A 115,162-nucleotide genomic window follows, 5' to 3' on the forward strand; every position below is an offset into this window, starting at 1 on the left:
CTCTTGTCCTGTCACTGGGCACCACTGACAAGAGCCTGGCCCCATCCTCCTGACACCCACCCTTTAAGTATTTATAAGCGTTGGTAAGATCCCCCCTCAGTCGTCTCTTTTCCAGACTGAAAAGACCCAAGTCCCTCAGTCTTTCTTCATAAGAGAGGTGTTCGAGTCCCCTCATCATCTTGGTAGCTCTCTGCTGCACCCTCTCCAGCAGTTCCCTGTCCCTCTTGAACCAGGGAGCCCAGAACTGGACACAGCACTCCAGGTGCGGCCTCACCAAGGCAAAGTAGAAGGGGAGGATGACCTCCCTCGATCTGCTTGCCACACTCTTCTTGATGCCCCCCAGGATGCCATCGGCCTTCTTGGTGACAAGGGCACATTGGCAAGGGCACATTGCTGGCTCAATTTTCACTTAAGTCTCTTCTAAAAACTGCACTCTCTAGTGTAAATGGCATATTTTTCAGACAGTGTCTGCTTGTAGCAGATAATGTCTGATGTTTATAGCGAATACCAAGGAATGGTGTGCAGAAAGGCTCCTGCTTATACTTATTGCTGTAACAACCAACGTCAGCTCACTTTGTTATTTGCCCCATTGGATGGCCAGAAGCAGAAAAGCGTAGAGGGTTCACACCTGCAGGGAGGAGTGGACAGGACAGGTGACCCAAAATTGACTAACAGGGGTATTCCATCCTATCTGCCCCATACTCATTATAAAAGCTGAGGGACCAAAGGGTCAGCCTCTTTCTTCAGTGGCCAGCATCCAAGGAGGACTCTGTCTGTTCGTCTGCCTTTGATCTCGATCTGTACATTCCTGATTCCAGTTCTTGAATCCCGCTCCTGTCCGTCACTGAGTCCAGTCTGGGATTTTCCCACTGCCTGTTGGTGACATGAACATCATACTGGCATCTCAATATTGGTTTTATATATATTTGTATACATTTCATTATTTTCTTATTAATGTTATATTTTTTGGTTTTATTTATATTTCATTAAAGCTATTGTAGGGGTTTTTTTGTCAACCCATAAGTCTCCTTTATTCTCTCTCCCTTTCCTTTTCTCGGCAGGGAGAGAGACACTCTATCATTCATTTAGTGGACAGCCCAGCCTAAACCACGGCATTGCAAAAGACGAAGACAAGGGGAGAACCTTGGCTAAAGGAAATGCAACGGGAAGGAGTCAGCCTGTCTCTATGCAAAATGGGAAGAACGGGGAACACCCTCAGACACCGCTGAGCCTAGGAGATGATGGGAAAACGTGTTTGTATAAATGGCTCTGTGAGTTACTTAAATGGGCTGCCAACTCTGTTTTTACAGCAATTGGCTGGATTTCCCTCTCTAGGTCCTTGTGACAGTCCTGTGGGATCTGTATCAGGTTATGGGGGTGATGCTGGGTGATTTAAAAGTAAGAAGTAATGTAAAGTAAGAAGTAATGTAAAGTAAAAAGGAACAAAGTAATGACTTGAGAGCCAGACAGCGTTAGGGATGTGATCCCAGGGAGATACCCAAAACTATCACTATCAGCACTGTCAACTCTCGTCCCACCCACAGTTCTGCATGACCTCATGCTGTTTTGGCTTAAGAGCTAGAAATATTAAAATTACCAGAGGAGGTCACTGCTGCGCAGCCGATGGATGTTGTCTTCATAGGTGCTGCAGAACCTGTAACAAAGTCTGTGGCCAAAATTGTCACACACCTAGAGCCCGTGGCGGTAGAGGTACTGGAGGAAAAGAAAGAGGGACCTGTTCAGGATGGAAGCTTTTAGGGCATTAGGTGGAAAGGTAGCAATGGAATTATGGGGCATTAGATGGAAAGGACCAAGCCACGCAGGGTCCCACTGGTTGCTATTCATTCATTTTAAAAAGCTCCACGGCATCTTCTTGTTGTGGGGGCCCACCCCCAGCTTGCGATTTTATCTAATACGTTATAGAATGGTTGGGTTATGATATTAATGTACTTCCTTTTACTGCAGATATACCTGATCTTGCCACTAAGAAACCTCCTTCAAAGCCAGTGTGTCTCCCTGACCACCACCTTCATGCTCCTCTCTCCCCAAGTCTTCCATCACCTGGGACACCACATGTCTGATTCCCATGAGTCTGAATCCCCCATGCCCATATTCTCCCCTCTCTTTATCCCTTCTCTCTATGCCTTTGCCTCCTTGATGCATCCAGTGTCTTTGAGAAGATCCACCCCCTGGATGCTGCAGCACTGCTGGAATCCTGCTCCTCATCGCCATTGGGAAGGTTGTCTGGGCTCCTCCCAAATGCAGAGTAGGATCCTGCAGTAGGACCAGGGTGACCACCGTTTTGCTGCATGTTGACCTGCTGAAGGCGTGGTGCCCATGTGGTACCACTGGACAACCCCACTCACAAGTTTTCCTTCCTCTATATTCCCATTTCCTCTCTTTCTTCCATCTGCACATTTTTATCCTTTACCGCCCTCGTTACCCCCCCAACCACTACCACAAGAAACAGTCAATCCCAGTTAACTTCTTCCTCACTGATCCCAACTGTAGAAACTTCATGCCCTGATTTACTATCTGCAGTGCTGAGCATTAATTCTCCTGACCAAGCTGCTCTTGCAGAACTGTGACTCACATGCTGTACTCAGCACTGGTGAAGGCCCACCTCAAATACTGTGTCCAGTTTTGGGCCCATCACCACAAAAAAAGACACTGAGGTGCTGGAGTGGGTCCAGAGAAGGGCAACGCAGCTGGTGAGGGGTCTGGAGAACAAATCTTATGAGGACCAGCTGAGGAAACTGGAGTCGTTTAGACTGGAGAAAAGGAGGCTGAGGGGAGATCTTATTGCTCTCTACAACTCCCTGAAAGGAGGGTGTAGAGAGGTGGGGGTCGGTCTCTTCTCCGAAGGAACAGGTGATAGGGTGGAGAGGAAATGGCCTCAAGTTGTGCCGGGGGAGGTTTTAGATTGGATATTAGGAAAAATTTCTTCACCGAAAGGGCTATCAAGCATTGGAACAGGCTGCCCAGGGAAGGGGTGGAATCACCATCCCTGGAGGTATTTGAAAGACGGGTAGATGTGGTCCTTAGGGACATCGTTTAGTGATGGTTTGGCAGTGTTAGACTGATGGTTGGACTCGATAATCTGAAAGGTCCCTTCCAACCTAGACAATTCTTTGATTCTATGAGCACTATAAGCCCAGGCACCACTGAGCCCAGGGATTTTGAGGCGGGTGAGCATGACTTCACCCTCTATGCTCACCACCATCCTCACCGTGTCCATCCTTTCTGTAGCTCGGTTGGGTGGTAGCCATCTCTCATTGGCATCTGCTGAGCTGTGCTGCCCAGAAGCATCTGCCCCCAGCAGAGGGCTGACCATGGGTTTCTTCTTGCACTCAAACTTCCTCACTTTCAGGCCTTCAGTGGACACTAGAGGAGTCTGGCAGTATCCTTTGCATGTCTGCAAGAGGTAGCATTAAAACCAAATTAAAAAAACCAAGAACTGTCAGCATAGGGACATCATCAAAAAAAAATCTAATTATGGTTGCGAATGTTGCAGGATGAGGTTTAAAAGCCCCAGAGCTCCAGCAGGAGAGCAGATCTCTTCACTTGGCACATCTTTAGACCTTTATCTCCAGGTTCTGTGGCTTTTTCTTTTTTGCAGCTTTTTTTCACAACTCTCTTGGATTTTTCAGAGGCTCAGCTGTTGCACTGGTGAACACGTGGGGACTGGGAACCTTATTCTCAGCAATGCAGGATTTCTGCAAGGAGAGAGAAAATCTTCTCAAAGGCTGTTGCAGGCATATGGGGCATGTTTGCAAATAAATGATCCCCTTCTGAGTTCAAGTTTTGCCCTGATGATCAGTGCTTGCCTCTTCCCTACAACAGACAGCGCAGCATTGGGGATTAGCAAACACAGTCCTACCAAATGCTTTCTGCTGTCTTCAGTAGCCCTTCTTTTCATCTCAGGAGTCTCCATTTTAAAAACAAAGCTTTTCTTTTTGGTGAACTGAAGGTTTCAACCTGCTTTGCGGAGAGACTTCTAGGATAACAAGTGACCAAAATGTTCTTATGTGCTTTGTGAGACTACAGATTCAAAAGAAGGAATTTAATGTCAAAAGGAAGACTCAGTAAGAAACCTTTGCAGAATCAGTACCCCTATAGCTATGCTTTCCTACATCTAACGTGGCCCAATAATTCCATCTCTCTGTGTCACATACTGCCCTTTTATGATTTTCACATTTTGAGTGTGCAATCGGAGATTTGCCTCGGTGATCGAGTTTGCACTCATGCATGCCTTCATCTTTCTGCTTGGGAGAGCTGATTGGGCATGGAGGGAGCCACCTACAAACAGGCACCAAGACACATGTGTGCAGGAGGATTTCTTCTCCGTCATGTGCTCATGTGCTGATCACAGGCTTCTGAAGCAGAAGGTGCTCCTGCAGGAGAACAAGGCCTTTTCACATAATTACTTTCCCATCAACAGACAGAATGCCCTTCCTGAGCATTGCATCACCAACTGTGAAGCAGTCTAAAATACTGGGGAGGGGGCGGGGACGAAGGAAAAGAATTGTACATGAGTTGGCAATGTGCTCTTGCAGCCCAGAAGGCCGAGCATATCCTGGCCAGCAAGTCGAGGGAGGTGATTCTCCCCCTCTACTCCACTCTGGTGCGACCCCACCTGGAGCTCTGGGTCCCACTCTGAGGCCCTCACCACAGGAGAGATATGGACCTGTTGGAGAGAGACCAGAGGAGGCCATGGAAATGGTCAGAGGGCTGGAACACCTCTGCTGTGAAGACAGGCTGAGAGTGTTGGGGTTGTTGAGCCTGGAAAAGAGAACGCTCCACGGAGAACTTCTTTCGGCCTTTCAATATATAAAGGGGGCTTATAGGGAAGGTGGAGAGATACTTTTTACCAGGGCCTGTAGTGACAAGACAAGGGGCAATGGCTTTAAACTAAAGGAGGGTAGGTTTAGATTGGACATAAGGAAGAACTATTTTATGATGAGACTGGTGAAACACTGGAACAGGTTGTCCAGAGAAGATGTGGATCCCCCATCAATGGAAGTGTTCATGGGCTGGTTGAATGGGGCATTGAGCAACCTGGTCTAGTGGAAGATGTCCCTGCACATGGCAAGGAGATGGACCAGAGGATCTTCAAAGATCCCTTCTAAACCATTCTATGATTCTATGAATTCAGTGATGTAAAACGGGGAGCAGAGTTGAAGGCAAAGCGGGAAGACTGATCCTCCCACTTAGCTGTGTCTGGCACTTCCCTCATGCCTTAGCCTCATCTTTTAGCTACCAAGAGGATCTGGACCCTGGAATCAGTCAGGAGAGAAATAAGGATGAGTTAGGAGACTCACAAGGTCCCGTGGCACATTTCCCACAAGGGTCTATGGGATAAAACATCAGAAACTAGCAAAGAAACATGGGGTTGCACCTCCAGGTGTCAGGAGACTCCTGGAATATTGTCCTCCAGGAGTCAGAAGACTCTTTTCCCTGGGCTTTCTCTGCTGTTTCTTTGTTCGTCTTGGGAACTGTTGATCCCCTGGGAGAAATATTCTGTTGCAGGAGAAGGCAGGTGGTGGGAGGAGACCAAGAAAGCATGGAAGAGGAAAACCTTTCACGGCACTGTCTACGGCAGCTCCAAAAGGAGCAGTGAGCAGGTCTGCTCCCTCATGGTGTAAGTTCTCTGAGGCTTCACTGTGATTGCCTTAGTGACATGTTTTGTTGGAGATCTGGTATCACTGTATCTCACCCAGCCCTTAGCTTATGAGTAGTCACACTCTGGGGAGCAAATTCCTGGATCTCTCTGCCAACTTTGTGTACTCAATTTTGTGACCATGGTGCATTCAACATGAACATGTTATAACCATGATGCTCATGAGGAACTGAGAAAGAGGACTCACATTTCCCAGATGTGAAAGTGTCATGGTTTCAGATGGGATGAAGTTAAATTTTTTGCTAGCAATGGGTGTAGTGCTATGTTTTGGATTTAGGATGAGAAACAGTAATGAGAACGCATGGATGGTTTTGGTTGTTACTAGGCAGTCAAGGTCTTTTCTGCTGCTCACACTGCCCCACCAACAGGCAGGCTGGGAGGGCACAAGAAGTTGGAAGGGGACACAGCCAGGACAGCTGATCTCAACTGACCAAAGGGCTATTCCACACCATGTGACGTCATGCTCAGTATATAAAGCTGTAGGAAGAAGAAGGAAGGAGGGACGTTTGGAGTGATGGCATTTGTCATCCCGAGTAACCGTTACACATGATGAAGCCCTGCTGTCCTGGACGTGGCTTAACAGCTGCCCGCCAATGGGAAGCAGTGATTAAATTCCTTGGTTTGCTTTGCTTGCATGCGTGGCGTTTGCTTTAGCTGATAAACTGTCTTTATCTCAACCCAGGAGTTTTTCTCACTTTTACTCTTGCAATTCTCTCCCCCATCTAAACCAGAGGGAGTGAGCAAGCGGCTGCTTGGTTCTGGCTGCCAGCTGGGGTTAAACCACGACAAAGAGGAATAAGATTTCAGCAGAGCTTGGCAATCTTTGGACAGTGGTCCTCTACAGGACTTTTCTCAATGAATTAAGACACATTCCAAGACATAAGCCAATGCCCAGTCTCTCACAACCAAGGCAGATTTTGTTACTCACAGTTCAAATGGGCTCCCCTAAACTTTTACTTCTTCTGTTACAACCAAGCTCACAGAATGTAAGAGTTATACTCTAGGGAGTGGAGTAGCGGAGCAAAATGCACCTCAGCACCATCCACTGCAGCAGGTGGGGCTGAGAGCTCCCAGGATCCGGTTCAAAAATGAGTCCCTTGAGATTTACACGAAAGGTACAGTCTGCTATCCCAGGCATTTCATTGCAACCTGGGCTCCAAGCACCTGCCAGCAATGAAAAAAGAAAAGGAATTCAGTCCACACTCATGGCTTCTTTTCTTTGGGGGAAGAAGATTCCCCAGTTTTCAGGGGAAATGTCTTAGCTGTTTTTTCTTGCGCTCTCAGAGCCCAGAGCCTGAAAAAAAAGAAGGAAGATGACAGTAGTTTGATGAAAAGGTAGAATATCCCCTTTGTGGCTTATGTTAACACTGGGGTCACTAAAACATTCAATGTGAAAGCCCCCAGCTTCCAAAAGGAGACACCACTAACTGAACTTGGGCTGAGCAGGTCCTGGCTTGGTCAGAGAAAGGCTGCAGGAACAAATGCTGTCACTGTGGGAAGAGGTGGACACAGCAAGAGGGGATCATAGGAAGAACTCCTTTACTTGGTGGGTCAAATCCTTCATCCGTGCACACTGCAACCAGGCACATCTAGTGCGACTCCAAGGAAATGGTTTCAGCATCCACAAATGGCCTTTCTATAGCTCCAAGGATGGCCTGCTTTTCAGCAAACGTCCCACCAAGTGTTCTCACCTCAGCTCAAATGAATCTGCCAGGGCTGGGAACGTTGTCAGCCTTTTTGCAAGGACAAGAGCCAAAGGCCTAGTCAGGAGATGGCTTCTTTGGGAAGAAAAAGTCAACAGAGGCAAGAGTGATGGAAGGCACATCATGAGCCTGGGCTTCTGGTGGCTGGCAACAAAAGGGGGTCTGGCCTCAGCAAGGGCTCAGTCTCTCTAAATAGCACCATCAAAATTATAAACTTAGAGTAATAAGAGCATCTGCCAGCTTTCCAGATTCATCCAGAGATTCAAGAACGTTTTTTGTAAAGTTTGGTGGTCACTTCTTTCCCTCACACATTATAAATGCCAATGCACTTGAACATAAAGTTGGTGTCATGTCGTCTCTCTGTGGCATTAGAGAAAAAAGAGCAGGGACACCCCCATGCAACTGTGTGCCAGCTTCTGCAAAGCAGAAGATTTGAGCAGGAAATGGAGCAATTTGTGCAACACCTAGAAAACAACAATATTATTCACACAACAGCTGTGACTTGCAGAATGGTTGAGCAGGCTCAGAAATGATCTGTTGCTGAAGAGCTGTCTTGTCTAACCAGGAGGTACAGCTACTGCAAGGACCATCCTCAAATCACTCTGCGATTGCAGTTTGCAATCGGAATTTGCGACCAGAAATTAATTTTTTCCAGCCTATGATTTTCCTCTGAAGGACAGGAAGCCCTCAGTCCACTTATTCTGACAGAGGAGCAGAGAAGGCGCATTCATGAGCATTTTCTTTTACCAGTGGAAAACTTGGATGAGGGTTTCTCAGGGCACGGGCATGGTCCTTTGACCCTGGCCACTTCTGGTGTGCAGCACTTCACCATGCTCAAAGAGCCATGTCATCTGGACATTTTCTCCCTTTACTCTCTAAGAAAACACACGGTGAAGCAAAAGAGAGGGTGAGTCAGTCCCATCCCTCAGCTAGAAATCATTAAACAAGTGTGCAATAATTGTGATAAACCCCTGGGAGTGCTCCCAGCTGTTTGCCTTCTCCACTCTGAAGAAACTGGTACCTTGCACATCTGTATATTGCTATGGAATGCAGAGATGTTTTTTCTGGTTTAAAATAGAAATAAAAGGATAACCGCACTTGAGTTGTCATAGAAGGGTCCCAGCAACCACTTCCAACATGTCCAGGCCCTGTGTTGGGCATGGAACTGCAATGGGAGATTTAGGAGGCTGCCTCTGCCCTCCTCCCACACCCCAGGGCAATTTCCTCTTGCCCCTAAAAAGCTGCACCCACATCAAGGAGAGAGGAGTCGAGCAAAGGGCCTGCTGTAGATGAGGTTGTTGCGAGGAGGAATGGACGTCTGAGCTGTGCACCCACAAAAAGATCCTAGAGGACATACAGCCCTTCCCAAGGAAAGACAGTGAGGAGAATCAGGAATCAGCCTGGTCTGAGCCAGAAAAAGAGCTCGTCAAGTGCCAGTTATGTGTTGAGGTCTTGCATAGAGGTTTAAAGAAGATGACTGTAGTGATAGGACAAGGGGTAATGGCTTCAAATTGGAGGAGGGTAGATTGAGATTAGATATTAGGAAGAAATTATTCACCATGAGGGTAGTGAGACACGGGAACAGGTTGCCCAGAGAAGCTGTGGCTGCCCCATCCCTGGAGATGTTCAAGGCCAGGCTGGATGGGGCTTTGGGCAGCCTGGTCTGGTGGGAGGTGTCCCTGCCCAGGGGAGGGGGGACTGGAACTAGGTGATCTTTAAGGTCCCTTCCAACCCGAACCGTTCTGTGATTCTATGACTGTAAACGGTAGAGAGTGCAGCTCTAAGGGGAACGTGCTGGCATTTGCAATTTGCAACTTTACTAAACAAAATAACTGCACAAGATGGGGGTGCTTAGCAGCAAAGGAGGTCCTTTTCTGAGCACTCATCGGGACATCGTTTCTTGGAGAGAAACAGAATGAAAGGACACTGCCTTCATCCAACTCCCCCTCGAGAGATTAAAAAATAATATTAAACTAAATATTGTCATGAATATTTTAATAAAAATTTAAATTAAAAAAAAAATCCATTCCTGATGGTCATTGAGGATATGGAGCTGCTTCGCTTAAAATTCAGAGTGGGCTCACTGCTGAGTTGAAAGGAGTTTTCCAGAATCTGAATCAGCATGACTGTCAAAGCAGGGTTGGTTTCAGTGCAACAAGCAGTCGTTTCCCACACAGAAATCCTAAAGTCCTGAACTGCCAGATCCTTGACATAATTTTAGGATTTTGCAGTAACCCGCTACAATTCTCAAGAAAAATCTGCAGCTTATAGGAAGTGTTATCCTACTTGTTTCTCCGCCACTTACATCATCGAGGAGGGAAGCAACTGAGGAGAAACACCAATTAATCAAAAATAATCAAGAGAAGTGAGACTAAATCACTGGCCCTGACAGTAATCTATACTGTATCTCACTGAATAAATTCTGGGGGTTAAACACACGGCTCTGCAACCCTGGATCTGCCCGCAATGGCAAACCTTGCAAATAATTCCCATTTCTCAGAAAAGCAGAGTTAAAAAAAAAGAAAAACAAAACCAAAACCAAACAACAGCAGCAACAACAACAACAACAAAAAAAAACACCATAAAAAAATCCTCAAAGAAGCCAAAAGTCATCTCTGATTGTTTCTCATTGGAGTGCCCAGGAGGGGTCCCTGGTGGTGATGCCAAAATGTCTGGACCATCAATTGGGCATTTGAGGAGTTGGGGTTTCTGCAACCTCTTCTGAGTGCAAGTGCCTTGTTTTCAGTGGGTTTTAAGGAACACAAGCAGACATGAGGGGATTTTAATCTCCTAAGCATTTCCCCCTGCATCTGGTCTTCTAGCTGCGAAGTGCAACAACAGGTTCAGACCAAGGCAGGTGACACAAGGTTGACCTACACAAGACTTGTGGGTCAGTACAAGCCATGGAAGAACCCCTGAGACCCTCCAAGACCCTGCTGGGAGCTCTGTTGACTACAGCAGCAGTCGAGAGGCTTTGTTCTCGTGTTGCTCTGTGCCTGCCCCTGCAACACCAAGAGCCTGATAGCTGCATCTCTCCACAAGTGCTGCTATCTCCCAACGTGACTTTCCTCTCTTTCCCATTAAAGTCCATCCTGAAAGAAGAATTAGGAGCAGTTCTGTTCTTCAGTAGCGCCCACGAGTTAAGCCTCCAATATGCTCTAACGTCTTGTATGCAACTTCACTCCTGTCTGGGGAGGAGGAGGGTGGAGGTGACGTGATGATGCTTCAGCTTGGTTTGGGGACCACCCCTCAACAGCACTCTTGGGGTTTGCTTTTGGTGCTTCAGCTGGATATCCCCAGATTAAATACGTTGGATCGGCTATGTGTCCATATGCATTATTTCTGGATATCTCAATAAAGCCATTCTGCCAGCCACTGCCCAGGGTTTTTGCAGTGTGTCCCGCACACACACACAGCCCCCCTCACCATGATGCTGGTGGCTAGACACGGGAGGGTTTGCCTATTAAGGAGAAGCCTAATCCTGCAGATCTTGACCCCTCGAGGGATTTCTCCTTCCTGGTACCCTAGAGAAGAGATTGGTGGACTCAGACCAGGAGGTTTCTCCCATACTGGCAGCAGAGATGCAGCTAGTGCTTTTTCTGTTGCTGGTACGGTTGCACTGCTTTCTACCTGATAACAAGGGGCTGTTGCAAGGTTGCACTCCCCCATAAAGTCCCTGAGACCCTCCCGTAAATCATTCAGGGGGCTTGGCTGTCCCTTGCATGATGCCCCCTTTGCCATTCAGCCAGCAGCATCTCTGGACCACCCTGTCCAGCTTCACTGGCCCAGCTCTCCCCGGCCACTGGGAAGCCTGAGTGAGGGCTAGAGCCATATATTTGTGTGGATGGTGGATCAACTCATGCTCAAATACGTTCACAAGCTGCTTGTTGCAAGCATTACTGTATGCATTTTTCATGGAGCATTATTTCCTTTGGAGGAAGCCCCACAGCGTGCGCGCTGGTGCTGTGCTGAGGCGGGGTTCCTCGCCTGGAAAACTGAGTGGTTAAGGAGAAATTCATCAACAGGCTGCAGGATGCCACCTGTGAGATGATTCCTCTGGGACAGGGGAGTTTTCCACCCCCAGCTACAGGGAGCACCACGGTCCAGCCCGGCATTGCCACCCCCAGGTCGAGCATCTCGAGGCTGCAATTCAGGAGAGGCAGCTGCAAAGGAAAAGCCACTGTGTTTCCAAAGCTGGGCATTAGTCATGCCTCTCAGCTGACCATGTGCCCTCTCCTCTCCAGAGACTTCCCATCAGCATGGAGGGGTGAGGGGGCTGGACCACCTTTGGTCAGAGTCTGCCTGCCCCCAAGTAAGAGAAAAAGAAGGATTTAGGGCTCAAGCAGCAGGTTCATGGGAAAACACAGTTTAAAAAAGAGGCAAAATAACAGAGAATTTTATTAAGCTTCAGCAGAGAGGGACCTGGGAGTCCTGGTGGACAACAAGTTGACCATGAGGCAGCAATGTGCCCTCATGGCCAAGAAGGCCAATGGTCTCCTGGGGTGCATTAAAAAGAGAGTGGCCAACAAGTCAAGGGAGGTCATTTCCCTCCTCAACTGGTTAAAGACACATCTGGAGTACTGTGTTTGGTTCTGTCCCCCCTCCTCAAGTTCAAGAAGGACAGAGAACTATCGGAGAGAGTCCAGCAGAGGCTACAAAAGATGATCAAGGGGATGGAGCACCTCTCTGATGACAAAGGCTGAGAGACCTGTGTGTGTGTTTAGCCTGGAGAAGAGAAGACTGAGAGAGGATTTCATCAATGCTTATCAATATCTAAAGGGCGGGTGTCAGGAGGATGGGGCCAGGGTCTTTTCAGTGGTGCCCAGCGACAGGACAAGGGGCAACAGACACAAATTGGAACACAGAAAGTTCCATCTCAACATGAGGAGGAACTTCTTTACTTTGAGGGTCGCAGGGCCCTGGAACAGGCTGCCCAGAGAGGTGGTGGAGTCTCTTTCTCTGGAGATCTTCCAAACCCACCTGGATGCGTTCCTGTCCAACCTGCTCTCGGTGAACCTGCTTTGGCAGGGGGTTGGACTAGATGGTCTCCGAAGGTCCCTACCACACCTACCATTCTGTGATTCTGTCATCTCAGCTAATTTTTTCCCTCTCCTTCCACTTTGCACCAGGGTTGGCAATGCAGGAGATGGATCCTCTGCCGATAGCAGAGCAGCTTCCCCCAGCTGGGGGTCCCTGGGGTGGGGTGGGCACAAGCTCACCAGGCAGAACGTGGAGGGGCCCCAGGAGGAAGCTCCAGGAGCCCCATATCCTAAAACTGAGGTGCAGACTGCTCAAAGGGGTGCAGAGATTCACAGGACTGCGCTCCCAAGCAGGCAGAGCCCTGCCCGGGCATGGTGAGGCACCAAGGTTAGGTACCAAAGTTCATGGGACCCTGCTGCTCTCCTCCCCGCTGCTCTCCTCCCAGCTGGCTGATGGGAAAACCAGTGGGGACCAGACGGATGGTTGAGCCTGGGCAGGTGTTTGTCCAGCCTCCAAACCTTGAGCTCACCCCACAAACTCTCTCCAGAGTCTGTCTAGTCCCTTCCTTGTTGAAGATGGAGAGTATTTGCAGCTGTTGAAGCTGATTTTCATGTTCCCTCCTGCACACTCAGAGCCGTCCCAGTTTGCCCTCTCGCTGTGTCTCTTTAGCCTTTTGCAATATCAGCCAAGCCACATCCAGCCCTTAAGGGTGCAAATCACGCTGCCCGTGTTATTGTTCAGACAGAGCCAGATCCCAGGTTTGTCTGGTTTTAACTCAAGTCCTAGAGATCCACTTGGCAGTTCCTCCCAGCCCCATCACACCCCAGTTCAGCTGCATGCCTTGAGGGCTTACACTTGTTTCTCTAGCTCCTTAACCCCCCAGGAATCTGTTTAGCACCTCTACCTAATTACATCAGTTACCCCCCAGGGAGGCTGTTTAGCATCTTCCCTAATGTGACAACCTCCTCATCCCAAAGGTGCAAGAAGGAGGTCAAGGTCAAGGTCAGATGCATTTCTGGGTTCCTCTGCTGAGCAATTTCACAATTTGCCTCTGCCAAGGTCTTGCATCAGCCTTAACAGCTTTAATTTCTAATTAGTTGCTTGCTCTCCTCCTTTTCCTCTCTGTCATCCTGTGGGCTGCTTCTGCCTTGGGTTTCCCTTGTGTATCTCAGAGCTGTGCAACGCTGCTCCGGTGGACTGTTGTCACCACTGCTGAGTGACATCGATTTGCAAGGTGCTGGGCATCCAGCTGCAGGGCTGGGGTCTCCAAGTGCTGCCCGAGGTATCGCTTCTCCTTCCTGCGCTTGCAGCCCATTTCTAGCCCCACAAGCCTCAGGCATCAGACAGGGAGCCCAGACCCCCGGGGACTGCCCACCACGACACCAGCCCCGGGATGGAGAGGAGGTGCTGGCTACCGGCACGGGGCCAGGGCATTAGTGGGGAGCATGGGAACCTCGCCTCCCCCACCAGCAGCACCCCATCCCCCAGTGCCCCCCAGGCTCTCCCCTGTGCCACTGGTAAGGGGGGACCGGGAGCTGCTTGGTGTTGGCTCCCTGGTGCTGGGGGCCGTCACCCAGGGCAGGGACAAGTATTTTTGCACCTCGATGGCTGGGCTCCGGCGGTCGGGGTCTAGTGTCAGCAAGCGCCGAAGCATCTCCAGTGCCCCAGAGCCGAATCCTTGCCAGGACGCCGGCACCCCCCGCCCCGCCACGCCGCCCTGCCAGGCACTGAAGTCCTCAAACTGGGGGTCAGAGCTGGTGGCCACAGCCCAGGGGAAGCAGCCAGTGCAGAGGCAGAAGAGCAGAACGGCAAAGGCCCAGACGTCCAGGCTGGAGTCCAGCTCCAGTGTGTCAGAGCCCTGCAGCAGGCAGAGCTCCGGCGGGGTGTAGGGCAGGGTGCCAGACATGGCACCCACTGCTGAGCCCTGCACGCGGGTGAGCCCGAAGTCTCCAAGCTTCACCCGCCGGCACTCGCGGTCGAAGAGCAGCACGTTGTCCAGCTTGACATCCCGGTGCACCAGGGCACGGCTGTGCATGAAGTCCAGCGCCTCGGCCAGTTGGGATGCGCAGCGCTTCACCAGCTCCTCCGCCAGGCCCTCCTGCAGGGAGGGTGGTAACCTCACCCGCTGCTCGGCCCCCTCCCCAAAGTGGGGCCTGCAGCACCCAGACCCCTGCCCAGCACCGCCAACCCGTGCTTTGTCCCACAGCAGCCTGTAGCCACCTGCCAGTGCTGCAAAGGGTCTCCCCGTGCACAGCATGAGCACGCACCTCACTGCAAGGTGTCTCCTCCAGTGCACGCCTCCACTGCACCCACTGCAAAGTGTCTCCTCCTGTGCTCAGCATCACTTGCACCCCACTGCAAAGGGTCCCCCCACCAAAAGCGTGACCATGCACCACACTGCAAAGGGCCTCTCCCCGCACAGTGTCACTGCACCCCACTGCAAATCTGTCCTGGCACCTCCTCCTCCATCCTCCCACCCTTCCTGGCCCCCGTCCCCCTCCCACAGAGCCCCCGGGGCAGCACACACCCCCGGGTTGAGCAGAGCACACAGATCCCCGGCGGGAGCGAGCTCCTGCCCAAAAGCGAAGTGTGTGGCTGTCTCGAAGGCGATGGGCAGGGCGCGCAGGCAGGCGGCATGGCTGGAGAGGCACAGGGCGATGCAATACTCCCGCAGGAACGCCCGCCGCTCCGTCTGCTCCTTCAGTATCAGCTTGAGGACCACCGGCGAGCCTGGGAAACAGGGGGAGAGCCGAAGCAGGGTCATCCCCATTCTGGGGCAGCAATGGGGCAGAGACAGGGTGGTTTGGGCAGAGCTGGGGTTTGGCTTGGATGGGTCGGGTACATCTGTACACATCTGGGGAGCAGGTTTCCCTAGCCAGCAGCAAGGTCACCCTCCCTGCCCTCCTTCCAGTGCCCCTCACCACCATCCCGGGGCTCCGTCAGCACCACGCGGCCGTAGGTCCCGCTGCCCAGCTCCTCCAGCACAGCGTAGTGCTCCTCCAGCTCCTGCTGCGGCACCTCGCGGCCCGTCTGCACCATCAGCCGCTCCAGGAACTCCTCGTTGTCCTCCCCATCCTCGTCCGACTCCTCCATGGGCCCTGGGGAGAGCCAAGCCCCCCGCGCTGCTGCAGAGCCCCAGCCCCTTGCACGGGGAGACAGCGGCAGCACCACCCACCCGGCTGGGACAGCCCAGTGTAGCCCAGTCCAGCCCAGTCCAGCCTGGTCCAGTCCAGTTTAGCCCAGCTCAGCCTAGTGGAGCCCAGACCAACCTGCTCTGAAGCATCCCAGTATAGTCCAGTTCCAACCAGCCCAGTACAATGCACCCAAACCCAATCCAGTCTTTCCCTGCCCAGTCAAGCCTGGTCACCTTCTCCAGTCCAGCCCAGTCCAGCCCAGTCCAGGTCAGTTTAGCCCAGCCCGGTCCGGTCCAGTGCAGCCCAGCCCAGCCCAACCCATTCTAGGTCAGTCCAGTCCAGCCCAATCCAGCACAGTCAAGTCCAGTACAGCCCAGTTTAGCCCAGTACAGCCCAGTCCCACCCCGGGGGCTCTCCCCACGGTGTCCCTGGCTGGGATCAAGCCCTGCCTTTCTGCCCCAGGTGCTGCATAGCCATGGGGGTCCTGGCTGATGGGAAGGTGCAGCCCCACACCAAGAGGTGATGGGGACCCCAAAACGCCCCTGCCCAGTGGGGCTGAGCACCCCTGGCTGGAGCTGGGGGGGAGGGTGGGACACTTGCTCCATTGAGCTCCGGTGTCGCCTTGTTAGGAGGGAGGGCCAGCGCCGCATCACACCCCAGAGGAGAGGCAGTGAGCCCTGTCACCTCTCAATGAAGGGACAGGAAGCTCCACATCACCCCCCAGATCACCCCACAGCAGCAGTCAGGGCTCCATCGCTCCACCCTACGTCCCCCGCCATTGCAAGGGTCAGGGCTGGCTCTGTCCCTCCCCACATCCCCCCATTGCAGGGAGCCAGGGATGACTCTTTGCTCCTCCATCCCCAGCCCTGAAGCAGGACCCTGGACCCTTCTCCCATCCCACCACCCATAGCCACCTGTATCAGCACAGCTGCAGCGAGGTCACCGCCACCACTGACACCTCCAGGTGTGCAGGGCCAGGACAACCAGCCTGTCCCCCCCCAACACACCCCCCACTGCCGTGGGGCTCAGCCAAGAGGGCCATGCAAGCAAGCCAGAAGCAGCAGGCAGGGTCGAGTGTCCCTTGGGGTTGCATGGGGACAGCCGAGCAGCCCAGGAGCAGTGCATGCCTCACCTGCGTCCCCCACCGTGTGTCCCAGCAGGGTCGGGTGCTCCCAGGGCGCGGCTGGCTGCCCCCAGCCCCACAGCCGCCCCTGGCACCGGGAGCTGTGACTCAGACTTTCCTGCCCGCTCCCATGCCACCGGCCCGCGCTAATCTCTGCCGCTCGCGCGCAGGGAACATGTGTCAGCCCCAACGCGTGCCGAGGGCCAAAGATAGGCAGGAGGCAGGACAGGCAGGGCATTGCATGGGGGGACAGACGGACAGGATGGAGCTGGGGATGGGGGACAGACAGGACATTGAACGGGGGGACAGAGGGACAGGATGGAGCTGGGGATGGGGGACAGACGGGACATTGAATGGGGGGACAGAGGGACAGGATGGAGCTGGGGATGGGGGACAGACACGACATTGAATGGGGGGGACAGATGGACAGGATGGAGCTGAGAATGGGGGACAGACAGGACATTGCATGGGGGGACAGAGGGACAGGATGGAGCTGGGGATGGGGGACAGATGGGACATTGAATGGTGGGACAGACAGACAGGGTAGAGCTGAGAATGGGGGACAGACAGGACATTGAACGGGGGGACAGAGGGACAGGATGGGGATGGGGGCTGAGCCGTGCGGTGGGCTCAGTGCGCCCGATGCGGGGTGGGGAAGCAGGATGCAGGCCTTGTGGCTGTCCCTCAGCACGCTGCTCTGCACTGTCTGTCTGTCTGTCTCCGAGCTGCTTGTTCACCCAGAGAGGGGGCCTGTTCCCAGCACCACGCTCTGTCCATCCGTTCCTGCAAGCTGTCCTCCACACTGCCCGTACATCCATCCATCCATCCATCCATCCATCCATCCATCCCTCCCTCCCTCCCTCCCTCCATCCATCCCTCCCTCCATCCATCCATCCCACACAGTGCCTGGTCCATCTGTCCCCACACACCTTGCTGCTTATCTTTGCTGCCCCTGCCTGTGCTGTCTGTCCATCCCCCTCCAGGCACCCTGTTCTGTCCATCCCCCCACACCATGCATCATTCTCTCTGTCTGTCCACGTCCACAGTCCTCTGTGACAGCTGCCTCATGCCACCTGTTTGTCCCCCCATGCGGCGCTCCATCCTGTCCCTCTGTCCTTCCTCGCAGTGCTGCCTCCCCATCCGACCCACTTCACTGAGCCGTGCTCCTTGACGTCTGTCTGTCCCCACGTGCAGTGCCCTGCCTGCACCCCATGCCTCTCTGTCTGTCCCCCATGCAATGCCATCACAGTTGCCATCCCACAGCGCAACCCTAACCATGCCATGACACAGCACAGCAATGCCACAACACAGCTCAGTCATGCCACGACACAGCCCGGCCATGCCACGACACAGCCCGTCAACGCCAGGACACAACGAAGCAGTGCCACAACACGGCTCAGACATGCCGTGACACAACCCAGCCGTGCCATGACACAGCCCGGTCATGCCACAGTCCAGCCCAGCCATGCCACAACCACACACCACCTACCCCCATTGCCACAGTCCCCCCCCACGCCACCCCCGGCCCCGCCACGTCCCAGCACAGCCCCAGCCCCGGCCTGGCCATGACCCCTCATCCCGCTGCGGTGGCATCCCGGCAGGATGCAGAAAGTCATGGGCATCCCTCCACCTGCCTCAGTTTCCCCTCTCCGGTGCCACCTCCCTGAGAGGACAGGGGTGACCCGTTTTGTCGTGTGTCCCCTAGCCACCCAGCATCTCACAGCTCCAGCTTCACCCACCTACGTGCCAGACTGCTCCCACAGGGGTGAGGGCCAGAGACCGGGAGCAAGCAGTGGGTGCCAGACCCCCAGATGTGGGGCAGGGTGATCTGGGGACAGAGTGGGGATGCCAGCCCTGGTTGCTGACCCCCTGCAATCTCCAGGACCAAGGCATCGTCCCATGGGGCTGGCACCAACCCTGGGAGACGTCGTCCCCACACCGAGCCCCCTCCACCACTGTCCCCAGCGTCCTCAGCCCTGGCCACGCCACCCCCGCCCCGTTCCCCGCTGTCCGCCCCCCCCCCCCCCAGCTCTGACTCACATCTGGGCCCCCTCAGCGGGGCGCGTTCCTGGGGGGTCTATTTTGGGATGGGGCTGGCAGAGCCCGGCTGGCGGCACACGCACCCGGTGTCCTGCCAAGGAAGTACTGGCCGTGCCGAAACGCGGCGGTCAGCCATGCAGGTGCTGGGGGGTCTCCTCGGGCTGGGGTGGGGGGACGACAGCACCCAGGGGTCAGGGCACCCTGGTCATCCCTCCACCCGCACCCCAGGGCTGTGCCTGCCCCAGCATCCACCCTCTCCCATGGTCCCCCGGCTGGATCCCTCCCTCACAGTTTTCAGGGCCATACCCTTCCTTCTCCCCGGCTTCCCACAACCGTCTCCCTTCCTCTCCCCATTGCCCAGGACCATCTCCCTCCCTCTCCCCACTTCCCGCAGCCATCCCTCTCCCTCTCCTCATTTGCTCTAACAATACTCGTCCCTCTCCCCACTTCCCACAATAATACTTGTGCCTCTTCCCACCCAGTTCCCACCAACTACTCCCTCCTTCTCCCCACTTCCCACAATAATACTCATCCCTCTCCCCAGTTCCCATGGCCATCTCCCTCTCTCTCCTCAGTTCCCACAACCATCACCTCTCCATCTCCCCAGTTCCCACCACCTCCTCCCTCCCTCTCCCCACTTCCCATGACCATCTCCCTCTCTCCACTTCCCACAATAATACTCATCCCTCTCCCCAGTTCCCACGATCGTACCCCTCCCTCTGCCCACTTCCCATGACCATCTCCCTCTCTGCACTTCTCACAGCAATACCCGTGCCCCCCGCTGTTTCCCACGGCCACCTCCCTCTCCCCAGCTCCCCAGGGCCGCGTCCCTCCCGCTCCCTCTCCCTCCCCACCTGCTCTTTCCCCCCAGCCCATCTGCTCGCGGAGCCCTGACCCCGACCCCGCTGGAAGGTAATTAATATTTGACAGCACATTAGCAGGACCCGCTTGGCGGGCGGCCGACAGGGGAAAGGTCGTGCCCCGCTGTTACCCACCCCCCGCGGGGAGCAGGGGCTGCTCCCAGGGGGGTGCCCCCCCAGCTCCCTCCATGGGGCAGGAATCAGAGGGTTGTGATCCCCCTGCCCCACTGGGGACCACCCCCATGGTCCGGCCGTCCAGCCCCACAGGCACGTCTCTGGCCTCAGTGGCATGCGGAGGATGCGGGCGCCTGTCCCTGTCCGTGCCCCCGCCGGGGGGGGAACCTTCGCTGGCCGGAGTCCCGGGAGCGTGGGAGGGAGCGCGGTGGCAGGGCCACGGGGGCGGAGGGACGGACAGCTGCGGGGGCACCGAAATAGCCAGCGGGCAGCCGGGCCAGGTGGCACCAGCTTGTCCCTGTCCTCATCCCCAGGGCTGGGGCTGAGGCGGGGGGGCACAGCCCAGTGCTGAGCCCCATAAGCCACCGCCCCAGTGCCCCCATCCTCTCTGCCCCTGACGGCATCCCCAAATTCCCCCTCTGTCATCGCAGGGGGGAGATGTGCCCCCTTGTTGTCCCACTGCCCCATGGCCTGCCCCTCTGGCCCCACGGCACCCACACCCTCTACACCCAGAGCTCCACTGCCCTGTGCCCTGCCCCTCTGCAGCCCCTGGTCCCACTGCCCCCACACCCTCTGCTCCCCTGGTCCCCATTGCCCTACACCCCACCGCTCTGCCCCCTTGGCCCCTATAGACCCACACCCTGCCCCTCTGCAACCCTGGCCCCCACTGCCCCATGGCCTCCCCCTCTGCAGCCCCTGGCCCCACAGCACCCACATTCTCTGCTCCCATAGCTCCCATTGCCCCACACCCTCCCCGTCTGCAAGCTCTGGCCCCCAGTGCCCCATGCCCTGACCCTCTGCCCCCCTGACTCCATTGACTCACTCTCTGCCCCTCTGCACCCCTGAGTTCACTGCCCCACACCTGGCCCCTCTGTCCCCCAAACCCCATTGCCCCAGTTCCTGCCCTGCTGCCCCACCTGCCCCAGCCCCCCACCTGCCTCCCAGCAAGACCCAGTCCGGCCCCTGCCCCACATTCCATGGGGCAGAGCCGCAGGCATGGTCCCCTCCCCGGCAGGCTGGCTGCTGGGAGCGGGACAGGTGGCTGCAGGGATTAGCGCTAACGAGCTGTTTCATAACAGGGTCAAGAGGCCACGGGGGGAGTGTGGGCAGGGGGCCAGGCTGGGCTCAGCCCCACACCTGGGACAGCAGGATCCCTGCACTCACCCCACTGAGGCCCCACAGCGTGGACATGGCTGTGCGCAGGCACCCCATGGTGCCTCGTGGGGCTGGGTGCCCACATCCCCGGGCACAGGCATGGTGCAGGCAGACGCTCAGTTTCCCACATTTAATGACTGGGCAGAGGGATAAGGGGCTGGGGCAGGATCCCCTGCTGCCACCGATGGCCTCCTGTGGAGTCTTGTGTCTGGGGTCCCCCATGGGGCCAGGGGCTGCCTGGGGATGGATGCAGGAGGGATGCTCCGCAGGGGGACACGGTGGCTGGGGGCCATCGAGGGGCAGAGCTCAGGCATCCTGCAGGGACAAAAGGATGACCATGGCGTGATCCTGCCCTGCCAGGCCACCCCGGGTATCCCATGGCGGCGGGAGGGGGTCCCAGACCTGGCAGACCACGCCGACATCCTCCTGGTGGGTGCAGTCGTGGCGTCCCCACATGCGGTGGGCGCAATCCCGCAGGGTCCCCTCCTGACCCCGGCAGCGGACGTCGTCCAGCCAGATGCGCCCAGCACCGGGGCCGAAGCGGGGCCGTCCCCGGGGAAGGTCGCCAACTTTCCCCGCTGCCCCACAGCTCAGCTCCCGGCAAACCACCGCCGCGTTGGTCCCGCTCCAGCCGTCATCGCAGACTGTGCCCCACTGCCCAGCGTGGTTCACCTCCAACCGCCCGGCGCAGCGCCCGGGGCCACCCACCAACCGCAGCTGGAAGGGGTCTGCGGGGACATCGTCGTGACACCAGCCCCAAGGGACACCCCCCCATCTAGGGCAGCATCACCCCATGCCGCTGGCACACTCACCCTCGCACTCAACAGCGGCCACCCGATCCATGGGGCAGGGAGACGGGTGCCCCGGTTGGAGGATGCAGTGCTCCAGGGCCGGCTCCTGCCCAGTGCACTGCACCTGCCGCAGCACCACCGGGGGAGCGCCGGCCGCCGTGGAGCCGCAGGGCGCTGGGACGAACCGCGGGCGACCGCAGGCCAGCTGGCGGCACAGCACCCGGGCAGCCGCCGGATCCCAGCCCTCGGCACAGACGGAGCCCCAGGTGCCAGCAAAGAGGAGCTCCAGGCGCCCGGCACAGCGTGAACGGCCACCCTGCAACCGGGCTGGCACCGCTGCGGGGATATGGAACCAGTATGACCAGTACAGCCTCAGTCTGCCCAGGATAGCCCCAGTCTGCCCAGTCTGCCCGACCCAACCTCTGTTTGCCCAACCCGCTCCCTAATCTGCCCAGCATGGCCCCAGCACATCCAGCACAACCCCAGTCTTCCCAGCAAAGCTCCAGTCTGTCCAGCACAACCCCATATACCCAACACAAACCTAGTTTGGCCAGCCCATCCCTGGTCTGCCCATTATGCCCAGGATGGCCCCAGTCTGCCCAGTACAAGCCCTCCTATGTGTGATCCATGCCCCAGTGCCTGCCATATCCCATGGCCGCTGACCCCGCGGCCCCCGAGTGTCACCGGGGGGACACACCGGGGCCACCAGGGGACACCCAGGGGACTCCCAACGTACCAGATCCGGCCACAACGCTGCAGCACAGAGCTGGGGGGAGAGAGGGAAGGGACAGGAGTCGGGACCCAGCCCTCGCCCCACAGACACACACACACACACACCCCTTCCCCGTGCCCCACTGACCTACAACATACACCCCACAGACACCCCCACGCTCCACACTCCTTGTTGTCCCCCCAACACACACCCACAGACACCCCCCCGACCCTACTGACACACCCACCCCCCCCAGCAACACACACGCCATGGACATCCCACCCTGCACACCCCAGTAAAATCCCCAACACACCCCCCAAATCCACCCCCAGCTCTGCCCCCACCAAGTTCACCCCCAGCTCCGTGCCCCTCATGAGCACCCCCAGCTCTGCCACCAAAGTCCTGTCCCCCCCCAGATCTGAGCCCCCCCCCCCCAAATTCATCCCCAGATCTGTGACCCCCCGAAGCCCCTGCCCCACACCCCCACCCACCCCCCCACGACCCCCAGTCCCTCACCGAGGCACAGCCCAAGGCCAACCAGCCCCCCCATGCCGCAGCTGCCTGGGCCCCCCCTCCCAGGCCCCCCCCCCCTTTTAAGGCTCCCTCCCAGGGAGGGCCGCGGGGGGCAGTGGGGCGGGGAGGGGGAAGAGGGGAGGAAGCGAAAATACTGTGGGGAAGTGCTGAAGGAGCCAACCCGGCGCCATGGGGCCAGCAGAGATGGGGGCGTGTGATGGGAAGCAGGATCAGGCCTCCCCTCCGCCCAAAAGAAGGGGCCCTGCTGCCTGCGCTCCCCAGGTCACCCCCCCCCGGCCAAGGGTGCACCCAAGATGGGGCTGATCCCCCTATGTCTCCCCCAAAACGATGCTCCCCATCCCACCAGCCCACAACCTCAATAGGCTCCAGGATCAGGAGCGAGGAGGGGTGGGTCCAGCCCCATTTTATTCCATCTGGAGGTCACAGCAGCGTCCCCCGAGCCACCCAGCCTGGGGGGAGTGTGTCAAGACCCCATTATGGCTGAGAGCCTGTGGCACGGGGGGAGCCTGAAAAGCCCCTCAGGAGATGCTGGAGGGTCAAGGTGAGCGCCCGTAGGTCCCCCCGCAGCCCCTGCACCTCCTGCAGCAGGGCCTGCAGCTGGGGGGCCGGACATGGGGGGCAGCTGCCGGACTCCCCTCCCCAGTGCCCTCCAGCTGCAGGGTGGGCTGGCAGCGGCGCTGCTGGGGGAGCCGGACCTGTGGGGGGAGATATAGAGACCTCCTAAAGCACAGCCATGAGCGATACCTCCCCCAGTTGTGTTCCCCCCCCAAAAAAAATACCAGAATTTCAGGTGCAGGGGGGGCCTGCATCCCTCTCCCACCCTGCCAGCACCCACCCCCACACTGCCACAGAGCACAGGGGTCCCAATGGGTATCACTCCAGGGGGGTGGCAGGACACCCCTTTTGCTGCTATGCCCCCCCCTTACCTGTGCATGGTGCCCTTGGGAGCATGGGGTCTGCTGGGGTGCGGGACGGATGGGTGCTGAGCGGCTCCGGAGTGGGCTGGGAGGGTGATGGGGGGGTCTGGGTGTTGAGCAGCTCCGTGGGGTGCTGGGAGGGTGCTGGGGGGGTCTGCGTGCCAAAGGGCTCCATGGGGTGCTCCTGGGATGCTGGGGGTGTCTGAGTGTTGAGGGTCTCTGTGGGGTGCTGGGGGAGTGCTGGGGGGGTCTGGGTGCTGAGGGGTTCCGTGGGGTGCTGGGAGGGTTCTGGGGGGGTCTGGGTGCTGGGGGTCTCTGTGGGATGCTGGGAGGGTACTGGGAGGATCTGGGTGCCAAAGGGCTCCATGGGGTGCTGGGAGGATACTGGGGGGGTCTGAGTGTTGAGGGTCTCTGTGGGGTGCTGGGAGGGTACTGGGGGGGGCTTGGTGCTGAGGGTCTCTGTGGGGTGCTGGGAGGGTACTGGGGGTGTCTGGCTGCTGAGGGTCTCCATGGGATGCTGAAGGAGTGCTGGGGCTATGTGGGGGCTGGCGATTTCCATGGGGTGCTGGGGGGGTGCTGGGGGGGGCTGTGCACTAGGGGTGTCCTTGGGGAGCTGGGTGGGTACTGGGGGGCTCTGGGTGCTGGAGGGCTCTGGGGGGCTCTCGGAGGGGATGCTGGAGCCTGTATCCAGTTGTACTGCAAGGGCAGGAGGGGCTGCTGACATCAGGGTGGGGTTCTGTGATGGAGGGGGTGATGGGGGCTCTGTGGGGGGAGCAGAAACCCCAGAGGGGCTTGGGTCCAGGTCTGCACCTGGGGAGGGAAGGGACACAAAGTCTGTGAGGCCCCTGCACCACTGTCTCCAGGCCCCTTCACCCTGGGTGCTGGGTGAAGAGCACCACATCCATCCATCTATCCATCCATCTATCCATCCATCCATCCATCCATCCATCCATCCAAACAGCTGTCCATCCATCCAAACATCCATCCAAACATCCATCCAAACATCCATCCATCCATCCGTCCATCCATCCAAACATCCATCCATCCGTCCATCCATCCAAACATCCATGCATCCAAACATCCATCCGTCCATCCAACAATCCATCTGTCCGTCCATCCATCCATCCAACCATCCCTCCATCCTTCCATCCACCCACCCGTCCATCCATTCCTCTTTCGTTACTGTCCATGCCTCCATTCTCCAACAAATCCTTCCTTGCCATCCATCCATCAATCCATCTACCCTTTCTCCTAACTTTCTGTCCTTCCTTCCCTCCACCTTTCTCTCCATTCAGTCACCCCTTCCCCTCTCGGTCTACCCATGCATAGCCCCTACTGTCTTTCCACCCACCCCAGCCCTACAACATTTTATCCTTGTCCTGAAAATTTCTTCCATGAGATTTCTTGCTTACTACCATCTGGATCCAGATTTGCTGGAGGACGTGTGCTCCTCGTGGTAGCTTCTGGACCATGTTTGGCTCCTGGATGTATGCTCCATGTGATAGCATCTGGACTCAGTTCTGCTGGAGAATGTATGCTCCTCATGGTACCATCTGGACCCGATTCTGATGCAGGATGCGTGCTCATCATGGTACCTTCTGGATCTGGTGCTGCTGCAGGGTGTGTGCTCCTCAGGGTATCATCTAGACTGAAATCTGCTAAAGAACCTGTGCTCTGTGTGGTACCATCTGCATCCAGTTCTCCTGAAGGATGTGCATATGGTGTGGCACCACTGGGACCAGGTTCTGCTGTGGGATGTGCACTCCACATGGTATCATCCAGACCCCTTTCTGCTGAAGAATGTGCTCTCTCCATTGTGCCACCCGGACCCAGATCTGCTGGAGGACGAGTGCTCCTCATAGTACCTTCAGGATCTAGTTCTTCTGCAGGACGTGTGCTTTGCATGCTACCTTCTGGACCTAGTTCTGCTGGAGGACGTGCGCTCATCATGGTATCTTCAGGACCTGATTCTGCTGGAGGATGTGTGCTCCATGTGGTACCACCTGGAACCAGTTCCACTGGAGGACGTGTGCTTCTCATGGTACCTTCTGGACCTGGTTCTGCTGGAGGATGTGTGCTCCATGTGGTACCATCTGGAACCAGTTCCACTGGAGGACGTGTGCTTCTCATGGTACCTTCTGGACCTGGTTCTGCTGGAGGATGTGTGCTCCTCATGCTACTTTCTGGACCCGATTCTGCTGCAGGATATGTGCCCCATGTGGTACCATCTGAATCCAGTTCCACTGGAGAACGTGTGCTCCACATGGTACCACCCGGAACCAGTTCCACTGGAGGATGTGTGCTTCTTGTGGTACCTTCTGGACCCAGTTCTGCTGCGGGATCTGTGCCCCTTGTGGTACCATCTGAATCCAGTTCCACTGGAGAACGTGTGCTCCACATGGTACCACCTGGAACCAGTTCCACTGGAGGACGTGTGCTTCTCATGGTACCTTCTGGACCCAGTTCTGCTGCAGGATGTGTGCTCCGTGTGGTACCATCTGGAACCAGTTCCACTGGAGGATGTGTGCTCCGTGTGGTACCTTCTGGACCCGGTTCTGCTGCAGGATGTGTGCTCCGTGTGGTACCATCTGGAACCAGTTCCACTGGAGGATGTGTGCTTCTCGTGGTACCTTCTGGACCTGGTTCTGCTGCAGGATATGTGCTCCATGTGGTACCATCTGGAACCAGTTCCACTGGAGGGCGTGTGCTTCTCATGGTACCACCCGGAACCAGTTCCACTGGAGGATGTGTGCTTCTCGTGGTACCTTCTGGACCTGGTTCTGCTGGAGGATGTGTGCTCATCATGGCACTTTCTGGACCTGATTCGGCTGCAGGATATGTGCCCCATGTGGTACCATCTGAATCCAGTTCCACTGGAGAACGTGTGCTCCACATGGTACCACCTGGAAACAGTTCCACTGGAGGACCTGTGCTCATCATGGTACCTTCTGGACCCAGTTCTGCTGCAGGATGTGTAGTACTCATGGTCCCTTCAGGACCTGGTTCTTCTGCTGTAGGATGTGTTCTCTGCATGGTACCTTCAGGACCTGGTTCTGCTGCAGGACGTGTGCTCCTCAGGGTATCATCTAGACCAAAATCTGTTGAAGAACGTGTTGCCCATTTGGTACCATCTACATCCAGTTCTGCTGGAGGACGTGTGCTCTTCATGGTACCTTCAGGACCTGGTTCTGTCACGTTCTGGTTACTCCACATGGTATCCCCTATTGGGACCACCATGGTGGGGGCCAACTCCTGCCTTGCTTTGGGCCTGGTCCCTTGTGTAGTTCTAACCAGATGCTGCCCCACTTTGGCTTGAGTGGCATCAACAGGATGCTTTCCTGGTAGGGGCTGGGTGGGCTGGATGTCAACTGCCACATCCTGCCCTGTTGGTGGTTGAGTGGCACCAAGTAGATCCCACCCTGCTTTGAGCTTGGTACCTTGCATAGTCCCAACCAAACCCCGCCCTGGTGGTTTCCTGGTGGTCCGGTTGGCACCTGCCAGAATCTGCCCAGCTTTGGGTTGGGTGATCTGTATGGTACTGGTTGGATCCCGCCCTGCTTTGGGCCGGATGACACGGATGGTACCGACTGGATCCCGTCCTGCCTTGGACCTGTTGGTACTGACTGGATCCCGTCCTGCCTTGGACCTGTTGGTGCCAGCTGAATCCCATCCTGCCTTGGACCTGTTGGTGCCAGCAGGATGCCATCCTGCCTTGGACCTGTTGATACTGGCTGGATCCCGTCCTGCCTTGGACCTGTTGGTGCCAGCTGGATTCCATCCTGCCTTGGACCTGTTGGTGCCAGCTGGATCCCGTCCTGCCTTGGACCTGGTGGCACCAGCTGGATCCCGTCCCACTTTAGACCTGGTGGCACCAGCTGGATCCCGTCCTGCCTTGGGCTTGGTGCTCTGGATGATGCCAGCTGGGTCCTGTTCTGCCTTGAGTCGGGTGATCCTGATGATACGAATGGGATCTCGTACCGCTTTGGCTTGCGTGACACCGATTCGACTTTGTCCTGTGGGGCGCTGCGTGCCGGGGGTGGCACCAGTTGAATCCCATCCTGCAGGCTGCTGGGTGCTGGGGGTGACACCAGTTGCATCCCATTCCGTGGGGCGCTGGGTGCCAGGGGTGGTGTTGGCCGGACCCTGTCCTGCAGGGTGCTGGGTGCTGCTGGCCGGTGGAGATGTCCCCGTTGGTGACAGCAGGTCCCCTTGCCCTGCAGCAACGAGAGGGTCGCTCAGCCCAGCTCTTGGGGGACACTCAGCCCCAGAGGTGTGGGCATCTCTTGGGGACAGGGTCTCTGGGACCCCCATCCCTGCTCCTCCTACCCTTGCGGGCTGTCCGTGCGGCGGGTGGGATGGCTGCGGTGCTCCGGGGAGAGCCAGGAATGTGGGGCTGGGCGGAGGGGAGCACCCGGGATGGCTTCGTCGTCGGCTGGTGGCGAGTGGGCTCTGCAGGGCGGACATCCAGGGTGGCCAGCTCATCTGCGGGTGGAGGAGACCAGTGTGAGCCCTGCAGTGCGTGCACTGGATGTGCACTGTATACACACTGCATCCTGCCTACGAATGCACTGCATGCATGCACCCTGCCCTCACATGCACTGCACAGACTCGGTGTCCCCATGCAGCGGAAACACGCACTGCACACACACTGCACCCTGCCCATGCACGCACTGCACAGACCCCATGTCCCCGCGCACTGCACCCACACGGCACCGTGCCCACGCATGCACTGCACACACACGCTCCACCCTGCCCACATACACACTACACACGTGCGCTGCACCCTGCCTACACATGCGCTGCACAGACTCCTTGTGTCCGTGTGCTGCACACACGCACTGCACCCTGACTATGCATGCACTGCACACACGCATGCACAGCATGCACTCACTGCACCCTGCCCATGCGCGCACTGCACAGACTTGGTGTCCCCATGCACTGCGCACACACACACGCTGCACCCTGCCCACGTGCACACTGCACCTGCACTGCACTCTCACTGCAGCCGCTTGCGGCAAAGCCGCGCTGCACCCTGCAGACCCTGCACCCACAGGGTTTGCAATTCAGACGCGGTGTCCCTGTGCCCACCCACTGCCCCGTGCCCACTGCATGGGTACGGGGACTGCCCGGCCCCCAGCCGCCCCCCCATCGCGGGTACCTGCGCAGACAACAGCCGCATCCTCCCGGTGCTGGCAGTTGGTGAGGCCCCAGGGGGAAGCCGGGCACCCCAGCAGAGACGACTCGTTCCCCTGACACCGCACGTCGTCCAGCCAGATGGGCCCAGTGCCCTCGCCGAAAAAAGCTGCCCGGGGTGCGTCAAGGGCGGCACCGCAGCCCAGCTGCCGGCAGACCACCGCCGCGTCCGGCAGCCCCCACAGGTCATCGCAGACGGTGCCCCAGTGCCCGTCGTGGAAGATCTCCAGCCGGCCGGCGCAGCGCCCCGCGGCCCCCACTAGCCGCATGGTGGGAGCCCCTGGGAGAGAGACCGGGGTCAGCACCGGCGCAACCCAGGGGAGCCATGGGTGGGGGGTGCCTGTGCACACCCTGCCTGGGCACACCGTGACCATGCACGCTGTACCCGTGCATGCCATGCCTATGCACACTGAACCTGCGCACGCTGTACCTGTGCACGCCGTACCTGCACACACTGTATCTGTGCACGCTGTACCCGTGGCATGCTGTACCCATGCACAACGTCCCCGTGCACACCGTACCTGCGCATGCTGCGCCCGCACAGGCTGTAAGGGGTGGCGGGGTGAGGGTGGGCGGCGGGGTGGGCATCCAGGGGGGCTCGGTGGTGCCGAGGGGCTGGAAGCGGTGAGCTGTGGGGAGCGGCAGTCAGGCGAGGGGTCCCCAGCTCGGGTCCCCCCGCCCCGGCTCACCCACCTGCCCGCTGCAGCCCACCTGAGCAGACGGCGCTGGCATCCTCTTCGTGGGCGCAGACGTGGGGACGCCAACCCCGGTGCCGGCATAGGACCAGGCGCTCCTCGGTGCCCCGGCACCGCAACCCGTTGAGCCAGATGGGACCCAAGCCCTCTCCAAACCAGGCTCCTGGGGGGGCAGCCAGGGCGGCCCCGCAGCCCAGCTGCCTGCAGACCACCGCCGCGTCTGGCAGCCCCCAATCGTCGTCGCAGACAGTGCCCCAGCGCCCGTCGTGCTGCACCTCCACTCGCCCGGCACAGCGCCCGGGGCCCCCAGCCAGCCGCACCGGGAAGGGCCCTGGGGACAGCCCGCGCTCAGGCACCGGGGCAAATGGCACCCCACAACACCCGCTGGGACCCACTGGGATCCTGGGACCCGCTGGGACCTACTGGGACCCGCTGGGCTCCTTTGCGCACACTGGGACCTGCTGGGATCCTTTGCACAAACCGGGACCCACTGGGATCCTGGGACCTGCTGGGACCTACTGGGACCCGCTGGGCTCCTTTGCACACTAGGGAACCTCGTGGGACCTTCTGTGACCCCTGCACCCACTGGGACCCACTGGGACCCTCTGCACACACTGGGACCTGCTGGGATCCTGGGACCTGCTGGGACCTACTGGGATCCTTTGCACAAACTGGGACCCCCCAAGAGCTCCCCCTCACTGGGACTCACTGGGAGCCACTGGGTCAGACCCCTCCCCACCGCGCTGCCCCCCTCCCCCCCCCACCCCAGTACCTGTGCTGCGGGGTCCCAGCAGCCCCACTGGAGACCAAGTGGAAGGATGAGTGGGGGACACAGGCGCCTGGGCATCTCCCCCCATCCCAGGCTCCCCCGGGGGGCCCGGGGCACCCAGCAGTGGGGACCAGTGCCCAGAGGCCAGTGCCCTTCCCAGTTCCCTGTGCCCACTGCCCAGTGCCATTCACAGTTCCCTGTGCCCAGTGCCTTTCCCAGTGCCTGGTGCCCCACGACCAGTGCCCTTCCCAGTGTCCATGACCAGTGCCTGGTGCCCTTCTCAGTGTCCAGTGCCATTCCCTGGACCCAGTGACCAGTGCCCTGCCCAGTGCCCACTGCTCCATGCCCAGTGGCCTCCTGCAGGTCCCAGTCCCTACTGCCCCAAGCACAGTGCCCCTCCCAGAGACCAGTGCCCAGTGCCCAGTGCCCTTCCCAGTGCCCAGTGCCCTGTGACCACTGCCCTTCCCAGTGCCCGGTGCCCCATGCCCAGTGCCCAGTGCCCTTCCCAGTTCCCAGCACCCAACGACCAGTTCCCTGTGACCAGTGACTGGTGCTTTTCCCAGTGCCTGGTGCCCCATGGCCAGTGCCCACTGCCCTTCCCGGTTCCCAGAGCCCAGTGCCCCATGTCTTTCCCAGTGCCCACTGCCCCATGACCATGACCAGTGCCCTTCTCACTGCCCACTGCCCAGTGCCTTTCCCAGATCCTGGAGCCCAGTGCCCAGTACCCGGTGCCCCATGACCAGTGCCCAGCGCCCTTCCCGGTTCCCAGAGCCCAGTGCCCCATCACCAGCAACCAGTGCCCAGTGCCCATCCCAGTGTCCATGCCCAGTGCCCAGTGCCCTTCCCAGTTCCCAGAGCCCAGTGCCCCATCACCAGCGACCAGTGCCCTTCCCAGTGCCCATCACAGCCCACCCTACACAGTTCCCCTCCCAGTGACCAGTTCCCAGGACAGCCCAGACCACCCAGTGCCCTGCCCAGTGTGTCACAGCCTTCCCAGTATCCTGCAGAGCCCAGTACCCAGTTACCAGCACAGCCCGCAGTGCCCCACACCCAGTGCCCATTATGGCCCATGGCACCCAGTGCCCTTTCCCAGTGCCCAGTTCCCAGTGCCCCATGCCCTTCCCAGTGCCCATTACGGCCCGTGGCACCCAGCGCCCTTCCCAGTGCCCAGTGCCCCATGCCCTTCCCAGTGCCCATTATGGCCCGTGGCACCCAGTGCCCTTCCCAGTGCCCAGTGCCCCATGCCCTTCCCAGTGCCCATTATGGCCCATGGTACCCAGTGCAATTCCCAGTGCCCAGTTCCCAGTGCCCCATGCCCTTCCCAGTACCCAGTATGGCCCATGGCACCCAGTGCAATTCCCAGTGACAAGTGCCCAGTGCCCCACAACCCTCCCAGTGCCCAGTATGGCCCATGGCACCCAGTGCCCTTTCCCAGTGCCCAGTTCCCAGTGCCCCATGTCCTTCCCAGTGCCCAGTATGGCCCATGGCACCCAGTGCCCTTCCCAGTGACAAGTGCCCAGTGCCCCACACCCCTCCCAGTGCCCATTATGGCCCATGGCACCCAGTGCCCAGTTCCCAGTGCCCAGCCCAGCTCCCAGCACCACCCACGGTGCCCAGTGCCTGTCCCCCCCCCCGCAGTGTCCCACAGCCCCATGCAGTGCCCCTGCAGCGCCCAGCCCCCTTTGCAGCTCCCAGTGCCGCCCCCCAGCAGTGCCCTTCCCTTCCAGTGCCCAGTGCAGCGCCCAGTCCTGTGCAGTGCCCAGGGCAGTACCCAGCCCCCCCGTGCAGTGCCCACTGCAGCGCCTGTGCAGTGCCAGTGCCATGCCCAGTCCTGTATTTAACCCCCCCCCCCAGCACCCACGCCACCCCCGTGCTGTAGCGCTGCCATACGCACACCAACCCCATGCAGTGCCCGTGCAGTGCCAGTGCGGTGCCAGCACTGTGCCTGTGCAGCACCCAGTGCCGTGTTCAACCCCCCCCTCCCAGCACCCGTGCCATAGCCGTGCCATACACACACCAACCCTGTGCAGCGGCAGTGCCCGTGCAGTGCCAGTGCCAGTGCCATGTCATCTCGGTGCCTGTGCAGTGCCTGGTGCTGTATCCAACCCCTTTCCAAGCTCCCGCACCGCAGCCATGCCATACGCACATCAACCCTGTGCAGTGCCCGTGCAGTGCCCGTGCCGTGCAGTGCCAGCACAACACCCTTGCAGCGCCTGGCGTTTTATTTCACCCCCCTCCGAGCACCCACGCCGTACCCGTGCCGCAAGCACACCCACCCCGTGCAGGGACTTTGCCAGTGCCAGTGCCAGTGCCATGCAGTGCCAGTGCAGTGCCAGGGCCCATGCAGTGCCCATGCACCCTTCCCAGCACCCACGCCGTACCTGTGCCACACGCACACCCACCCTTGCAGTGCCGTGCCGTGCCATGCAGCGCAGTGCAGTGCAGTGCCAGTGTCAGTGCCAGTGCCAGTGCCAGTGCCAGCACAGGCGGTGCCGCCCGGGCTCACCCAGCAGCAGGATGGCGAAGGCCATGGTGGGTGCTGGTGGCGGTGGGGCCGGCGGGGGGGGGCGAGGCCGAGCCGGGGCTGCCGGGCCAAGGATGACTCAGTCCGTCCGTCCATCCATCCAGGGGCCAGGCTGGGGGGCGGGGGGGGGTGCTGGGACCCCCTGGGCTGGGGACGGGTTGGGGGGGGTGGAAGGGGCAGGAGGGTCCCCCGGTTGTGTGTCACCCCCCCTCCCCCCGCAGCCGCAGGGCCAGCGGGGGGCAACGCCGGAGCCACGTGGCACCCAGAGGACACACGTGCAGCGCCCACGCGTGTGCACGTGGCCTCCCGCCGCCCCGACACACGTGGGCACGTGGCCTCTCACCAACGCACGTGTGCATGGGACCTCCCACCACTCCAACACGCGTGGGCACGGGGCCTCCCCCCAGTACGCGTGGGCACGGGGCCTCCCATCAACACGGGTGTGCATGTGGCCTCCCACCAACACACGTGTGCACGTGGTCTCCCGCCGCCCCACCATGTGTGGGCACACGCCCTCCGCTGCCCCGCCATGTGTGTGCATGTGGCCTCCCACCAACACGTGTGTGCACAGGGCCTCCTGTTACCCCAACACGCGTGGGCACATGCCCTCTGCCGCCCCGCCACACGTGTGCACGTGGCCTCCCACAAACACGCGTGTGCACGGGGCCTCCCGCAGCACGACACATGAGCACAGGGCACACGCAGCCGCTGCCCGCACGCTCACACGTGCACGGAGATGGGCACATGCGTGGGCACAGATATGCACACGTGCACACACATGTGCAGATGCACACACGCACTTGCACACACTTGTGCATACATACGCACGCTTGCACACACGCGCACACGTGTGAACGAAGACACGCACACGCACACATACATGTGCAAACACGTGCACATGCAGGCGGGTAGACACACATGCACATGCACACACGTGTAGACACACACACGCGTGCACACACACACACACAGACACAGGCAAACACATCCAGATGTACACACGCACACGCACGCACACGCGTACATGCACACAGGAGCACACACGTACACGCCCCTCCCACACGGGTACATACATGTGCACGGACACGCGTACACATGGAGGCACACACGTGCGCGCACACAAATGCACACCCCCCCCCCCGCACACACATACTGGGCGTCAGCGGGAACATACTGGGGAAAGTTCCAGCACCACACTGGGGGCCATACTGGGGTCAGCTGGGCTGTACTGGGGGGGGCTCACAGGCACGGTAGGGCTGATGGGGGGGGATGAGGAGGACTGGGAGCATGGCCGGGGGCAGCGAGGCAGGGTTCGGGGTCCCCCGATGTCCCTCAGAGCCCACCCCTCGCCTCTCAGTGCCCTCTATTCCCCCTCCCCAGTGTTCCCAGTACGCGCCACCCCCCCCCACCCCGCTATAGTCCCTCCCGCGCTCCCCCCTCCCCGCCACGCTCATGGACCCGCCCGCGGCCGCGCTGCACCGCCCCCGCCACGGGTGCAGCGGCCCCGCCCCCTAGCGACGCCCCGCCCCCTAGCGACCAGCCCGTAGCAACAGCGCCCCCCCCCTCCCCGCCTCCCGCCGCGAAGGAAGAGCCGCACGGCGCTGGGGCGGGGGGAGACGGGGGGGGACACCGTTTATTGACCCATCCCACGGCGGACCCAGCCCCCCCCTTCCCCCGCAGGCGGATCCAGGCGTCAGGGGGGGCCGACCCACCCCCCTCTCCCCCCGGGACTCCACGGCTAAGAACCCCCACTCCAGCTCCAGCTCCGCAGGGGGGGCCGGGGCGGGGGAGGTCCTGGGTGCCCGTGGTGGGGGGCCCTGGATGTCTCGAGGGTCATGGGGGACCGCCCCCCCCAGAAGATGTGCATAAGTGGGACCCCAATGAGCCCCCCCAGCTCCGGCTGCACAGCGGTGTTCGCGAGGGTCCCGGGGAGGTCCACCCCGCCCCCCCTCAGAAGGTGTGAACCAGGGGGACACTGGGCAGCTCTGGGGTGGGGGGGCCCGTCCCCCCTCCACTGCTGCCACCCCCAGCCGCCCCCAGGGCCGGGGTGGGGGGCTGCCCCCCGTCGCTGCCCCCCGGTGCTGACTCACCCCGGACCAGGAGGATCCGGGGGGGGCCGGGGGGGGGCAGCTGGGCCAGTGCCTGCAGGCAGAGGCGGGCAGGTCCCCCCCCGGCCCCCCGCAGCAGCAGGACGGGGGGCAGCCCTCCGGCAGCCCCCACCACCGCCAGCCGTGGGGATGCGGAGGGGGATGGGCACCCCCCCGCCACCAGCACCTCGGGGGGCTGAGGCTGGATATTGGGTTCTTCTGCGGCCTGGAGATGGACATTTGTCACCTCCGCGGGCTCGAGGTGGACACTGGGCACCTCCATGGTCTGGAGCTGGATGTTGGGCACCTCAACAGTCTTCAGTTGGATGTTGGGCACCTCCACCGTCTTGAGTTGGACGCTGGGCAGCTCCATGGCCTTCAGTTGGATGTTGGGCACCTCAACAGTCTTCAGCTGGATGTTGGGTACCTCCTCCACAGTCTTGAGTTGGACGCTGGGCACCTCCATGGTCTTGAGTTGAATGTTGGGGACCTCCTCTGTGGTCTTGAGTTGGACATTAGGTACGCCCATGGTCTTGAGAGGCATGTTAGGCATCTCTGTGGCCCTGAGTTGCACGCTGGGCACCTCCATCATTTGGTGACAGGCATTGGGCACCTCAGTGGCCTGGAGATGCACATCTGTCACCTCCATTGTCTTCAGTTGGATGTTGGGAGCCTCTGTGATCTTGAGATGGATGTTGGGCACCTCCATCATTTGATGATGGACACCGGACACTTTGGTGTCTTGGAGATGGACATTGGCCATCTCCGTGGTCTGGAGATGGATGCTGGGCACCTCCGTGACTTGTAGCTGGACACTGGGCACCTCAGTGGTTTGGTGACACACATTGGGCACCTCAGTGGTCTGGAGATGGACACTGGGCACCTCTGTGGCCTCAAGATGGACATTTGCCACCTCCACGGTTTGGGGATGGACACTGGGCACCTCAGTGGCTTGCAGCTGGACAGTGGTCACCTCTGCATCCTGGAGATGGACGGTGGGCACCTCCACAGTTTGGTGATGGATGCTGGTCACCTCGGTGGCATGCAGGTTAACGTTCGTCACCTCTGTGGCTTGGAGATGGATGTTGGGCACCTCAGTGGTTTCGAGATGGACATCGGGCACCTCAGTGGATTCCAGATGGACATTAGGCACCTCTGTGGTCTGCATCTGGATGTCAGACACCTCCGTGGCCTGGAGCTGGATGTCGGGCACCTCCGTGGCCTGGAGCTGGACGTCGGGCACCTCTGTGGCCTGGAGCTGGACGTTGGGCACCTCCATGGCTTGGAGCTGGATGTTGGGCACCTCCGTGGCCTCGAGATGCACACTGGGGACCTCTGTGGTTTGGAGACGGATGTTGGACACCTCTGTGGCTTGGAGATGGATGTTAGGTACCTCTGTGGCCTGGAGATGGACATTTGCCACCTCTGTGGTCTGCAGCTGGATGTCAGGTACCTCCGTGGCCTCGAGATGCACACTGGGGACCTCTGTGGTTTGGAGACGGATGTTGGACACCTCTGTGGCTTGGAGATGGATGTTAGGTACCTCTGTGGCCTGGAGATGGACATTTGCCACCTCTGTGGTCTGCAGCTGGATGTCAGGTACCTCCGTGGCCTCGAGATGGACACTGGGCACCTCTGTGGCCTGAAGATGGACATCGGGCACCTCCAAGGCCTGGAGATGGACGCTGGGCGCCTCTGTGGCCTGGAGATGGACATCTGTCACCTCCGTGGCCTGGAGATGGATGCTGGGTGTCTCTGAGGGCTGCGGCAGGGCTTGGAGCTGGATGTTGGTGATGTCCGAGGGCTGTGGCAGGGCTTGGAGCTGAACATTTGTCACCTCGGTGGCCTGCAGCTGGATGTTGGTGACATCCAAGGGTTGTGGTAGGGTTTGGAGCTGGATGTTGGTCACCTTGGAGGGTTGCGGCAGGGCTTGGAGCTGGATGTTGGCGACATCCAAAGGTTGTGGCAGGGCTTGCAGCTGGACATTTGTCACCTCGGTGGCCTGCAGCTGGATGTTGGTGACATCTGAAGGTTGTGGCACAGCTTGGAGCTGGATGTTGGTGACATCTGAGGGTTGTGGCAAGGCGTGGAGCTGGATGTTGGCCACCTTGGAGGGCTGTGGCAGGGCTTGCAGCTGGACATTTGCCACCTCACTGGCTTGGAGCTGGATGTTGGTGACATCCAAGGGCTGCGGCAAGGCTTGCAGCTGGACATTTGTCACCTCGGCAGCTTGGAGATGGATGTTAGTGACGTCCAGAGGCTGTGGCAGAGCTTGGAGCTGAACGTTAGTCACCTTGGAGCGTTGCGGCAGGGCTTGGAGCTGGACATTTGTCACCTCGGCAGCTTGGAGCTGGATGTTGGTGACATCCAAGGGCTGTGGCAGGGCTTGGAGCTGCACACTTGTCACCTCCGTGGCTTGGAGCTGGACATTCGTCACCTCGGCGGCTTGGAGTTGGATATTGGTGACCTCCAAGGGTTGTGGCAGGGCTTGCAGCTGGATGTTGGTCACCTCGGCTGCCTGCAGCTGGACGCTGCTGACCTCGGGCGGCTGCGGCCCCCGCGGGGGGAGGACACCACTGACGCCACCCCTCAAGACGATGACATTGGCCCCCGCTGGGGTCCCCGCCACAGCCTGGAGCTGGATACTGGGCAGCGCCTGCCCTGTGCCGGGTACCAAGAGGATGCTCTGCCCAGCAGCAGGGGGTCCCGACACCTGGGGGCCCTTCCCCACCTGGGGCGGGGGACCCTCAGTAGGCAGAAGGGTGAAGGTGGGGGGCTCGGCTGGGGTGCTGGGGAGCAGGAGGACCTTCCGCGGGGGTGCCGGGGGGCTGGGGATGAGCTGCAGGCCCTGGGGGGTCTGCACCAGCAGGAAGGTTTGGGGTTCAGGGGGAGGTGGAGGGGGACGGTGGGGGGTTCCGCGAGGACCAGGGGCGTGGGTGCGGAGGTGACGCTGGAGGTAGGAGGCCATGACGAAGGCCTTGGGGCAGAGTGGGCAGCGGTAGGGCCGGGCAGCGGAGTGCGTGCGGCGGTGGAGCTGGAGGTTAGAGGAGTGGGTGAAGGTCTTGCCGCACTGGGGGCAGGCGTAGGGCCGCTCGCCGGTGTGGACCCGCTGGTGTTGCCGGAGGTTGGAAGTTTGGGCGAAGGCTTTGCCGCAGATGGGGCAGGCGTGGGGCCGCTCGCCGGTGTGGAGCTGGCGATGGCGGCGGAGGCAGGAGGTGTTCTTGAAGGCTTTGGGGCAGTCGGGGCAGCGGTAGGGTCGTTCGCCGGTATGCTGCCGGAGGTGGTACTGGTAGTGGGACGCCCACTTGAAGGTGAGACCGCACTGGGCGCACTCGAAGGCCCGCAGCCCCGTGTGAACCCGCTGGTGGATCTGGAGGAGGGAAGATCGCTTGAAGGCCTTGCCACACTCACGGCAGGCGTACGGCCGCTCACCTGTATGGTCCCGCATGTGGTACCGCAGCCCCGAGGAGCCCTTGAAAGCTTTGCCGCACTCAGTGCATTGGTAAGGGCGCTCCGGGGTGGGCTGGGACACTGCCGGGGGGTGAGGAGCCTCGGGGAGGGGACGCAGTGGGACAGCAGTGGGGTGGCTGCGTTGGTGGGCCAACAGCCCAGCCAACTGGGTGAAGGTCTTGGGGCAGATGGTGCACTTGAAGGGCCGCTCGGCAGCGTGGCCATGCCGGTGCCGGGCCAGCCCCGAGCTGTTTTTGAAGGTCTTGCCACAGGTGGAGCAATGGTGGGGAGTAGCTGGCGGGGTCATGTCTGTCACCGAGTGGCTGCTTCGGTGGCCCAGCAGCTCCTCCTCACTGGTGAAGCTCATGGGGCAGGTGGAGCACCTCCAGAGTGTCTCCGGCGGGGTGGCGGGGGCTGGGAGGAGCGGCGACATAGCGGCGTGGCTCTGCAGGTGTTTCTGCAGGCAGGCGTCGGAGACGAAGGCCTTGGCGCAGGTGGGGCACTCATGGGGCCGGGCAGTGGCGTGGGTGCGGCGGTGGAGGAGAAGGTTGGAGGAGTGGGTGAAGGTCTTGCCGCACTGGGGGCAGGCATAGGGCCGCTCGCCGGTGTGGACCCGCTGGTGTTGCCGGAGGTTAGTGGCTTGGGCGAAGGCTTTGCCACAGATGGGGCAGGCGTGGGGCCGCTCGCCGGTGTGGGTGTGCCGGTGCCGGCGGAGGCTGGAAGAGTTCTTGAAGGCTTTGGGACAAGCCGGGCAGCGGTAGGGTCGTTCGCCGGTGTGCTGCCGGAGGTGGTACTGGTAGTGGGACGCCCACTTGAAGGTGAGACCGCACTGGGCGCACTCGAAGGCCCGCAGCCCCGTGTGGACCCGCTGGTGGGTCTGGAGGAGGGAGGACCGCTTGAAGGCCTTGCCACACTGGGGGCAGGCGTAGGGCCGCTCGCCCGTGTGGCCCCGCTGGTGGTAGAGGAGGGCGGAGGAGCCCTTGAAGGCTTTGGGGCACTCGGGGCACTTGTAGGGCCGCTCGCCTGTGTGGCTGCGTTGATGGTGGGCCAGGCGGGAGGACCACCTGAAGGCCTTGCCACATTCCCGGCAAGCGTAGGGCTGATCGGGCGTCCCCGGAGCCCCGGCCCGGGGTCCAGCTGGCCCCGCTGGTGGCGTGGCTCCCGTCATGGTGACAGTCCTGGGGGTTGGGGACATTGTGGGGTTGGGTGGGCAGGATGCGACATCCCCCCAAGACACAGACACACACGCACACACACCCCCCCCCCCATCAGAGGGACCCGGCGCGGCCACGTGGACAGTGGGGGGCGTGGCCTGGCAGGTGGGGGGCGTAGCCACCGCACTGAAGGCCCACCCCCCCGCCGGTGCTCCCCGCCAGGCGACGCCCCCACGGGCACCAAAGCCGCCTCAGGCCCCGCCCCCGTCCAGCTCCTCCCTACAGACCACGGCCCCGCCCCAAAGCCGCCTCAGGCCCCGCCCACACCGAGCCGTGAGCCCCGCCAGGCCCCGCCCCCGCCGTCCCTTAAGTCCCGCCCGCCGCCCGCCGTCAAGCCCCATCAGGCCACGCCCCCGCCGCGCTTTTCCCTTCAGGCCACGCCCCCACCGCGCCTACAGGCCGTGCCCCCTCCTCCCCTCAGCCTCCCCCCCCCAACCCCAAGCAGGCCCCGCCCCGCGCAGGCGCCGCCGCTGCCGCCCCGGCTTTGCCGCTGCTGCCGCTCCCACCCCCCCGCTGCCCGCTCACCTGCCAGGAAGGGCGCGGGGAGGCGCCGCCGCAGCGCGGCCAGGCCAGGCCGGGCCGGGCTGGGCAGGGCACGGCAGGGCCCGCTCCGGCCGCCGCCGCCGCCGCCGAGCGACGACTGGGCCGCGCCGCGCGCGGAGCCACGCCCCTCCCCCCCCCGGCGCCGCGCCGCGCCGTGCCGCGCGCGCCCAGGGGGCGGGGGCGGGCCCGCGCGGGGGCTGCTGGGAAATGGAGTCCGCGGCGCCGCCATCTTGGAGCGGGGCGGGGGGTGAGATGAGGGGTGCGACCTGCAACGGGGGCCGGGGGTGCCCCTGTCCCCTCTTCCAGGGAGACGCAGGGGATTTGGCGGGGTCGGAGGGAATTGGAGGGATTGGGGGCCTGGGGTGGTTCAGGGGGGTCCGGAAGGTGTTGGAGGGACTGGGGCCCTGGCGGGGGGGGGGCTCAGAGGAGCGTGGCTGTGGGAGGGGATGAGGGAGGATGCGGGAGGTTGGGGGGCTGGTGGGGATTTTGGGGGCTGATGGTGATTTGGAGGGGTTGGGGGCTCAGAGTATAGTTGGGGAGGCTCAGGAGGGTTGGGGGAACTGGGGGGCAGAAGGTTGGGGAGCTGATGGGGATTTGGGGTTTAGGGAGGCTCAGGGGGGTTGGGGGAACGGGGGGGGCAGGGGCTTAGGGGAAGCTGGGGGGGCTTGGGGGGCTCGGAGAGGCTTGGGGGGAGCTGGGAGAAAGGAGTTGGAGGAATTGGGGGGGGCTCAGAGGGGGTTGGGGCAACTGGAGCACTGTTGGGGGGGCAGGGCTTTGGGGGAATTGGGGGGCTGGAAGTGACTGGGGGGGAGCTGGAAGTGATTGGGGGGACCCAGGACACCCCCAAGACCGCCAAGAGGACGCGGTTCCACTGGGGTGTGGGGTGGGGACAGGAACAGGCAGGATCCCAGGACCCCTGTCACCTCTTGTCCCCATGTCCCCTAGCCCCCCCAGCAATGTCCCCTCTCCCGCAGGCCACCCCCTCCCTGGGACACGAAGGACGCAGTGATGGGGGCAGAACAGGAGCACAGGAGCACACACACACCCCCTCACCCCAGCCAAGGAGCCTCCTGAGGGGGCCACCCCACTGCCCCCCCCAAACTTGGGGACTCCCCCCCCCGCCATGTCCCTTGGGGGATGCTTGTCACTTGGGCAGGGTTGCCATAAGAAAGAGGGTGGGGGTCCCCTTGTTGTCCCCCTGCTTACAACCCCCCCACATCCTCCTCTCTCTTCCCCCCTCCACATTGTTGCCCCATCTCGCTCGCAGCCCCCGGGACTGGGATCGAGCAGATCACCACCCTGGAGCCACCAATGCGTTGTGTCCCCCCTGGGGGCGGGTGGGTGGGTGACAGGGGAACAGCGGAGGTGGGGGGGCAGCATGTCTTGGAGGTTGTGGTGGCCCATGTGTCCCTGTGCCTGGGGTGCCCCATAGCCCCCTGGGGGGCTGGAGCTTGGCATGGGGCAGGGGACCCTCCTGCTGGCCTGGGCCACCAGTACAGGGGGGCTGCCCCACTCCTGCCTGCCCCACGTGTCCCCGTTTGCTCCTGCACACCCCCCTTGCCCCACATCTCCCCCTTTCTCCTGCACCCCCTCCCTGCCCCACATCTTCCATTGCTGCAGGGCCGTGTGCATCTTCTCTGTCCCTATATTGTCCGATGCTATATATTCCTTATATCGTTTATTTTTGTATTGCCCCTCCTTCTATTGTCCATCTTTATGAATGAGGTGGCAGCTGAAAGTGGACGAGGCTGCTCTCCTTCCCCGCGAGAGCCCCTGCTCCTGGCCCAAGCCTCTGAGATGCTCCTGGAGGGTTGCCGTGCTGGTGCCCGCACCTGATCTGCTGGTTTTAGCCCCCTTGGTGGGGCCAGACCTGAGGCTGCTCCTCACCAAGGCGATGGGCCATTTGAAGCTTGTCCATTTTCTTGTCTGTTGGCTGTGGAGTCTGCATCGCTTACAAGCAGACGCACTGACTCAGCAAAGTTACAAGCCTACAACCAAGCCCTGCAGCTCCCCCAGCCCTCCCCGTCCACATTCTGATGTCCTCTTGCGCGGTGGACCCATGGGACGTCACCCACAGCAGCTGAGGCCAGAGGATGCTTGCTGGTCACCAAGGATCAAGCTGAAAGCAGAAGATTCAGTTCCCCTTTATCCACTGGACTCCACGTGATGCAAGTGCCACCAGGGAGCTGGGGGACAGAGCGACACGTAAAGTGTCCTCTCCCAGCTGCCTTCATCAGGTCTTCGGTGTATTTCTTCTCCAGCTGGTGATGGTGGACCTGATCTCCGCCTCTGCCAAGCCTACCTCTTCCCGCACCCCTGACACGCTGGGAGCAGCTTCTCCAAAAGTCCGTTGCTGTCAGCTGGGCACCCTATGGGCGACAGACTATCTACCCATGCCAGGCTTGGGGCTGCAGAGGTCCTCCTTGTCCTAGCAGGGCTGTGTGGTGAGTGCTCTCGCATTTTTCCCCCACATCCCCCCATCCTCAGTGCTGGCCGCATGCCGCATTTTGTGACCGCGGCGTGTCAGAGGGCTGCCGCTCCTCTTTGTTTCTGGACAATTTGATTGTGGTTGCTGCAAATTTGGAAGGTGCACGCTTAGAGCAACACCCATGGTTTCATGGTTAAGGCGCACGTGTAGATCAACCCCCATGGCTTCATGGTTTCTTAAGGTGCGTGCTTAGAGCAATACCCACGGTTCCATGGCTTCATAAGGTGCGCGTGTAGAGCAAGGCCCATGGTTTCATGGGTGCTTCTGCGAGTAGGGTGGACACAGACCTGTGAAGCCAAGCTGCAACGAGCAGCTCTCCTCCAGCTGTGGGCTGCAGAGGGCTTGAAGCTCCCTCAAGTGCCAATATCTTCTAGAAAGTGCAGGCCGCAAAGAGGGGGGGAATTTTTATGCAGTAGGGTCACACAGCACATTAGGAATAAGCAGTGAAATGGGGGAAAAGTGTAGAAACCAAGTGTGTCCTTGCCATTTCAGTAGTGCTGACGATGGGCTATGGAGCTTGAATGGCCAAAAAAATGAGGAGGAATGGGATTTACCTGCCCTGTGATGGGGAAGGAAATATCACGGTGTTGATGTGCTTGGGTCAGGCTGATCCGAGGAAGCAGGGTGGGTGCTTGCAGAAAATACAAGAGCCCTTTGCTCGGCTCCATTCTTTACCCTGGGGGAAGGCTGCTCATCCAGCAGAGCCAGGTTCCAGCTATCGGTGCAGAGTCCCTGGCATCTTGTGCTCTGCCTGCACGGTCTTCCTCAAAATCTCTCCCACAAAGAGCCCACAACTCAGTTGCCCACGCTGGTGTTGTGCTTAGGGAGTTCATCCCGCAGCCTGCGCAGAGCCGCGCACTTAAAAAGCAATTAGCAAAATGTCTTCATGTATTTTGGCCTTCCTGGTTTTGAGGGACTGTATTCTCAGCTGGAAAAGCCTGGAGTTTGCTCAAGGGCCAGCTTCCATGTGTCTCCCTGAAAATAATTATAATAAAATTATAATTACTCATGTCTCTGTCTTTTTCTTACTTGCTCTTCTCCATTCTTTTTGGCCAACAAGTATCAAGATGCTTTCCCAGCTGCTGCCCAGCCTCTTCTTTTGCGTGATTTCCCATTAACATCTCCTTCCCTTTGCTCTCCATCGTTGACAGCGTCAGGTCCTGCCAGCGTCAGGCTGGTGAACGGCCCCGACTCCTGCACGGGACGGCTGGAGGTGTTCTACAATGGCACCTGGGGGACCGTGTGCGATGACCACTGGGACCTCAATGGAGCCCGTGTGGTCTGCCGGCAGCTGGGCTGCGGGACGGCGCTATCGGCCATTGGCGGGGCTCGCTACGGGCGAGGAGCAGACCCCATCTGGCTGGACAACGTACGCTGCGCCGGGACGGAGGCCGCCCTTTCCGAGTGCCAGGCACGGCCCTGGGGAGCCCACAACTGTGGGCACGGGGAAGACGCCAGCGTTGTGTGCTCGGGTGAGGAACACGCAGCCACCATGACTTGCATCAGCCACTGTGGACAACCAGCAGGGATATAGTCTTGCCCCTTGCGGTTGACTGGTGGCCAGTTCTTGTTGACGGGTTGCCCCTTGTTGACTGGTGACCAGTTCTTGTTGATGGGTTGCTTCTTGCTGTTGACTGGCTGCCCCTTGTTGGCTGGTAGCCATTTCTTGTTGATGCATTGCCTTTTGCTGTTGACTGGGTGTCCTCTGATTGTACAGTGAGTGCAGGCACCCAGCTCACAGATAGACACGTACCTATGGCCACTGGCAGGTAGGAGCCGTAATTTTGAGCTGGAGCTGGCCCCTACAGGTAGACAGAATTACTCCCTCCCTACCTAACTTTGTGAAGATTTAGCCTCTTCACACCATTACTCCAGGCGATTTCCAGATGCCATTCTCACCTTCCAAAGCTCCCCATGTCGCCTGGCATCGAGGCTGCAGCTCCCTGGCCATTTCTCTAGCCCAACAACCTCTTTGGTTTTGTGGGGATGAACCCCTTCAGGGGCACAGCCTGTCGGATGCCACCCAGGCTTGCTGGGCAGGAGACCCAGCTCCTGTGCGTTGCCGGTGATGGCATGCCCAGCAAAGTCTCTGACCGTTTGCTCCCTGGGGGTGTTTACAGGGGCACCCGCTCCAGGTGCGACCCGTACCAGGCTGGTGAACGGCTCAAGTTTCTGCTCCGGCAGAGTTGAAGTCTTCCACAATGGCAAATGGGGCACCGTGTGTGACGACAGCTGGAGCCTGATGGACGCCGAAGTGGTGTGCAGGGAGGTGGGCTGCGGCCAAGCACAGTCAGCTCTGTTCCAGGCTGCCTTCGGGCAGGGGTCAGGGCCCATCTGGCTGGATGAAGTGACCTGTGCTGGGACGGAGGCCACCCTTTCTCTGTGCTCGGCCAGGTCCTGGGGAACCCACAACTGCCACCACGGAGAGGATGCTGGTGTTGAATGCGCAGGTAACTCTTGACTCCTACTCCATCAGGGCTGGCACACAATTTTTTTTTTTTTTTTTGAGGGAGAGGTAGAGAAAAGAGAAGACCTTTGAAGTGGTCCTGGATGTAGATGTCTCCATTGCAGCTCTGATGGCTGTATGTGCGCTGGGAAAGGGAAGAGGGAGCTTCGGAGGGGACACCCATGCAGATGCCCCCTGCTAGGGAGGGTGATGAGTCTGGGGAGGTGGTGAGCACCTGAGGGGAGCCTGCTCTTCTCGTTTTGGGTGGGCAACCTCCTCACCCTCCAGCTGTGAGAATATGGAATGATTGAAGGACCGGGCAGCTCCAGCCCTGTCACCTCTCCTGGGATATCCGGATGTTTTTCGTGCTTGTCTCTTTCCAGAACCAACTCAGGTCCGGCTGGTGAATGGCTCCAGTCGCTGCTCGGGGCGAGTCGAGGTCCACCACAACCAGCAGTGGGGGACAGTGTGCGATGACAGCTGGGACCTGAGTGATGCCGAGGTGGTCTGCCGTCAGCTGGGCTGTGGGCTGGCCGTGTCAGCCCCTGGCAGGGCACTGTTTGGGCAAGGACACGGTCCCATCTGGCTGGATGAAATGAACTGCACAGGGACAGAAGGTGCCATCACTGAATGCAGCTTCAGGCCCTGGGGAGCCCATAACTGCATCCATGGTGAAGATGCAGGTGTTGTGTGCTCAGGTAAGCCCGGTCCAGGTCATGGCTTCAGGGAGAAGTTTTTCTGTAGGTGCGCTTGCATCTAGTTTAGTTTGCTTCCCTCTCTGCACACGTTCTTTCCCTTTGGGCATAACGCCATTGCAAGCAACAGCCAAAAATGCTTGGGAGGTGAGGTGAGGTAGCTCTGCTTCTGTAGGCATCATATCAATGGACTATCTGTATGCAATCCTGCCCGTTTGCGGTAATCCTCTATCTGAGACCTTAAAATGTCAGTTCTCAAGTGGCTCGCCAGGTCCATCATGCACACCTGCATGTGGTCAGAGGAGGCATTTGGCCATCAGTGCTTTCCATGCATGGCTACAAGCTTCTCCATCTCTGTGTCCCAAGCTTCTGGATCTCTAGAGGTGGTCCAAGATGGAAAGACAACCTCCCCATCCCTCCAGCTTGCAATGGGATGCCAGCCCTGTCTTACCAGAAGACAAAACCTGGGTGACTTCATGGAATATTTCCAAGGAGCTGCAGTGGAGCAAACAGAGAAACAGCATGGAAAGACTCTCCTCCTTGACAGAACCAAGCCTTAATTTGGCTAGAGTAAATGCATGCAGGTTTTAAGTCTTTCCTCATTAGATGTGTTCTCCAAGGCAGATGTAGTCACCCTAGCAGATGTCAGAAGCACACTCATAATTTGCACATGGATGTCCAAGAGTCTTCTTGCCTTTGCCCAAGGGAAGCGCTCTCTGTGAGGCATCCCACAGTGTTTTTACCTTCTCCTAAAGACAACTGGGTCTTTCTGTTGCTTCCAACTGAAGATGCTGATGTGGATTGGGGAAGCATGACTGTACACTCATACCTTGTATGGTTGCATGTTGTCGCCAACATTAGCAGGACATCTGCCTCAGAGGGTTGAGGTGCACCATGCCTCCATTTATTCATTTGTCTCATTCCCCCTTTAGACCCCACGGAGCTACGGCTGGTGAATGGCCCAAATCACTGTGCTGGGCGCCTTGAGGTGCTTCGTGACCAACAGTGGGGGTCTGTGTGTGACAACGATTGGGACATGGAGGACGCCAAAGTTGTGTGCCGGCAGCTGGGCTGCGGCGCTCCAATCTCTGCTCCAGGCTGGTCTAGATTTGGCAGGGGCTATGACCCCATCTGGCTGGAGACCGTCAGCTGCCAGGGGACGGAGGCTGTCCTTTCTGAGTGCAGAGCCCAGATGTGGGGCACCCACAGCTGCCACCACGGGGAGGACGCCAGTGTGGTGTGCTCAGGTAACCCCACCATGCTCCTCCTGCGTGTCCATAGGAAGAGCCGTGCCACCACCAAGCTATAGCTCCCTTTCCTCCAGAGGGCAAGGGAATGATAATTCCCTTCATACTAATGATAATAATAATGGTAATAATGGTAATAAGGGCAAGGGATGCAGGGGGGATCCCATCACTGCTGTTTTTCCCATGTTCCCTGGCTCATTTTCAGCCCAAGTGGACAACCACACATGGTGGACATTCACACCATGGTATGAATGACCATGCTGGGGTCCCACAGGAATCCCTGTTTCGTGAGGGTGTCATGTCAGGGAGCTGAGAGTAGAGGGGGCTACGCTCCTGCATGAGATCCCCTGCCCAGGACGATCTCCACCAGTGCTTCCTGAAGGGTTGTTGGTGTCTTTCTTTGTTCCAGACCCCATGGCGATTCGGTTGGTGGATGGCCCACGCCGCTGTGCCGGGAGGGTTGAGGTGCTTCATCAGCAGCAGTGGGGAACGGTGTGTGACGATGGCTGGGACCTGCACGATGCCGAGGTGGTGTGCTGGCAGCTGGGCTGCGGGGCAGCTGTTGCAGCCCTGGGCTCGGCTCACTTTGGCCGGGGACGTGATCCCATCTGGCTGGCTGAGGTGAACTGCGCGGGGACTGAGTCTGCCCTCTCTGAATGTGGGTCCAAGCCAAAAGAAGTCAATAGGTGCCACCACGGAGAAGATGCTGGTGTGGTGTGCTCAGGTAGCTGTTGTTCCTCTGCTGATAAGCTCCTGGGTACCAACACTGCAGGAGTTCTGTGACCAGTTTTCCTTGCTTATCTCTGGCGATGGTCTTTCCACATCAGAATCCTCACATCTCTGAGTCAAGACAAAGGGGAATTCATGTGGGGGAACATGTGCGGATTCATTCTCCATCTCATATCCAACACTTGCTTTCTCCATCACTAGGTCCACCACCAGAAGGCGACACCTCTCTATCTTTCCATTTCAGACCCTATTGAGGTACGGCTGGTGAACGGCTCAAGTCGCTGCTCTGGGAGAGTTGAGGTGCTGCACAACCACCGATGGGGAAGTGTGTGTGATGACGGCTGGGACCTGGATGATGCACAAGTGGTGTGCCAGCAGCTGGGCTGCGGGATGGCTGTAGCTGCTCCGCCCAGAGCTCAGTTTGGGATGGGGTACGAGCCCATCTGGCTGGACGATGTGAACTGCACCGGCGCTGAAGCTGCCCTCTCCCAGTGCAGGGCCAGGCCGTGGGGAGACAGTAACTGTGACCACCGAGAAGATGCCAGCGTGGTGTGCCTGGGTAAGCCACCCCATACCCCATCATGGTGCAGCTCTGGAAGAAGCAACATTGGCACATGGATAACTCGGTAGAGAAGTGCCTCTGCTCTGCTCACGTTAAGCTTCTTGTGTCTGTATAGCAACAAATTTCAGGTTGTCTGAGAGCAGCAACTCCTCTTGGCCATTGTGAGGACTTTCTCCCAGAATAAGTGTCCATCCACAACAACCACCTTGCTCTCCCCTATAGCTCCTTAACTGGTCCCTTGACTCTTCTGCTATGAGCATCCCTTCCTTTTTCACACGTGTACAGTGCTAACATGAGATGCCTTGTCACCATACCCTAAAGTCCATTGAATATCCCTTCTACCTTGGGTCGATCTTGTCTGGTTGGACGGCCAGGACACCAGCATCTAGTGCCACTTGCGATGCACTGGCCTCCTGCTATGACTCCAGATGGGGGTGGGTCTCCCATTCAGCACTGTGTCACAGCTGCCCACCCCTCCAGGGTTTCTTGAGTGCCTGAGGGCACCTAAAATGGGATCAGATGCCTGTGTTTGTGCTGGTGATGGTCTCCACATCACCTTGCAGGTGGCCACCGTTTGAGAACCCATCTTCTAATGCATGGGCAAGAAATACGTATGTGTTTGACTTCCACATGTCTTTCATCATTCCAGGACCAGCTCAGCTCCGGCTGGTGAATGGCTCCAGCCGCTGCTCCGGGAGGGTTGAGGTGCTTCATAACGAGCTGTGGGGGACGGTGTGTGGCAACGGCTGGGACCTGAGTGATGCCGAGGTGGTCTGCCGGCAGCTGGGCTGCGGGGCAGCCCTGTCAGCTCCAGTCTCAGCTCAGTTTGGGCCAGGGTCCAACCATATCTGGCTGGGTGATGTTGAGTGCACGGGGGCAGAAGCTTCCCTCTCCGAATGCAGGTCCAGGATGGGGGAACCCATTAATTGCCACCATGGGGAAGATGCTGGTGTTGTGTGCTCAGGTAATTTTATTTTTTTAGTCTTGAATGGCATTATTCAGGGGAGCGTTGGGTTGTGTGGCTGGAAAGGTGGAGGGTGACTGCCGGTGGCATGGTCCCCTCTGAGCCTGGGTAGCACCAAACCCCACAGAAGAGCTCAGGTCACTCTTCTGCATAGGTCTGTCTGCCTTGTTTGGTGACTGGTCTTGCTGATGAAACCCCAGGGGGTGGAGCACCTGAGCAACCTGAGAAATGCTGCGCACAAGAATCAGCAAAGCAATGAGAGATGCATGACCACGGCATCAAGGGGACAGGAAGAAAGAGGCTTTGCTTAGGGAACTAGAGGGTGAGATGTAGAGTTTGTTGCAATCCAGAAAACCACCAAAAGCTGCTGGATTGAGAGCAGGGTAGGAAGAAAGGACCTATTGTACAAATGGTTAGGAAGGGAAGAGTTTTACGACTTCCACTACTTTTACCCCGTTCCAGCAAGTGTGTCTGAATTTTCTCTATTTCAGCAGTTTTCTTATTCTAGCTGATGTTAATTAAAGCCTAGCTTTAAATATCCAACATCCCTCCGGTGTTTGAGGATGTTCAGTATAACGGCAGGACCAAGTACATCTTTCTCAAAGGCCCAGGTTGGCAATAGCATAAAAGGAGCAAAAATGGGCGATTAGCCACTATGAGCAGCGCGGGTGTGGAAGGAGACCTCCAAAAAGGGTGTCTGCCTCATCCCGTTTCAGACCCCACAGTGCTGCGGCTGGTGAACGGCTCAAGCCTCTGTGCTGGGAGAGTTGAAGTGCTCTACAGGCATCACTGGGGAACCGTGTGCGATGACAGCTGGGATGAAGAGGACGCCGCGGTTGTGTGCCGGCAGCTGGGCTGCGGGACGGTGATCTCAGCCCCTGGCGCGGCTCAGTTTGGGCAAGGGCGCGATGCCATCTGGCTGGACGACGTGAACTGCACGGGGAGGGAGGACACCCTCTCAGAGTGCCTGGCCAGGCCATGGGGGACGCACAACTGCAACCACGGGGAAGACGCTGGTGTTGTGTGCTCAGGTGACGTGGCCACCATTGGTTTGGAAAAGGGTGTGAGCGTGCCCCAACCTGAAAAAATGGGAGGTCACAGGGCTCTGAGCAACCTGATTGCGTTGAAGGTGTCCCTGCTCATTGCAGGGGCTTTGGGCTAGATGACCTAGAGTCTAGAGAACAAGTCTTGTGAGGAGCAGCTGAGGAAGCTGAGGTTGTTTAGCCTGGAGAAAAGGAGACTGAGGGGAGACCTTCTCACTCTCTACAACTACCTCAAAGGAGGGTGTAGAGAGGTGGGGGTCAGTCTCTTCTCCCAAGTAACAAGTGATAGGATGAGAGGAAATGGCCTCAAGTTGCACCAGGGGAGGTTTAAATTGGTTATTAGGAAAAATTTCTTCACCGAGAAGGTTGGAACAGGCTGCCCAGGGAAGTGGTTGAATCACCATCCCTGGAGGTCTTTAAAAGATGTGTAGATGGGGCATCTGGGACGTGGTTTACTTCTGCACTTGGCAGTGTTAGGTTTACAGTTGGACTCAATGATCATACGGGTCTTTTGCAACCTAGACAATTCTACGATTCTGTGACCTTTAAAGGTCCCTTCCAGCCCAAAGCGTTCTCTGCTGGTGTGATCTCCTTGCTTAAGCTCAGAAAGTGCACGCCTGCTAGTGACTCAGGTGACAGAAACAGGGATATTTCACGCTGGAGAGTGAAAATGGGCTTTCATTCAGCAGAAGCTCGGTCCTACACTTGTAGACCCCACTGGAATCATCTCGAGCACCACAGCCTACAACATCATCTCAGGGTGGGGGTTCCCGAGTACGTGTTCAGGAGCAGAATGATCCTGGCCATAGGCAATATTATGATGAAAACCTTCCAGGAGGAAAAGCTACAGCATGGGGAATGTCCTCATGGCTGAGCTGGGAAGATGAGGGTGGTGGTTGTTGTTGGAAAGACTTGTCCCAGTATCCAGCCTTGCCCTTCTCTTCCCACCCAACTTCAGACAAACCTCAAGGCTTCTGTGGTCCCCTCAAGGCCAGTGGAAACAGAGAGGTATCTCCATGTCCTTCTAAGAAGGATGTCTGCATCCAGTGAGTTATCCAGGATTGGATGCACTTGCTTGGGAGCCATCTGGACTCAAACACAGTCTCCTTGAGGAGAGTACCACAAGGGTGGCACATCCCATGGGCACCTCTGTCTTTATGGTCCCCCAGGCTTCTTTGAGAGGAGAAACAGGTGACCATGGGGTGTTATGCACCATTATGCAATCGTCCAGCTCTAGTAGGGCCCACCAGGAATAAGCTGCTGTGCAGATTGCCCTGCTTGGAGCAGTCAGAGTGGTGTCACCTTGCATGGCCTTGGCTTCCCCAGCAGCCCACCCTTGAAGCATAGACAGTTGTGATGCAGCAGATGGCGCGTGAATGTGGGCATTGAACAGCCATGACCAGTGCAAAGGTGCTATAGCACCGGTGGGACTGTGCCTGATGGTGACAGGGTCTTTGCAGAAGCTTTCTTTGTATCTCCTTTCCTGAATCATACGACCACAAAACAATGTAGATTGGAAGGGATCTCTGGAGAGCTCTGGTCTAATCTTCCACCCGCTCTTAGACAAACTAGACCATGGTGTTCATTGCATTGACCAGTGAAGATGTGAAAGTCCCCAAGGATGGAGATCCAAATGCCTTTCTCATCTCTGTTGCAATATTTAACCACCCTCATGGGGGGAAAAAAGTATTTTCTGCTGCCTAATGTGAATTGGCCACGGCACACGCTGTGCCCATCTCCTCATGTCCTTGTGATGTCCGTTTATCTCCTGAATTAGCTCTGGATGAAGAGACGTTTGCTTTCTCTCCCCAGGCTCCATTACCATCAGACCTCCACAGCCTCTGCCGCTGCTCCCATTGCTGGTCTCAGTCATCCCTCCAGTCTCGATGCTGCTCTGTGGGGCCCTTCTGTACCTCAGGAGGAGGCGAATGCAAAGCAGGACTTTTAATTTCCCCCCAGGTAAGCTCTGCTGTGGGTGAAGAGGGCAACGGAGTTTGCAGAAGAAATGTGGAGTTGGAAGTGAGTTTTGTTTAAAACATTGGTGTCAGCAGAGCTGGGGCAGAAGGTTTTTTTTTTCCTGTGGCTTGTGTTGAAAGGAACTTCTTTTTCTGGTTTGACCACTTCTCTGGACATCCCTTTCCCCTTTCGCTTTCTTTCCACTCTTCCCCTTTCACTTTGACACCATCTTCCCTGCTGGGTTATGGAAACGCTGGGAGGTGAGACAACCCTTGAAGCCTCCTCGAACACAGCCTTTGCTTCCCTCTGCCTCCACTGCCTGTACGTTGGAGAGGAGCTCTGAGCAGAGGATGGCTCTATGGATGCCTAGCTCCCCGTTGGCAAGGGATGTTCCATCCTTTAACCCAAGGTGTGAGAAAAGACCAAGAATTGTGTCTGTTCCTGAAGTTTTAAGGCTGTGGTGGAGACTGTTGGAAAGTGGGGTTGAGCACTTGGGGTTGCCCGTGTTGAACATCCCCATGTTGTCTTGTTGAACGTCCATCACATTGATGAAAGGCGCTGTGTGTGGACCAAATGCTGGATCAAGGGTGGTTTCTGCAAAGCAGGCTTCACATCTGGGTGCTGGCAGGGGTGATGGTGGTACGTCCTGTGCTGCCACTGTTGTTGGCCAAGCCAAAGTGATTTGCGCTGTCTCTAATGGAGCGAGCATCCTCGGTCATGTTAAAAACGGGAAAATTCGGGCTGTGTGGAGCAAACTGTTGACTGAATCACCGTTCTCTGCAGGTTTTGTGCGCATGGAGGAGCTGGTTGTCTCTGACGTATCCCTCTCTACACCTGGAGAAGAGCAAGCAGCAGCCAAGGTGGCTCCTGCTGGGAATGCTGACAAGAAGACCTCAGCACAGCCTGTGACCAGTCCAGGCCTAAAATTCCAGTGATGCAGCAACGTCCCAGCACACACCTCTTTCGCCGAGGGCCCTGGACCACCTTGTCTCTACAGAGCTAGGTCACTAGATCCACCACCCATCTCCATCTCCACCTCATACAGTTACCCCAAGTGGTACAAGGTGTGACAGACACCGTGCAGCACCAATGGTCTGCACGCAGAAGATATTTGAAGAGTAGAAATTTTAATTTTTTTTTTAATTTCTCTTTCAAATTTTTTTTTCGTGCATTTGTGAAAATAAAAACATTCTCTAAGACTCGCGCAGCGTTTTACTCTTGGAGGGTTTTCTTTTTTCTTTTTTTTTGTGGAGACTACAAAGTTTAACCTGAAGTATTTGCCAGCAGTTAAGTTGAACAGTTTTGCAAAATCCACCTGAGAGCTCAGTTTAGGCCTCAGGCAGATCTTTAGAGTCATCCGAGATGCCCTAGTTCTCGGACATTGATATGTCACTGGCAAGCCTGACAAAGGACCTACACCTCACTAGATGGGTGGAAGCAACTTGATTTCACTGATCTGTTCCATCTGCTGTGCTCCCAAACACGCTCCTGTGCTGTGTGTCCTTGGACATTAGTCTCCTGGATTCTCTCAGAGGTCAGGGGCTTCTTGAGAAGGGCTTGGATGTGCAAGTCAGCCATGCAGAGGGACACTGGCAGGAGGTTTAAGAAACTGGTCGTAGAAATAAGCACTGGGCACCACCGCGGCTCACGCCAACCCAAGTGGTGTGGGACTACAAGCAGCCGAGCAGGACCCCGTGCAAGCGCCCTGCAGTGTGTTGGCAGGACAGTCCTGTTCACAAAAGACCAAGAAAATAGCCAACCAGAGGGAAAGGGGATGAGGGATGTGATCAATACCGTGGATGTGGTGGGGTAAAAGCATGAACACCTGCAAGGCAGGGGACGAGAGGAAACAGAGGATGCGTGCTGGGTTGTAGGGGCTCAGAAGATGAAGGCTTGGAGTACCCTGAGAGGACTGACCAAGCTGGAAAACAGAAGATGGCTTGCAAGATATGTGGAAAGTATCTGCCAAGGGAAACAAAGGAGTGCATAAAGAGCCCAAACAGGCCAAAAACCTGGAGAACTAATGAGTAAAAGCTGACCCTACAGCATGCAGGACACTCGCAAAGGAGAATCAGGAAAGATTATGGCCAAGTCTATGGCTGTGGTATGTACAGAGAGGTATTTAGAGTGTTCCCTCAATCTGAAGGTCAATGGCACCAGTTTTCTTTATACAAGGGGGCTCAGCAGCAGGTTGTCAGGGGTCCAAGATTTTTCCAGGGAAGAGTGTCATGTTGATGGGGTTTATTCTTCCTCCTCACCTTCTTCAATTTTTGGATTCACATGTTTTCTGACATACTTTCACATTTTGTTCTTCCCTTATCCATCTGCAAATCAATATTACATCCAAACTGACTGTACGTGGGACTTTTTGACTGTGTTGGATGCCTTTTCTTCGTTACCCCTAAAGCTGTTTTTGTCCAGATCCAGGCCTGCAAGCTGAAAATCAATGAGCTGCTGATTTGGGCTTTCCAGTGTGCCCTATCTCTTATCATCCCATGCCTGTCCTCTACACCAACCTGTGTCTCAAGGTTCTGCTGTAACACCAGGTGAATGTTTCTTTGCGGGTTTGAGAGCCCCAGAACACCCCCAGATGTCCTGCACTCCATGGGCTGCTTCTGGGGGGTGGTAGGGACTAAAGCAGGGCTGGATCCTTCACCCCTTATCCAGTTTTCCAAAGCTATCTCAGCAGGGCTTGTCCCACTGGGCACCCAGGTCCTGGGGAATGCAACACATGGTACCTTGTGCTGCAAAAACACCCCTTAGGCAGCTGAAACACACCTTATTTCAGGCACTTTGAGATGAAAATGTACATCAGAATGAATAGTTCTGCCTTAGGCCACAAGGACATCCTGTGTTGACCCCGGACTGCCTTGATCCTACTCTCTGCTAATGAGCAGGGTAACGGTCACTCCCCTGACGACCCGAATGAGGGTAACGGAGTTGCATGCATCAGACTTTGCAAAGTTAGCTTTTCTTTATTCGCCTTCCCAAAGCTGTGGCCCAGGGTTACACTCTACTTACTTTCACCCCTCAGAAGCACAGTTCCCTTTTCAGCCTTTTCCCGGCATGGTTTAGAGTTCAGCTCTGGGGTCCTCTCTCATATGGCTGGATGATCATCTCAGGCTGCTGCAGAGCCTCCCACTCCTTGTTCAGCCTGGAGAAGAGAAGGCTCCGGGGAGACTTTAGAGCACCTTGCAGTACCTCAAGGGGCTCCAAGAAAGCTGGGGAGGGACTCTGGAGGAGGGAGGGGAGTGGTAGGACAAGGGGGAACAGTTTCAAACTGAAAGAGGGGAGATTTAGATGAGATCCGAGGAAGAAATTCTTTATTCTGAGGGTGGTGAGATGCTGGCCCAGCTTGCCCAGAGAAGCTATGGCTGCCCCATCCCTGGAGATGTTCAAGGGGCTTGAGGTTGGACGGGGCTTTGAGCAACCTGGTCTGGTGGGCGGTGTCCCTGCCCAGGGCAGGGCGGTTGGAACAAGGTGATCTTTAAGGTCCCTTCCAACCCCAACCATTCCATGATTCATCTCCTCTGCAGACGAACTATTCTGGACACATCCATGGGTTGCTCCAGTTCGATGCAAGCTGGATATTTGACCAGGGATGTTCAGTTGGATCTCTGCAGAGGGCTGGGAGGTGAGACAGGAGATCCAGCCACCAATGTGGTGGGACAGGCAATCCACATACCACGCAACGTCTCCTTGGGCACTAACTTTGACCCTACAACCTGCCCAGCTTTCAAGTTGTGTTTAAAGGCCATGAAGGTGTCAAGAAAGGGTTAGGAGTGGGGTAAAACTCCTTTTAAGGGTAGAAATGGGATCTGGGTACCTGAGTGCATGTGTTTGACAGCCCTGAGGGACATAAGGGCACCTTGCAAAAAGGAATTGACACCCACACACAGGTCTCAGAAACATCCAAGGTTGGGGTGTGCTGATCCTGCAGGCATTTTCCAGCCTGTCCCAAGTCCCCCTCAGTGCCCTCTGCAAACGGGCCCTGGGGGTAACTCTGGTCCATGCTCTGCCACCCCAGGCCACTGACACTTCTGACCCATCAGTCACGCTGCGTTCTCTGAGGGATGATAAATAAGGCAGTGGCCCTTGCTAACAGAGATACTTCTCCATGGGGTATCCGGTTTTGTGCCTCCTGAGTATCACTGCAGTGATGATCCCCTGGGAGGGAGCTCTTTCAGGAGGTCCTTGAGGGACATTCCATACGGAGTACATCAAAGGATGGGCAGATGAAGGGACGGGGGGATCAGTGTCTGAGCAGGCAGTGATTTGCTTTGTACCCTCCTTCTCTATTCCCCAGTTGGGGCCATGACACTGAGCACAGATTAGGTCGCTCCCTCGTACCATCTCCTCCCCACTCCCAGCCCTGATGGGCTGGACTCAGCCCCTGGAGGCTCTGGGAGAGCGTTTGGGTCTGCTTGGCTGCCTGTGCCAGATCCAGAACTACAAGGATCCTTAGGAGCTCTAGGGTGGATCTGAGGGGCTGCCAGGGCATGTGGCAGCCCAAACGTCCAGGGATGGGGCTGGGGAGTCCTAGAGCTTATCTGCAGCGTGAGAGGCATTAGGTGTGTTGGAGAAAATCAAGTCATTGCCAGCATCAGGCCATTTATAAGAAAAATCTTCAAGCTGTGTGCTTCCCCCTGCTATGGCTGATGGATTTTCCCCAGCTCAAGTTATTCCCTGGTATCTCTTCTTTACCTGTATCTAGACACAGTTTGCAACATGGTTAAAGGGAGGATGAGAAATTTTGGATGCTTCAGATCAGCGGGAGGTGCTGAGATGTGAAGGCCACGGGATAGCACAAGATGAGTCCTTGTTGCGTGGTGTTCAGCCGTGGTGGGCTGAACCATGGAGGTGCTGGCACATGCAGATCTCACTCATTTGGAAAGACCTCAAGTGCTGATCTGTGCTGGGCTGCCATTACAGTCACGGGGAGCAGTCAGCAGAGAAAAACGAGCTGTGTGAGAAGATTGTGATGGCTTCTGCCATCTTGCATCCTTGCCTTGCGAAGAACAGTTGGTGACGCTCAGCTCTTGGCACATATGTGATCTCTTTGCTTTCCCTGGAAGGTGCGAGCAAGCATGAAGACTGCGAGGCAGTCACAGGATAGTGTTTCCAACTGCTTGCCCTCGAATAATAAGGCGATTTTCTGCCATCTAGCTACACACGTGTGCAATGCAATGCAATGAAGTTCATGGTGCACCATGTCAGGCTGAGAGAGTTGGGGGGGTTTCAGCCTGGAGAAGAGAAGGCTCATGGAGACCTTAGAGCCCCTTGCAGTACCTCAAGGGGCTCCAGGAAAGCTGGGAAGGGACTCTGGGTCAGGGAGGGGAGTGATATGACGAGGGGGAACAGTTTTAGAATGAAAGAGGGGAGACTGAGATTAGATATCTCTTCAACTACCTCCCTCTTCAACTACCTGAAAGGAGGGTGTAGAGAGGTGGGTGTTGGCCTCTTCTCCCATGTGAATAATGACAGGACCAGAGGAAATGGTCTGAAGTTGCGGCAGGGGAGGTTTAGATTAGATATTAGGAAGAATGACTTTGCTGAAAGAGTGGTCAGGCACTGGATCAGCCTGCCCAGGGAGGGGGTTGAGTCACCATCCCTAGAGGTGTTTAAGAAACGTCTAGATGTGGCACTTCAGGGCATGCTCTAGTGGCAGAGATTGTAGGTTTTTTGGTTGGACTCGATGATCTCCAAGGTCCTTTCCAACCATGAAGATTCTATGATTCTATGATATTAGGAAAAAATTTTTCACTATGGGGGAGGTGAGCCCCTGGCCCAGGTTGCCCAGAGAAGCTGTGGCTGCCCCATTCCTGGAGGTGTTCAAAGGACAGGTTGGACGGGGCTTTGAGCAACCTGGTCTGGTGGGAGGTGTCCCTGCCCAGGGCAGGGGGTTGGATGTAGATGGTCTTCAAGGTCCATGCCAACTCTAACCATTCTATGAATATTTTCCTTTTCCAGTACCCAGCTGCAAATGTGTTCTCCAAAATCATCATCTCCATGTGCTGCAGTAGCCAAAAAAAAACCCCCAAAATGTTGCATACCCTAAGAAGAACACTGAGGACAAGACAAGGGGTATAATATTGCTGTGATATACGAACCTGGTTCTTCCACGTCTTTTGTAGTGTGTGTAGTGCCGGACACCACATCTCAGGAAGGGTGCACTGCAACTAGAGCAGGTCCAGAGACTGCACAAAGGACTGGAAGCTTCTAGAAACTGCTGCCCCAGGGAGGGTTTTGGGGGCTGATGCTGTCAGCTAGTTCAAAGAGAAATTAGGCAAAAGTGCGAACGAAGTGTCTAAAAGCAGATGCTGAAGGGAACATGCTTAATGCAAGAAGTCTAGATGCTGCGAGGCTGGAGGCCATCAGAAGTGGCCTGGTTTGCTTGTTGACGCCATCTCCTGTGCCACTTATGGGGTGGATTGAATCAAAAAATTCTCAGACCCAGTGGGAAATGCTGTATAACTTCCCTTTAGCTCTTACTTAGGAGTTAGAGTTAAAGGTAAGTTATGCAATGATCTCTTGGTCAAATACTTGGCCAAAATGGGCATCCCCCAACCCCAAACTTGCTTCCATGCCTCTGTTCCACAGAACCCTTAAAAATGGGTCCATGAGGGATGTCAGCTCCCATCGCACGAACACAAACCCCTTTGCACTTGCGCTCAACAAATGCAGAGAGGGTTGGGTTTCAAAACGCAGCTGCTGGGATAGCAATGCTGAAAGTGGAGCACAGTTTTGGTTGTTTTTTTTTTTTTTCCTCTGTGTACTGTATTACTAGCCGAAATTCATTTGTTTACCCTGGACATCAGTGACTTCATGAGCATCAGGCATTTCACACCTTGCAGGACACCGCAGCCCATCATAGGCAAGCCTGCAGGGATGCAATCTTACTCTGTTCTTCTGGCTTCAGTTATTGCACAGTGCTTACATGGCTTCTCAAGGAGATGTTGCACCATCCAGGCTTGTGTTTCCAGGTTGAAGGGTACTAGTAGCTGGGCAAGCAAATCACGGTGGCAAATTGTCATGCTTCCATGCTGTGTCATGACAAAGGCTGCACCTTAATTACCAGGGCGGAGCAGGTAACAAACTTTCGTGCAGCCCCTAAGATGATGTTCAGGCTACTGGGAGCTGGAGGTGGGCAAGGAAGCCTTTAGAGCTCTTCTTCTTGGCATGAGCCTCCCATGGTGACAGCCGTGAACTGAGAAGATGGGCAAGCTCTCTTTAGAAAAGGCTTAAACTTTGCAACCACAAAAGGCTGAAAATTAACCGTCATCTTCCACCAGAAGGCAGTAAGGATTTTATGTATGGGCTGGACTGTCTCCAGCTGGGCAATGTGGGCACTGAAACTGCTCTCTCCAAGTGCCCAGCTCAGCCCTGGGGTGCAGGCTCCCGCTACAGCGGGGAAGATGCCAGTGCTGTGTGCTCAGGCAACTCTTCCCCAGGCCACGTTTGGCACTGGGAGGAACACGGAGCATTCTTTTGGGACTGCTTTTTTTGCTGAGAATCTTTATATTTGTTTCAGCTCGCCTTGCACGGCCATGGGAGCCCTGGGGAGCCAGCAGCCCAGCATGGACTGAATGGGTTGTAGTCATTTCCCATCTCACAGTCATGAAGAGGGGTGGTGTGCCCCACGGGGTCATCTCAGAAATGCCAATGCCTGTTGTCCATTGTGCCTGGTGTTGTGGGGGCTGCAGGCTGGATTTGAGTGGAGGTAGCCCAGGAGAAGACTCGTCTCTGGAGAATGGGTGACCTTCCTCCCTGGCCAGGAGCTGGGAAGGGAAACAGCCTGCAGGATGCTTGGCTGCGGAGTCAGGAGGTGATGAGCTGCCCTTTTATGCTCCCTCTGCCAGGCATGAACATGCCCAGCTCCATCATCTCTGATGATGGCATGGCCAAGATTCCACTTGGTCCAGTGTCCTGGTCCCGGGGCTGCACGATGCTCTTGCACCAGCCCCTGGAACCAGGCAGGCTCCTTGCCCCATAACCATGCCTCTGACCCCAGCCTTGGGACGCAAAAACCTGCAGGTCATCCCATCCTGCTGCTTGCAGTTGACCAGACTATTTACCAAAGCCCCAAATTATAGTAGGAGCATGGGGATGTTTAGCGCAAACCCGAAGGTTTCTGCCAAACTGTCACCCGCCTCAGAGTTTAGTCGTAAATTCCCTGAATTCCCTTAAACTCAGGATGAGAATCAACACAACAGGGGAACCCCAAACCTGAGTGTTTTTGCAGCTTAATCTCAGTGGCTACAGCACAGTTTCCGGACCAACACCTCCCCACTCCCCCTTTTTCTTTACATTCTGTGATACACCCAGAACACAGGCTGGACATTTTATACACGCAGTGGGATCAGTGACGTGACTTCAGGAGAGATTCCAGCCAGAGCATGCTATTCAGTGTACACAGCCCCGCGAAACTCATTATTTTGGCAGGGGAAGGGAGGCTTCTTGCCCTCTGCAAGCAGCCTGGGGGTATCTCCGGGTGGCAGGAATCCACCTTTAGATATCTGCAAGATGAGACTCGGCTTTTCCCAAGGGTGCAAACCTCTGTAAGTGAGCATTGCAAACCCTCCTGCTGCCGGATCCGCAGCCCGGAACCTGGCTGTGGACCGGCGAGGTGGGGATGAAATGGGGCAGATGCATCTGTAAAAAGTGGGGAGCCTCCCAGTAGATGTGTCTGTGGTGGTGAGGGGTGACCTAAACCCCTTACAACCAGAGGGCAAAATCTCGGGGAGAGCAGGGAGGAGGGGTCAGTGCAGGAGGAGGGATGAATGCCGGGCAAACACGGGGCACGTCGCTGCAGAGGAGGGGACAAACCTGCTCTCGCCACCCACCGCACCCAGCTCAGCTTGCAGCTCACACTGGGACAGTTGCCTGTCCTAAGGCACATGCGACGGGCATGGGGCTTTGGGGATGTTGCCTCCTGTCCCTGCACAGCAACCTGGCTGGCTTCGCTGGAGCAGGGCTCCTCATCTACCTGGCATGCCTCTGTGGTGAGTGGCTCTTGCACGTGGGAAGGAGCATCCTAGAAGAAAGACAGGGTCAGAGATCTGCAGGAATGGGGGAGGGGCGCGGCTTGCAGATGGATAGGCAAAACCTTCTTTGACCCACCAGCCTTTAAAAGGAAGAGAAAGCGGCATATAGGGAAGGAGACCTCGTTAGCTGGGTAATTATCCTGGCCTGTGTGCTGCTGCCCTTGCACAGAGCAGTTGGGAAATGCTTGGAACCTTCCCAACTGATGACAGTCAAGACCAGAAATTGCTTATTTGTGTTGGCCACCTCTTCAGGGACGGCCAGTTCATTTACAAAAGGCACAAAGTCCTCTTCCCCCCAGCGCAAACAGGAGCATTTATTCTGTTCTGTGCCCTGCAGACACAAAGGCTTTCACGTAGGTGACCAGTTGTGCTGCAAGTGGGATGCTAAGGGGCTTTTCTTATTTTTTTCTGCCTCCACCTGCCTTGTTTTGCATCCAGGAGATGCTGCAACCTCTACCTAGACCCTAACCCAGGCATCCCACAGCGGTTCCACAGTGATTAAACACCTCATATTTACCTTTCTTGCTGTAGTTTCAGCCCATTTAATGCCCTTCTCTAAGACGCACCTTCCATTTGGCTGGGGGCCATGGGCCAATTTACTGTGCAAGCTATCGCGTCTTGCAAATTGCTAATTAAAGCACCAGCTTGCACACAGACAGGCCCCCCCTTTCCATCAGACAGCTGGCAGCTACTCCCTACATGCAGTTGCCCAGAGTTTTCCATCCAGCCGGCAGTGTTTTCTTTTTCGTTGATTGGGAATACTAAGCAAAAAAATACCTGAAGCCCCTTTAAAGATAATTGTCTTTCAGAAAGGTGTTTGCAGAGGATTTTCTCTCCTGGACTTGATTTTTTTAATTTTTTTTTGGTTTGTCTTTGAGCCAGAGGAGGAGCAGACCCATAGTTCACATAAGCCGTTGGCAGCGGTTCCACGAAGCTTGTGCAAGTGATGCAGCTTTTCCCGGTGCTGCTCTTCCACACTGGACCCTCTCCATATCCCTCTTGCAGATACGGTTGCTTCCCAGCGGGCTCCCCTCCGCTTGTCAGACGGCCCGCACCGCTGCGCCGGCAGGGTTGAGGTCTTCTACGAGAACCAGTGGGGCACGGTGTGCGATGACCACTGGGACCTGGAGAACGCCGGTGTGGTGTGCCGGCAGCTGGGCTGCGGCGCGGCACTGTTAGCCCCCGGGGCTGGGCATTTCAGGGCAGGGTCGGGTCCCATTTGGCTGGATGACGTCAACTGCATGGGGACGGAGGTCGCCCTGTCTTACTGCAGGTCGAAGGGCTGGGGAAACAACAACTGCCACCACGGTGAAGATGCTGGTGTGGTGTGCTCAGGTAACGCCCGATGGAAATTATGGGGCAGGGAGTCATGATGATACATGATCTGCAAAGCAATTCCTGTGCAAGGAGCGTTGCCCCCTCCCAACTTTCCAAAAGCTCCCTGCGGCACAGAGCGCCCGTGGCCCAAGGAAGGGGTGTTTTTTTGGTTTGTCCCGTACGAGGGACTGCAGGCTCAGGAACAGTTTGGGAAGCAGGGTTGGAAACATTATCGGTGCTAACTCCACCTTCCTGAGATGCTGAACCACTTCTGGGGACCCCTTGTGCATCACACGCCTTCATGGTGAGCAGGACCCTTTGTGCCTTGATTTGGCTGCAAATTTTAGGGCCATGGGCAGGGCTAGAGATCCGTTGTGTTTTCCAGGCAGGCACTGTGAGACACGGCCTTAGACAGGGGAGAGAACAGCCAGGAAGAGACATCCAGATTCACAGAATCACAGAATGGTAGAGGTTGGAAGGGACCTTCAGAGATCACACAGTCCAACCCCTGCCAAAGCAGGTTCACCTAGAGCAGGCTGGACAGGAACACATCCAGGCAGATTTTGAATATCTCCAGAGACGGACACTCAACAACCTCTCTGGGAAGCCTGTGCCAGTGCTCTGTCACCATCAAAGTAAAGAAGTTTTTCCTCACGTTGGGCTAGAGAACACTATTTTATGGCCACAAACTGTGGGGCTGTAAAAGCTTGGATCTCAGAGCTTGGAGCTTTGGTGGTTGATTGAGGTGCAGATGCTCATGGCAATTGGTAGATGCCGGACCCACCTCTGCCAGAACTGTCCCAACATACCTCGGCACACAGGTGTGCTGAGCCCCCTCAGTTGTCACCTCCACCTGCAAAGAGGATGTAGTGCCCCAAAAACACCACAAAAAAAAGCTTTCCTCCTTCTCCTCTCCCAGCATTCTCAGGATCTCCAGCCACAGCTTGAAAGAGCGTGAGTTGCTGTGACACAGCATCACCCCTGTCCAGGTCCCACAGTGGCTACACGCTGATAGCAACTGGGGACAGCCAACAACCATAGTGGATTGCAGAACGTTCCTGCAGAAATGAAGGGCAAGGGCGTTTTCATGGTCCACCTCTTGTTCCCTCCGTAGACTCATCCAGCCCTGCTATGGACACCCCAGCTGGTCCTGCAGAGGTCCGCCTGGTGAACGGCCTGAACCGCTGCTCTGGAAGAGTAGAGGTGATGTACGACCACCAGTGGGGAACTGTGTGTGATGATGACTGGAGCTTCCCCGATGCCAGTGTGGTATGCCGGCAGCTGGGCTGCGGGACGGCAGTCTCAGCCTACAGCGGAGCTCATTTTGGCCGGGGATCAGGCCCCATTTGGCTGGACAACGTTCAGTGCAGTGGGACTGAAGCTACCCTGTCCGAATGCCAGGCCAGACCTTGGGGTGTCAGCAACTGCGACCACGGGGAAGACGCCAGCGTCGTGTGCACAGGTAACATCATGCTTGCAGACCAGGAGAAGTTTAGCAGAGGATGCTCTGCTCCGGGGATTTGTACTGGTTTCACAGCTGTGGCCAAGGGCTGGGCAGCACACGCCTTGTCCCATCTCCTACAACGTGCCATGCCGGCACTTTTTAGCACACAATAAGGAGCAACAGGGATAACAGGAAGGGCAGCACGCAAAAATTGCGCTTGCGTGGGCACCAAGGAGAGAGGGGAAGCACTGGATTGGATGCTAGATGCTCCAGGCAAGGTCCCAACCCACCACACTTCGGGCACCAGTAGCCCACAGGCTGTACAAAGGTGGGGCGCAGGGGCCTCAAAATCTTTTTGAAGAAGGGGCACTGGCCAGGGGGATCTGCAGAAAGTTTCTGCCTTTGGGAGCTGCTGCGGCCACGTGAAGAGTTCATGGTTGGCCACCTGGGACAACTGAAAAAAAAAGAATTGCAGCCATTTATGATATGCTTGCACTCATGTTGAACATGCGCAGGCTCTGAGGTTACATGACTGCTTTTGCCCATACCTGAGCTATTTGGCCCCAAACATTAGATATTCCTCAATGGCTCTCTGTGGGCATGGGAACCTCCCTGTGCAAAACACAGAGGACCATCCTCCAGCACAGGTCTCACCATGGTGGCAAGAAGAGGCACCTTGGGGGAGACCTGGTCTGATGCTCCCTTTGTGTCTCGTGTCATGAGCAGGCACAGACACCAACACACCAGGTCGTCTGCGCCTGGAGAATGGCCCTGGCCGCTGCGCGGGGCGCGTGGAAGTTCTCTACAACTATCAGTGGGGGACGGTGTGTGACAACGGCTGGAGCATGGCCAATGCAGCGGTGGTCTGCCGGCAGCTGGGCTGCGGGACGGCTGTCTCAGCCCCCAGCTCGGCTCACTTTGGGCAAGGTTCCGGTCGCATCTGGCTGGATAGCGTGAACTGCACGGGAACAGAAGTCACCCTCTCTGAATGCCAGGCCAGGCCATGGGGATCCAACAGCTGTGACCACCGGGAAGATGCTGGCGTGGTGTGCTCAGGAGATCCACGTTAGTTGGGATAAGTACAATGTGGGTTGGGGTGCAGGATCAGCTCAATCATGCCACAGGTAGCCAGGGACTCTGTAGTCACTAGTGACCCCAGGACCTTCCCATAGTCTGTGTTGACCCCAAGATCCTCCCATAGTCACTAATGATCCCAGGATCCTCCTGTAGTCACTGTTGGCACCTGGATCCTCCCATCATCGCTACTTACCCCAGGACTCTCCTATAGTTGCTATTGACCCCAGGCCCCTCCCATAGTCACTACAGACCCCAGGTTCCTCCCATATTTGCTGTTGACCCCAGGACCCTTTCTTAGGCTCCAAACCCCAAGCTCTGGAACTGCAACTCCTCTTTATCCATGCCAATGAGAAGCAGATCCCAAGCCAGCCCTGTCGGTGTAGCACCTTTCCCAGGCAGCCAGAGGCTGCTTGCTCAGAAGGATGCTCTAACTTTCCTGTGGCTTAGCACGTTGCAAAGCCCAACTGGAGCAGTGGCTGATGGTGAGGCATGAACATGCCCCTTTCTCCCTTCACAGATGCGGACACTTCCGGGCAGCGCCTGCTGCGGCTGGTGAACGGCTCGAACAGCTGCCTGGGGAGGGTTGAGGTCTTTCACGACCAGAAGTGGGGGACCGTGTGCGACGACAGCTGGGACCTCCAGGACGCTGCTGTCGTGTGCAGGCAGCTGGGCTGTGGGACAGTGCTGTCAGCACCGGGCTCGGCTCATTTTGGACAAGGGTCAGATCCCATCTGGCTGGATGACGTTCGCTGCAGGGGGACCGAGTCCACTTTCACCGAGTGTGAGCTGAACAGCTGGGGAGAGCACAACTGTGGCCACAGCGAGGATGCTGGCGTGGTGTGCTCAGGTAACACCAGGCTTCAGGGAGCGGGGTGGGCGAGGCAGGATGGTTGGTGTCCATCCAAGGGAGGGCTTGAGGGGTGCTGGAACAACTGTTCTGTGCCAGGGTCTCTTCTCCCTGCTCACTCTTCCCCATCCCCAGCTCCAGAGCAGAAGTCAGCTTTCACCCAGCCACTTGGCTTGAAGTTGAGCAAAAATGCCACGCTGCCTTAGAAAGGAGTTGTGCACCTAGCTCATATTGATTTAATCTAGACTATGTCCCTCAGCCTCGTCAATGACAACATCCTGGTATGGGCAAAGCCTTGCTTAAAAAAATAATCCAGGTGCTCCTTTCCTAGACACAGGAGTCCAATGCCACTGGGGAGGCGGGTGTGGGTCTCCCACGAGCCCCATCTCACAGATACCAGCCCTGCGGTGACGTTGCTTATTAAGGAATATTGTACAAGGGGATGGAGTAAGGCAATCCATGCCTCGTAACTCGTCGCAGATCCTCGTGGCTTGCCTTCAGCAGGGCACCAGAAAAAAATGCCCAGGAGCAAGTCAGAAGCTCTCATTGCTGTGTGGGGTCGGAAGCACCACCTTACCCCCTTGTGCTCTTCCTCGCAGGCACAAACCCCTTGCAGGTGCGGGTGCAGGACGGCCCCGGTCCCTGCGCGGGGCGGGTGGAGGTGCTCTACAACGCTACCTGGCACGGGGTGTGCAGCACTGGCTGGAGCTTGCTGGAAGCCGGGGTGGTCTGCAGGCAACTGGGCTGCGGGCCAGCCCAGTCGGCGCCCATCGGAGCCCAGTTCAGGCTGGGGGACAGCCATGCCTTGCTGGAGGGGCTGAGCTGCCGGGGGAGCGAGTCGCTGCTCCTGGAGTGCCAGCAGAGAGAGATGGGTCCGGGGCCGTGCAGGCAGGGCTTGGCAGCCGGTGTGGTGTGCACAGAGCAGAGAGGTGAGTGCCAGGGTCCCCCGTCATCCGCTCTGTCTGCATCGGGGCCAACCCAGTGCAGATGCATGGCGCTCCCAGGCCATCCCACTCTTGGCTTCCTCCCAGGCAGGAAGAAGTGTTGCCATAAACGTTTTTGCAGGAGACTTTAGGTGGGCTGGGTAGAGGCACCTGAAGGCAGCAGAGTGGGACCAACTGGGTGAAGGTGTCTCAGTGGGCATGGAGATCCAAGCATCCCCAGCGGACACTCTCTGTTTGCATTAGCCCAATGGGGGCAGTGTCCATGAGTCCACCCTCCCGAAGAAGAGGGTGAGGTGTCACTGCTGCTGCTGCCCAGCACCCAGGAGGGGCAGTGAGAGGGGGTGTTGAAAGTCTCCCAAAACATGCAGCAGAAGGGAAGGGTGAGAGGGGCAGAGAGGGTCAACCCATCCAAGCAACCCCCTCTGAGCTTCACTCTTCCCGCAGACCTTATACAGTCCTGCTCAGTGCTGGCAGGCCTGCTCGGCGTGGGGGCAACGCTCTGCGGGACCCTGTTGGTCCTGTACCTGTGGACAAGGTGTGGAAGAAGGGCTGGATGCTCCTCAGGTAAGAGCAGGACCACAGCACATGGTGCACCTGGCCTGCTTGTGGCCAGGACCTGGCTGCACTCCTACCTGGCATGGATGCACACCAGCCTGGGTCTGGGGATTGCACCCTCCATGCATCACCCTGGTCTTTCATTTTGCAGACAAGCCACTTTTAATGAAGGCAGAGGACACCGGGACATCATCCGAGGCTTAGGCAGCCACACTCCCAGTGTCCAAGGCAAGGGTCCCTCAGGACCCCGGAAGACCCCGTTCTGTAGAGCCAGAAGAGCAGAGCAGTTGCTGCGATGGTCAGCAGAGAGGACCCCCTCTGGCAGAGTGGAGACCTCTGCCCTGTGTGCCCCATAGCCCCCAGCTCACCATGCTGAGCATCTGTGGGTCCCAGTTCCTAAATGCAGCACTGCAAAATCCCTCAGTCTCCAAGCAAGGTCTTCTCAGAATAACCCCCATCTGATCCTCCGGATAGGTTCCGGCATTCTAACTCCAGACTCCTCTTATTCCCAGCCCTATAACCACTATAATCCCTATTCCCAGCCCTATAGCCCCCTATAATCCCCTGCAGTGGCACCCAGTGCCGTCACCCTCACCACATTCCCAACGGGATCATACCTTTTCCTCTAATCTCCTATGGAAGTGAGGATTATTGCCTGATCCAGGAGCAAGTGATCAGGGTGCTCTCCTGCACTGTACGCAGCCGCCTTTGCAAAATGACGAGTGCGCTTAAACGCCCATCCAGAATGGAGTGAAAAGTCCCTCACCCATTGTATTTATTCAATCCACTTTTGAATACCAGTAAAAACCCTGAAACCTGAAAGATCGAGAGTGCAACTTTATACAGATTACTCAGGGCTATGGAATGACTTGGTGAGGTGGAAGTGGTGTAAGAAGAGGCCCCTTGGTTGTAGAGGGTTTGTAGATGATCGGGTCAGATACAGGACATTCAAGATTGCTAAAATTGGGTGAGATATTGTCCTGGCCACCAACAAGGAAGGGTCACTAAGGTTCCTGATGGAGCAACGCATGGAGTCAGGTCTGAGCCCCACACTGTCCACCACTTTGTTGAAGCCAGGAAGGGCCATGGTCAGAGGAATGTCCCAATGCCTTGGGAGGGAATGAAAGGACCACAAACTTGACCAGGTTGTGATGAAGGTGTGCCTTGCAAGCCGAGCTGATCCCCACTTAAGGGCATGGAAGGGAAAAGATACATGTAATGAAAGAGTCACAGCCCTGAGTGCTGAGAACAGCCACAAGAAGGACTTGGGGGTGTTGGTTGATGAGAAGCTCGACATGAGCCGGCAATGCGTGCTGGATGCCCAGAAAGCCAACCACATCCTGGGCTGCATCAGAAGAAGAGTGTCCAGCTGGTCGAGCGAGGGGATTATCCTCCTGTACTCCGCTCTGGTGAGACCCCACCTGGAGTACTGCATCCATCTCTGGAGCCCTCAGCACAAGGAGTGGGGCCTGTTGGAGTGGGGCCAGAGGAGGGCCACAAAGATGATCAGAGGGCTGGAGCACCTCTGCTATGAGGACAGGTTGATAGAGTTGGTGGTGTTCAGCCTGGAGAAGAGAAGGCTCTGGGGAGACCTTAGAGCCCCTTCCAGTACCTAAAGGGGGCCTACAAGAAGGCTGGAGAGGGACTTTTTACAAGGACATGTAGTGATATAGGGTATCACTTTTTATAATGACATGTAGGATGAGGGGTAATGGCTACAAACTGGAAGAAGGGAGATTTAGATTAGATATCAGGAAGAAATTTTTCATTATGAGGGTGGTGGCCCAGGTTGCCCAAGGGAAGATGCCCCATCCCTGGAGGTGTTTGAGGCCAGGTTGGATGGGGCTTTGTGCAACCTGCTCTAGTGGGACGTGTCCCTGCCCAGGGCAGTGGGGTTGGAACGAGATGGTGTTAAAGGTCCCTTCCAACTTAAACCATTCCATGATTCTATGTATTTCAATGCATAGAAATACATTGAAATACAGGTCCAGCTCCCACTTCTCCTTCCCTCCCAGCCCGCGGCTTGCAGCTGGCCTGTTCGCATCTTGCTACTTGTCCTAAGCCCCAGCCATACAGCCCCCCTGGCCATGTGTCTCCTGTCCATATGTAACCACAAGGTCATCTTCTGCTCCTCCATGGACATCCATCACTCCTGGGACTTCAAGGTTTCTCATCCTCCTGCTGGTACTTGAGCCTTCTCATCTTCCTGCTGGCTGCCCCAGCAGGCTTGGTCCTCCAGCCTTGCCTGTCCAAAAGCTTACATCAAAAGCCCAGGGTTTCTCCTAGCTCTGCACAAAGTGTCCTCAGAATAGGAGAACACAGGACTTTGGACCCAGTTTTGTGCAATAAAATATGTGCACTGTTGGGAGAAGGTCTTTGTAATAAAGCTGGAATGAGTTGATGCTCTTCAGGGCTCCAACATGCAGGATCAGCACCCGCCATATCCCAGCTCGGGCCCTGGGTTACTCTACAGAGTTGTTCTGCAGAGACCGCAGTATCTCAAGAAGGGGTTTCAAACTTCCCGAGGGGACACAACACAACACACAAATTTAAAAGGAGAAGAAGGGACGTAGGACATAGGACGTGACTCACTCCCAGAGTGGCTGTTTGTCCAAACTGTGAAAACAGCCCCAGCAGAAACTCCCTGGCCCAGAGCTGCGTCAGGTGCGTCAGGCTACGACAGTTCAGAGCACTTCCGTGCCGTTCAGTGTCAGGAATCTCTTCGCTGCTGGCCTGTTTGTTTGCAAAGGGGAACAAAGTCCTTGGGCTCACTGAGCCTCAGTACAAATGAATACAGTGACCTTTCCCGACTGCTCGACTTTTTATGAGACGAGTTTTGACTAGTTTCCAGACTAATTTTCATTTGCTCATTCTTGTACCTTTGTTTAGTACAAATCTTTTTTCCTTTTGGTCTTCAGCCCTAGCTCTGCATGCCTCTGGGATTTGGATTTCTCCTATTTGGTCTTCCTGCAGGCAGCAATCTACTCTCCATTCTACTACCCCTCTCAGGTTTTGCCAGGCTGAACAAGTTAAACTCAGCCTGAGACCTTCCTGGCCATGCTGTCCTCTTCCCAGCACATGCTCCAGTTTTGCTTCTTATTTTTGCACAGACATGGGCAGAACCATCCTCCCTGTTTCTGCCAGGGGTCACATCCTTGCCCAATGCACCACCAGCACAGCACCCACCTCCGTCTGAACCCTCCCGTTCGGAGGAACGAGTGATGTTAATTTGATGACTCATTCTTTCCAGCAGCACACTGCTCTGTCTTCAGGCCCTTTCCTTGCACAACTTCACATGCCACCATGGAGGGATGGGAGGACAGCAAACTCTTCCATCCTCTCAGCTTCTCGGGACGTGCTTGGGGCAGTGGTTTGCAAGGGACATGCCTGGAGCATCAGCTGCATAACAGCAATCAGGAAGCAAACTGCTAATCCAAAAGGGACCCTTGGGGTCTTGCAGGTGCAGCCACGGTAGGACAAGACAACAGCAGTTGCCCTTGTTTTCCGAAGCCAACTGTGTCGTCCAAATCATCGCAAGGTGGGTGCGAGACCCTTTCTCATCGCTGATGGTGTCCAGGCTCACCTGATGGCAAATGGCTACAGCACAGGTGCTGGCTCCAGCCTCCACAGTAAAGCCATTTCCAGCCTTTAGTAACCTATTTTCTGCAGTGGGTGGTCCCTCACCTCCTAAAACCCAACCAAACACTTTCTAATGCAGATAATGTAGCTATATTTCCCCAGTTCCATGCACAAAGGCTTGATTTAGCCTGTCAAAAGTAAATATCTTGTACCAGGGCAGTCGAGATGCCTGCAGGGGCTGGCACGTATGAGGCGGGACCTGAGTGTCGAGCAGGTTTTGTTTGCTCCACGTTTTCCTGGAACAGGTTGCTGTTTCGCAAGCCAATGACAAGACTGGCCGCTGCATGGGGCAGTGGGTCACCTGCTGGCAGAGCTTCACAGGAGGTGAAGCACCCAGCGGGGAGCAGGGCAGAGGAAGAGGAGAGATCTTTGCAGAAATCCCATTTTGCCCTCCCAGTTTGCCAGTGGGACACTGGGCTCAGCTGGCCTCTCTCACAAGGACAATCCACTCCAGCCTCCAGCCTGTGGCCAGGCTGCAAACATGGGGATGCCGAGTGGTCTCCATCCCTCTTCCAGCCGCCCTGAGGGCAGAAAACCCACCTGTGGAGGGGCTAAGAGTGCGGGGACCCTCCTGCTGATGGCCTGCCTTTGGGGTGAGTGGCGTTCGCCTTCACTGATGACTGCAGGGAGCCCACCAGCCACGTCGGTTCCTCCAGACTGTTCAGCTAGCACTTCTTGGGGTAGAGGCTTGTTGGGGGTCCTGGGTTTCACTTGGGGGTCTTGGGCAGTGGGGAATGGCTTGTCATGGCCTTGGAGGCAGGTGAAATGATTTTTTACACAAAGTCGGGACCTCATCTCTCTGCGCTGCCCTCCAAGAGCCATGCATTGCAGGTCTACTTCTGCACACATGGTTTTGTCCCATAATCAAAGGCTTGTGCTCCATAATTAATGGCTTGTGAGCATTACGAGAGTGGAGGAAAGCATGCCCGATCCTGAAACTGTCTCACAGCTTGCCATGGCCTCCTGCCCTGCTTTAATCTTGGGTTATCCTGGACCGTACATGGCAAACTCACGGTATTGCAGCACAGAGGGGTTTGGTCAAACCCAACAGCACTCTGCATTAAGAGGGGAGGCTCCCTGTACGATGGAGCAAGTAGAGACCCACAGAGCCAGGACAAGGCTGGGTGGCTCATGGCTGTGCACACAAGGAACCAAATATTTGTTGGGCTAATGGGGCAGACAGGCAAGATGCTGGCAAGAGACATGACCCTTGTGCTCAGGCAGAGCTGTATGGAAGCTGCAGACCCTACAGGTCCCTTATTCACAGCCATGGTGTGCTGTCAGACATTGGCGCAAGGTGGGGGAGCAACATCATGCGGATGGTTAATGGCAGCTTTGCTTTGGGAATGGTTAAGAAAGGGCTTAACGCTTTGTCCAAGCTGCCCTAGCTCAGAGCATAAGCTGGTCGTTTGAGCTGGGTGACCTTCTTAGAGCTGTTTCACATTTACAAAAGGCATGAGCAGAAAGACTCTTCTGATCAGGTTTGGAAGGAGCAAAATTAGGAACATCCTTTCCCTACTGGTAGGGATTTTGTTTTAATTTCCAGGCTGATTAGTTGCTAAGGACAGTTTGTACCTCTTGGAACTAAAATTTTGCTTCTACTTGCTTGGGTTTTCTCTTTCTTTAGTGTTCTATTCACAAACAGTACAATCTTCCCAATTCTTTGGGAAATCCTGCTCCTGCAATTTCAGTACAGTCTTTTCCTCTGCGACAGTCAGTATCTCCTGGCTGGCTGGAGACACCTGGGCCGGTGTCAGTGCACAGTCAATGCACAAGCAAGCGGGCAGTGCTTGCCAGAAACGTGCCAAGAAGTATATCAGCTCTTCTAAGTCTCAGCTGCAGGGCTGATTTATTGCTAATACAGAGTAGCCTCATCACTTCTGGTAAAAATAAGGAAACAGAGCAAAAAGTGCATGGGGAAAGCGGGCAAAGGATGAAACAGAAGAGACAGCCATTGTCAGGACTGTGCTCTTACCTTGGGGACAGGAGAGCTTGCAAACTGGAGACCCAGTGCCAGCAAGGCATCTGGTTCAGCCTCCTCGTAGAAGGGAATTTTCAGGGGTGGTTTTGCAAAGATGTTGTTTTATTGCAAAGACGCTTTCCTGCTCCCCGCTGTACAGCCTGAATGAAAGAGCCGAGCTACACACTCCTGCGCCCAGCGTGCTGCAGCTGCCCAGATGCTGTTCATATGTGAATGACTCAGGGATTTGATTTTTAACCTGTTTTGTACTCTTTCGCCTCCCTGTGACTTCCCAAGTGCTACGTCTGGTCCCCTGCTTGCTGATAGTTGGACCTATGCACAGATCAGTGCCTGAGCACTTTGGAAATCATTATCCATGGTCAAAAAGCTTATTTACACAATGCAATCATATCCCTCTTGAACTTTTTTTTTCTTTTTGCTGCTTGCCCAGTTGAGCTCTCCATGTGACTAACGTCCAGTTACTGCTTCTTTCTGCACAGTCTTCCTTTGGTTAATGCTCTTGCACAAAAGTGTGTCTATGGGACCCGCAGCAATCTCATGCCGTGGGTCTTCATACTGCCTTAGTTCAAGCACTTTTCTACTCATCCTTGCAAGCTTGCCATGCAGATGGACCCCAAGGCATTACTCACTCTTGAGTTACATCTTTGCCACTGTCCGCTTGTAGAAAAACATACATAAGCTCAAATACCCTTGTTTTTCTGCCTATTACATGAGCAAGAAAAGGGCTCCTGGGGTGTGGGATCCACACTGAGGTTAATTCAGGGATTTAGATGCAGACATGGGGCTCAGTTGCCTACAAACAGATGCCCAGGGCCATCTGAGATGTCCAGGGCAGGTGTGGAATTGTCAACAGCACCTCTGAAATCCTTTTTTGGGGCAAGAGCCATCTCAATGTGTGAGCAGCCAAGCCCCATCCACCCCCAGGGTTTCACCTCTCCTCTTTCCCCTCTCGGCTTTGCAGGCACAGCCGCTGAGAGACCAGGGGAGCTTCTTCGCCTGGTGGGTGGCCCTGACCGCTGCGCTGGGCGGGTGGAGGTGCTCCACAACGGGACGTGGGGGACAGTGTGCGATGACGGCTGGGGTTCCCCTGAGGGCCAGGTCGTGTGCCGGCAGCTGGGCTGTGGGACAGTGCTGTCGGTGGCACCAGGAGTTCGGTACGGAGAAGGAACTGGACAGATATGGTTAGATGAGGTCAACTGCACTGGGGAGGAAAAGGACCTCTCTGAATGCCGAGCTAGGCCATGGGGGGAACACAACTGTCACCACGTGGAGGACGCCAGCGTTGAGTGCTCAGGTAGCCCAGGACAGCAGCCATCTGGCTGTGCACCACCTCCACCCCTGCATCCCTTCCTGCTGTACTGGCGGTGATGCACAACCGTTCTCCGACTATTCCCCTTGGGGCACCCACAGACTCCAGCATCACTGCCCTGGGCACCCTCCAGTTGTTCAACGGCCCCAACCGCTGCGCCGGGAGGGTGGAGGTGCTCCACAACCACATGTGGGGGACAGTCTGCGATGACGGCTGGGACCTGATGGATGCAGCAGTGGTGTGCCGGCAGCTGGGCTGTGGCACAGCGCTGTCGGCCACCAGCGGCGCTCGCTTTGGGAGGGGCCACGATCCCATCTGGTTGGACGAGGTGGACTGCACTGGCACTGAGGACACCCTCTTCAACTGCCGGGCCAGCAAGTGGGGGGACAACAACTGCTTCCACGGGGAGGATGCTGGAGTGATATGTTCAGGTAACTCACCTCAAGGCGCAAGAGGGATTAACTTCAGACTCTCAGGGTTTCCTAAGGGATCATGGGATGGCTCCTACTTTCCCAGGGGTGCTCACCCGTGGCATCCCCTTTGCAGCTCTGGGGAGCACCTGCAGCACACAGGTGGGCAAGTCACCCTGCAAAGCCTTCACCCTCCTGCTGCTGCTGTGGATCCAGTGATGGATCCACAGGCTGCCCAGAGAGGGTGTGGAGTCTCCTTCTCTGGAGATATTCAAAACCCACCTGGGTGCGTTCCTGTCCAAACTGCTCTAGGTGACCCTGCTTTGGCAGAGGGGTTGGTTCAGCCCTGACTATTCTGTGATTCTGTGATTCTAAGCTGCAGGAACAGCAAAGGGCCATTTATTTGCAGTCACGTGTATGAATTACAGCAAACCTGACTCAAAGCCTGGTTTACCTTGGGGGCAACTAGGCTTTACCATGAAAAGCTTTCTGCAGGTATAACTCGCCCTCCCCAGTTTCTGCCCATCCAACCAGGCCAACCAGGCCAGGTTTGTCTTGCCCATCATCTGTGCTTTACGGCTTTTGATGAAGTTTTTGGTGCACATGTAGCTCAGGTCTTTTATTTGGGCTTTGCAATAAAGCCTCTTTGCAAAGCCACCCTTCAAAATTCACTTTTAAGAGGATGCTGAGTGTTGCAGGCACTCAGTCTCCAGTTTGGGTGCTAAGCATGCACGGAGGATGCTCAGGCTGGAGCAGAAGCAGCCATGGCTCTCCCAGTGCACTTACCCTTGCATGTCGTTGGCAGCTTCAGGGATGTCTGTGGCTGCTGAGCTCCGCCTGGCCAATGGTTCGACACGCTGTGAAGGCAGGGTGGAGGTCACGCACAACGGCACCTGGGCAGCCCTGTGTGACGAGGGCTGGGGTCTGGCCGAGGCTCGAGTGGTGTGCAGGCAGCTGGGCTGCGGGAGAGCTCTGTCAGCACCCGGTGGGTCGCATTTTGGGCAAGGACCTGGGCAAATGTGGCCTGACAGCGTGAGCTGCGTGGGCACGGAGACTGCCTTCTCTGCGTGCAAGGCAAAGCCCCGGGGACACGGCACTTGTCACCGTGGGAGAGAAGCCGGCGTGGTGTGTGCAGGTAACCCCCTCAGGAGCGACACGGCATGAGAAGTGGTGGGTCTTGGTCCATCAACTTGATTTTTCACCTCTGCAAGCAGCCCCAGGCAACGTGCCTTCTTTATGAGCATTTCCATCATGGGTTGTCTGGGGGGCAATTTTGGGCATCCTCCTGGAGGAGTTGGTGCTGATGCCAGTGGATGGGATGCTGCTGTGGTGCAGCTTGCAGCCTCTCGCCCCTTAGCCAGCAGGCACTGAGGATCAGCCAACTCTTTTTGAGGTGATTAGATGAGCCTGCAGCACTTGGTGCAACACTCAGCGACCTGAGAAGGTGCCAGGACAGTTTTCCTTACCCAAGGGTCGCAGCATGCTGTCCCTTGCCCATATTTCCTTTTTTTAGGTAACTCAGAGGGTGACCAGGTCCGTCTGGTGAACTATGGCAGCCGCTGTGCTGGCAGGGTCGAGGTCTTCCATAGCAAGCAGTGGGGGACCGTGTGCGATGACAACTGGGACCTGCTGGATGCCGAGGTCGTCTGCCGGCAGCTGGACTGTGGGCGAGCACTGTCAGCCCCCGGCGGGGGTCAGTTCGGGCGTGGGGTCGGCATCATCTGGATGGATGAGACGAACTGCACGGGGATGGAGAGCACACTGTCCTCCTGCCGGGGCCGGCCATGGGGCATCAATAATTGCTACCATGGGGAAGACGCTGGCGTGGTTTGCTCAGGTTTGACCATTGTTCCTTCAGCATCGCTCCACACAAGGCGGTGGGAGGGGGGTTTATGTCATGATGGCAGGTCTGCACCCCTAGCTGAGACTGGGGGTCAGCATCAGCAGCCAGTGGGGTTTTTCTGGACCCTCCCTACACCTGATGGTCCCATCAGGGGGCTACTTTTCCCATACCAAGGTGTTTATTTGGGGTGGCTGGAGGCATTCCTGCAATGATCCCTATTTCCCACCCCTCCCAGTACCTTCCAGCTCTAACAACAGGACCAACTCATTGCAGGGAAGCTTGTCAAAGCAACCCGCATGGCAAGGAATTCTTGCAGGGAGTGGGTCCCCCAGTGCGTCCTGGGGTCCATAAGGATGCAGGACCAGTGTGGACCACCCTCTGCAGGGAGATGCTCTGGTGCAGGGTACTCCTGGGTGGAAGATTCGGGTGGTGGTGGGGACCCCTCCTGTTCTCCCCTTCTCTGCTTTTTGACAGCTTGAAGACGGGCCAGGAGCTTAACTGCAATATCATAAGCATGGAGGGAAACTGGCCACCATTTGAAGGCATTAATGAATCTCTCGGATGTTTGCAGACTCAATCATCCCCGAACCAGCTCATCTCCGTCTGGCAAATGGCTCACACCGCTGCGCTGGCAGAGTCGAGGTGCTTCACCAGGAGGAGTGGGGAGTCGTCTGTGACCGTGGCTGGGATAAGAAGGATGCTGAGGTCGTGTGCCAGCAGCTGGGCTGTGGGACGGTGTTGCCAGCACTGGAGGAGGTGGACTTCGGCACCGGACCCCTGCGCGTCTGGCTGGACAACGTGAACTGCCAGGGGACAGAGTCAACCCTTACAAAATGCCAGGCGAGCCCGTGGGGAGAGAGCAGCTGCAGCCATGGAAAGCATGCCAGCGTGGTGTGCTCAGGTGCGTTTTACTCCAGCCCCAGCAGTGGGTCAGGATGCACCAGTAATATCCCCCCCATCCCAGTTGGGAGCAAGGTGCTAGCTTCACCCCACTTGCTGCTGGGTCAAGTACTCCCAAGCCCTTTGAGAAGTGTCTCCACGGGAGGGCATGAGATGCTGTGGGTTCAGAGGTGACGTGACCATGCAGCATCGGCTATGTGCAGAAATGCAGGGTCTTTCCTCTAACCACAAAGGCGCTGGATGATCTGAGCATCTCCCTGCCTGTTTGCAGGCTCGGCTGTTTCCAGCTTTGCCCCGGTCCGGCTGGTGGATGGCCCAGGTCCCTGCGCCGGGAGGGTTGAGGTGTTTCACAGTGGGAGATGGGGGACAGTGTGTGATGACAGCTGGGACTTCATGGATGCCAAAGTGGTGTGCCAGCAACTGGACTGTGGGGTGGTGATATCGGCTCCACGGCGGGCTTACTTTGGGGAGGGACAGGGACCCATCTGGCTGGACAATGTGCACTGCACGGGGACAGAGGCTGCCCTCTCCGAATGCAGAGCCAACACCTGGGGCGTCCATGGATGTGAGCACGGAGAAGATGCCGGCGTGGTGTGCTCAGGTAACCACCACCCATCCTGGCACCGGGAACACCACGGCAAACCTTCCCACAGTCCTCTTGTGCTGGGGTTTGACTCTGCTTTCCCCTGTGGGTGCAAGGACTTGCAATGACGGAACAGTTTTCAGCCAGCCTGGAGACCCTTTGCTTTGAAATCAGTGGTCCATCCTGGTGGAAGAGGGCACCACCTGTATACAGACATTAAAGTCTCAGAAAAACAAACACCTTGCCCATTTGCACTACTATCACTAAAAATACGGTCTCCAGCTTTTGACTGATGTTATTTATCACAAATCCTGGCAGTTAGCACGGGCCAGAGAAACCATTCCCATCAAGCAAATTACAACATGGCCACCTACTTCTTCACAGTGGGGCAGACTACAGTATGAATGGTTCTTTGCCCATTACAGTCAGGGAGGACTTTGTTGATCCATGGTAGAAGTACCCTGTGACGCTCAGAGCTGCGTGAGCCCACGAGAGCCCATCTCCCATCCCTCTATCTCCTCTCCAACTCTGACTTTCTGCCAGAGGAACCCCACAACCCATTTTAGTGGCTGTTAAAAAGCTGGGGCCACTGGTTTGCTTGATATCAGGGCGGACTTTGCTTAATATCCGTTTGTCACTGACCAAGACAGCCAGCATTGAATTCAGTCACCCCAGCACGGGAAGGTAGCATCTCACCCTAGTTGGGCTAAGAGATCCTGCAAGAAAACCTGTGCCCTTCAGAAGCAGCAGCTGGAGGGCGGGTGAGGTATCCCAGGAGTCCCAAACGGCACAAGGATGCCTACATCTTGGCAACTAGACCCTGCCCTATGTGTCTGTTTAGGAAGGCAAACTATATAAGGTCCATTGACTATATTCTGGTCAAGCCCACGCTAATCAAGACTTGGGCACCACTTGGGCCAGTTCACATCACACCTCAAAGGTCATCTCTGTCATTGCAAGAGCATCCTTGAACTCCCAAGGCTGCTCAGCCTCTGGTGTGAACCCATTGGTGGCAGCTGGAGGTTTCCCAGTGCAGAAGGTATCTCCGTAATGTGTGTACGCTCTCTGGTGTTGTAGAATCGGGCATTGCCGACCTTGGAAGCCTCCGCTTGGTCAACGGCTCAGACTCGTGCTCTGGGAGAGTTGAAGTGTTTCATGATCAGCGCTGGGGAGGCATCTGCACCGATGGCTGGGACCTGGCTGAAGCCCACGTGGTGTGTCGGCAGCTGGGCTGTGGAGCGGCGCACTCGGCCACAGGGTCTACCCAGTTTGGGACAGGAGATGGCCTGATCTGGGTGGATGCTGTGGAGTGCACCGGGACAGAGGGGGCCCTCTTCGAATGCAAGGTCAAGTTCTGGGGCACCAAAAGCTGCAAGTCGAAGGGGCACGCAGGTGTCTCATGCTCTGCAGCCGCAGGTCAGTGGCGGTGAGTCAGGGATCAGTCCTCCCTTGGGGGAGGCCGTGCAGTCTGATCAAATTTGCCCATCCAGCTCCTCCTTGTCCTGGCTCAACCACCCCTTGTTCCTGAGGTCCCACCAGGGAGCACAAGGTGTTTTCCATTTCAAGGTCTACCAGTCTCTGGCTTCCCTGAGGCAAAGTGCTTGGAAATCCCAAACCTGGGATTCCCACAAATCCCAAGCCTGCAAGATATAGGCTTTCCATCACACACAAAGAGCCCTGGCACACCAGGGTTGCAGCTGCCCCTGTGGTTTTTTTAACCCATTCTACCACACAGCCACTAGTCCTCCAGGAGTCCCTTCTCTTCACCAAGCTCAGGTGCACTTGGTGCCTCCTTGCCTGGTTGTTCCCGTGAGGATGCTCACATCATGGGAGCCCCTTGGTAACTTGGCCAGGTTCACAGTCTCCTGGGCATGGTCCTACCAGGCTTGTCCCCGAAAGTGTTCATGTGTGCACACCCAGGATGCAGCAATAGCAGAAGTGCTCCATGCTGGTGGACACCTTGCAAGACCCTTTACAAGGGGAGGTCCACCACGTTGCCAGCCACTGGACAGGCAGGCATTTCTGGCCATGATTTATTGTCCTCCTATTCTGTTTTTAGACTTGAACCTAGGGAGCTCAGAAGCCTTGCGGTTGGTGAACAGCCCGCACCGCTGTGCTGGGAGGGTGGAGGTCTTCCACAACCAGCAGTGGGGGACCATCTGTGACAACGGCTGGGACCTGAAGGATGCAGCTGTAGTGTGCCGGCAGCTGGGCTGTGGGACGGCCGTGTCAGCCCCAGGTTCATCCGGTTTTGGGCAAGGATCTGGTCCCATCTGGCTAGATGGGGTGGGTTGCCTCGGGACAGAAGCCACCCTTGCTGAATGCCCAGTCAAGCCTTGGGGACACCATGCATGTAATCACATGGAAGACGCCAGCGTTGTGTGCTCAGGTAACCCTTACCACTTGTTTTCTCTGTAAGATGGACCAAGCCCCGCCTTCTGCAGGCTGGGAACAGTTTGGAAACAAGCTGACCAACAAATTGCCCAGGTTGGTAGAAACTGCATTGAAATACAGTGTTCAGAGACAAGGAAAAACATGATAACCCGGGAAAAAAAGCAGCATGGCTTAAGACATGCCTCAGTGGCTGGTACTATTGGAGGTGTCCAAGATGTTTTCATGAGGTGAAGCACCTGCACCCTTGGGGAGCGGTGGCTGGAGGGTGCATGGGTGCTGCTCAAGTGGCAGCAGATGTGACTGAGAGCAGGCAGAGCACCTTGCGCTGCTGGCACTGGGAAATGTCAGGGTGCACAGATAAATACAGAATGATGCACTGGAACCAGCTGCTCTCGTGTGGTACACCACATTTGAGCTGGCTGCTGCCGGTCTAGCCTTGGCCTTAGAAGGTCAACCTCCATGGACAGGTCAGTGTGGCAGTCAGAAGCAGTCAGGACAGGGACAACCAGATAAAGATCCTTTGCCATTTCCTCTAGGGCAAGAAGTGTGTTAGTGCCGGGTGAACCTTGGTGATGCAGCTTCCAAAGAAGGGGGAAGGAAAGTACGGGGGAAAACTGTGAAGGATCCTTGTGATCCCTTCTTCCCCAGCACGGTGTCCCTCAGGTGGAGACGTGTGCTTCCTCCTGTCCCAACCTCTGAACCAGGGTGCAACCACCCTCAGGGTGCAGCTGGTAGAAGGGACCTTCTGCGTCTCCTTCCACACTGCAGAAACCCCTGTGCTCACTTTGCTGGAAGTCCCTGCTAAAGGGCAAGGGACACACAAGCAACACCATCCAGAATGGCCACAGGGATGTCCTGTCTTCTCCAATCCAGCAGGTGTTAAGATGCACACGCGTTTCCCTAATAATGCCCATTCTTGGGTATTTTTCAGGCTCGGGGATTGCCAGCAGCCACAGGCTTCGCCTGGTGGGTGGTTTGAGCGAGTGCGCCGGCAGAGTCGAGGTGTTTTATAACAATGAGTGGGGGACAATCTGTGATGACGGGTGGGACCCTAAGGATGCAGCGGTGGTCTGCTGGCAGCTGGGCTGTGGAGTGGCCCTCTCGGCCCCCGGCTTGGCTCAGTTTGGGTGGGGAGCCAGCCCCATCTGGCTGGATGATATGAGCTGTACAGGGGAGGAAACCGATTTCTTTGAGTGCCAAGCCAAGACGTGGGGCATCCACAACTGCCACCATGGGGAGGATGCCGGCGTGGTGCATGCAGGTGAGATCCGGGATGAGGGTGGACAGAGGCAGAGCTCCTGCTGGTACCAAGGGGCAGGCAGGTGGCCTCCTTTGGAGGAGATACTGTGTACAAGGCTGGCGTAGGGGCTTCTTGCCATCTCACCCATGCGTATCTCCTGGACCTTCACCTCAAGGCCAAGAGCAAGGTCCTGCACCTGGGTTAAGGCAATCCCCACTATCAATACAGACTGGGGGATGGAGGGATTCAGAGCAGCCTTGAGGAGAAGGACTTGGAGGTACTGGTGCAGGAAAAGCTGGACAAGAGCCTGCATTGTGTGCTCACAGCCCAGAAAGCCAACCGCATCCTGCGCTGCACCAAAACCCACACGGTCAGCAGAGCGAGGGAGGGGATTCTGCCCCTCTGCTCTGCTCTGGGGAGACCCCACCTGGAGTACTGCGTCCAGCAAGAAAGACATGGACCTGTTGGAGCAGGTCCAGAAGAGGGTCATGAAAATCGTCAGAGGGCTGGAGCACCTCTGCTATGAAGACAGGCTGAGAGAGTTGGGGTTGTTCAGCCTGGAGAAAAGAAGGCTCTGGGAAGACCTTATAGCAGCCTTTCATTATGTAAAGGGGGCTTATAAGAATGGTGGGGACAGACTTTTTACCAAGGCCTGTAGTGACAGGACAAGGGGCAGGGTTTTAAACTGAAAGAGTGCAAATTTAGATTGGACATAAAGAAGAAATTCTTTACTCTGAGGGTGGTGAGACACTGGCCCAGGTTGCCCAGAGAAGCTGTGGCTGCCCCATCCCTGGAGGCGTTCAAGGTCAGGTTGGATGGGGCTTTGAGCAACCCGGTCTAGTTGAAGATGTCCCTGCCCATGGAAGCGGAATTGAACTAGATGCTCTTTAAAGGTCAATGCTGTCCCTGCCCTGCCCCTCCCTGTAGGCACATGGGATGCTGCAAGCGGGGGTGGTCCACGGATGCAGGCAGGAGGTGGTCCAGGAATGTGGAGGTTCCCAGCAACCGCACACTCACCTATTTCCCTCTGCACAGAAGGGAGCAACTCCAGCTCAGCGAACCTGCGGCTGGTGAATGGGCCACACCGCTGTGCCGGGAGGGTGGAGGTGCTCCACGATGGGCAGTGGGGGACAGTCTGCGACGATGGCTGGGACCTGAATGACGCAGCGGTGGTGTGCAGGCAGCTGGGCTGCGGCAGGGCCACGGCAGCCTCTGGTCGGGCTCTCTTCGGGCAGGGGACAGGGCGCATCTGGCTGGATGATGTGGGCTGTGCCGGTAACGAGGATGCCCTCACCCAGTGCCGAGCTCATCCCTGGGGACAGAGTAACTGCAACCATAGAGAAGACGCCAGCGTCGTGTGCTCAGGTACATCCCACTCCTGCAACATGGGGTGTCCAGGGGGGCCCAGTGTGGGATCCATCCTGCTACCTTCAAGGTGACGCTGCAGTGGGATGGTCAAGCCCTTCCTGGGGTGGGGGGTCCTTTCGCCCCAGTTCTGGGCATTGCCACTGGCACTGGTGTGTGCCCCCATCACGACGTTTCTGCGGTGCTTCCAGACACCGGTGAAACCAACTCATCCACTGTCCGGCTCGTGGATGGCCCGCATCGCTGCGCCGGGAGGGTGGAGGTGCTCCACAACCACATGTGGGGGACGGTCTGCGATGACGGCTGGGACCTGGTGGACGCAGTGGTGGTGTGCCGGCAGCTGGGCTGCGGCGAGGCCGTCGCGGCCCCAGCAGGGGCTTCCTTCGGCAGGGGACTGGATCCCATCTGGCTGGACAGGGTCGCCTGCACTGGTGGGGAGAAGGCCCTTGAGGAGTGTAAGACCAGGCCCTGGGGAATCAACGGCTGCAGCCATGAAGAGGATGCTGGCGTGGTCTGTTCAGGTGATGCTCATTCCTGCAGGGTCCTAAAAGTATAGCTTGGAGCTCTTTCCTCCTTTTTCCTCACAAGCTTTTTCCTCTCCAAGCTGACCTCAGGAGCGTTGGGTGCAGAAAGGAGATTTGCAGAGCATGGGGGCTCGTCCCCTTGGCAGATGGCATTTGTTTCCCATCCCCACATCCTAGTAGCTGCCCCAGCCCAACTGCCCTTTGTGCAGCTAAGCAGGGAAGGGGGCAAAAAGGACATTGACGCCTGGTTTGTGATGTGGGCTGCACCGAGACTCTGCTGGGTCTCAGTGAGACTCCGAGAAAGGGGATTTATTTCTCCCCTTCCCCATCAGGGACCGATTCTGGAGGCCAAACGTAGACGCCTGGTGGTGCTTATGAAGCCCCAAGGGCCATGCCTGCCCGCATGTCTCCGCAGGCAGGGCTCAGGCCGGGATCTGTCCTCCCGTCCCACCACGGCTGGGCATCTGCCCTAGGTCTGCACCCCAGCTGCCGCCACCAGAAAGCCCTGCTGGACACGCAATCCTCTTATCCTCAACCCTACGTCACCTGCTTCTCTGCCCGCAGACCTGGCCCGGGCAGAGATCCGCCTGGTGGAAGGCCTGAACCGCTGCGCTGGGAGGGTGGAGGTGCTCCATGATGGGCAGTGGGGGACAGTCTGTGACGACGGCTGGGACCTCAGAGAGGCGATGGTGGTGTGCAGGCAGCTGGGCTGTGGCAGGGCCACGGTAGCCCCTGGCCGGGCTCGCTTTGGGCAGGGGATAGGACGCATCTGGCTGGATGATGTGGTCTGTGTCGGGACCGAGGACAACCTCGCCCAGTGCCGAGCTCGTCCCTGGGGAGAGAGTAACTGCAACCACGGAGAAGATGCTGGCGTGGTGTGTTCAGGTACATCTCATCCTGTGACACAGAGCATTGGGGATGGGCACAGGAGGGCCTATCTGTCTGCCTCCAGGGTGATATTAGCTGTGGAAAGGTGTGATTTTTGGGGAAGGGGGCTGGCAAAGGGTCATAGTCTCTTGGCCAGGCTTGTCCCCAACCCAGCAACAGGTTCCCACCCCCTTCACAACCATTATCTTATCGAAACCATCACACCCCACCTCCCGGTGGCACTAAGCGAGCCAAGCCCTGTCTCGAGGGGAACCAACTGACCCAAAACCCCCAGCCTGGTCTCCATTGCCTGGTCCACACACTTGCGTGGAGGAGACACCACGATTTTAGCGTATGAAGGTGCAACTGAAGTCCATCCGTACAGCCATGCTCCTTCTGGAAGGGTTGGAGGGTTGCATCCCTTGCCAGGGGGAGGGGGGGGACCAGAATGACTCTGTATTTGCACTCTGGCTTCTGGTTTGGGGATTTTTTTGTCATGAGGTTGTGGGTGTCCTGTTCTCCTTTCCTAACTGGTTTTCTCCTGACAGATGCCAACATCACAGAGGAGGTACAGGTCCGCCTGGCTGATGGCCCGAACCGCTGTGCTGGGAGAGTGGAGGTGCTTCACCAAGGGCGGTGGGGGACCATCTGCGACGACAGCTGGGATTTGAACGACGCCAAGGTGGTCTGTCGGCAGCTGGGCTGCGGGACAGCTGTGGCGGCCCCGGGCCAAGCTCACTTCGGGCAAGGGTTGGAACCCATCTGGCTGGATGATGCAGAGTGCACCGGCCTGGAGACCACCTTCACCCAGTGCAGCCTTAGCAGCTGGGGAGTCCATAACTGCAACCACGAGGAAGACACAGGAGTCGTGTGCTCAGGTGGTCCACAGGGAGAATGCTCAGATGCCCCAAAAAAGCCTTTTATGCAGGACTGGGAGGCTGGCAGCACTGGTGGGACATCAGTGATGGGAATCACTGGTTTCAAGGCCAGGCTGGACGGGGCTTTGAGCAACCTGGGCTAGTGGGAGGTGTCCCTGCCCATGGCAGGGGGGTTGGAACTGCATGATCTTTTAAGGTCCCTTCCAACCCAAACCATTCTATGAATGACCTTGCAAGGGAGCAGGGGGGTGTGTGAATTTTGCAGCAGGTACAGGTGGCAAATGGCATGCATGGCCCTCTCCATCTACCTGCTGGGTCTTAGGGGACATCTCACCCTCTCTGCTCCCTCTTGCAGGCACAAACCCCTTGCAGGTGCGGGTGCAGGACGGCCCCGGTCCCTGCGCGGGGCGGGTGGAGGTGCTCTACAACGCTACCTGGCACGGGGTGTGCAGCACTGGCTGGAGCTTGCTGGAAGCCGGGGTGGTCTGCAGGCAACTGGGCTGCGGGCCAGCCCAGTCGGTGCCCATCGGAGCCCAGTTCAGGCGGTGGGATGGCCTTGCCTTGCTGGAGGGGCTGAGCTGCCGGGGGAGCGAGTCGCTGCTCCTGGAGTGCCAGCAGAAAGGGACAGGACTGGGGCCGTGCAGGCAGGGCTCAGCAGCCGGTGTGGTGTGCACAAAGCCAAAGGGTGAGCATTGGGATCCTCCGCGGTGTCCGTGCCGGGTAGGGGGAAAAGGTCCCAAGGTGAGAAGAAAGGGGAAAGGTGGCACATGTTCACCCCAGGCAGCTCTTGAGGGCTTTTCCTGGGGGATGCACCTCGGTTTCCATCACCCTCGGGAGCATCAGAGATGCCTTCACCACTCGAAACACACTCATCCCTTCCATTTCTTCTTCTTGGAGCCCAAATTTCCTTATCCCCCAGCTCAAACCCTCTGGGCTCCCTCCAGGACCAGCCCTTGTTTCTCAGATAGGTTGTGGTAGACCTGAGACAATTTTGAAGGACAGGGAGTGCGGGGAGGGTCAGAAATAGGCTTGTCTGAGGTGTAGCACCCCAAATCCAAAGTGGGACAACACAACAGAGAGCTGATGGGGGCTGTAAGAGCAGCAGGAACGTGGAAGGTCGCTCTGCCCCGCCCCCCCCCCGCATTGTCCACCCAGGGAAATGGGTCTTACCGTGAAGCCTAATTAAGGAAAGCCCATCTCCGCCACCAGCTGAGCTGCTGTGGGGTGGTCCGGCTGTGTTAGATTTTAGGTTTTCCTGCACGCTGTTACTGGTCTTGGCTGGAAATGGGATCCTGAGTCCGCTCTCCCCATAACTCCAGGTGCTCCGCCCTCCTGCTCGGGACTGATCGCGCTGCTGGTCCTGGTGATGCTGCTGAGCGGGGTCCTGCTGTGGCTCAACCTGCAGAGGAGGTGCATGGCAGCAGCCCATGCTGGAGGTGACAGTCCCATCCTTCTGTGTGTCCCCCCTCAACTTACAGTCCCCGCTCTGGCCACCCCGAAACCCAGGTGGATGCAGAGACGGGGATCAGCTCAGGGGCTGCCACAGCCTGGTGACAGCCCAGTGTCCCCTCCACCTCACAGCCCGTCGGCACCCCCAGAGGCCTTCAGCGACGTCCTTCCAGCCCATGGGGGCCATCTATGTCCCCACCAAGGCAGATGCCCCCGAGGACGCCAACACCGAGACGATGCAGCTCATGAAGGAAGACGCTGCCCCATGATGCCAGCCCCCGCAAGCTCATGTCCCAGGGGTCGCACCAGGCTCCTGCTGCCCCCCACCTTTTCCCTAATCCGCTCTCCTGAAGACTCCAAAGCAGCAGCTGATGGGCAGAACATTTCAAAAACAGGTGGTACCAATGACTTATATGAGAAGACTCGAAATAGCCGGTGCAGAGGGGTCTCCCAGCCTGGTGACGTTTATTTACCTGGCCTTGGCAGCCTCCGGGCAGCCCCCACAGCTCAGGAGGAGCCCGATGGACCTGGCAGGTGGTGCAAGGCTGAGCTAAAGGAGCAGAGAAGCAGAAGGAGGGGTGCAAACGAATTAAAAGGGGACCCCCAACCCTCCTGGCATGACGGGTGTGAGCGCTGTGGGGGGACACGACAGGAGCTGCTTTTGTGCTTTTCTGCTACAGCTTCCCCCAGACCTTGGATGGAATCAAGACCCCCAGTTCTTGACCATCCCAGGTGCCAGAGCTGCAAAGCGTGTTACCCCACAACCGCAAATACTCAGCCGTCCTCCCTGGATGCATTTTGGGGTGGCCACACAGACCCATTTCCCTTGCCCCCTGCCCCCAACCTGCGACAATCCCTTGGGCACCCAAGGGAATGCCCCTGATGAGGTTCATGGGGTACAAGACGTGCTCTTGCCTGGTACTTGTAGTTCTCTGCTGGCACCCCATGCCTAAAAGCACCCCAGTGCAAAGGGACCCCACTCTCAGCCTCGCCTCAGGGTCCCATCAGACTCGCCAACTGAGGGCTGTGCCCCCAAAGCACCAGGGATGATGGGAGGGGGGGCCAGGACACCCAAAAAGCAGAGGTCCCAGCAGCAGGAGATGGCCTTTGCCAAGGCAGTCAATGCCTCCCTTGCCAGAGATTCAAGTAAACATTGTGTCCAGTCCTCTCTCCAGCTTCCCCAGGGATGAAAGACATCCCAAAACTGGGAAAGGCACAGAACCAGAGGTTTCCCCACATTTCTCCTTTTTCCTGTGATGCTTCAGAGGGTCTGGAGAGTACTGTCCCCAAATTAGGAGCAAAATCAGAGCCAGGGCAGCTTGGGGTCCACCACATGTGGAAATAAACTGAAAGTCCTCCACGCTCCTCACCCCAGGTGAAGCTGTCCCCTAGATCCTGCCAGAGAAACCCCAGGAGTTCACCAGGTGCTGGAGCAAACATCTGAACACAGACTGGAAAAGCTGGGCAGTGCCAGCATGAGATCAGTCCCCTGGCCAGGGCTGAGAGGGGGCAGGGGGGCCACAGGACATCCAAGCAGTGCGAAACCTGAAATAACTTCCTCCAGCAGAGAGGGTGAAATGGGGATCATGAAGGTAAACCTCCCTTTGGCCAATCTCCCTCCAAGAGATCCCACAGGGCATGATGACGATCAAAGGCTGGGGCTTGTCCAACCATGAGAGCCCAGAGAGTCTAGCTACCACCCACCTAGTGCCACCTGAGATGCCCTCAATCACCCAGGCGCTCACAGGGAAGCTGGCACATAGGACATAGGGACTGTGAGAGATGCAAGCTCTCCTGGAAGAGGAGCTGAAGGCCTCAGCAGTTGAATGCAACCCCAGATCTCCATCAATCATTTGCAGTGCTTGATTGGGCTGCTCCTACAAAGGCAAAATACACCTCTGGAGGTGCCTTCGGATGGGTGAGACACCCACAGAGGCAAAAATGTGATGTGGAAGAGACCTGGAGTGACCTAAATGACCCTACGTAAGCAGCCACCTCCTGCCACCAGCACCATCAGGTGTCCTCCAAATCCCATCCTCAAGTTTTTTCCTTTTTTATGAGAATCTTCCCCTCTTCTCAGGACCATGAGTGAAAGGAGAGGGTGAGTTTGGGTGGGATATGGCCTAAGGGGAGCTGCCTCTGCTCTGGGGTTGGGGTGAAGGGGCCCCCACCGCTACAACACACACCACGTAGGTGCTTCACGGCCAATACGACATCTTGGGAGTCTCATCAAGCCTTAAAGGGTGAAGCACCACCACCAGCCCAGGCAGCCTGTTCCCAGGGCTGCAGGCGCAAACCCCATTCTCTGGAGACACATGGACACCACAGATCCCAGGATGGGAACCTATTGAGATGCATCCACCACCGGCTGGGCTACAGAGGATATTCAGAACAAGCTCAACCTTGAAATCAAATCACAACCTCATGATCTGCAGCCAGGAACAGCATTTGGAAGAGGCCAGAGCTTCCCCTGTGGTGTCTCAAGGGCTGAAACAGGAGGAAGCTGTGGGACAGGGGAGACCATCACAACCAGGAAGCCCACAACCATCTTTGCAGGGGGATCCACCAGCCCAAATCCATCTCACTGGCCCATCTTGCAACCAACCTCTGCTGGGTACAGGCTCAGTGGTGCCACGTGAGATCACCTCACACCCAGGATTTGGTGGGTCTCTCCTTACCAAATCTGCCAGCAACATGCACCAGGTGACCTCCCACGCACGTCTGAAGGACTCTGGGAGAAGGTACTGGGTGGGAAGGAGGAGAGACCACCAAGGGGCAAAAGCCCATGTCAAGACCCAGCCAGACATGGTCACGGGCTGGAGGAGGCAATGAGACAGAGTCATCGTTAAATAACCATCCTGTAATTAGTGCGCAGAGCGCTGAGGAGCACACACCTCCCACCCTCCGCCCCGTTCCCAGTGCTACAGGGACCATACGAAAAGTGGGGATGAGGTGAGACCTCTCCAGGAGTCTGAGGGATGGCACAAGGGCACTGGCGCGGGCAAGGACAAGGCTCCTGTCTCACCCTTGCGAGCAAAGGTCCATGTGCCACCCTCCGCCCAGCAGCCATCAGGCAAGGGGGGACAAATCCAGGCTCCAGTGGCAGCACCAGGGTAGCTCTGGGAAGCAAGAGTGGAGGAGGAGGAGGAGGATGCAGAGAACTGGTTGTGTCTTGCTTCCCATACCCCATCCAGGTTCCTGCCTGGAAAGTCCCAGGAGCGGTTGGAGGACTTACGGCGCTGGGCGTCACTTGCTGAGGCTCCCAAAGTGGACGGCAACAGTGTGTCCCCCCCTTTCTTCTGCTCCCTACCAGTCCCGCTAGCGCCCTGGGGCAGAAAAAAAGGGGGCAATTAACCAGGTCATTAGCAGCAGCATGAGATATGGACGGGATATTTGGACTCCAAAAGTCTTCAGGGGTAAAGGGAGGTGCTCACTCTTCCCCGTGATCCTTTCCACTGCCTGTACCGTTGCCACACCCCTCTCCCAAAACCCAGGCAGGTCTGTCCCCTCCTGCGGGAAACTGCGCACCCCGAGTCCCTGGGAGCCTCCAGCCCAGGCTGAGCCACGCTCACTGGGATGACTGGGGAGGGGGTCTCGGGATGACTTAGGGGGTCTCAGGCCTCCTCTCCGCACGAGGACAAAGAAGAGGGCTCCTGCCTGCCCACCAGCAGTGTGCCACGAGCCATGGCATGCCTGCCAGGAGCCCCATGGGCTCAGGGAGGGTCCTGCTGATCCTGCGGGGGTCTGCGCCGGTCCTCGGGCGCACATATGGGGTCCCCCAGGCTGGGGCTCGTCTGCTGCCTGTCAGCAGTGCGCTGATGGCCACTGCGGCATGGCAACACTGGAGCTGCGCCGACCACGCCGGGGCTCAGCCGTCGCGGTGCACGCGCTGGTGTTGCAGCAGGTTGGAGGGGTGAGCAAAGCCCTTGTCACAGACACTGCACTTGTAGGGGGTCTCCCCCGTGTGCACCTTCTCGTGCACGGCCAGGTAGGCCAGGTCCTTGAAGAACTTGTGGCAGAAGCTGCACTTGTAGGGCCGCTCCTGGCTGTGCACGCGGTGGTGCTGGAGGAGCAAGGATGGCCGGGCGAAGGCCTTCCCGCACACCTCGCACTTGTAAGGGCGTTCCCCCGTGTGCGCCCGCTCGTGGATCACCAGGTAGGACGACTGCTTGAAGGCCTTGCCGCAGGTTTTGCAGACGAAGGGGCGCTCGCCGGTGTGCACCCGCTCGTGCGAGGAGAGGGCGTTGGACTGCTTGAAGCCCTTGCCGCAGAGCGGGCAGATGAAGGGGCGGTCACCCGTGTGCACCCGCTCGTGCACCTTGAGGCTGTGCCCGTAGGTGAACTTCTTCCCGCAGACCCCGCAGACGTGGGGTTTGTCGTCGCAGTGCTGGCGCTGGTGGAGGAGGAGGGCGTTGGAGGTGGGGAAGTCCTTCCCGCAGTCAGCGCACTTGAAGGGCTTCTCGGCGCAGTGGGTAAGCGCGTGGCGCTGGAGCTCGTAGGGGGTCTTGAAGCTCTTGGCACAGCGGGGGCAGCGGAAGGGACGCTCGCCACTGTGGATGCGCCGGTGCTCTTGGAGGTTGGAGGAGCGCTTGAAGCGCTTGCCGCAGAGCTCACAGCGGAAGGGTCGTTCCTCCGTGTGGACCAGCCGGTGACTTTTGAAGTCCGAGTGGCGCTTGAAGGAGGCCTGGCAGAGGTCACAGCGGAAGGGACGCTCCTCGTTGTGCACCACCTCATGGCTGAAGAGCTCCCAGGCCCGCTTGAAGGCCTTCTCACAGACGCCGCACTGGAAGGGCTTCTCGTCCACGATCACCTCGCGGATCTCCAGCTCACCGACGCCGCTTGCTCCCCGCTTCGGGTGGGCAGGCAGCCCCACTGCCGCCTCCTCCAGCTCGCCCACTGCGCTCCCCAGCACCAGCTTGGCGGTGGAGTAGATGCCACGCTCATCAATCAGCTGTACGAAGTCCGGCTTGGGGTGGGCATCGTCGGAAAGAGGCAACTCAGGGGAGCAGGACCGAGACCGTCTCTCCTCCTCCTCTTCCTCACTGCTCCGTGGCACCTCCTCCAGCCCATTCTCCATCTTCCTCTGTCTGAATTCACCTGTCCGGCCCCAGATCAACCGCAGCCTCTTCCCCCGGGAGGGTCCCGGCTCTTCAGCGCTCTCCCGCTGTCCCAGGGATGCAGGGACACGGCTTGTCTCAGGCTTCAGGCACAGACGGTGCTTCCGCCGGCATGGCCACAGCTCCTCTGGTGCCTGGTGGCATGGGGAAGCCCCCTCATCCTCACCAGTCTTCTGGCACAGCCTGCCTGCACCCCGGAGAGTGAGAGAGCCCTGCCCGTGGCAGTACTGTCCCAAGCGGCGTGGAGAAGCTTGCCCCAGCCGCTCCGGGGAGCTTTCCCCCAGCTCTTCTCTTGGTTTCACCCCAGCTGTGTCCTCCTCCTGCTCTTCTTCACCTTCAGGCCCATCTCCTTCAGAAAGCGGGGAGAGCCTCTGTGAAAACGGGGGCTCGCAGGCTGGAGGACCTGGATGCCCTTCCATGGCAGCCCCTGCAAAAATGAGAAAGGAGAGAGCATGAGAGTGATGACGGGCCAGGGGCAGGACCAGGAGGGAAGGCGCGTGAAGATGAAGAGGTGGGTGGCGGCAGCAGAGGGAGGTCAGAAAAACAGAGATACATAGAGAGGGAGGGATGGTGAAGGAGGCAGTGGGAGAAGGCAGAGAAACAGGCACTACATAGAGTTTGTAAAACCTGGTGTCACCAACCCCTTTCCCCTTTGGGGGACTGAGGTGACAGGCAGACCTGGTGCCAGAGAAACATCCCAGATTGGCACTTAAAAGCCTTTTTACCCATGAGCCTGTTACTAGCACCCAAAAGCAGCAGCTACTCATAGCAGAGAGCGACTCACTTCCTTGCAGGACCTGCTCATGGTTAACTGGTTGTAGCAACAGCTGAAGAACCAGCCTCAACCGTGTCCCCACTGTCAAGGGCCATACCGGCTGGCCAGCAGCTTCCAGGCAGGGCTTTGAAAAGCTCCTTGGAGGGTGCTCAGTCTCCACAGTGACCTACGTGACCCCTCATCTGCAACAAGGAGGTGCCAGCCCTGCTTTGGGTCCAGGCTGTGGACGCGCAAAGGGATTCAGCCCCCAGCTCCTGGGGATTCAACAGCACAACTCAGCTCCAGAACGTATCAGGGCGGTTTTTCAGATCACCTTTTTAACAAATGCTCCTCTTGTGGGCCGGTGTTTTTCCAGGCTCCATCCAAGCCCACTGATACCTCCGGAGCCTGTTCAGTGCTGGCGCAGCTCGACAAGAGATGTCAGGCTCTGGTATCCACCTGGGAGATCCCCTGAGCTGGATTTGCTGTTCCCATTCGGGATATCACGCACAGATCAGTTTAGCCAAGGGAGGGAAAGAGGGTTAAAGCACGATTCGTCTCCCGAAACCCCACATGAAATCAGACCCCACAAGGGCCTGGTGCACAGCCAAGAGCAACCAGGTATAACAAGGAGCTCTTCATCGCAAACAGCTAAATTCAGGTGGTTCAGTCTAGCCTCACATGTCTAGAGCCATCCTGGTGAGAGGCAGTGGGGTGGAGGGGCCATCAGGCGCAGCAGATGCTTTAAGAGCCTCCAAGCACCATGTTGCACAGAGAACACGACCACCGACCCGACACGGTGAGGGAGCTGCCACAAAGCCATATGAAAAACTGCCCTAAAGGTGCCTGAGAAGAGACTCCCAGGGGTGTGAGCAAGGAAACAGCTGCCAGAGAACAAAAAGCAGAAGAGAATAATGATATGGGTTGGGAAGGCAGCATGCCAAAGCCTCCCAACGACTGATAAGTGCTGGAGACCAGTAGTTGGTTCCGCAAGAACCGATAAACTCTGGGCACAAAGATATCACCGCCTCTGCCCAAGGCCACTGGCCCACACTGACATCTGCAATGGGGGCTGTAATTTGGTATAGCTCGATGGCTGCTATGAACGAACAGACAGGAGTTTGTGGGATTACAGACAGACAATGACATGATGTGGTCTTTCCGAGGGATTTTCCGAACGCTTCCAGCACCCTGATACCAGGGGGAGCCCACTGGGGATGTGGGAGCCCGCTGGGGATGGAGCTTCAACCAGGCAACTGCAAGGGAAGGCAAGGGGGTGAGCGACAAGTGAATGAGCATAATGTTGTTAATCACCACTTCGATCCCATTAAAGCTTAACAAGTAAAAGGTGCTCCAAGAAATGCGGCTCCTTGCCCACATCTCCCACTCCCAGACAGGTCTCAAGGTGGAGAGAAGGAAATTCACAGCCAAAGCAAGAGGGTTTCCAGGTGTGATTTTGTCTCGCTGGCACAGAGTGAGTACCGTCAACCCAAAGGGTTGCAGGAGCACCGGGATGGGACGCGTTGAAAAAGCAACACCGAGGAATCCCACGTTGAAAAGGCAGATGAAGGTGACGGTCAAATATATTATGAACAGAAATGGGTGAAGGGGACAGCAAGTGAAATAAAAGAGGGTTAGAAGTAAGGAAAACCAATTAAAAAACCCCAAACCAGCAGAACTCATTACTTAGCCAAACTGAGATGAACATTTTTGCCACCTGCTGAGGTGGGCACTCACAAGACGCTCGGCCCTGAGTCTTTACTGCACAAGTAGCACTGGACCCAGAGAAGACGGCTCAGCACTACACTCTCCAGGGCACGCCAACCTTTCTGGGATGGATTTGGACCATTTCTTGGCCAGGACTCTCACCCGGAGACTGCAGAGCCCTTCCCTTTGGGTTGAGACATCAGGCTGACACTGGGTGGGGGGATCAGAAAGCCTCCCAAAGCGGAGGGGAGAATGAAGCTGCCATCTCGGGTCCCCCTGCTCTCAAATCCTGGCTTTAAAAGAGGGAATTGCCAGCATGAGTGGAAAGGGATGGCACAGACTGGGCTCGGAGCAGGACATGCACACAGCGGGGCATAGCTCATGGGGCACACAAAGGAGGAGACTCACACAGGTGAAGAACCCCGTGCCGGGCCTTTCATTGGAAACATGCTTCCCTGACTCGGAAAAAGCCAGTTATTAGGGCTGCCTTTGCTGCCAACTGGACATCCAGCACATCCTGGCTGACTCAGCACAGTGAAATTGCGCAGGATGATAAATTCGGTGTTTTCTGGTGCTGTGTGATGGCCACAGTGAAGTCACCAGGGGGTTTCAGGGTCTCCCTACCTGCCACAGCACTGGGCACGGCTACGTGGAAGTCCCTCAAGGGCAGGGCGATGTTAAACATGAGAGAAGTGGAGCCAGGCACCGGACTTACTGAGGGCCAGGATGGAGCCTGTTTCATTGAAACCACGGGGTTTTGGAGGGCTCTGCTGTTGGGGAAGGGGTCCAAGTGTACAGGCAGTGCCCACAGACCTCGTGAGCCAGAGGAACAGAAAGGGATGAAGCAAGAAAAGCACAAGGGTGGCAAGGCGACATATCTGGGGGAAAAAAGCAGCAAGCATCTGCCAGATTAGAGCTTCTATGTGCCAAAGCAGAGAAGATTTGGGGGGTTCAGCCCGAGACAGGTGACTAGGAGTGTCCCAAGAAAGCTTACGTGCTCCTAAAACGCAGCAGGAGAGGTATCCCCCAGGCGGGCAGCGCCGCAGCAGAGCCAAACCCTGCTGAAAAGGGCTTTGGTGAAGATGGGGCGACGGCGAGTTGCCATTTCGGAGAGAGTCATGGGGTGCCCAGTCCTACCTGCGGAGCAAGAGCTGGGGGTATCGAGCATAGCTGCCACGGAATTGCTGCCCGCAGGCTCTAAATAAAATTGAGAAAATATGTTGGGAAAGGAAAAAGACTAATTTCAGTGAAGGGATGGGGCTGGGGTGGGAGCAAAGAGGCAGCGATGGAGGAATTGACAGCAGCAGCAAAGGCTCCAACTGCAGCTTCTGGGCCAAAAATACATGATTTTTGTCACCCCCAGCAGCGTCAGTGATACCCCCAACATCCCCAGTACCTGTGGGATGACCAGGATGGCCCCCCAGTCTGATCCTTCACGCCTTTTCCACACCCCAGAACACCCCAGTTACTCCCAGCATGGCCCAGTTTTCCCCCAGAATCAACAAAGATCCTCCCTGCATATCCCAATATCATCCCCCTAAGAACACCACAAGCCCTCCCAGCACGTCCCAGTCTCCTCTGGTATCACCCAGACACTTCCATCCATCCATCCATCCATCTACCCCCTCCCAAAATGCATTACAACCTGAACCTCCCGGTATGCCCCAGCAGAAACCAGACTCTCTCATCTCATTCCCAATCCCCATTACAACCAGATCCGACCCAGTATGTCCCAATCCTCACCAGTATAACTAGACTCTCTCATCTCACAGTCCACCACTCTTGCTGTTACAACCAGACTCTCCCAGCACACCCTGGTCAGAGAATCATAGAATCATTTAGGTTGGAAAAGACCCTTGGGATCATCGAGTCCAACCACCACTCTACAAAGTTCTCCCCTACACCATATCCCCTAACACCACATCTAAATGAGTCTTAAACACATTCAGGGATGGTGACTCCACCACCTCCCTGAGCAGCTTATTCCAGTGTCTGACCACTCTTTCTGGGAAGAATTTTTTCCTAATGTCCAGCCTAAACCTCCCCTGCTGCAGCTTGAAGCCATTCCCTCTTGGTCTATCGCTAATTACCTGTGAGAAGAGACCAGCACCAACCTCTCTACAACGTCCTTTCAAGTAGCTGTAGGGAGTGATGAGGTCTCCCCTCAGCCTCCTCTTCCTCAAACTAAACAGTCCCAGCTCCTTCCATCGCTCCTCATAAGATTTATTCTCCAGGCCCTTCACCAGCTTCGTTGCCCTCCTCTGTGCTCGCTCCAGCACCTCGAGATCTCTCTCATATTGAGGTGCCCAGAACTGGACACAAGTTCCTCCCAGTATCAACCAGACTCTCTCATCTCATCCCCACTCCCACTACAACCAGAGCCCCCAGCACACGCCAGTCCCTCCCCGTATCAACCAGACCTCCTCATCTTTCTGCGCTCCAACATCTCCATTACAACCACAACTCCCCAGTATGCCCCAGTCCCCCCAGTATCAACCAGACCCTCTCATCTCACTGCCCTCCCCCCTGCGATGACAACCAGATCACCCCAGCATATCGCCATCCCCCCCAGTATCAACCAGACCCTCTCATCTCACTGCCCTCCCACCAGATGCCCCCAGTGTGCCCCAATCACTTCCCAGTATCAACATGGGCCCTCACATCTCATCCTCTCCCCATTACTGATGTACTTCAAGAAGGCAGAATGTACTTTTAAAAAGGTAAAATATATTTTAGAAGGTAGAATCTCTCATTAAGTAAGAATAAAGAGCTGTAAAAAGGTCACAAGGCCCTGTGAAAGCAGACACTTGGTATAAACAATAAATGCCTTGCTAATGAGTATATCCTTGAAGAAGAACAGAAGGCTGATAATAAGGAACATCCCACCACAGGAGGCACCAAAACTGGCTGAAAACCAGCCAGCTGCTGGATAAGGCATAAAGTCAACAAAAATTTGCAATAACTGGGAGATCGCGACCACCAACTCAACTGGAGACTGGGCTCCTGCCCCGCCTCCCCCGTGCTGAAGCATGAACACATCAATTAAAGGACCTTGTAACTTTAAATGAAAGCGAGAGACTGTACTAGCCAACAGAATTTCTTAAGATAAGGTACTAACCAATAATTATAATTAAGGCTGTGTATTTCTGCGTTTTGAACCATGTAAATATTCCTAAGAGTTTGCAGGCCGGCATGCCAGCTGTGCGGATTCCCGCCTAGCGCCCGTCTCTGCAGAAATTCAATAAATGAATACCTCTTCTCTGTGCGTATATTGGCGTCTGCACACCGGGTAAACGACCCCGCTTTGGGACAACACTACCATTACAACCAGTCTGCTCCCAGCGTGTCCCAGTCTTCCCTGTATCAACCAGACCCTCTCATCTCATCCCCCGCTCCCGGTACAACCAGCCTCCCCCCAGCACACCCCAGTCCCTCTCACTATCAACCAGACTCTCTCATCTCTGTGTTTCAGCACCTCCACCACAACCGCAACCTCCCAGTGTGCCCCAGTCCCCTCCCAGTATCAACACGGGCCCTCCCATCTCATCCTCTCCCCCACTCCATTACAAACAGCCCCCTGCCAGCATGTCCCAGTCTTCCCAGTATCAGCCTGACTCTCCCATCTCATCCCTCACTGCCATTGCAACCAGACCCCCCAGTATTCCCCAATCCCAGTATCGACCAGATCCCCTCATCTCTGTGCTCCATCACCACCAATACAAGCACACCCTCGCATCACGTCCCAGTCCCCCCAGTATCACACAGACCCTCTCATCTCGCCATTCTCCCCCATCCCCATTACAGGCACACCCTCCAGCAGCTCCCAGTCTTCCCAGTACCAACCAGAACGCTTCATCTCATCCCCTTCCCCCATTCCAATCAGACACCCCAGTCTCAACCAGACCCTCATCGCACTGCCCTCCCTCCTCCCATTAAAACCACATCCTCCCAGCAAACCCGTGCCCCCCAGTATAAACCAGAGGCTCTTATCTCACTGCCCATCCCCTACCAGTACAACCAGACGCCCTCAGCATGCGCCAACCCCCTCCAAGTATCAACACGGGCCCTCCCATCTCATCCTCTCCCCCACCACATTAAAACCAGGCCCCTCCCAGCACCTCCCAGTCTTTCCAGTATCCACCAGACCCCCTCATCTCTCCGTGCTCCACCACGTCCACTACAACCACAAATTCCCAATATGCCCCAGGCCCCCCTAGCATCAACCAGACCCTCTCATCTCACTGCCCTCCCCCCCACCATTACACCCAGACGCCCCCAGGACGTCCCAGTCCCCTCCCAGTATGAACACGGACCCTCCCGTCTCATCCTCTCCCCCCTGCCATTACAACCAGCCCCCTCTCACCACACCCCAGTCCCCCCCAGTATCAACCAGACCCTCCTCGCTAACCCCCCCCCGCCTCGGTACCACAACCCCGCTCCTCAAGCCCCGCCAGACCCCGGCCCAGTATGGCGGTGGATCCTCCCAGCCCGCCCGCTCCCCGCGGTGAATGCCACGGCCGGTTCCCCGCTTCCCCCGGTGGTGCCGCCGCCAGCCCAGCCCCCCCCGGGCTCACCGGGCCCGGTGGGGTCGGGCCCCGCCGCCGCTCGGCCCGGCCGGTGCCCCGGCCCAGCACCTCCCCCGGCGCCGCTTCCGGCCGCGCTCGCGCGCTGCGCCGGGACGCCACTTCCGGGGGCGGGGAGGGAGGGGGGATGAGGTGGAGGAGCGCGCATGCGCGGGGCGCGGGGACGAGGGGCGGCGGGCGGGGCATGCGCGGGGAGGGCCGCGGGGGGGGGGACGTGCGCATGCGCGGGGGGAGCCGGCGGTGTGAATGGGGTCGGGCTTGGGCGTGGGAGCACGCGTGTGCGCGTGGGGGGGACACGTGTGCGCACGGCACGGGGACGTGCCTGGAGCACGTGCGTGGGCGTGGGGACACGTGCGTGCGGTGCGTGGGCGTGCGTGGAGCACGTGTGGGCATGTGGGGACACACCAGAAGCACGTGTGTGGGCATGGCGACACGCGTGTGCATGTGGCGACACGCGTGTGCAAGGCAGGGAGGTGCCTGGAGCACCTGTGTGCGCATGGGAACGTGCCTGTGCATGTGGGAACGCGCGTGTGCAGTGCGGGGATCCACCTGGAGCACGTGTGTGGGTGTGTGGGGACACACGTGGGAAGTGCACGGACATGCCTGGAGCGTGTGTGTGCATGTGGGGGCACACGTCCAATGCAGGGATGTGGCTCGAGCACATGTAGGGGCAGGGGGACACGTGTGCGTACAGCGGGGATGTGGCTGACGCATGTGTGTGCATGTGGGGACATTGTGTGCGCGTGGGGACACAGGTGTGCATGGCAGAGACATGCCTGGAGCATGTCTTTGGGAGTTGGGACATGTGTGCGTGAGGGGGACACATGTATGTGTGGCAGGGGCGTGCCTGGAGCACATGGGTGGGCATGGGGACATGCGTCTGCATGTGGGAACACGTGTATGCAATGCAGGGGCGTGCCTGGAGCACATGGGTGGGCATGAGGACACACGTGTGCATGACAGAGACACTCTTGCAGCACATGTGTGGGCATGGGGACAGGTGTGTGCACGTGTAGACACGCACATGCAATGCGGGGACATGCCTGGAGTATATGTCTGGGTGCAGGGACACGCATGTGGATGTGGGGACACACCAGAAGCATGTGTATGGGCATGGGGACACACGTGTGCGTGTAGGGACACATGTGTGTGATGCAGGGACGTGCCTGGAATACATGCGTGGGTGGGTGTGGGGACACACATGTGGATGTGGGGACACAAGTCCAGTGCAGGGATGTGCCAGGAGCACCTGTGTGGGCATAGGGACACACGTGTGGGTGTGGGGACACGCATGTGCAATGCAAGGAGGTACCTGGAGGATGGGATATGTGTGTGCATGGCAGGGACGTGCCTGCAGTACAGGTGTGGGGACACGTGTGCAATGCAGAGATGTGCCTGGAGCATGTGTGTGCGTGTGGGGATGCGTATGTACGTACGGGGACACACATGTGCAATGCAGGGATGTGCCTGGAGCGTGTGTGGGGGTGTCGGGACACGCATGTGTGTGTGTGGGGGGACACGTATGCAATGCAGGAACATGCCTGGACCATTTATGGGGACACCTGTATGTGTGGGGACACACATGTGCATATGGGGACATGTGTGTGCAATGCAGGGACATGCCTGGGCCATATGTGTCCGCATGGGGTTATGCGTGTGCATGTAGGGACACGCATGTGCAATGCAGAGATGTACCTGGAGCATGTGAGTAGGCATGGGAACACGTGTCGGGGGGGCATGCGTGTGCGATGGAGGGACATGCCTGGAGCACGTGTGTGCATGTGGGAACAAGCGTGTGCATGTGGGAACACGTGTGTGCAATGCAGAGACATGCCTGGAGCACAGGTGGGTGTGAGGACACACGTGTGCATGTGGGGACACCTGTGTGCAACGCAGGGCCACTGCAGGAATGTTCCCAGGCTGGGGCATGTCCCACCTCGCTGGGCAGCCTGGGCCCGTGTCTCACCACCCTCAGGAGGTACATGGCCCCGCTCATCCAGCCCCGGGCCCCAAGGGTTCCTGTTGTTGGGCCACCACCCTGCCAACCAAACTGGTTGGGGTCCACCATGGGGAAGCTCTTGAGATGTTCCTACTGCCCAACCCTGCCTCCACCTCCCGAAGTGACAACGTGAGAGAATGCCAGATAAACCAGTAACACAGACAATATAATCATGGAATGGTTTAGGTTAGAATGGACCTTAAGGACCATCCAGTGCCACCCCCTGCCCTGGGCAGGGACACCTCCCACCAGACCAGGTTGCTCCAAGCCCCATCCAACCTGGCCTTGAACCCCTCCAGGGATGGGGCAGCCACAGCTTCTCTGGGCAACCTGGGCCAGGGGCTCCCCACCCTCACAGCAAACAATTTCTTCACAAGATCTCACCTAAATCCCCCCTCTTTCAGTGTAAAACCCTTCCCCCTCATCCCATGGCTCCCCTCCCTGCTCCAGAGTCCCTCCCCAGCTTTCCTGGAGCCCCTTGAGGGACTGGAAGGGGCTGGAAGGTCTCCGCGGAGCCTTCTCTTCTCCAGGCTGAACCCCCCCAGCTCTCTCAGCCTGTCCCCACAGCAGAGGGGCTCCAGCCCTCCCAGCATCTCCGGGGCCTTCTCCGGCCCCGCTCCAACAGCTCCGTGTCCTTCTGCTGTTGGTGCCCCAGAGCTGGAGGCAGCGTTGCAGGGGGGTCTTTCCCGAGCGGAGCAGAGGGGCAGAATCCCCCCCTCGCCCTGCTGCCCACGCCGCTGGGAGTGCAGCCCAGGCTGTGGGGGGTTTCTGGGCTGCCAGCGCACGTTGCTGGCTCATGTTGAGCTTCTCGTCCACCAGCACCCCCAAGTCCAGGGCTGCTCTCCATCCATTCTCCACCCAGCCTGGATTTGTGCCTGGGATTGCCATGACCCGGTGCAGGACCTTCCACTTGGCCTGGTTGAACTTCATGAGGTTGGCACAGTCCCACCTCTCCAACCTCTCCAGGTCCCTCTGGATGGCCTGTCGACCGCGCCACACAGCTTGGTGTTGTCAGCAAACTTGCTGAGGGTGCACTCAATCCCACTGTTCACGTCATCTACAAAGATGTTAAACAGCACCAGTCCCAGGACTGACCCCTGAGGAACACCACTCATCACTGGTTTCCATGTGGACATTGAGCTGTTGACCGCAGCCCTTTGAGTGCGGCCATCTAGCCAGTTCCTTATCCTCCGAGTGGTCCATCCATCAAATTCATGCTTTTCCAGTTTAGAGACCAGGATGTCATGCGCGACAGTGTCGAACACTTTACATAAGTCCAGGTAGATGACGTCGGTTGCTCTCCCCTTATCTACCAAGGCTGTGGCAACACCATAGAAGGCCACCAAATTTCTCAGGCGCAATTTGCCTTTGGTGAAGCCATGTTGGCTGTCACCAGTCACCTCCTTGTTTTCCATGTGCCTTAGCAGAGATTCCAGGAGGATCAGCTCCATGATCTTGCCAGGCGCAGAGGTGAGATTAATAGCAATTACTCAACATTTAAAAGCTAAGAATGAACAAATGCATGCTAGCCTTTTAAAACACAGTGATGAAGTAGGAATAGAATAAATTAATTTCTTCAGCACTAAGGTTTTAAAAAGAAATCCCAAACTTACCCAAGCCGGAATCCGCGGCAATTTAGAATTAATTAAAATTAGTTAATTAATTAAAGCTATCACTTTAATTAAAGCAGTAATCAAGGAGTGAATTCTAATTAAAGACAACCCATTTGTGCTGAAGTGGAGCAGAAATGGAAAACCTCAGGCTTTCCAGGAGCCTGGGCAGTTCCCCTGCTGCTGCAGCTCCAATGGGACATTGTCCCTGCTTGGGTGGAAAAGTCAAAATAAATAAATAAAGCAGCAAAAATATAAATATCAGTTTTGCAATGGTGTTTTTTCAGACCTTGACTGGATGGAAACACGCTGTTTAGACATTTCGGGCAGGAACAGAATGGTTAATTGAAGATAGAGATGGCAAAAGGTGGTTTGTTTGAGGATCGATCAAGCTCTGGGTCTTCTTGACCAGTCGCCTTCCTCAAGGGTTGTTACTGGGACCCGTGCTGTTCAACATCTTTGTTGGTGACATGGATGTTGGGATCGAGTGCACCCTTGGTTGCTGACGACACCAAGCTGTGTGGTGCGGTCGACACGCTGGAGAGATGGGATGCCACCCAGAGGGACCTGGAGAAGCAGGAGAGGTGGGGCCGTGCCAACCTCATGAAGTTCAACCAGGCCAAGTGCAAGGTCCTGCACCTGGGTCATGGCAATCCCAGGCACAAATCCAGGTTGGGTGGAGAATGGATGGAGAGTGGCCCTGAGGAGAAGGACTTGGGGGTGCTGGTGGACGAGAAGCTCAACATGAGCCAGCAACGTGCGCTGGCAGCCCAGAAACCCCCCGCAGCCTGGGCTGCACTCCCAGCGGCGTGGGCAGCAGGGCGAGACGGAGGATTCTGTCCTTCTGCTCCGCTCTGTGAGACCCCACCTGGAGTACTTCGTCCAGCTCTGGAGCCCTCAGCACAAGAAGGACATGGACCTGTTGGAGCGGGTCCAGTGGAGCCCATGAAGATGATCAGAGGGCTGGAGCCCCTCTGCTGTGAGGACAGGCTGAGAGAGTTGGAGCTTTTCAGCCTGGAGAAGAGAAGGCTCTGGGGAGACCTTAGAGCCCCTTCCAGTACCCAAAGGGGGCTACGGGAGAGGTGGGGAGGGACTCTGATCAGGGAGTGTAATGATAGGGCATGGGGTAACGGTTTCAAACTGAAAGAAGGGAGATTTAGGTGAGATCTTGTGAAGAAATTGTTTGCTGTGAGGGCGGTGAGCCCCTGGCCCAGGTTGCCCAGAGAAGCTGTGGCTGCCCCATCCCTGGAGGGGTTCAAGGCCAGGTTGGACGGGGCTTGGAGCACCCTGGGCTGGTGGGAGGTGTCCCTGCCCAGGGCAGGGGGTGCCACTGGCTGGGCTTTAAGGTCCCTTCCGACCCAAACCACTCTATGATTCTGTGAATTCTGACATGACAAGTTTGATTCGGAATTGTTGCATGTTAATATTTTTAATACTTGACAATCTTTATAATTACAGGCTTTTCCTTAAAGTTTAACTTGAATGCACTGGCTGCAGTTTAAAATCCTTTTTTTTCTTCCTTTTTTTTTTATTTTTTCCCCAGTAGCATGGATATTTTTTTTTTAATAAGAAAACTTAAAAAATCTAAAACTTAATATATTAATTTCTGGGCTTCTTTATATCTTAACTAACCAAACACTGCTTTAAATGTTTTAATGCCTTTTAATATGATGAAATCTGTATTTCTAAAATAGAGATGATGCCATTCTTTAACTAACAATTCATCTCTGCCAAGGTGTTTACAAATGTATTTGTTATCTAATATTTAATAATTATTTAGGCTAGTATACTTACTTTTTGGAGGTCGGCAAGCCTACAGGATCTATTGAGTGTTGATTATAAAACACCAGGTGGATTTCTTTTAGGCCTGTTCTGCAAAAGATACCCACTCGGATTGCAAAGAAAAAAAAATAATTTGGTAATAATTTCCAGTTTTCCCTGTAGTTTTTAGTTTTGCTTAACTTATTTCTTAACTGGAGGCAGGGAAGGTGATGGGTAAATTTAATTTCCCACTTCCACTGTTGACCTGCTCTCTGAGGGTGGGTTAACATTCCTCTTTGAAGTGTTTAAACATTTCTTAATCCCATTTTCTCTCCTGTTTGCTTGGAAAACAAAGCAGAACCGAAAGCGAAATTGTTGCTTTAATTGGTTGTTTTAAGAAAAAACAACTGTCCTACGCACTCAATGCCAATGATTACTGTCCCAAACACTCTGTGCACACCCCATGCGGTCGTTTGTCCGTCTTTTTATTGGCATATTACATAAAATTTCCAACACAGCAGTCCTTTGGTGAGAAAGTGTAATAATTGCTGCGTTCCTAGGGGAACACGTGGAAAATACTTGGAATTTTGCAGACGACTGCATGGCTGCCCTTATTTACAGGAAGCATTGGTTGTTTCTAATTTATGGCACTAAAGGTCCCTTTCCTTGGATCTGCAGCAGGCCGCCTAGTGCCGCAGTGGAGGAAGAACTTCTCCTCTTCCTCTCCCTGTAGCACGATCGTGAAGGTTTTGAATGAAAAAGATCTGCCCCATCCCTTATAGCTGTAGCAGCGTTTCTGCCTTTCCTGCAGGGACTCTTGTGTTGGTTTTGTTGTTTGTTTTTTGTTTTTTTTTTTTTTTTTTTAATCAGCCATTTTAATAATCCATTTTTAATGGATTTGTGAAATTTACTGGGATTTACTGGGAAATTTACTGGGAAATGATCTTCGGCTTGGGGAAATCGTTTGTGTGTTTGGAGGAAAAGGGAGAGGGTTGGGTGGGAATTCAAAGGGACATGGGAGAAAAGTGGGGTTCTTGGGGTTCAGGGCAGAGGACACGGGACACCAGCTTCCCACCCCACTCCCAAAAGGACCTGCGGTGGTGCGCTACCCACACCCCAGCCCACCCACCCCATTCCCGGGAGAGGGATGTCCTCTGGATCCTCTGGACTTTGGATCTTGTTAATCATTGCTCCAGAATGGTGGCAACAAGGGCAGAAAACTTTTCCCTCCCCTTTTTATTCTCCCTCCAGTTCCTGGTGCCTCTGAGGACCTGTAGCTCCTGGAGCAGAGCAAAGCTGGATTTTGGGTACCAGACGGGGAAGTTCTACCTCCTCTCCCCCTGTCTGGCCAGAGATTCTGCAACGATGACTGCTTGACACACCTCCAAGCTGTGAGGGCAGGTAAACACGTCAGGTAAAGATGGGAGGTTGGTCCATCAGGAAGAACTTAGAATCATAGACTGGTTTAGGTTGGAAGGGACCTTAAAGATCATTCAGTTCCAACCCCCCTGCCCTGGGCAGAGACACCTCCCACCAAACCAGGTTGCTCCAAGCCCCATCCAGCCTGGTGTTGAACACCTCCAGCCATGGGGCAGCCACAGCTTCTCTGGGCAACCTGGGCCTGGGGCTCACCACCCTCATAGTGAAAAATTTCTTCCTGAGATCTAATCTAGATCTTCCCTCTTTCAGTTTGAAACCATTAACCCTCGTCCTACCACTACATGTCCTTGTAAATGTAAACTTAGCCCTAAAGCTCCTTAAAGGCCCTATGAGCCAGGAGTCCCCCATCCGTACAACCCGCTGTTGAGGTGGGGTCTCCATGAGGAAGGACTGCAGAGTGCCCAGCTGGGCTATCCCATAATGCACATCTCATATCCCCAACACCTCCTGATGCTGGGGATATGGGATGGCTGGGCTCCTCTCTGGGAGCTGCTATGGGGGGGAAAAAGTTTCTTGGCTTGGAGTCAGCACCCTGATCCTGTCTCTCTGCTTCCGCATCGCAGTGGTGCAGGGCTGCAATACCCTGTCCCCATCCCCACCCAGGCGCAATGCCGGTCCACTACGTGACATATGAAGGCATTAAGTTCCCACCTGCCTACAACTCCGAGCACAGCTTGAGTTTTGCCCACAATGAATTCCTGGTGCGGGACGATGACATCTTCAACGTCACCTACCCCAAGTCTGGTATGACGGGTGACAGCAGGGCTGGCCAAGGGTGGAGAGGGGCAGGAGAAGGACGAGGACTTTGGAAACATCTCCAGATGTTATTCAGAAGATTAATCTTCTCTTGTGGTGGGGAGCAGGAATGTTTGGGGTGATGTTTGCTGCAGTGGTTGTGCATGGGCAGGGCAGTACCATCACTTGGCGGGGGCACAGACTCAGCGCTGAGGGTGCTGCTGACCATGGACCCATGGCACAGTGAGGTCCTCCCATCCTGATCCCCCAGACAAGGTCCCCTGCCCTGCATCTCTGCTTTCCCTGGCAGGCACTGTGTGGATGACCGAGATCTTGAGCCTCATTCGCAGCCACGGCTGCCCCAGCTGGAACCGAGCCGTCCTCAATTCTGACCGCATGCCCTGGTTCTCAACCCGTCTGGGTCTGGAGTCAGCTCTCAGCTACCCCTCACCTCGCCTGCTGACCTGCCATCTCCCCAGGCACATCTTCCCCAAGTCCTTCTCCCTTTCCAGTGCCAAGGTGGGATGGGCATCCATGCAGAGCTTCAGGGGGAACACCTGGGAAGACTATTGCCCAGGATCTGGGGAACCTTGGAGAGAGGGGTGTTGGGTGAGAACCTTGGTGTTGGCCGAGGAGAGTAGTGAGTGTCGTCCATGCCCTCAAGATGGAAATATTCAGAAATGACTCACATCCTGCTCCTCTTGGATATTTTTGAGATGGCTCTAGGGGACTTGTGTGTTCATGGAGATCCCTTCCCAAGGTCTGCATGACTAGCACAATTTATCCTTGTGTGGCAGACCTCTCCATCTTCAGATCTACCCTAGTGCTAGGGCCTGCAACTCCTCTTCCACTACCGGGAGCTTATCACTCCTGTTGGCACTACCCCAGGTTATTTACACCCTACGGGATCCTTGAGATGTTGTCGTCTCCTACTACTACTTCTCCAAGATGTGCAACAGCTATGAGGATCCTACATCCTTCGAGCAGTTCTTGAGGGACTTTCTGAATGGAGATCGTGAGTGTGGTTTGGGGCTTATTCAGGGCACAGGGGTGGGTGGTGTTTTCCATTGCCTCTGGCTCAAGGGTCTTTTGCTAGTGTCCACTGGTGATGGCTGTGAAGGCAAGCTTCCCACAGGACGGGGGTGAATGCCTCAGGAGGAAAGCAAACTTCTGGATAGACAGGTCCACAAAGCCCTGTTGTGCTTTGAAGGAGATGGAAAGTGGATTTCCCTGCCTTCTCCTGCAGAGTTCAGATGTGTTCAGGAAGTCTTGTCCAAGAAACCCTATAAAGCCCTGCCATGAGCCTTGCACGCCTCTGTCCTCAACCTCTTCCCACCATAGAGATGGCTGGAGAAGAACCCATTACTCAGCTGCAATTGCAGTTGAACCTCCCAGTCCCACCTGCTCCCTGGACACCGTTGCTCTGACCTGCATCGTGGCTGCCCTCCCCCCAAGCTTGTGTGAACCCTCCTCAGCTTTGCACATCCCCTGCCCTGTCCTGACCTAACTGCCTTTTGCCTCCCATCAGTGCCTCATGGCTCCTGGTTTGAACATGTCCGAGGCTGGATGGAGATGAAGGACATGGAGAATTTCTTCTTCATCACCTATGAAGAGCTGAAGCAGGTAGACACCTAGGCAGACCCCACAACTCCAAACGTGCTGGTGTGTCACAAGCCGCTTGGTGGTAACAGGCTCTGTCTGTCCCTCCAGGACCTGTGTGGCAGCGTGAGACGTCTCTGCCGGTTCCTGGGTCAGGATTTGGATGATGAAGCCATCTCCTCAGTGGTGCAAAATGCGTCTTTCACGGCTATGCGGGAGAACCCAATGTGCAGCTCCATCCTGCTCCCAGCAGACATCATGGACCAGACGAAGGGCCAGTTCCTGAGGAAGGGTGAGCAAGAGGGATCCCATCACAACACCTCAGGGAGACCTCTCGTCAGGTGTCTTCCCCAGTGAGGACAGCCAAAGCAAGGGTGTCTTGGCGAGCTGCATCACGGTGCACTTGAGTCTGAAGAATGGGGTCCGTAGAATCGTAGGATAGAAACATAGAATGACTTGGGTTGGAAGGGACCATAAAGGTCATCTAGTCCAACCCCTCTGCAATAAGCAGGAACATCCTTAACTGGATCAGGTTGCTCAGGGCCCCATCCAACCTGACCTTGAATGTTTCCTGGGATGGGCATGGCCTCTCATTGCGGACAACCTCCTTGGGGTGGTAGCTGGACCCAGGAGCTGAGCCTCTCCCCTTGTGCCTACAGAGCAGAGAGTGAGCTACGTGGTGGGTAGGGCTCTGAGCCTGAAACGTTTCTTCCTCAGGCATCTGTGGGGACTGGGAGAACCACTTCACAGTGGCGCAGAGTGAGACCTTCGACAGGATCTACCAGGACAGGATGCAGGGGCTGAACATGACTTTTCCTTGGGACAGGCATTAGAATTCGTCCCTCTGAAGCCAACTGAGCACTGGGTATAAACCAGCCACCGACAACTGGGGTAACTGGCTGCTGTTCAACAGAGGGGGCTGTGCCCGGGGCTGCAGATGGTACTGAACCTCAGCATGCAAGCAATTAATTTCATGGAATCATAGTATCAGAGAATCATTTAGGTTGGAAAAGACCTTTCAGATTATCAAGTCCAACTGTTAACCCAACACTGCCAAGTCCACCACTAAACCATGTCCCTCAGCGCTACATCTACCTGTCTTTTAAACACCTCCAGGGATGGTGACTCCACCACTTCCCTGGGCAGCCTGTTCCAATGCTTGATAACCTTTTCGGTGAACAAATTTTTCCTACTATCCATCCTAAACCTCCCCTGGTGCAACTTGAGGCCATTTCCTCTTGTGCTATCGCTTGTTCCTTGGGAGAAGAGACGGATCTCCCCTCGCTACACCCTCCTTTCAGGGAGCTGTAGAGAGTGATGAGGTCTCCCCTCAGCCTCCTTTTCTCCAGGCTGAACACCCCCGTCTCCCTCAGCTGCTCTAGACTTGTGCTCTAGACCCTTCACCAACTTTGTTCCCCTTTTCTGGACACGCTCCAGCATTTTATGCTGCCCTTTTACACTCTTTTTCCTTGGGAGATCTTTTTCTCCTGGGTTGTGCCTCTCCTCTCTGTCCCATCCCTCAACCCTTTTTCCTCTGAGGCAGTCTCTAGGGTCTCCCATCATAGGACTCACCTCCCTGTGCGCCAACACATCCCTCTTCTTCAGGCAAAGGGGAGTAGCATACGCCTGAGAGCACACAGCTGAAACATGTACTGCCTGTCACATCCACTGGCTGTGGCACCTTGTTTGGGAGCTGAAATTAGCCAAAATGTTCTCCTGGGGCTGCTCATCAAGCAGGAGAGCAGCAGGGAAAATGGGGAGGACCACTAGAAGGCAGGTGTGCTGCCAGTGTTAACACAAATGATGAGATAATAATAATAATATTAGTAGTAACAATAAAAAGTGTGAGCAAAAGCAGGGCTGGCTGGCTACCAGACCCCGGAAACGTGGAAGTCCGCTCCGTCCCTTGCATGGGATGGGTTGAACAGCAGAATGGCAAAATATCCCCTCCACTTTCCAAGCCAGGAATGGGAATTCCCAAGAACGGGAATTTCTCACTGTCTCTTCACCTTCAGTCTTCCTCAGAAACGACAGCGAGGTTCACAACACACGTACATGTTCAGCACCAATAAATTGCACAGCAGCCCCTCAGCCCCAATGAACATACAGTGCTAATATTTCTTAATTTAGTGTCTGGTTGGGGTTTTTTGTTGGTTTGTTTGTTTGTTTGTTGTTTTTAAATGCCTTTCCTATTTGTATATAGCTTAGTTGCATGAATACCACTAGAGAAAAGTTAAGTGAGCATTAGCCAATCACTGTCACAGCTAAACAAAGCTAAAATCTGTTCGTATCAAGGCAAATCCTGTGCCCTACATGGGTGTATTAACACAAAGCCGATAACCTTTTACTACCAAATGAAAGACCCTTATCTACTTGATCTACAAGGCTGGAGTGTGCAACTATCACAGCTGGGTGAAATAAATAGACATGGCAGATCATAGAATCGTTTTGGTTGGAAGAGACCCTTAAGATCATCCAGTCAAATCATTAACCCAGTACTGCCATGTTACCACTAAACCGTGCCCCTCAGCACCACATCTACATGTCTTTTAAACACCTCCAGGGATGGTGACTCCACCACTTCCCTGGGCAGCCTGTTCCAATGTTTGATAACCCTTTTGGTGCAGAAGTTTTTCCTAATATCCATCCTATGGCACCACTTGAGGCCGTTTCCTCTTGTCCTATCTCCTGTTGCTTGGGAGAAGAGACCGACTCCCACCTGGCTACACCCTCCTTTCAGGGAGTTGTAGAGAGCGAGAAGGTCTCCCCTCAGCCTCCTTCTCTCCAGGCTAAACAACCCCACTTCCCCCAGTACTCCTCAGATGTTCTCCAGACCCTTCTACTTGTTCTCCAGACCTCTCACCAGCTTCGTTGGCCTTCTCTGGACGTGCCCCAGAATCTCAATGTCTTTGTTGCAGTGCAGTGCCCAAAACTGGACATGGTACTCAAGGTGCGGCTTCACCAGTGCGGAGTACAGGAGGACGATCACTTCCCTAGTCCTGCTGGCCACAGTATTCTTGATACAGGCCAGGCCTGGGCAACTGCTGGCTCCTGTTCAGCTGGCTGTCGACCAACACCCCCAGGTCCTTTTCTGCCAGGCAGCTCTCCAGCCACTCTCCCCCAAGCCTGTAGCGCTGCATGGGGTTGTTGTGACCCAAGTGCAGGACCTGGCACTTGGCCTTGTTGAACCTCAGACCATTGGCCTCCGCCCATCAATCCAGCCTGTCCAGATCCCTCTGTAGTCCCTTCCTACCCTCAAGCAGGTCAATGCTCCCACCCACCTTGATGTCATCTGCAAACTTGCTGAGGGTGCACTTGATCTCCTCGTCCAGGTCGTTAATAAAGACATTAAAAAGACATTATTAATTCTATTCATAAATATTATTATAAAGATATGTTTTCAACCTCCATTCTGCAGATGCTGAGCTTCTTACAGAGCCCTCGCACTTGGGTGAGCCCGTGAGAGCAGGCAGGCTGAGCCTGGCTGCCACTGACAAACATCCCTGTCGGCCTGTGACCATAAGGCCATTCATTAAATCAGCAAAAGCCACAAAGACGCTGAATGTATACAAACAATAAAGTATTTTGGTGAAAGGTCAGGGTGACCTCAGCAAGAGAAAAGCAGGCTAAGCCAAGGCTGAGCAGCCACCACAAGTTGGGCTGAAAAGCTGAGAAGCAAAAGGACAAGCGGCAATCCAAGACAGAAGAGTTGAGGAAAAGCAACACCTGCCCTGAAAGTTTGGGATTCCCAAGGAGCCAGGAGGGGTGGCTAAAGTGGGAAGGGGTGAAGTTTCTGAATGTTTCAGTCACCCTGAGCTGCGCCACAAGTAGCTGTGCATGGAGGGACACGCTGGGATCTTGTCTAGCTGGAGGGGTTTAGAGCAGAGGCAGAAGAGATCTCGGGCAGCCTTGACAGCACTCCCAGGTGGGGGCAAGGGAGCCCAGACCACCAGAACAAGCAGAAGAGATCATGGATCTGTAGGAAGAGCATTTGTCAGAGCAGCTCCTTACAGATTCAATGAAAGAAAAAAATAGCAGATAGGGTAGCCTGGACAATAAAAACGAATGGTGCAAAATCCCCCTATGGTCAAGTGCCTGGGGGTCTTTATTTTTTATAAAAATAAGAAAGAAGTGTTCTCTCCTTTCATGATGAATACTTTTTAAAAAAAAGGTAGACGATGAGCAAAGTTTCCTCTAATCACAATGCTACAAAAATAAAACCCGACTCCACCCTGCAAAACACAAATACCCACTGGTATGGCTACTAATGCCACTAGAATATCCCCTCCACTTTCCAAGCCAAGAACGGGAACTCTTCAATTGCACAGGACCTGTCCAAGAGTGACATGCACGGCCAGCTCCAGGGCCAGGGGTGCTGTACAAGAGTTTAGGAAAGGGTGTGCAGACAAAACAGCGTCCCATTGCACCTCTCTTGATCCAGCCTCATAGAGTCTAAACCAGGTGGTGGGTTTGAGAGAAGCAGAGCCAGTTGTGCAAGACGCAGTGGGATTTAGAAGCACAGTGTTGGCCTAGTGTGGAGGGAGGTGTAGTGCAGGATGGCATCTCCCTGGGGACCGCAGCCAAAAGCATTACAGGTAATCAGATTTTTGCGAGATTTAGATTATTATGCCCACAAAGTGGCTTCGAAGAATCAAAGAAGGGGAAGGACCTTTGTGGACCTTGGCCAAGAGATGGCTCTGTGGTTTGTGTTCAACAGAGCTCGCGGGGAAGCCCAGCTCCTTCAGCTGCCAAAGTACTGCTTGTAATTAACGACAGCTTCACTTCCTGATAGAGGCTGCCAGAGACACCAAGGGATTGAGCAAGGGATCATCTTCAGCCAGAAAATGACCTGACTGTAATTGATTACGTGTATCAATTAAATCATCAGTAATTATAAAAGGAATGTCTGCTAATCAGATGTAGGCACACTGCAGACACACAGGAAAGGGCGCATTTGTCTAATATGCCACAGTGGATGTCAAGGAGTGTCATATAGTACAAGGGATAGCATTCCATGCAAGAGCCTTCGTGCACAGTCCGTTGCTCCAAGCCTCCTTATGTGGTCAAAATTGCACCCTGATCCACTTGGATCTTAATGAATGAATGAATAACTGAATGACAGAGGGAGAGAGAAAGAAAGAGAGGAAGAAAAGAATAAAGGAGGGAAGGAAGCAAGCAAGCAAGGAAGCAAGGAAGGAAGGAAGGAAGGGAGGAAAAGTGGAAGGAAGAGAGGAATGAAGAGAGAATGAGGGAGGGGGCAAGGAAAGGACTCCAGTGAATTTTAGAAGATTCAGTCTAAATTCAGTTCCTGGAAAAACATTGAGCACAAAGTCAATACTTCTATTTGTAGCCACCTAGAAGATAACATGCCAAGTGTTGTCAATGACCACAGGTTTGTTGGGATTAACTATCAAGTGAATAATTGACTGTACAAATACAAACCAGGGGTTACTGGCCAGACTCCCCACAAGCAGGAAGAACCTGAGGATCAGCATCAAAGTACAACAGGCTGTGGCTCAACAACCTACTGGTATTGCGAAAAAAGCAACCCTCACCTGAGACTTCTGGAACAGGGGGTCCCCCTGCATAAAAGATGCCCCCATCCCCGTCTTCTTTTCCCAGGAGTGCTGAGGTCTCTGCTGCACAGCAGTGGCTGAGTGTGTGCATCACCTTTCAAGAAGGGCATTGGCCAGCTGTTGGCCTGCTGGAGACTGGCCAGAAGGGAGGCGCTAACAGCTATCTAAGCAGAGAAAACAGGACAGAGATGGAGAGATTGAAAATGTCCTCGGTGAGCAAAACTGAAAACTAAGCAACCAGATGAGAATGGTCTTCAAATGCTAATCTGGGGAGCTCGTCTGTATTCTCTTCTGTGAAGACAGGCTGCAGGAGCTGGGGTTGTTCAGCCTGGAGAAGAGAAGGCTCCTGGGAGACCTTCTTGTGGCCTTCCAGTACCTAAAGGGGGCTTATAAGAAAGATGGGGACAAACTTTTTAGTAGGGCCTGTTGTGACAGGACAAGGGGTTCTGGTTTTAAACTGAAAGAGGGTAGGTTCAGACTAGCTATAAGGAAGAACTTTTTTAGAATGTGGGTGGTGAAACACTGGAACAGCAATGTGATCGACGTCCCATCCCTGGAAACCTTCAAGATGAGGTTGGGCGGGACTCTGAGCAACCTGATCTAGTTGAAGATGTCCCTGCTCATTGCAGGAGGGGTTGGACTAGATAACCTTTAACGGTCCCTTCCAACCCCAAGTATTCTATGATTCTATGATTCATCTGCTCTCGGTTGGATGCAATGCTCTCCTCCACCACACAAAGCTTTGATACTGAATTTAATACGGGCCTGACTTAAGCTTGGACTGATGCATGTCTTTGAGAAAGCCATGGTCCTCTGTAGCCTGAGATGTGTTTTTATTCAAGCCTCTTTTTCTTCATCTGCTGGATCAGCTGTTGCAAAGAAGAGCTGCTACCCGTACCCTCACTCACCTTCCCTGCGCCTTGTCACCCACTCCTACCCTCCTTTTCTGCCAGGGATGTTCTCTCCTTGTCTCTCATCTCCAGAGGCTATCTTCACACTCTTCCTCGGCATGGGGAAGACAAAGGAGGGGTTACAAGTAGTCCCTGGCTCTAAAGAGCGGAGTAACTCAGAGCTGCACAAACTCTTGTCTGTCCAACGCACACTCCCCGGGACGAAAGACATTCCTTGCATCATCAAGATGTGTGCCTTCAGTGGTAAAACCTATTTTTTGTGTGTTCAGCTGAGCTCGTTTGCACCCACCTCTGTTTCTAGAGATGGTGCTGAGCAATGGTCCTGTGGGCCAACCTTGCCCAGATAGCTAAT

The 115,162-nt window shown here is 56.3% G+C and overlaps 7 protein-coding genes across 15 annotated transcripts; 2 read left to right on the forward strand and 5 right to left on the reverse strand.

Annotated features, from left to right (window-relative positions):
- Positions 1 to 11,763: 11,763 nt before the first annotated feature.
- LOC134507754 (serine/threonine-protein kinase SBK1-like) lies at positions 11,764 to 20,979 on the reverse strand. Of its 3 annotated transcripts, XM_063318624.1 has the most exons (5): positions 19,430 to 19,456; positions 18,661 to 18,821; positions 15,285 to 15,461; positions 14,891 to 15,093; positions 11,764 to 14,461 (listed from the first exon to the last, which is right to left on the reverse strand). In XM_063318624.1, exons 3-5 carry the CDS (start codon positions 15,454 to 15,456, stop codon positions 13,775 to 13,777), a joined length of 1,062 nt encoding a protein of 353 aa, XP_063174694.1. In that variant the 5' UTR covers positions 15,457 to 15,461; positions 18,661 to 18,821; positions 19,430 to 19,456; the 3' UTR covers positions 11,764 to 13,774. The 3 variants fall into 3 exon arrangements, with proteins under 3 accessions (XP_063174694.1, XP_063174693.1, XP_063174695.1); XM_063318623.1 differs by lacking the exons at positions 18,661 to 18,821; positions 19,430 to 19,456 and adding an exon at positions 20,859 to 20,979; XM_063318625.1 differs by lacking the exons at positions 18,661 to 18,821; positions 19,430 to 19,456 and having other exon boundaries at positions 15,285 to 15,738.
- Positions 20,980 to 21,004: 25 nt separating this feature from the next.
- On the reverse strand, positions 21,005 to 22,957 carry LOC134507759 (CD5 antigen-like). Of its 2 annotated transcripts, XM_063318635.1 has the most exons (5): positions 22,869 to 22,957; positions 22,377 to 22,406; positions 21,662 to 21,976; positions 21,252 to 21,577; positions 21,008 to 21,164 (listed from the first exon to the last, which is right to left on the reverse strand). In XM_063318635.1, the coding sequence occupies exons 1-5, from the start codon at positions 22,900 to 22,902 to the stop codon at positions 21,156 to 21,158; spliced, it is 714 nt and encodes a 237-aa protein (XP_063174705.1). In that variant the 5' UTR covers positions 22,903 to 22,957; the 3' UTR covers positions 21,008 to 21,155. The 2 variants fall into 2 exon arrangements, with proteins under 2 accessions (XP_063174706.1, XP_063174705.1); XM_063318636.1 differs by lacking the exon at positions 22,377 to 22,406 and having other exon boundaries at positions 21,005 to 21,164; positions 22,869 to 22,918.
- Positions 22,958 to 23,046: 89 nt separating this feature from the next.
- Positions 23,047 to 33,400, reverse strand: LOC134507748 (soluble scavenger receptor cysteine-rich domain-containing protein SSC5D-like). Of its 6 annotated transcripts, none has more exons than XM_063318611.1 (9): positions 32,967 to 33,400; positions 30,464 to 30,490; positions 29,708 to 30,022; positions 29,518 to 29,625; positions 28,962 to 29,276; positions 28,130 to 28,285; positions 25,216 to 28,017; positions 23,813 to 24,613; positions 23,047 to 23,581 (listed from the first exon to the last, which is right to left on the reverse strand). In XM_063318611.1, the coding sequence occupies exons 1-9, from the start codon at positions 32,989 to 32,991 to the stop codon at positions 23,361 to 23,363; spliced, it is 4,770 nt and encodes a 1,589-aa protein (XP_063174681.1). In that variant the 5' UTR covers positions 32,992 to 33,400; the 3' UTR covers positions 23,047 to 23,360. The 6 variants fall into 6 exon arrangements, with proteins under 6 accessions (XP_063174681.1, XP_063174680.1, XP_063174682.1 ...); XM_063318610.1 differs by lacking the exon at positions 32,967 to 33,400 and adding an exon at positions 32,482 to 32,916; XM_063318612.1 differs by lacking the exon at positions 30,464 to 30,490.
- A 1,202-nt stretch (positions 33,401 to 34,602) lies between these two features.
- Positions 34,603 to 40,398, reverse strand: LOC134507749 (titin-like). Its single transcript, XM_063318615.1, has 2 exons — positions 40,261 to 40,398; positions 34,603 to 39,699 (listed from the first exon to the last, which is right to left on the reverse strand). Exon 2 carries the CDS (start codon positions 39,687 to 39,689, stop codon positions 34,935 to 34,937), a length of 4,755 nt encoding a protein of 1,584 aa, XP_063174685.1. The 5' UTR covers positions 39,690 to 39,699; positions 40,261 to 40,398; the 3' UTR covers positions 34,603 to 34,934.
- A 1,256-nt stretch (positions 40,399 to 41,654) lies between these two features.
- Positions 41,655 to 89,725, forward strand: LOC134507727 (deleted in malignant brain tumors 1 protein-like). The gene is made up of 33 exons (XM_063318576.1): positions 41,655 to 42,722; positions 43,918 to 44,238; positions 44,887 to 45,216; positions 45,596 to 45,910; positions 46,840 to 47,154; positions 47,564 to 47,878; positions 48,128 to 48,442; positions 49,095 to 49,409; positions 50,126 to 50,440; positions 52,265 to 52,411; positions 53,192 to 53,339; positions 53,406 to 53,472; positions 61,134 to 61,410; positions 62,458 to 62,787; positions 63,884 to 64,231; positions 64,940 to 65,278; positions 65,808 to 66,137; positions 72,176 to 72,185; positions 74,674 to 74,996; positions 75,781 to 76,110; positions 76,489 to 76,812; positions 77,390 to 77,719; positions 77,990 to 78,319; positions 79,379 to 79,717; positions 80,361 to 80,690; positions 81,627 to 81,956; positions 82,971 to 83,300; positions 83,492 to 83,821; positions 84,389 to 84,709; positions 85,240 to 85,569; positions 85,925 to 86,254; positions 86,889 to 87,005; positions 87,151 to 89,725. The coding sequence occupies exons 1-33, from the start codon at positions 42,650 to 42,652 to the stop codon at positions 87,285 to 87,287; spliced, it is 9,141 nt and encodes a 3,046-aa protein (XP_063174646.1). The 5' UTR covers positions 41,655 to 42,649; the 3' UTR covers positions 87,288 to 89,725.
- A 132-nt stretch (positions 89,726 to 89,857) lies between these two features.
- Positions 89,858 to 99,286, reverse strand: LOC134507751 (zinc finger protein 883-like). Its single transcript, XM_063318619.1, has 4 exons — positions 99,171 to 99,286; positions 95,734 to 95,793; positions 95,591 to 95,657; positions 89,858 to 92,562 (listed from the first exon to the last, which is right to left on the reverse strand). Exon 4 carries the CDS (start codon positions 92,552 to 92,554, stop codon positions 90,887 to 90,889), a length of 1,668 nt encoding a protein of 555 aa, XP_063174689.1. The 5' UTR covers positions 92,555 to 92,562; positions 95,591 to 95,657; positions 95,734 to 95,793; positions 99,171 to 99,286; the 3' UTR covers positions 89,858 to 90,886.
- Positions 99,287 to 105,808: 6,522 nt separating this feature from the next.
- Positions 105,809 to 111,644, forward strand: SULT2B1 (sulfotransferase family 2B member 1). The gene is given in 7 exon segments (XM_063318633.1): positions 105,809 to 105,963; positions 106,593 to 106,733; positions 107,035 to 107,243; positions 107,613 to 107,739; positions 108,253 to 108,347; positions 108,435 to 108,615; positions 109,041 to 111,644. Coding segments are annotated over 6 exon segments (864 nt in total). The 5' UTR covers positions 105,809 to 105,963; positions 106,593 to 106,597; the 3' UTR covers positions 109,157 to 111,644.
- The last annotated feature ends 3,518 nt before the right edge of the window (positions 111,645 to 115,162 follow it).

Source organism: Chroicocephalus ridibundus, chromosome 27, assembly GCF_963924245.1.
Source record: "Chroicocephalus ridibundus chromosome 27, bChrRid1.1, whole genome shotgun sequence".
In the NCBI taxonomy this organism is placed as follows: Eukaryota; Metazoa; Chordata; class Aves; order Charadriiformes; family Laridae; genus Chroicocephalus; species Chroicocephalus ridibundus.

What these genes read in the sequence shown, in the direction of transcription:
- LOC134507754 (XM_063318623.1), bottom strand. Translation starts at nt 20,979, where the DNA reads ATGTGGGAAACTGAGCGTCTGCCTGCACCATGCCTGTGCCCGGGGATG. An exon ending in GACGGAGCCCCGGGATGGTG is followed by an intron (nt 15,094 to 15,284) that starts GTGAGGGGCACT and finishes CCTGTTTCCCAG; the next exon opens with GCTCGCCGGTGGTCCTCAAG. An exon ending in GTGCTCTGCTCAACCCGGGG is followed by an intron (nt 14,462 to 14,890) that starts GTGTGTGCTGCC and finishes CCCTCCCTGCAG; the next exon opens with GAGGGCCTGGCGGAGGAGCT.
- LOC134507759 (XM_063318635.1), bottom strand. Translation starts at nt 22,902, where the DNA reads ATGGGGGGGCTGGTTGGCCTTGGGCTGTGCCTCG. An exon ending in CAGCGTTGTGGCCGGATCTG is followed by an intron (nt 21,977 to 22,376) that starts GTACGTTGGGAG and finishes ATATCCCCGCAG; the next exon opens with CGGTGCCAGCCCGGTTGCAG. An exon ending in GGCCGCTGTTGAGTGCGAGG is followed by an intron (nt 21,578 to 21,661) that starts GTGAGTGTGCCA and finishes ATGTCCCCGCAG; the next exon opens with ACCCCTTCCAGCTGCGGTTG.
- LOC134507748 (XM_063318608.1), bottom strand. Translation starts at nt 30,647, where the DNA reads ATGGCACTGGGCAGTGGGCACAGGGAACTGGGAAGGGCACTGGCCTCT. An exon ending in TGCCAGCGCCGTCTGCTCAG is followed by an intron (nt 29,626 to 29,707) that starts GTGGGCTGCAGC and finishes CGCTCCCCACAG; the next exon opens with CTCACCGCTTCCAGCCCCTC. An exon ending in CGCACGGACAGCCCGCAAGG is followed by an intron (nt 28,018 to 28,129) that starts GTAGGAGGAGCA and finishes TCGTTGCTGCAG; the next exon opens with GGCAAGGGGACCTGCTGTCA.
- LOC134507749 (XM_063318615.1), bottom strand. Translation starts at nt 39,689, where the DNA reads ATGACGGGAGCCACGCCACCAGCGGGGCCAGCTGGACCCCGGGCCGGG.
- LOC134507727 (XM_063318576.1), top strand. Translation starts at nt 42,650, where the DNA reads ATGGGCGACAGACTATCTACCCATGCCAGGCTTGGGGCTGCAGAGGTC. An exon ending in TGCCAGCGTGGTGTGCTCAG is followed by an intron (nt 77,720 to 77,989) that starts GTGCGTTTTACT and finishes GCCTGTTTGCAG; the next exon opens with GCTCGGCTGTTTCCAGCTTT. An exon ending in CGCCAGCGTTGTGTGCTCAG is followed by an intron (nt 80,691 to 81,626) that starts GTAACCCTTACC and finishes GGTATTTTTCAG; the next exon opens with GCTCGGGGATTGCCAGCAGC.
- LOC134507751 (XM_063318619.1), bottom strand. Translation starts at nt 92,554, where the DNA reads ATGGAAGGGCATCCAGGTCCTCCAGCCTGCGAGCCCCCGTTTTCACAG.